Here is a 127694-nt window from a genome sequence, read left to right as displayed (position 1 = left end):
ATTTAGCCTAATCACCTTATTTCGCATTATTTTCGGTCACAAATAAACAGAATCGTAAAATTATTCCCAATATGGTGATAAGGGCTCCCCTTTCGATTGACAACTTTTCCATGATGGGTTTGTTCATGCTAGTTTTATTCATGTACAAAGCACGAAGTTGTGTTAAACATTGAAGTCTGAATTTTACGGTACTATCAACATCCTAACATATGGTTTTGTATTATTATTATATTATTAGACTCTGTGATATTGTTTGGCTTAAAACAGAGAGGGAAAATGTTGCTACTACCTTACACAAAGAAGACATGTTCCTCAGGTGACGCATTAGCATGCCATCATAAAAGTGACGTGTCTGTCTTCATTTCATCCGTTAAGTTAAACAGAGCAGAAATCTCATCAGGCCTCGCCACTAAAATCTCACTGCACGGAACAAACGATGGCGTGACCTTTCCCTCACCTCTAAGATATTGGATGCCATCATTTATTTGTTCACACCGACACCGGGTTGATGTTTCCGTATCATACATGAGTTGTTTTTATGGCACGGACGTGGTATCCTTCTCTAAACGTCATCAGGTTATGCAAATGACCTCCACTTTTTAAAAAGCAAGATGCTCGTCTCCAGGACGCAGCAAAATGATGCGCTACTTTTGCATCGTGGCACTTTTTGGTTTGCTTTTACCCGCGATGGGAAAGTCAGGAAGCGATTTGACGGAGCGAAAAGTTGGCCAAGATTCACGACAGTTTACACAAATACAAGACAAGCAGGTAAGATGAACTGGATCAGTGATTTTTAAACAGTCTCCCGTGGCTCACAATATTGACACCTCGTCTAGTGTGCCGCGGGAAATTGACTAATGTTATCTTAGCAAAAAAGAAAAAAAAACTGCCAATGTTCAGTATCTTTAATTTCTTCCAGTGATCAGCCATCCATATCAGTAGGTGACAGCAGATTACATTTTTTTTCTTCATTCTATACACAATATCAGGGGTCTGCAAAGTTTTTGGTGTGGAGTGCCACCTTCAAATTTCTTTGTAAATCAGTGTCAAAATCAGTATCAAACAGAGCTGTCATTTTACACCCTTCCAAAAATACAACATGGATATACATTGAAATCGTATAACAGACCAATTTATTTTCCACTATTCTTGTTCATCAATAAACTAAAAAATGAATGTGAGCATGTGGAAAGGCCTGTAGACATCCGTGATTTCAACTTTTTGTCAGAACCAGAACATATGGTAGACCTAAACGCGTAACGTTTCACAACAAACTTTATTGCGGAAGCTGAGAAGTCAGGTATGGGAAAGCAAGCGCCAGCAATCCGGCGATCGCTGGGAAGGAGGAGCAAGGAGCTCACGGGATCGGAGCGTGGTCGGAAGGCGGGAACGAGTTGAGTTGCCAGGACGGACGATCGGATCGTGGTTGATGGGCAGAAACGAGTCGAGTATCCTGGACGGGAGATCAGAGCGTGGTCGGTGGGCAAACACGGGTTGTGTAGCTGAGGCGGGAGATTGGAGCATGGTCGAAGGCAGGAAAAAGTCAGGGAGCCTGAGACGATCGGGAAGCCAGGGGCAGCCGAGCAAGATACAGGTAAGGACGGCACAGACGGGAGCCAGAGTCAAATAGTGCTTGCCTTGCATGTGCGGAGGTTCGCTGACGGACTGACAAGGAGTGAAAGGAAGCGTTGAGTTTAAATAGGAGGTGAACCAATCAGGCAACGAACAACAGCTGGCGCGAGCGGGAACAGGTGAGGGCAATGGGCAATCATGACACTTCTTACAGTAAGAATCAACCATTCTTCATCAACAATGAATTACAATGAAAAAACAAGTGATATGGATCATTCATCAATAAATCTTATTGAAATTAAAAACATAAATACTAACACATATACACACACACACACACACACACACACACACAAGTCATAGGTTGCCGACCCCTGTACTACATATTGGCTCATGTCCCTTATTTATATCAATACAAACATCATTTACTGTACGCATTTTAGGTAAATATGAAAAAGAGTGATAATGTATCAAGAGTTTATTTGCGTATTAAAGGAATCGTTACTGTTACAATTGTTGGTTTGAAATATATACCGGAGCCATATCCCCCTAGTGGGAGGTGGCTAGAGGCAAGAACACATTCACATTTCTGACTCTTTCTGGGAGATTGATACAGAGGAGGTGATTCTCGCTCAACCCAACTGATGTGTTGGGAGTCATTAGGTGACCAAACCCCCAATTACAACCCATAATGCTGAATGTCAAGCAGGGAAGCAATGAGTACCAATGTTGTAAGTCTTATGTATGACTCAGCCGAGGCTTGAACCAGCAACCTCCCAGTCTCGGGGCGGGCGTTGGTTTGAAATGTCATTTCCTTTTTGCCTAATTTTCTTTTTATATCATAAGGTTCTGTTTCCTTGTTTTGATTTTGAAAAAAAAGTTATGGGAGTATGCAGTTAAACGCTTCGGCCTACTCGCTTTGGGCACATGTTTATGTGTTATGTTATTATATTGTACAGATGTTTTTAGTGCAGCTGTTTTGTTGTTTCCTTTTCCTAAATAGTTGTTGTTGGGGTTTTTTAAATGAAGTCTCAAACAAACAATTACAGGCAAATATTTTGTTTGATGAAGCCGTTTTAAATTGCAAAAAGTAAAAAAATGAAAATCAAAATTTTGCCGCTTTAAACTATTATTTTCTTATTTCAATGATGGAAAAAGAAAGAAAAAAAAACAGAATTAGTTAGAATGTGGTTAACAAAAACTGGTAAAAAAAAACTGATCATGTTTGCTTATTTTAAGTATTGTTTTTGTGTTAGTTTTGTAGAAAAAACAGAAATAAAATATGATGAAATTTGAAAAACTAAACTATAAACTCAAAGTCTTGTAAAATCGTGAATCAAACAAAAACAAATAATCAAAATAAACCTGTTTTATGTTTTACCTCCTGAGCCACGGTGACCCCAAATGATAGTTTTATTATTTTATTTTAGACAACATGATAATTTGAGTTTTAAAAAAACAGGTGCCAAAATTAGGGTTAGGCGATCTTTGTGCCTTGAGATTTTTTCAATGAAAAAGTGCGTCTTGGCTCAAATCAGTTGACCTAGAGTACGTTTTGTCCTTGTATTGATTATACAATGTGTAGTTTTAATGATTATTATACATTTTGAAATGCACTGATAACCGCCAAATACTGTATAACATCAGTTATTAACCATATTAAAAAAAAAAAAGAAATCACTTGTCACCATGTTATAATGTTCATAGAGGGCGGCAGTAGCTCAGGAGATTAAGGGATCCCAGTTCGAATCCCGGCTTGTCCGTGTTACATGCCGAAGTGTCCTTGGGTAAGACACTGAACCCCCAATACCCCCAATAAGCAGGTTAGCGCCTTACATGGCTGCACAGATCACGGCCGCTATTGGGAAATGTGAAGCACAATGTAAAGCGCTTTGGGAAGTCATTGACTTAAAAAGCGCTATATAAATGCAGATCATTTCATTTCATTTCATTCAGACGACCATACTCAGAGAAAGATTCTAAGCACTAATGTTCCTCATTAAGCAGTAAAACTATTTGGTCGTCTCTCCTTTCTACCTCTTCGGCCCGATAGAAAAACAATGACCCGATAGTTACATGCAGTTAAAAAAAAAAAAGTTTTAATGTATCAATAGATGTCTCCAGTAGCAGGATTTTCTGACGCATGGCTGGGAAGATAATGCATTGTGCATCAGTAATATGAAATATACAAAGCATATTCTTGTAATCGGCTCGGTTTTGATCGGACGTTCTGTCAGTTACTTGTCGGATTTTGCCTCGCAGCCATCCATCTGTGAAATTGCAGCTTAGCTAGGACATGTGTTGCATTATCGTCGAGTTTAATGATAAATAGTAAATGTGACTTAACATACGGTGCCGTAAATAAGTATTTGCTCCTTTCCTGAATTTTCCATTTATCCATTTATCAAGCCAAAAAAATTCAAAACCTATTAGACCCTATGTGAAAAAGTAATTACCCCGTAAACCTCATAGCGAGTTGGGCCACCATTGGCAGCGATAACAGAAATCAAACATTTACTATAATTGGAGTCTTTCACAACGCTGTGGAAGAAATTTGGGCCAAATTTTCTTGCAAATTATTTTCGAATCTGCCATATTGGAGGGTTTTCTAGTGTGAACTGCCCATTTAAGGTCACGTCACAGCATCTCAATTTGATTTAAATAGATTTGGACTTGGCCACACCAAACCCTTATTTTGTTTTTTGGAGCTAATCAGTGTTTCAGATTGTTGTCCTGCTGCATGATCCAAGAGCTTGAGGGCACGCACTGATGACCGGAAATTCTCCTTCAGGATCTTCTGGTAAACACCTGAACTCATTATTCTGTCTACCACAGCAAGTTGCCCAGGTCTGGAGGCAGAAAAGCAGCCCCAGACCATCGCACTGCCATTACCATGCTTCACTGTTCTCTATGTCAAATGCGGCTTTATGCCAGATTTGACGGGCTGTACACCTTCCAAAAAGTTCAATTTCTGACTCATCGATCCACAGAATGTTTCTCCAAGAGGATTGAGCATTATAAAAATGCTTTTAGGCAAATGTGAGATGAATATTTGTGTTCTTTCTCTCCCATGGATGACATTTTGGCCAATGTGTTTCTTATGGTGAACACTGACCTTAACTGTGGCCGCCGAGGTCTGCAGTTCCTTGGATGTTTTTCAAGGTTCTTTTGTACCTCCTGGATGAGCCGCCGTCACACTCTTGGAGCAATCTTTGTTGGTCAACCACTCCTGAGAAGGTTTGCCACTGTTCCCAGTTTTCTCCATTTGTTAACAATGACTCTCACAGTGGTTTGGTGGAGCCCCTACAGCTTTGGAAATGGCTTTTTAAACTTTTCTGGACTGATTGATTTCCATCACTTTTCTCCTAATTTCTTTGGATCGTGGTATGGGAATTGTGTTGAATTTAGGTGATCCTGATTCAACACAGGTGGTCGTATTAAATTTTGAGCGTGGCCTGTGGAATTGAACTGAGCTTTCCCAGATATGTTGTTAGTCAATGTTACTTTGGGATTCAACAACGGGGTGGATTTCTTTTTCACAGTGGGCCAGATATAAAGACCTAAATATAAATTTAATTTCAAAACTGCATTCTGTATCTTCTTGGGTTGTTTCTGTGTGATGTTAAACTTGGTTTGATGGTCTAAATTCAGGAACAGGTCAAATACTCTGCTCTACATTACTGTTTTTGCAGGAGTTGACGGACAAAGAGGACGTGAAGCAATTGCTGGATAAAGTCTTCAAACGGGATGATGAAATAGTCCAAGAAGGACCAGGAGAAACAATGGAGGTGTGGGGAGGACTGGAGAGGAGAGCGGGCTCTGAACCTCGGAAAGCCGGATGCAGAGTCTTCTTCTGGAAATCCTGGACTGCCTGCTAATCAAGAGGCTGCGTGATTGGTCCATATTTATTTTTCATTAAAGTGTCCATGGAAAATTGGTTTGGTTTCAGATTACTTGCCTGTGTACAAGCATGTAATTATACAAGTGCAACTTTAGTCATCTATTATTCAAGTAGCCGTATGGTACTTTGCCCTAAAAGTGTGAGTAATTCATATGATCTAAATTTTTACAATATACTTTTATAATTTGTTATAGTTCATTTCATATAATTTGGAAGGTGATATAATTATTATTATGTTTTTTATTTAATTCATTGTTTTATGTGAAAAAAGAAATATACTTATTAAAGAACAAAGTATATATATATATATATATATATATATATATATATATATATATATATATATATATATATATATATATATATATATATATATGAGGGATTGTTCGTAAGTCAAGTCAAGTCAAATTTATTTATATAGCCCTTAATCACAAAAATGTCTCAAAGTACTGCACAGGATTACAATGACACAATTACCTGATCTTAAACCAACAAGTAAGAACAGGTAAGTTGTTTTAGTGCCATACTGTATTTTGTATGTTCAACGTTTATATAAGTAACCTGTATTGTTTTGTACTAAAAAATAAACATTTCATAAAATAATATGCTCTATAAAGATAAATAAAGTTAAGTTTAACTTACTTTTGGAAGATGCGTTTCAAGAGGTCCTGCCCCATGGTAAAAAGTGCCCCAAAAAAGCGATCCAACTGATTTCTCAACCGCATCATGCTTTCTTGTTCCACTTTCATTACAAATGAAATGGCTCACCTCCTTTTTACACTTCACACCAAAATTATTGAATGGATGCACGAGATTTTAAACAATAAAAAAGTCAAAGTTCTTAGCGCGCTGGAGAGTCAGTACAGTATGTTTACACACAAACTAGAAGGAGGAAGCGTATTGTTTCTTCAGGTGGATGCTCGGTGACCTCTCACAGCACCACACGCCGCCAGCGGCGGAAGGAAGCACTACAGTACTGTACTGTACTCGTAAAAAGGTGCACACATTACAAAATCTAACTGACAACAATGTCCGGATATTTTTTGACTTCCCCAAAAAATGTTTGTGTCCACCATTTTTCGTTAGTCGAATGGTCATAAGCAGGAGAGCGTTTGTATATATATATCCTGAAGGATAATTTCTCATTATCTGCACCGCTTATCCTCAGTAGGGTCGCGGGGGTGCTGGAGCCCATCCCAGCAATCATCGGGCAGTGGGCAGGGGACACCCTGAACTGGTTGCCAGCCAATCGCAGGGCACACAGGTACAGACAACTCGCTCGCTCATTCACACCTAGGGACAATATGAACCGGCCAGTTAACCTGAAATGCATGTATGTATATGTATATATATATATGTATATGTATATATATATATATATATATATATATATATATATATATATATATATATATATATATATATATATATATATATATATATATATATATATATATATATATATATATATATATATACATATATATATATATATATGTATATATATATATATATATATATATATATGTATGTATATGCACAGCGGTGCAAATAAGTATTTAGTCAACAACCAAGTGTGCAAGTTATACTACTTGAAAACATTACAGAGGACTTTAATTGTTATCATAGTTGACAGATGTGAAGATGGCTAGAACTTTTAGGATGACAATGATCCCAATCACAGCCAGGGCAACAAAAAAAGTGGCTTCGTAAGAAACATTTTAAGGTCCTGAAGTGGCCTTGATCTCAACCTCATAGAAAATCTGTGGAGGGAGTTGAAACATCTACAAGGAAGAATGGGCCATAGTACCAGCAACAGTGTGTGAAAAGCTTTTGAATAGTTGCAGAAAATGTTGTTCGTTCTTGCGAACAAAGAGTACATTACTAAGTATTGAGATGAGCTTTTTGCATTAACCACTTATTTGTTCCACTGTGTATGTATGTATGTATTTTAGTGTGTGTGTATTTGATATTCCCGTGACCCTACTCCTATGTAGATATTAGATGGATGGAAAAAATTATTAGCATTTTACAAATGATTACTTTTTTTTGTATTGTCCTATTTTATTAATGAATAAATCCTGTAATAGGCAAAGTGTTGTGTTTTTTTAAGTTGGTAATTTTGCTAATATTTGCTCGGATTATTTTTTTACGTGTAAAAAAAAAAAACATTTGTAATTTAAACGATGTTTCAATGGGCAAACTAATCTGGTAATAGAAGAAGAATGTATTTTCCAAAATACTTCTAGGACATCCTGTATAGACCTGATTTATTGTTATTACGTAAATTTATTTGATCAACTGTTTGCAAATATCAGAACAGAGAGTCTAAAACCTCAACAATGTTCAAGCAGACCCGCAAACTACTACGCCCCGATCTAAAAATACAACAACAAAAATAAAAAAATAAAAAGACTTTAAAAAAAAATAACGTTTTTTTGCGCTAACCCCGATGCATCTCTTTGGAGCGTCTGGCTTATATGCCAACTTTAACTAATTAGAATAGCTTCTCACGACGCAGCAGCTCAAGCGTAGCACATCAAAGACGCAGCAGATAGCTTTAATCGAGTGCCGGCCAATTATTTTTAATGAAAAGAACAGGGAGGAAACTACAAAAACGGGAAGAGGTCCCGAGGGCACAGACGACGACAACGTGGCATCCCTGCCGAGGCCTTGACAGCTTTATGCGCTCGTATCTTACCCGCTACTTGTTGCCGGGCATCCTGCATCCTTTTTGTAACTTGCTTCACAAAGTCCTATGAAAGTAAGGGATTTCTTTTTCAAACTTACAACGCCCCTTTCTGAATTCTTGGTTTTGAGGCAACCCAAAGAAAAAGAAAATGTTGTTTTGAAATGTTGATTCAATTTATTAATTCTTTAGGCCTATCTGGCCGAATGAGCAAAAGTCATTCCTCCATAGCTTTGTGAAAGACGTTTATCGTAAACGTTTGATTTCTGTTATCCTTGCCACAGGAGGCCCAACTCGCTATTAGCTTCAGGGGGGAATTTCACAGAAGGCAAGATCAGTTTCGATTTTTTGGTGCCTCAATAATTGGAATCAACATTTCAAAACTGCATTTTGTATTTCCTCAGTTTCTCTATGTATGATATCAAAATTGGTTTGATGATTTCAAACTGTTGTCTGCAGAAAACACAGAATTCAGGAAGAGGGCAAATAATTTTTCACCGCACTGTATGTGACCAAATGTCATAGTTTGTGCAGTTTTAGTGAGTTAAAACCCTACAAAAACCTGATCATCTGTTCCAGTATTCCTTCGTCCCATAGTGTCTACTGCAGCCGCTCTGCAAAAGACAAGGTCCTGAAAGTCAGGACAGTTTTCACCCTCCTCCGCCTCCTTCTCCTCGCAGCCGGCACGGAATGTCTGTTTCCATGACAACGAGTAGAATTAAGGGCCGAATGAGCGCCGTTCCGAATTGACGCGACCGCATTTAAGAGGATAGCGGGACCTTAAATCACCCGGGGTGAGTTGATAGCACCGGAAAAGGGGATTGGATTTTAGGGAACGCGAAAGGACGCCATTTGATGGATGAAATCGGACAACTGTCGCTCATCTTCGGCGGAAAATAAATCACCGGCTGGTTTTGGTAGCATCGTCTTTATTCTGAAACATTTACTAAACTCATTCGGATTGTTTTTTGTTGTTCATCAATGCATATTTGACTCGTAGTTCATATATGGGTGTGTTCTAATGGAGGGAAAACAAACTGCAAACTTCAAAATAAAACATTATTTTACCTTTCATTCATCTGTAAATTAGTACATCAGATGACATGCATCTCTTTCTACATTTGCTCCAATATAAACCCCTCTATAAAATGACCTATGTACTGTATATTTAGTCTTGCAGTGACGTGCAGTCAGGGGAGTCAGGGGAGGCTGTGCATCGAAATGTCAAATTAATAATTTATTAAATGGTTATATTTATTAAGTGCTCAAGTTTTTTTTCATTGAACTTCACAATAATGGGATTTTCTTTCTTAAAATTGTCTAAACTTTCATTTTTTTTTTTTTAATGCAATTCGTTTGTAACGCCATACTGTGCTGAGTAGATGCAGATGCAGAGTGAGGCATGCATCTCTCTTGCCTCATGGCAGAGGTCAATAGTGAGACCAAGGATTCTGATTTGGACCACACCTCAGTCTCAAACAGTAGAATTAGTGATAGATCGTGTTAGGAAACTAACAGAAAGTCAGACCATTTAGTCATTTTTTTTTCTCGTAGCATGGACTTTTGATACATTTATTCAAATGTAGCAGTGCAAAGGTAAGGTAAGGCAATTATACTTTTTTTTTCAGTGCTTAAGTTTATATATGCCTCTTTTATGCTGCCAATCAACTGATGAATAAGATGTAGGTTTGTTTATTCATAAATCTGACTGCATCACCAAACACCCAACCTCACCACACGTCACTGATGTCGTGTTGTACAGTATGTTCTGTTTAGCCCATTAGATAGCATTAAACTGGCAAACAATCTTGCAACAGTAAATGCGGTTGAACATTAGGTTGTTTAGATAAACTATTTTTTGTTTTTTGTCAGTTTTACAGATAATGTCAACTGAGAAAGACAAATAAACAGCTTGAAGCAAGCTCGTTTGGCCTCTTATTATAATAATTACATTATTACAGTTATTATAACAATAGTGATAAGTTTATTCTGTTTTTAGTATTGGACACCTGCAAAGGAAATTGTATTGGACACCAGTTTGGTATTTTGTCTGTTATTGCACACTTGTGTTCATTGATTTGACAATTACATCATTGTTGCTATCGGCCAATGTGTTCTCTACTGTCCTTTGATTTCACACCCTTTAGGGGAGATCTGATTTGTAACCCAGGATATGTAAAAAAGGAAAGGCTCAGGGGAGGGCCTCTAGAACAGGTTGGAAATTCTTATCTGAAGGCTCCTCTCCCTGTCCTCCTGGAAAGGTTAAAATTCATTGATGTATCTTCTCTTTATTTTGCATGTCTATAAAGTTGGAACTTTAAATCGTAATAAATTCTAGTAATATATCAAAATATATTTTGGATTGCTTCTTACACCAGAAACAAGTTGGAATCAGACCTCCTGTACACACCTGAGTTCCTAAAAATCCCATCATAAGCACCCTGACGACAACATTGACGATCAATCCATGAGGTAACTCTAAATGTTAATCAGTCCCAGAAAGAAACCTAAAATGCGAAAACCTTTATACTCAAATAATCCGTATGAAAAAGCAGCATAAAATGTGAACAAGAGATGAATGAGTGGGGAGTCACAGCTTTTTTTCTTTTTTTTTTTGCATAAAATACTGCTTCCTGGTTGAAATGTTCATATAGATATATATAGTATATGGTATTCCTGTTTCATAGTCGTTCCTCTAAAAGTTTTCACAGGTAAAGGTTCAGAGTTCGTCCCATTATTGGAATACAGTGACCTCTCCAAGGAGGAGGTAAGTGTCATGAGGGCTGGTGGGGAGCCCTTCCTTATCGTTGCTACGAGGAATCCTGGTGGACGGCTTTGCCTCCGTTCATAGTGGGCGTCCCAGAGCTCTTCCGGGATCGATGCTTGTCCTCGATTTCGTGCAGCGACGGCTCACGGTACATACATACTGAAAAAAAGAATACGAAAGTCATATTTATACATATAGCCCTTCATCACAAAGGTTCTCAAAGGGTTGCACAGGCCACAATAACAACATCTCCTGAACTGAAACCTACATGAAGGCAAGAAAAATCTCCCAAAAACTCAGGATGAGGAATTTTAAGAAACCTTGAGAGGATCAGGAATTGAGAATTGTGTCGGTAAAAAAGTTTTGTGTTTGTCATATGGTGCAGCTATGTGCATCTGTCCGTCTACGTCGTGCCCAACAAAGCCAAGGCGAACGAACTCCTGTGAGTTTCTGTTCGTCATTGGCAGAACCACATTCATGAATATTAATACAGCATCCATGGGAGAGCTGCACGACTGCGGTCTTCTCCAGGGGCCTACTCCAACCCCGCTTACTAGCTGACAGTGGAGGCGCCACAGTCGGAAGATGAGGACGCAGAGGAGGGGGAAGTGCAGATGTATGTGAACTAGACTAGCGGCTAGCCCACACAGGCTGGCTGTCCTGACAATAACTCTGGCCAATGTACACTGGCTGGACAATAAACTGGATTATATTTTCACTTACTCCGGACAACCTCACACAAAGACTGTGAGTGAGTGAGTGCTGTGCCCAAGTTTTCGTGGAAACTTGGCTAAATGACAGCGTCCCGGACAATGCCATCCATCTAGCAGGGCTAACATGCTACCGGGCAGACAGAGAGCTTGGTGAGGGTGGGAAGTTCCTGAGGCCATGACGCTGCTGTGGTATCCAAACATTGCCCACCACTCGTGGAGCTGATGGTAGTTAAATGCTCGCCATTCTACCTGGCAACATAATTTAATGCCATACTGCTTGTGGCAATTTACTTCCCCCCAGATCCAACAACATCAGGAGTGTATGAACTCAGCGAACAGCTGACTGCCTACCTTGATGCCTTCCTCATCTTAGCGGGGAATTCCAACCACGCCCACCCACAGACTGTGTTTCCACATCTACATTGACCAATTAACTTTCCCACGAGATGTACCAACACTTTTGAAAATGTTTGCACTCTCCACAGAAGAGCCTGCAAACCTATCCTCATACAGGCTGTTCTTTAAAATCTCAAAGCCAGTAACCAAATACATACAGTTGTAGCCATAAGGGTCATCAGAGGCACTCCAAAACGTTGTTTACCTGCAAAAGTACAGTGTCGAGACCTTCATGAGAAAGTGCATGGAAGATGACACAGTTATTAAGAACATCACCATTTGGGCCAATCAGAAGCTATGGAAAGATCTCCTGAGGGCCCAACAGACAGCCAGGGCTAACCTATCGCGTGGCATCAGGAGTTCAAATTAAACCTTCAAAGCTCCTCCGACCTGACTTTAGACGTTCACTTGCCATTTGTTGGTTGAATTCTCAAAACGAATTTGTGTTAACATGATTTAAAGTTTCAAAGCTGCATCAAAGCCCACCATTTAAAAGTTATTTTTCTGCTAAATGTAATTCACCCTGGTCATCCTGAAAGGGGGATACCCCTTGTGAAGTCCCTTCTCAAGGTTTCTCTTTTTCCTCACGCTGAGGTTTTGAGTTGTTCCTTGCCCGCATGTTGGTTTAAGATCAGGTAATTGAGTTATTGTAATCCTGTGCAGTCCTTTGAGACATTTTTGTGATTAAGGGCTATATAAATAAATTTGACTTGAATTGACTTGACTTGTTTTTAATTATTCATACCATGCATATTGAAAATACATTTTTTCATGCTGCTTCCATGAAATACAGTATAACGTCATGTAACATCTATGATGTGAAATATACCATAAGTTGCACACTGTCCATCTATTTATAGAGCAGAAGTCAACAAGTTTACCACCACTCGAGGTTTTTTTTTATTTATGATTAATTATCTTGCCAACAACATGACAGATGAGATTTAGCTTGTGGAATTACTTATATTACAGCGGGTGTGGTGGATGGCCAATCAATGGCTGTAAAAGCGCCTTATTGTGTGGTTGTTTTTTGTATGATAAACTTCTGAGATGAAGAAAGAAGTGCTCAATGGCTCCCTGGGCTCACGTTATTGTTTATGAAACAAGGTGAGGGGACAAATTTGGGTTTTTTTGACATATAGGGTGGCCTTGAAAATCGTATGCAGTCCACCTTGGCCTCTTTAAGTCTCTGTAAAGTGAATTTGGAAAATTTGTCTTGAGATATTGCTGGTGTGGTCACTTTAGAACAGTAAAATTAAGAAAATGTGTTCTTTTTTGGTGGACTAACTTTACCATTTAAATTGGTCAGGGACATTGAGCTCATGTGGCTACTTTAGAGCGCCTCATTCTTTCCTATAAGTGGAATGATGTCACCCAGAAATAGGTGAAAGAGTAGGTCTTTCGCATAAGGATAAGGAGTATAGAGTGTCTGCTTTAGAGTGTGTCATCTGTGCAAATCTGTAATATGCAGAAAAGCAAAGGTTAAAGAAGCTGATTATTGTTCATCCTAAAGACTGTTTTTTATATCATAACAGTGCAGGAACGTTCTTCTTATTCTAATTTAGAGAGCCCTGTTTCCTGGTGCAGTCAGAAAAAAGTAGAAAAATGCAACTAAAAATTATCATGGAATGTTTTTTGTTATTGTTAAATCTGATTTGAGAGTATAGATCACGGTATGAGGTTTTAGAGTGCTACATTAGAATGCGTCGTTGTGTGCTATGAGTTTAATGCAACAATTTTCTTAGATTCTGACTTTACAGTCACAGTAGATCCAGGACTTTGCACTGGTGTGGGAACTTAGAGTGCCTTGTTGTCTGCCTTGAGTGCAGGTATGTGCCCAGAGAGAAGCAAGAGTAGGGATTGATATTTTATTTTCAATCTTACCTTCAATGGGCCTTGGTAAAAAGTGGGAAGACGGTTTGGTCTTTTTGACCCGATTGCCTTTCATGACTTGTCCCTCCTTGGTGAGGCCGAGGAACCAGGCCCGACCCGACTCCTGCTGCCTGTATACGGTGGATGAGTAGATCACGTAGTAGTTCTCGAAAACCGACTCCTTGAACTTGCACTCTGGCGTGAACATTTCCTGCAGAGGTAAAACAAATACACTCATATGAATATAATTTACATGTTTAAACTGTTATTTGCATTTCAATGTTCAAACATGGTAATTTCAGGGTTGCAAACAAAATAATGACAGGGCTTATTTTTATGTATGAAACCCACTAAAACATTTTTATAAAGTACATTAAAAAATAAAGCAAATTTTAGTTTTTTTCACACTTTATCGCCTAATTTTTGTCTCAAATGTATGCAGGTTTAGACAAATATTGGAGGTTCAGCTTTTTTATTATCGCGAAGGACTACCGAGTGGCTGCGAGGACCACGTTTGTGACCTCTGTTGTAGACAGGGTTGGGGAGTAACGGAATACATGTGATGGCCTCACGTAATCAGGATTAAAAAAAACTATTTGTATTTCGTAACAGTTACAGAAAAAAATGACAGAATAAACGTATAGCTACATTTAGTTTGAATAAGGATCCCTTTGCAGGATTACAATTTTATTTAAAACTATTGATGGAATACATAATGTGCCGATAGACAAATGGTGTCTCAATGTCGATCACTAACACGAGAGTGAGAGAGAGAGATTAGGTTTACACACACGCAGGATTACGAGGCTACGAGCCGAATCTGTTGTGCAAATCATACAGACCAGCCGCCTTTCCAACAACAAATTCTTGTCCGAGTGTGTTGCAGGTAAAAGCACTTTTCTTTTCTTTTATCTTTATTTTATTTCTACTTCAATGTAGCACTCATTTTGTTAAATTTGCGTGAGCCTGCAGTTTCGTGAGGCTGCTAACGTGTGCGTATTGGGCACTAGGCAGCAAAGTTGCTTGCTAGTTATGCGTTCAGCGACATTAGGTAAATTTGATTGAATGTCTTCTTTTTGTTTTTTTGCAGTGAATAGTTGTTCAAAATCCCTGATTTGATTACTGTATTTTTATGTTGTGAGAATGATTAATTTAGCCTACTGAATACTGTACTTTCACGAGGTCTGGCATCCCCACTTCATACAAGTAAGAAGTATGTTGGAAATTTAGAAAGTGAACAATCGGTGTGTTTAAAACAGTATCGGGTTCTTAATGTCCTCTTAATGTGAACTAAAACAGAGGATATCTTGTCTGCCGTGAACATTTTATTTTTGATAAATAAATTAAACTACGTGGTTGAAATTTGAGTACTTTTTTGTAAGACTACAAGCAACTACCTAACCGTTTTCAAAGTTACATTGTTCATTTAGGTTGAACACAATCTAGTGATTTAATTTGTATTATTTTCATCTTTAATTAGCATATTTCGTATTGGAGTAATCTAAAATGTAATCCAAAGTAATCTATTTACATTACTTTATAGTATTGTATTCGGATTAAGTTACTGGTTAAATTTTTCATCAGGTAACAAGTAACTGTATCGGATTACAATTTTTAAGTAACCCTCCCAACTCTGATTGTAGAGGACACAAATTATATGCCATTGAATAGAGTCACACAGCCGGCACAAATAGAATATGCTATTAGTGAAAAAACATGGATTTGGAGTTGTCCGGTTTAAAATTTTAGCAATGGAGTAAAATATGAAATTCACTCGGTTTTAGGTTTAATTTTGGAAAATATTCAATGAAGAATTCTTTTAAATGCTATCTACTTGTTTGAAATATACTGACTTTTTGTAATCAGCTAGTGAATCCACCCATAGAAAGTAACTGTTAATTATAGGTAGCAGTACTGTTTATACTTGATAGATGTTTCTACTGATTTCATCAGGGAACATGAAAGTGCTAATTCCAGACCCAGCAGCAGCTCAAACGACTAACGCAATCATTTTTAACGACGCCTTAGCCAAGATTCAGTCATGGAGAACTCGTTTTTCGCCATCTTCAAGGAGTTCCCACCCCATCGCTAGCTTTCCCACGCCCTCGGAATGACTCCTTTGCACCATTCCTTCTGTCTCAATATCATGCTGACTTGGACTCGGTTGACCAAAGCGTAGAGGAATCCATTCAAGAAAAATATTGAATCATTAATGAGTGTTTTATTCATTTTAAGTCTTTGTTGCTGTATGATTTATTTTTCTGACTTTTGGTCATTTTCCCTTTGCTTATTTTTTTAATACAGTATTCCTTCAATTCTCACATTTAATCCATTCGATAACCACCTAAACAAAGGGGATTTTTTGTAAAGTAGGAACCATTTTATATTTTCTTACTATAGGAAAAATGACTCCGTTTTCCTCATCTGGGATATTTATATATGATGAAAGCCCATTTGGAACTTGGAGTACTGGGACAAATGATCAAGGCAAACTACACCTTACTCACTAAAAAACCCTCATGTGTATTGATTTCTCTGGGAAATTTCCATTTCATTTACTGTCCTTACAGCGAAAATGCCGCAGTTGTGTCCTTCAATATATAGTGTAAGTCCATGCTTCTGGCAAGCCACATACGAGCACTTGTAAACAGATAGGACATAGAAATGAAGCCAAGCTTTGGAGAAAGGAGTATACAAGCACAGTACTCTGTTGAATTTGTTGAGTGTCATGATTGTTCCTAGCCTTAAAAGCAATTCATTCAGATTACTACAATCAGCACCTTGAAAACAGAAAGCAGTTCTCTGGTTGTTTTTTGTGTAAACGTGCTTGTTAAAGTGACGCCATATCCTGCAAACTATGCATTTATCTGCGCAACATCTTATCAGAAAGAGACTGCGATGCACTGAGGACGCAAGTCAAACCATAAAACGGTTAATGAAATGTCTACTTTTTCAATCATAGTAACTTTAGTCAATGATAAAAAGTAGTAATATTTGTAGCAGCAGTATAGTATTAACCCCTCCACCTAGTCATCTTTGCAGGCATATTTATCTGCAGCAGACACCTTGAAAATGAGTCAACTTCTTTTTGGGCAGATGGCTGTAGCGATCCGGAACAGCTGGATTGGTTCTACACAGCCAAACCTCATTTTAAAAACAGGATTTGTGCAATTGTGTGTGTCGGCGTATGTGCTCGCAAGATTTCCTGCAGGTTTCTGTGCCCTTTTAAAGTTGTCCAATTTTATTCCCCGCTGGAGGTGACCAGGGAGGGAAGGAGGGAAGAAAGTGAAACTTTTTACTCTGTTGTTTGTTTGGTCCTATGTGGTCAAGTCAAGTCATGTTTATTTTGTATAGCCCTTAATCACAAGGAGTTTGAAAGGGCTGAAAAGTCCACAGATTATTGCAAACTACAGACTATTAATTACAACATCCCCTGATTTAAAACCTACATGAGGGCAAGGAAAAATTCAAATACCTCAACATGAGGAAAATGAAGAACCCTTGAGGAGGGACCGCACATGAGGTAATCCCCCGTCTGTAGTTTGCAGTAATCTGTGGTCTGTGCAGCCCTTTGAAACTCCTTGTGATTAAGGGCTATACAAATAAACATGACTTGACAACTGCTTTGCCTTTAAATGTGAGGTGTCCCTAAAAAGTTACAATTAAAATATTTCCTCCATTAGGGATGTGTTTGTCCAACTGAGTTCAAAGGGCCCTTAGAATTCAACTGTTTTTATCTTACGTTTAGCACGGATGTTTGGGTAATGTTTAGGTAAGATGAATAGAGTGCCAGGGTTAGAGGGTTGTGATTCCATGCTCCTCCAGCATTTTTTGGTTGTTTTTATTTGTAAATGTAGCATGAGAATGGTGAAAGTAAGAAAAGGCCTGTTTCAAGTACAGTCCAAACACCAACCCAAACCCCAAAAAAGATGAAAAATGAAGAGTTCATTTTTGTGGTTCTAAGATATGCACGTATATGCACATGCAGCATAAGGAGCTTGACAGTGGATGCAATGATGACGGAAGCCAGGAGATGGCAGCTGCAAGTTAAAAAACTTCCAAATTCCGTTAAGCTCCTTTAAATAAACATTTGGGGTTAGCGTCAAAATAAGCATCTCTCGGACCAGCCATTTAGCCACTTGCTGTCAAGAACCCTGAGCAAACTTTTCAGTAAACAACTAGTGACAAAACAGCTGCCCCCATACATGGGGAAGGAAAGGTGGAAATAACAGTAAACCCATGTAACTAGTACTTATTATGTATTACTACTATTGTATATTGCTATATATTACATTGATGTTTTTATCTGAGACTACTGGTAGGTTTGAAACGCATAAGCTAATTACGATAGGTCACTATTCCTTGCAATACGACAATTTCCCCTTGCCATTCCCATTTCAGAACTGATTTTCGTTATCCCTGGAGTCTACAGTACTTATGTTCTACAAACACAATATTTCTTAAAGTCTGTCTTTTGAAAAGTGGGGGCCACTGATGGAACATTTTGTACTCTATGAGGCTTTCATTGCATTTTATTTATCCACTGGAGGGCAATACACATTTTAAACAACTCAAATTCAGATCAACTGAACTGCTAATTGCTTTGTTGATCTGTTGGTGTTTTACAAAATATGGAGTAGTTAAAATAAAGTCTGCCATATGTCCTCTACAGAGGATGTGTGTGTCTAGGTGTTTGTGTGCAAAAGATGCCATTGTGCGTAAAGGACTCCGGGAAGGTGAGGTCACCTAGATCAGCAACGGGGAGGGTGGGTTCGAGCGATCCCGGAGGGGGTGGCCGGGGACGTTCTGTCTCTACCCGGGCTCAGCGGGTCATGTCCCGCCTGCCTACCAGTGGGTGCATTATTGTGTGTTTGTGTGTGTAAGACAGACAATGACACAGTGCACAACATGATGTCCCCTCCTCGTCTGTTATGAGCACGAATCAGGTTAAGCAAATGCAGCACTTCTCAAACTGTCATGATAATCTCACATGCAATTCATGATGGTATTATGGTGGAACTTATACAGTAGACCCCCAGGTTACCTTATGATGTTTTCAAGTTAGAGCAGGGTCATATGTGTATAGCTTGTGAGACAGGTGTGGCCTTTTTCATGAGTGCATCTGGCTCGGAGATAAATGCCAGACAGGTAAATTTTTTCTGTCTTGCCAATTTTAGTTTATCTAAAGCCGAAACAACACTCAAAGTCAAATGTGCGTTTAAAAATGTACTGGGTAAAGTTCCTACTACAGTTTACGGTCACAGTGTTAGACCAACATACCTTGTTTGGATGAAAACCCACAGAACAAACTTTAAACACCAGGAGGCAGCAGCCAAGCACCCAGAGCAATTTAATTGGGTGAGCGGTAGGGGTGGATGGATCTCACATAGCACATTATCCTAAATACATCTGTATCCTTCTTGTTTGCAGTATTTTGTGACATAATAAATCAATAAGTTGTCATGATTACTGATTCGGGGCACCTGCGGCTGCCTTGTTGGCGCCAACAGCCCTGGTCGCTGATTGGCTCCTTGCCACTTTTTAAACCCCCCGGCTCCCTGCTACCTGGGTCAGACCGTCTTGCGGACCTACACTTTTGCTAGGCGAGCACCGTACCCTCTGTTTTCTCCTGCCTCGTTACCTGTTGCCGACCTGTTTCTGGACCCGTTTCTGCCCTGCTCTGCTATACTGGCCATCGACCTGTTTTGCCCTGTTTCCTGCCTGATACTTGTTGCCGACCTATTTTCTGGACTCAATTACCGCCCTGGCTCCCCTGTCCCGGTTGCCGACCAGCTTTCCTGCCACCCACGACTATCCCCGTTCTACATGGAAGTTCCACTTCCGTATTCCTGCAATCAGCTGCCCGTGTCCGATGATCGTCGGATCGTGGAAGCACGCACTATTCTCTTTTTTCAATAAAACTGAGTTAAACGAACGCTATTGGGCCCTGTCCCCGTCTCTGGCTTGTGACATAAGTAGAGGTACCACTGTACACTTAAAAATATGTATTTTATGTATTTTTCTTTTGAAATATTGCATGTATTTTAAAATTTTAAAAGATTGATTACCGGCATGGAAGTTGATTTTCTATCGGTTGACGGTATCAGAAGAAAAACAAAAACAGTTATCGTGCATGCGTAGTTACGGGTTACATTTGCCCCACATTGATCGTGGGACAATTTTCATCTCGTAAAGAAAGGGCTAAACTCAAAGTTTAAGTCGTGAACATCAGAATATGTCACACCTTCATACAAAGTGGACGTGAGGTCGTCATCAAGGAGGTGAAGAAGAAAAAAATCCCTCTGTGGAGCGATAAGGGAAGCGCGTAAGTGACTTTGAAGTCTGACAGCCTTGTTTGCCGTTGAGTGAGGGAGAACAATGAGGTGAGGAACGTGGGTCGCCGTCCACGCTGATGAATTAAATCTCCCTAATGGATTTGTGTCCCAGTGCACTATCAAGAGGAATAAACACCCCAACACAAGAGCTCCAAAACCAACTGGCTTAGCTCAGGAGGTAGAGCGCTTGTCTTGGGATCAAGAGATCACAGGTTCGAATCCCGGCTCCTCTGCGTTATATGTCGAAGTATCCTTGGGCAAGACACTGAATCCCTAATGCCTCCAATAAGCAGGTAGGCGCCTTGCATGGCTGCATGGCCGCTATTGGTGTGTGTATGAATGGGTAAGTGTGAAGCACATTGTAAAGCGCTATGGGAGGTCTTCATTGACTTGAAAAGCGCTATATAAATGCAAACCATTTACCATTTACTTAGAATACGTGATTGAATGCTGTTCGAGCTATTATTCAATTTTGGGATATTAAAGTTTTACTTGTTCTAATGATTTATTTGCTGTGCATTTTGCTTTTTAGGTTATGGATTATTTTTAAAACAAAACTCAATATTGCTATTCCTTTACATAAAACAATATTGATTCACAATAAATGTATATTTTAAAGGGGCACTGTGTAATATTTGACGACTGGATGTCTGTATTGTGTAGCGCAATTGAAAACAAAAAACTACAGAAACTCAAAGTGACCAAACTGTATTAGTTTTCTCTTATTTTCTTTCCCAGCCTTTCCCAAGTTTTTTTTAAATTCGGGGGTACCCGTAGCAGCACGATGGCGAGCTAAATGTTATGTAAAATAAAATGTTTTGACCAACGAGTATTTTAGTTCATGTATTTTTGCTTTTTATACAAATCTATATTGATTTTTGTAATGGATGAAAGGGTTTTCTTTACCACGGGGAGGCGCTAAATAGTACAAAATATGCCATTAATATGTGTTTGTTTCTATGAATTTAGTTTTTAAATAAGAATTTTGAGGAGAGGCAGCTCTTTTTTAATTTATAGTTCACAGGAATTTGAAAGTGCTAAGGCGGTTTAAAATTCCAAAGCGTATCTTATTTTAGGGATTTAATTAAAGTCATAAAAGTAATCGTGTTTAAGAAAAAAACAAACACAATTACTCTTTTAGCATAAGTAAACTAAGAACCAATGATACGAGGTATTGTTTCAATTACAGCTTCGTTCAAGGAAATAACCACTTAAAAGAAATTGTTTACTATATTGTGATTAATTAGCACTATCGTATTCATCTTGTCTTGTATTCTGAACTGCCCTTTGGGGATTTTTTTGTCTAAAGGAGAAAAAAAAAAAAAAATTGTCATATTTTCTTTAAATGTAATGCTATTTTTAAAGCATTATGTTGGGATTTACACGTGATTATTTTAAAAAAATCATATCATCATCAATAGCAGTCATTTTTTGAAAGCAGGGAAGCAATTTAGGCACTTGTGGTATCAACATCTGGTACTAGTAAATTACTATACTAAATAGTGTAATACACCTTAAAAGCAGTTGCGTCAAAATTACCCCAATAATTGGTTTTATTTGACAAATCATTGTGGACTGTTTTGGGATTTCTTTAATGCAAAATAATTACGAAAAAGTTTTTGATTTATTTATGTATTTATTTATTTTATATTAAAACGTCCATGTCATTTAGTTTAAAATAACCCAAACAATTGGGCTGCTTGTGTGTGTGTGTGTGTGTGTGTGTGTGTGTGTGTGTGTGTGTGTGTGTGTGTGTGTGTGTGTGTGTGTGTGTGTGTGAGTGTGTGTTTGTGTGTGTGTGTGTGTAAATCACCTAGTAGTATGGGTCAAATCTACCCAAATAGTGTCACGGTTGCCCATGCCCTCACTTGGCCCCGCCCGTTTGGCGCCAGCTGCTGCTCGTTACCTGATTGGCCTTCCTCCTATTTAAACTCAGTGCTCTCATTCACTCCTTGTCAGTCCATCAACGAACCTCTGCACTTGCAAGACTTGTATTTTGACTCGATATCCTGCTCGTGTATCCAGTATCCGGTATCAATTCCGCCTGCCTCGTCTTGTCCGGTATCTTGCTCCAGTCTCTCCAGTCTCCAGTATCCGGTATCGATTCTGTCTGTCCTGTCCGGTATCTTGCTCCAGTATCCGGTATCGATCCCGTCCGTCCCGTCCCGTATCTTGCTACAGTATCCAGTATCCTGTATGGATCCCGTATGTCCCCTCCTGTCCGGTATCGATCCCATCTGTCTTGTCCTGTCCGGTATCCTGCTCGTGTTACCAGTATCCGGTATCGATCCCGTCTGTCCTGTCCTGTCCGGTATCTTGCTGTTCTATCCAGTATCCGGTATCGATCCCGTCTGTCCTGTCTTGTCCGGTATCTTGCTCGTGTATCCAGTATCGATCTCGTCAGTCCCGCCCTGTCCGGTATCTGCTCGTGTATCCTGTATCTGGCTTGATACTGTCTGTGCTGTCCCACTTTGATCTGGCCAAATCGCTGGCGTTTGTGTTCCCGCGCATGACTGCCCTGTTCCCGTAAAATAAAGCTTGTGTGAAAATGTTACGCATCTGGGTCCACCGTCTGTTGGGTTCTGACAAGTTGTTGGTTGGTCCCATTTTTGACCCAATCATTTTCAGTGTATCCCTACTTACTATTTTCATGATTATTATTTATTACAATGATTTATTTTTTACACTGCATGTGTGTGTATGCAAAATGATCCATACTAAATCTCACCCACCCCTGTAGATCCCGGCCATAGCATCTACTGTAATTGGTCTGCATTTATCTAGCGCTTTTCAAGTCAATGAAGACCTCCCAAAGCGCTCTACAATGTGCTTCACACTTACCCAATCAGACACACCGATAGCAGCGTCAGCCATGCAAGGCTATTACCTGCTTATCGGGGGCATTAGGGATTCAGTGTCTTGCCCAAGGATACTTCGACATATAACAAGGACTACCACTATTAAGTTCCAATTTGAAGAAAAATTTGACATTTGTAATACCTGAAGCACATGCAGCAAAACAAGGATATTTTGTCATAAAACTGTGACAAATATTTTCCACAGTAGAGACAATACAAGTTTTCTGTCTTGTAAGCTTTCCAAATAATGAGATTAATTTCACTTCCTGTAGTTTGCACAATTCCTTTCATTTGCATGAATTAAGTCCGTGATTATTGATTTGTGTGTCAGTTGCCGGCGAGCGCTGACGTCGTTTGGCAGACAGAGAGAGAAAGAACAACAGAGCAATGTAATGGATATGAAACTGGGCTGCCAGCAGAACTGCACCGAACGCCTGCGGAATCCTAATGAATTTTGGTGACAGGTGTTCTCTGACTTAGGGCCTGGCTGCTGCGGAGGATTCTGGAAGGACTTTCACTGGAGTTTTGGGCCTGTGCCAATGAGAGAAAATCCCTGGACTGACATGAAAATCCCTCAGGAAGCCAGCATAATTCTGTCAAGAAATCTGGGCAAGTATGGTCTAGAAGAGGTTTTTTAACCAGTTTGCTGTCGCCTAAGAGTTTGCCATGGGACCTTTTCTGGTGCACCACGAAAAGTTATTTCATATCACCTAACGGTGACAACAAAGTCGTAGTATTGTAATTATTATCAATAATTTTAGTATGAGGCTGGACGTCTTAGTGGAAAACTTGAGTCTTCTTCTTCTACATCTGAAACTCAAGTCTTCTTTTATGCATAACACTGGAGTCGTCTTCAACGGCCAAAACTAGCTTCTTCTACGCTAAAAGCTTGGTTCAGATGGAAATAGAAAGTTGTCCATTTCTATGTCAAAAACTAATTTCTTCATCTTCATCACTTACTTTTCCAAACAAAAGCATAGTATTTCTACACAAATAATTAGTGTTTTCTTCGTAAATGCCAAACACTAGCTTTGTCTTTTCAGTAGAAATTTGGAGTTGTCTTCTTCTATGACAAAAACTAACTACTTCTTAGGCGAACACTTATAATGGTCTTTATTTGTGCTGAAAACAAACGTCATCTTCCATTCCTAAAACTTGCTTCTTCAACACCGCGAAGTATCCCCACCTTCTGAGCTTTAAGTGAACATTGCTTTCTTTGCCAAACAAAAATATTATTTTCTTTAATGATATTTTTTTCTTCTAAACGAAACATTCAGGTCAGGTTATTCTATGCTTCTCCTTTCACACGAAAACTAGTTGGCTTTTTCAATACTCAAAACTAGCTTGTTTTTCTCCTATGGATAAAAGTAGAGTCATCTTCTTCTATGCCCAAACTAGCATCTCCGTGAACCCGGCAAACTGGCGATGTCTTCTGATCAGGCCGATTCTAGGTTTTACCCACCAGGGTGGGCACTAAGAAATCTTGAGTAGGCACCCCCAATTCTGGCTTGGTCTTTTTACCCTCCGCATTTTTCTGGGCTTGTGTCCGGTTGAGGCTTGTTTTTTAATTTATTGATTTTTTTAACAAATGTTTTTTTATCTCCCTACCTATACCAACCACCCTAGTATGTATGTCTGTCCATTTATCCATCCATTGACCTTACAACACACTTATCTATTTTCCGTTGGTTGGGAAAAGACTGCCCAACCGATCATACGGTAATGGCATGAAAATCGTGGTAATTGTTTTTATGAGTAGGCGGCATTGCGGCTGAGTGGTTAGCGCGTGGGCGGCACAGTTCTTGGGTCATGGGATTGAATCCTCCTGTGTGAAGTTTGCATGTTCTCCCCGTGCCTGCGTGGATTTCCTCCAGGCACTCCGGTTTCCTCCCACATTCCAAAAACATGCATTTCAGGTTAATTGGACGGTCCAAATTGTCTAGATTTGAATTAGCGAGTGACTTGTCTGTCCCTTTGTGCCCTGCGACTGTCTGGCAACCAACTGGTGGGAAACGTAACGCAATTGGGTCCTGCTTCCGTTCTGGTCCTGACACATGATGTTAGCCTTTTTATTTCAATTTACAGGCAAATTTTAACACATGTAAACTTTTTTATACTAAGCAACTTCAAAGTCAAGCAACACATAATCCCAAAAAAACCCACAACAAAATAAAAATAAAAAATTAACTCTTCAGTGCTATTAAAAAACCTATAAAATACAAGAACTTTTAACCATTTACAATTCATCATCATGGCTCTGAACATTGACAAATCTAATATCACCCAGAGTGACTCAGTCAAAAATGTAGGTGTCATATTTTACCCCGATCAGTCCTTTCAAAGACACGTTAAGAATTTTACTAGAACAGGTTTTTTTCATCTTCGCAACACTGCTCGAATTCGCCCTATGCTGTCTCAGTCGGATGCGGAGATTATAATTCATGCGTTTGTTACCTCCCATCTCGATTACTGTAATGCACTACTCTCCGATCTCCCGAAGTCCAAAATCAAGAGCCTTCAGCCGGTACAAAATGCTGCAGCGAGGCTTTTAACTAAGACAAAATCATGCATGGACTTGCTCCCTCATATCTTTCAGATTTAATTTCCCCCTATGTTCCGGTCGGGAGCCTTCGCTCTGAAAATGCAGGTCTACTAGTGATCCCAAGAGCCAAGAAGAGATCCGCAGGTTTGAGAGCGTTCTCCATTCCGGCCCCGGTACTGTGGAATACTCTTCCCCCCGAGATTCGATCTGCAACTTCAGTGGAAATGTTTAAATCTAAGCTTAAAACATTTCTATTATATAGCATATAAATAACCTATATTTTATGTTGACAGTATCTGTGTATCCATGTATTGTTTGCCCTCATATAGGTTTCAGATCATGTGATGGTGTCATAATAGTCTGTGGTTTGCAACAATCTGTGGTCTGTGCAGCCCTTTGAGACTCTTTGTGATTAAGGGCTATACAAATAAACATGACTTGACTTGACTCAATCATTTAACCAATGTAGGCTGAGAAAAAAAGAGCAAAAATATATATTAATATGTGTAAACCCAAAAGAAAATTATCAGTAGTCTCTTCTGAATTATAGAATTTAGGAACACTCTGCTTTCGAGCCTCAATCATTAATATATTTAAAACGAGTCCTAATTAAGATTATTTTTCCGGTTCCACTTATGTTGTCCGCTGATTCGTTCTTGTGCCCATATATGCTGCTCCCCCCTCACATCCACAAGCTGATTGTGCTACAGGCTGGCAACTTCTCAGTAAACTAACACCATCTTCTTCTTTTTCACTGAAACTAGCGTAATTTTCTTCCGCGCCGTCCTGAGGCCTAATCTTTTTCATGGAATTTTGCGAAACTATTACATAAGCTGCAAAAAAAGTGGGAATTATTTATGAGTTTTCTTGCTACAGTATTACACATTTTTCCCCAATCCATTATAGTTTAAAACATATTAACCAAAAATTAGCACACACAGCACCATGACATACAACATGAAAGACAAAAAAGCATTTCATCATGGTATTTTTTTACCTTTTTCCTTGAACAAAACTAAACCCTTCTCCTTAACCTTCCAAGACTTTGATTCACTCCACCTTTAGGACCTTCACTGAAGGCTTTACTGTGACGAGTCATTTATTTCTGTGACATAAAATGAGAAGCAGGGATTTTCATCCCCCTTTAAAAGATGGATGGGTAGTTAGCCTGAGCTAGATGGCCGGCCAGATAGAGATAAATGACGGCCTAGTCAACTGACACGTCTGTGCAGAAGTTTTAGGACTCTATCAAGCACTTTTGTCATTAGAAATATACATCCCCTTGGTTAATCCTCTCCATGAGACTCCATATTAAGGGAATTTTCCAGATTAAAGTACTATATTCGATATATATTTTAGTGCAACACAATTGATTGGTTTACTTGTGCCTATTGCTACAGGAAATTTCCCTCATTTAATTTAAAGTTATATATAAATCACGACTTGAGCGTGTGATTGTATCTGAGTGTGCGTGCGTGAGTTTGTGTCTGTTTGTTTGTGGCTTATAGGCACCAAAATGGCTGAACTGATTTTTGTTAAAATTTACACAGTTGTACTTTAGGGTCTTGTGGATTGTTTTTAGTTGGGTTTTGTGTCAAGACAACCCCAAACAGTACAAACAAAACAAATAAATGCGTGCTTTCTTTGTGAAAACCCAAGGTTCCACCCTACAAGGCAGCCTGTACTGGGTGGGCTAACACGCCCTTTCCATTGGACAAGGTTGTGGACCACCGTTACCTCTGAGTACACGCCCTGCAATCAATTGGCTCCTGGGAGTGGTCACACTTGAGGCCGATCTGCTAATTAACCATGGATCTGTATTTAAGGACATATGCCCAGAGATAATTATCAGTAGATCATCAAGCTGGGAAAGAGAGAACACCAGTCCCTCCAAAATCTCTGGAGTATGCACCTGCTGGTGGAATCTTTTTTTGGGAAAGTAAAAAAGAGGAATTATTTTTGTTAGGAGTGAAGAAAGGCCAGGACCTGATAGAACCTTGACTTCATGGGAGAGCTACAAGGCAATTCTGATTTTATTTTGACTGTTTGCTCTCTCGCAGGAAGCCTTCATCCGATCGAAGAAGAACTTTTGTTTTTCCGACCTCATCCCCCAGTTCCCCAAACCGTTTTGTAATAGTCAATAAAACTCCTTTCGTTCAAATCTGGAAAACTGACTCTTGGTTGTGTGTTTCTAAGTTTAAGACCTGCCTCATTGTGTACAAACAGCTCTTTGGCTCTTTGGCACTCACAAGTGGGTCTACGGCACTTTTCAACAAGCCACGGCCCTAAGAACCTCGCCCAAGGAGAATGCCTGGTAACGCCGGAAAATTCTGCATGTCAGGGATATTATGATACTGCATAGCACTACATAACTTGTAGTACAGAGGCGAATGATACTCGCAAACTCCGGCTTACCCGCTAAGAAAGCCTCATGTGTATTGGTTGATTTCTCCAGTACAATTCAACTTTATTTTCTGCCTCCACTGAAAAAATATTACAGTCCAAACATAGTGGATTTCACATGTGTATCCATATATGTATAGTATTAGTGTATGCATTTGGGAGGCCACGTAACATCCACAATTTGGGGATCAGTGGAGGGCAGATCCGTGGACTGCTACTGGGATGCAAGTTGAGGCCTGATCAACCTCGGCTGGGTCACTTGGAGGAGAGTGTCTGATGTTGCGAGACCCGAAACACTCAATGAACCCAGGATACATACATCACTGATGATGCGTCCCAGTTGCATCCAGGAGATGTTTCTTTCAAGGCAAGAGTACACTTTTTGAACAAACAGGCACGGCTGCTTAAGTGACGCTGTTGTTTGGTGAGGAACATATCCTCAGAACCAATAATTAGAAAAAAAAATCTGCTATACAAGGAATGACGTTAATGTCAAAGGGAAAAATGTCGAGGGCATACTTTAGAAACAAGAATCAGAAACTTCTACCACTGAGAACCTATAGTGTTGCTTTTGTCTATCTGTTGTCAGTTAGCAGGCTGCTTCCTTGTTAATGGAGGATGAAACAACAGATGGGTGCTATCATTATGGTGTTCTCCTCTGATACCACAAATTGCTCATGTGGGAAACGTTCTTCTTTGAGCTGCAGCTTTCGACAGATGTTTACTAAAATCCTTGGCCCGTGTATGGCCACATTAAATCCTGTCACATTTCTGTATGTTAAACTGAAGCAGGCTTTGCACAGTAGATTTACTGAAAAAATATGTGCAAAATATATAAACATCAAAAATAACTATTTTGCCAGATATACTGCTGTAATTACACTGAGTGGAGGAAAAGTGAGATTGTGGTGAGAAAATGGCAAGTCAGGGCTCCTGGAAATATACAGTGCGTGCATCCGGAAAGTATTCACAGCGCTTCACTTTTTCCACATTTTGTTATGTTACAGCCTCATTCCAAATTGTATTAATTTAATCTCTTATCCCAAAATTCTACACAAAATACTCCATTATGACAATGTGAAAAATTTTTTTTTTACTTTTTTTGAATTTATTAAAAATAGAAAACTAAGAAATCACATTTACATAAGTATTCACAGCCTTTGCTTAATACTTTGTTGATCCACCTTTGGCAGCAAATACAGCCTCAAGTTTTTTTGAATATGATCCCACAAGTTTAGCACACCTATCTTTAGGCAGTTTTGCCCATTCTTCTTTGCAATAAGTCTCAAGCTCAATCAGGTTGGATGGGAGACGTTTGTGCACAGCCATTTTCAGATCTCTCCAGAGATGTTCGATCGGATTCAAGTCTGGACTCTGGCTGGGCCACTCCAGGACATTCACAGACTGGTTCTGAAGCCAATCTTTTGAGATCTTGGCTGTGTGCTTTGGGTCGTTGTCCTGCTAAAAAATGAACCTTCGCCCCAGCCTGAGGTCAAGAGCGCTCTGGAGCAGGTTTTCATCCAGGATATCTCTATATATTGCTGCATTCATTTTTCATTCTATCCTGACTAGTCTGCCAGTTCCTGCTGCTGAAAAACATCCCCACAGCATGATGCTGCCAACGCCATGCTTCACTGTAGGGATGGTATTGGCCTGGTGATGAGCGGTGCTTGGTTTCCTCCAAACATGGCGCCTGGCATTCACACCAAAGAGTTCAATCTTTGTCTCATCAGACCAGAGAATTTTGTTTCTCATGTTTGAGAGTCATTCAGGTGCTTTTTGGCAAATTCCAGACGGGCTTCCATGTTCCTTTTACTAAGGAGTGGCTTTCGTCTGGCCACTCTACCATACAGGCCTGATTGGTGGATTGCTGCAGAGATGGTTGTCCTTCTGGAAGGCTCTCCTCTCTCCACAGAGGAACGCTGGAGCTCTGACAGAGTGACCATCGGGTTCTTGGTCACCTCCCTGACTAAGGCCCTTCTGCCCCGATTGCTCAGTTTAGAAGGCCGGCCAGCTCTTGGAAGAGTCCTGGTGGTTCCAAATGTCTTCCATTTATGAATAATGGAGGCCACTGTGCTCATTGGGACCTTCAAAGCAGCAGAATTTTTTCTGTATCCTTCCCCAGATTTGTGCCTCAAGACAATCCTGTCTCGCAGGTTTACAGACAGTTCTTTTGACTTCATGCTTGGTGTTTGTGCTCTGACATGCACACTCAACTGTGGGACCTTATATAGACAGGTGTGTGCCTTTTCAAATCATGTCCAATCAACTGAATTTATTGCAGGTGGACTCCAATTAAGCCGTAGAAAGATCTCAAAGATGATGAGTGGAAAAAAGATGCACCTGAGCTCAATTTTGAGCTTCAGGGCAAAGGCTGTGAATACTTATGTAAATATGATTTCTTAGTTTTCTATTTTTAATCAATTTTAAAAAAGTTAAAATAAAAAAATTTCACATTGTCATAATGGAGTATTTTGTTTAGAATTTTGAGATAAGAGATTATATTAATACAATTTGGAATGAGGCTGTAACATAACAAAATATGGAAAAAGTGAAGCGCTGTGAATACTTTCCGGATGCACTGTATATGGAGTGTGGGATTATATTCAAATCAATAAAATTGCTGCTTTCACTGTGAGAGGGATGCATGGATATATAGCTAGAGCCACAATAAGATGCAAATAGGCAGGGAAAAAGATAAAAGTGCACAAAGATTGGGAGAAAATTCTAGTTACCTGGTGGGTGGGTAGTTCAGTGGAAGATCTAGTGCAGGGGTGGCCAACCCGGTCCTCAAGAGCCGCATGTCCTGCATGTTTTTGGAGTTTCTCTGTTCAAATACAGGTGATCCCAATCACCTGGGTCATTATTAAGCTCCCGCACAGCTTGCAAACAATCTTAAAATTTGCATCACCTGAGAAACCTCCAAAACATGCAGGACATGCGGCTCTTGAGGACCGGGTTGGCCACCCCTGATCTAGTGGGTGGGAAGGTATGAGGTAATGTCTTGGTGGTTAGATAGCTGGGTTTGTTAAAAAGTAGGTATATAATAATGTAGGTAGGTTTGTAGGGTGGGTGTCCAGCAAAGTGGGTCGGTAGTAGGGGGGTAGATCGCTAGGCTGCCGGGTAGGTTGACAAGTAGGTACATAAGTAGGTGCAAAGGTTGGTGTCAAGGTAGGGAGGTAGGTAGGTATGTTGGAGGGTAGGTGGGTGGATGGCTGCGTAGTTTAAAAAGCATGTACTTAAGTAGGTAGGTAGATGTGTCGACCAGGTAGGTGCATAGGTGTATCAGAAATGTTGTAGGTTCGTGGTTGCCAACGTAGGTAGGTAAATCGGTGTGTGGCTGGGTAGCTTAGTTAAAAGGTATACAAGTAGGTAGGTAGGTAAGTGAGTGGTAAGAGGTAAGACGGTAGCTTTGAGTCAAAGTAGGTTGGTGGGTGGCTCAGTACCTTTAAAAATAGATATATACTGTAAGTAGGTAGGTAGGTAGACAGGGTGCTGGGTAGGTGCAAAGTTAGATAGGCACAGTACATAAGTATGTAGGTTTGTGGGTGGCTGGGTAGATAAGTAGGTAGATATTATTGCATATTGAATAGGTAGGTAGGTATGTAGGTAGGCAGGTAGGCAGGTGGTGGCAGGTTACCTGAAAAACGTTGGTATTTAGGTAGCTAGGTTGGCTGGTCGGTGTCTGGGTAGGTGCAAGGGGAGACAGATAAATTGTTAGGTTTGTAGGTGACTGGTTAAGCTAAAAAGTAGGTACACACTGTAAGTAGTATGTTTGCGGGTGGCTGGGTCGCAAGGTAGGTAGGTAAGTAGTTAGGTACATTTGTGGGTGTGTATGTAGGTAGTCCCTTGATGAACCAGGCAGTTAAGGAATCCCTGAACCATAAACACAAGTCGGTAGGTGGGTCGGTGGTGAGGCTGGTTATGTGATAAGTTTTGTTGATTAGTTCTTTGGGGGCAAAGGATACATAAGAAAATAGGTGGGTAGGTAGGCAGGTAAGTAAGTTGATAGGTAGGTTTGTTGGGGAAGGATGTCCATAAGTAGGTAGGTTTGTCAGTGAGTGGCCTACCTGGTATAAACCTAGGTAGGCAAAATGGTAGGTCTGTGGGTGGTTGGGTTGGTTAGGTGACTGGAATTGGTGTAAAGGGAGGCAGGTAGGTAGCTGAGTATAAAGTAGGTATGTTGGTGGGTGGCTGGATAGTTAGGGATCGATGGAAAGATGGACGGAAAGATAGAAGATCGATAAAAAAAGCGAGCGCTATCTTTCATTTTGGTGGCCAGCAAAGAGCAAACTAGGTCATATTGAGAAAAAAATGACGAATAATGGAATGGCTATCTTCATTGTAGCTGCTCAGCCTCCGCACACTAACATGGAGCAAAACACTCCACACAAGCATTATCAAGTGACGCTCACCCACAACCTCATCAGCAAAAGCCTCAGCGCTCGCTCGCTAGCTAGCGTTTGCCAACCGAAGACGACCACTTAAACTGATGAACGCTGCCAGTGAAAACAGCAAACGGCTTCCCAAATCTCTCGTCAAAAATCAAGCGCCCCCCACCCTCTTTTAAAGAGTCTAGTGCCGACTCAGGACAATTAATAAAATTCAAATTGACTACATCAAGATTGTTCTCATGAATCGATAACGGAAGATGGAGTTAATAAAAAGTCTTTCAAATCCATTGATGTTATTTTTCTTTTTGTCGATTTACATGGAAAACTAATACATTCATGTTTCATCAGATTTTTTGTACGCCTTCCGCTATCAATTGATTCATATCTTGAGTCCATTGGCAATAACTCACAAAAATAATAGCATAAACATGAATTATAATCATTTTAAATGTTAATGCTATTTTTAACTTTTTTAAGTTTTAATGTATTGATGTGTTTGTTTGGACAATGTGCAGACTATTTTGCCAAATTTAAAATATATTGCTGTATTTTTCATTATTATTCTCCTTTTACAATGAAAAAAAATAAAAAATCAGTAAAATTGTATTTTTTAAAAAGTTATGAAATATATTTTTTAAAAGCTGTTGCAATCTAAATAAAAAGAGTAAAGTAAAAAAAAGTGCATTTAGATGTAGATACATAGATATCGAATCATATTGGTTTTGGGTGCGCCGAGGAGAGTGATGAGCAACAAGAGTATGGATGTTAAGACTGGACTGTAAGAGAGTGTGATTGTGCCGACTGTGTTGTATGATGCAGAGATTTGAAGCCTGAACGCAGATTTGATAAGGAAATTAAATGTTTTTTAGATGAAGTGTTTGAGGTGTATGTTAGGAGAGACAAGACTGGATAGATTGAGAAATGAAATTGTGAGAGACAGAACTGGAGTAGTAGTGGAACTGAGCAAGCATGTGGATAAGAGAGTACTCGGTTGGTTTGGACACATGAAGAGGATGGGTGAGAAGCGAATGTTGAAGAGGATCTACAGAGCAGAAGTAAATGGAAGGAGACCAAGAGGAGGGCCGCGATTGACGTGGATGGATGGTGTTATGAGTGCACTGCAGGAAAGAGGTTCAAATATAGTGGAAGCTAGAGCTCTTGTTGGTGATCAGAATGTGTGGAGAGGTGTTGTAAAAGGATAGTGGGATGTTTGGATGTGTTCTAGGGATGGGCAGGGCACCTGTATGATGCGGCAGGGGTAAACCAGTGAAAGCTGCCGGGGCCTTCTGTTGAACAAAAGGGTGAGTTGTGTCACCCTGACCCGAGTGACATGGCCGCTTTGTTGTGTCCCGTTTCATCTGGAGGGACGAAAGCATGACCAACTTAGGTGCCGAAGTGCCTAACTTGTTTGGGTGTTTGGGCATTTGGGTTGGCCTTAGTACGAAAATGTTTGTGTGTGTTTTTTGCTATTTTTTTCCCTTTTTATTTTCTTTGTTATTTTATGTGTTTGTCTTGCTGTCTGTCACCCCTCTTGAGGGATGGATAGAATAAAACAATTCTTTTAGCTAGGTGTCTGCTTTCATATATAATAGGACATATCTACATATCCCGGTCCCCTGATCCTTTAACCGCCAGAGTTGTCGGAGCACCACTTTCTGTAGTGTGTCTTGGGCATGTAAAGCCTGGTGGCGCTCATCCCTTTACAAGCCATATCACGGTTCACGGATCCCTTAACCGCATGGGTCACCAATGACAACGCAACTCTGGACAGCTTTCTCCACTGTTGACGGTTCCTGGCTTGTTTTTGGGTTGTTGCAAAGTTGGCACCAGTCCATTCCTTAATGTTGTCAGCACAGTTCTTTATCAATCTCCCTCTCCTCTTTCCCCCTTGGACTGTGCCCTGGAAAATTATCTTGGTCAGTCCTGTTGATCTTGTTACGTGAGCATACCACTGAAGTTTCCGTCTGCGCAACAGTTCTTTGTAGGGTCCAATGTGCCCTCTGATAGTGTTGCCCACAGTTCCGTTTGTCACATGGGCTAAGTATCTGATGCCTAGAAGTTTCCTGTAGCATCACATCTCCAAAGCCTGGATTTTTTTTTCCAGTTCTGCTGTGAGAGTCCATGCCTCGCAAGCATAGAGGAAGATGGATGTAACCAGTCCTTGCATGAGTCTGATTGTTGATTTAACTGCTATGTTCCTGTCCCTCCAAATGGGTTGAATCTGGTAAGTACGACTGTGGTTTGAGCTACCGTGGCCATGATTTGTGGTTCTGACCCCTTTTCTGATATGACAGCTCCAAGATATTTACATTTCGTGACAGGTTCTAGCTCTCTGTGGTTGATGGTGTTCTTTGTGGTGATACCATTGCAATTGTTGGTCATTTATTATGTTTTATTTCTTTGCTGATTTCCATCTCATTCTGGCTTGATGCTTTGACTAGGGGATTGACCAGAACTCCGAGGTCCATTCCGTCTACTGCTAATTCGGCAGTATCCTCACCAAAATGGATGTTAGTGATTTTGTGTCCCCCAATACTGAGTGTACTATCATGTTGCTCCAGAACTTCGGATAGTGTATCTTTTCCAGGAAGATGTTGAATAAGGTTGGAGAGAGAATGCAGCCTTGTCTCACACCGACTATGGTTCTAAACCACGCTCCAATGGTACCATTGATCAGTACCGCGCTGTTGGCATTGGCATGCAGTTGTTCAATGGACTGAATTAGTTTCTGGCCCATTTTGCTCTTCTGCAGGGTGGCCCATAAAGCGGCTTGTCATACTCTGTCAAACGCCTTCTTGAATTCAAAGAAAACGTGATAGAGGTTTCTCTGGTGTTATTTACTTCTCACATAGGATGCACAGATTAAAAATCTGTTCTGTGGTGCTCCTTCCTCCCTAAAACCCACCTGTTCTTTGGCTAGGATGTTTTCAGTCTGTTCAGTAGGACCTTTGGCCTAACTTTACTTGATGGTTCTGTAGCTGGAGCATAGTTGAAGGTTTCTTTGGTAGCATAATACCAGCGATTTTGTCCTTGCAGATGGAAATTGTCCTTTTTTCCATTTTCCAGCCAATTAATTGCTGCTTCTACTTCTTCTTTGAAGGGAAGTTGTCTCTTCCCCCTGGGCCAGAATTCTTAAGGACGTCAGGGTCTCCCTGTGGCGGGTGCTTGTAGAGTTTGGTGCAGTACTCTGTCCATCTTTTCCTGATCTCTTTTTCTTAAGTTAGCTTATTCCCTGCTTCATCCTGAATGCTGCTGACTTTTGCATGATTTGTTTGTTTGAGGAATTGTTCAATCTGGACAGCTTTCTTTAAATTGTCCTTTTTAAGGCACTCTTCTAACTTCTAGCAATGGTCTTTGTTCCATTTCTCCTTGCTGCTCTACACTCTCCTTTTCCTCCAGGGCTGTATCCTTTCCTCTTGAGTTCTTGCCTCGTGTTGCACTGTTGCAGAATTTCATTTGTAACCCACGGCTTTATTTTCTTCCGGTGTTTTCCTACGATTTATTTTGCTGCTTCAGTCATCGTTTCTGAGAACTTGATCGACAGGGTTTCGACATCTTTGTCCTAAGCGAGCAAAGGAACGAACTTCCCGCCTATAAAGACCCAGAAGCTCTCGACCACTTGTGGGTCTTTAAGTCGCTCCACATCAAACTTGATCCATGGGTTCCGTGACTTCTTAACTTTCTCGAGGAGAACTCGGAGGTTCATCATACCAGGTCGTGATCACTTCCCACATCAACTCATGGATATATGCATGTGCTTGCTGTCTTGATTCCACTTTTGAAACTTTGTGCAATTATGATGTCGCCAATCTGACTGTGGTGGATTATATCAGGGTGGTGCCATCTTTCTGGAGTTCTTGTGGTTGCCAAGAGTGTTTGCCACCACCAAATTGTTGTAGCTAGCTAGTTCAAGAGGTCGTTATCCTCTGTCATTGGTTTGTAGGTTAGAGCTTGTTCCACATATTTTCTTCCAGTCCCTATGAGCATTCACATCAATTTGGGTGTTTCAGTCACCTTGCATGATGAGGATATTTTTATTTGGTTCTTTGTCTATGATGTCTTGAACCTTGGCATAAAAGTCTTGGGTTTCTTCGTCACTGTGACCTATGGTTGGTGCATAGGTCTGGATGACTGTGATGTTGAACGGCAAGAAACTGAGGCATGTTGTGATGAGCCTGCTTTAGATTGGGCAAAATCCTATTACAGAGACCTTGCTTGTTGTTGTGTTCCTACCATGGAATCTAGGTGTCTTCCTACCAGTCACACACTTATCACCTCCAACCTGGTAGTTATCGGAAGGCGCAGTCCTTTTTGACTCAGACGATGAGTAAGTCATCATGTAGTGTGTCTTGGGCAAGTACAGCCTGGCAACGTCCATACCTTTCCAGACCATTTTTATGGATTGGGGTTTGTTCCCCCACATGTAACAGATATCACTGGTTTCCATTGTTACCAGCAGCAGGAGAAGTCTCCTGATCTGACTATGCATACATCAAACACACAAAAATAACAAACTAACCCCACACACACTTTTTCCATATTAAAGGAACGACTGGTTTTGGTTCTGGTAATGTCCAAGCCATTTAAATGTTGTAAAAAAATGAATAAAAAAATATTCAATTGATAAAAAATAATCAAAATTACTAGGTTTTTGCACTTTTGTAAGCATGCAACTCTATTGATGCAAGAAACATCCATACTATGCTAACGTCCATCCTCAAGCACCAATCAAGGCCCAAAAGTCCAAGCCTTACCTGATTTACAGACAAAGTGCATTTTCCTCATGCGTTAAATTAGATCTTTCTGCAATCACTGAACCCCCCAAAAAACAATCACAAAAAATAATCAATCCATTTAGATAAATATTTCCACTTTAAGGCGAGAAAGGTCAAAATTACATTTGCCGCCCCATAAAAGAGATAATTACCAGGATGAATGTGGTGTCATGGCCGCCGTCTGACAACGGGGCACGGCTTGCCTTGTAACTCATAATAATCGCGGCGACACTGGACGCAAATGGCGCTTTTGTGACCGGGACGTGCGTGGCCCGGGTCTCTCCCGTTCAATTTGGCGTCTTTTCAACAAATCACGTGGAGGGCCGCATGCTATTCAGCATTAATTAGAGCGGTGGGGGAGGTTTATGTTTATGAGTTCCAAGTTATGAATGGAATCGGTCCAGCGAACTGATTCTTCATCCTCGACTGAACTCGCGAGGGCTCAGGAGCCCACTTGGATAGGAAATGAGATGGATTTGTTATATAAAGATATTTATTCAATACATTAGAGTGGACACTGGCATAAGAAATTAATCTATTCTGAAGTGGGGATCGCAAGGTGAAATTGCCTTATAGCGGGATATAGAAACCAATGGTAATAACCTGATACGTTCCAAACCCTAGTTCGTGACGAACTGGTATAGTGTAAGAATTACTTTTATATAATATGCATGTATATATTTAAATGGAATCATAAGAACTGCAAAGGAAAAATTACATTTTATTCACATTAAAATCAAAACTCATTTTAAAACTTCCACTTGCAAGGATTGTCATGCCCTTGGAAGTCTTTATTCACTTCGTTCTTAATAATTTCAGTCATCAATTGGTAACTGGGTACCGTGACTAGCAAAAGTATTGCCTCTTTTTCCTATTTCTTCTTCCCTATTTTTATTCCTCTTTTGAAAAAAAAAAAACCCATCTGTTTCCCTTCTTCTTGTCTTTCTTTGTGAAAGGCTGTGTAAAAAATGGAAGAAAAAGGGTGCTTTTTGCTCACTTTCACTCTCCGTAGTTTGGAGTCTCCTAAGACTAATTTTTGGTTGAACTGAACATTACATTTACTGGACCAATATAAAACACTGTCCCTTTAAGAACAGCACACTTTTTTTATCAGTGCAGTTTTTGTGCGAAACCCCATGTGACACCAGCTTCAGCAGCCCCCAATTCAATCAAGTTTGACACCCTAGCTATAGAGCATTTGTGAAAAAAATCAGAAAAATGCCGTGCACAAACAATCACAATCAAACCTAACGAAACTTGAGCTGTTTTGTAAAGAAGAATGGGCAAATATTTCTGTTTCTACATGTGCAAAACTAATATAGACATACCCAAAAAGACAGGAGGTGATCGCAGCAAAACAGGTTGTTCAAAGTATCAACTCAAAGCGGTCGATATTTTATGCAACGCCTGCCTTTTATGTATTTTTGTTTGTGAGCACAATATAAAATGTTGAATACATTTGGGTTCTCGTCACGATTGTCTATCACATGTTGTTGATTCTTAGAAAAGGTTGAGTTTTTTATCTATAAGTTTGAAGCCTGAAATACGGCAATATGTCCAAAAGTTCTTGGGGGGGGGGCAAGACACTGTATATCACAGATACTGTTGTATACTGTAGGAAACTATATGGGTTTACGAGCTCTCCGCTTCTAGAAAAATACTGTCATTTTGACAGTATATAGTTATACTGTACGGAAATACCATCTCCAGGGAAAAGTGGACGCCACCTAGGCCGGTCCTCCTCTTTTAGGACTAACTGCTCCCTTACATCTTCCGACACACAGCAGTCCGTCCTTCAAACCTCATAAAAGGGGGAGACCAGATGTGGCGGTAAAACAATCTCCCGTTTCCCTCGGTTTGGAATCACTTCCAACTGGGTTAAGCGCCCCGAGACTGCGAGTTATGTAAGCATGCTAACGAGACTTGCTTTCCTGGCTCTACTGTAATTGCCACGGTTTCACTCCCAGCCTCTTACGGAGGCGCATTTTTTATCATCTTACTGTAAAAAGCAAGTTGACACCCGTGACTCTTTCCACCCCCCACCCGGCAATCGGCTTCCCACGTCCGCCCGCGCGCTTCTTGCATCTTACGCCGCAGAAGAAATCTCCGCGTGATACCTACTCCTCCGCTGCATTCGTTTCTGGAATCATAATCCTGGAGATGCATTCAGTATGTAAAGATGAGGAATCTGGTTCATGGTAATTTGTGAACATTTCTACTCTCATCCGCCCTTCATCACAGTAAATGGGCACCCTGTGATGTACAAAAAAACATGAAGTAGACAAACTCACCCCCCGCCCCATTCATAAAGTGTGCTCAGCCGACCCCTGGTCAGAGCAATAGTCGACCGAGGATAATGGATTGCGATTGTAAGAATAGAGTTCATCTTGGGCAGAAAGAAAGAAAAAAAATGCCATCACGCATGACCAAAAATTGCTCTCTTTGACCCTTGCTTTCTGCAATAGTTGATCTGGGATAACGGAAGCAGTGCATTTATTTAAGGTAGGCCACAATACCTGGCTTCAGTGTCCCAAACCAGAAAAAAAAGCACTTTGCCAGTCCCTGGGTGCAGCAACAGTTGACCGGGGATAATTGATTACAGTTGCAAGGATGGATGAGTTCATTTAGGGCAGAAAGAAAGGAAAAAAGAGCCGTCGCGCATGACCCAAAATTCCTCTCTTTGACCCCTGCTCTCAGCAATAGTTGACTTGGGATAATTGATTGTAGCCAAAACAGTGTCATTTATTTAAGGCAGGCGACATTGTCAAGCTTCAGCTTTAATGTGCTCTGCCAGTCCCTGCTCTCAGCAATTGTCTACCAAAGATAATGGATCATAAGTGCCTCCTGACAATCTGTGCGCACATCTATATGAGATTGGGGATAATGAATCACAGCCTCAAGAGTGGGATTTTCTACTTTGGAGAGAGGGGCCAAAAGGAGCCGTCAGGGCCGACAAAAAACTGTCAGGAAATGTAAGAAGGGCGTGCCAAAATTTGAATCAGGTAATCAAGGCTCACTTAAAATCCGGCTAGTGATAGTTCTTTTCAGAACCCAAAAACCACCTGCCGGTACCTGCTTGAAGTGGATAATGGATCAGACCCACATAAGAAGAGTTCACTCTTTGATGGACAGAATGGCACAAACAGCCTCCGAGCCGTACAAAATTGCGCTCCGCCAGCCCCTGCTCATAGCCCACATAAAATGAATTACACCGGTTTGGCCGCCATCCCTTGAGTGGGGGTCTGAGAGTGGGGGTCTGAGAGAGCGAATTTGTGTCATGCGTGGTGGCTCTTTTTTCAACTCTTTCAGTCTTAAGTGAACAGCAACCATTCAGCCATTTTAATTAATTTAATTAATTTATTTCATTTAATACGTGGTCTATTGAGGCAAACTGCCAAGATTCATGGCAATGGCAACCATTTCAAGCATTCACAAGCACTTCACCCAGAATTCCAAAATCTCGTATGAGTACTAGGGCTGCTCTCTGTTGGAAAAAGACCTAGAGTAGTTGTGATTTTTCCGGCCTGAATAGCAATTTCAATGCGATTTTCGATTTTAAAAGTTCGTTTTCTGTGTTAGCTTTTTTTATTGTGAGAACGTCATCGTAGTGGGACATACAAATTTACCTCGAAATTACGGGTGAGAGTATAGTACTCTAACAAAATAACAAAAATAGATTTGCATAAATAAAAACGGAATTGCAGTTGGCCTTCACTGTCATTATACAAAATTGGGGGGCTCTTTTAAGTGTAAGAAAGCGATTTGGAGAGCGGCCGGCTAGCTACATGCTAACATTGGGTAACCGCGATTTCAGCAAGGTCTCTTTGCTGATTAAAATAGAAAAGTCACAAATGTAACTGTTTCCAGCCGAGTTGTAGATCCAGGTCATCTATTTCATGGGTAATGGATCTGGCTTTGGTGACATGCCAGGTTCGGCAGGGGATTTTTGTGAAAGTCGTAAGCCTAGCCGTAGCAGAAGGCCGGGCAGTAGCCCCGCTACAGCTTTCTCTCACAACGCTGCCTCAGTTGATTCCCGTACATGATAACAATCCATGGAGCACCTACTGCTAATCAGCATTTCTTTGCGTTCATTTGACTTTCCTCAAAGGCCGATTTAATTGATGAATTCATTTTCAATATAATGAGCCACTAAGGCTATGAGCTGTCGCATTGCGCCGTCATTTGTTTTGGTGGCCAATTGTGTATCCGGCTGTCCACCCCAGCCTTTTGACTGATAGCCTGTTACAGTTGCACGCACTCCTTGCAAATTTTGCCTCACCTTGATTGGCTAATGTCGTCAAATCTTGTCTCTGATTGGCCATCGCCATTAAAACTCGAACAGTGACAACCATGGTTGGCCAAACACTCCCTCAGTCACAAACATTGAACTTTAACTCCTTGAAAAAAATGCAGCGTCTTGCAAATACACAGTTGCGCTAAGTCACAATTAATCGTGCAGCCCTACAGTCCACATGAGGATAAACTAGGATGGAGAGATAATGCATTATTTAACGGATACTTTTTAAAAGAATCCTATTTTATGTTCTGTTTGCTGATTAACTCGACGGCGAGTCAGCAAGACAAGAGTCGGCCCGGTGAGCCCAGAACTCCAATTAAATGTAAAACATGCGCAATGCCGCTTTGATCAACAAAGTGGGTGGATAAGTGGTTCGCAACAACACAATAACAGTACATCACAAGGGGCTCTTGTGCTAATGCGGGAGAGTCATCAAAGAGGATGGAACCCAACGTGTTCTGAATGCAGAAATGGCGCTTAGACTCACACAACAGACACACTTACCGAGCTGTAGAGCATGCCCTCGCCGTTCATGCCGATGTACGAGCCGCTCTTGACTCCCTGGATGGCCACCACTCTCAGGCCCACGGGAATCAGATTAAACAGGGCTTCGCGAGCCGGGTCGGGCACACAGACAAAAGCAAGGGGGACAAAACAGAAAGGAGTTTATTTGTAGCTTAACTTGCATAGACAGGAGAAAGTCGGATTTCTCATTCTGTGCCACCGTTCTGGCGCTGTGACAGCACTAAAGCGGAAAGAAGCAGATGTGGATGGCAGGGGGGAGTGGCCGCCTGCCAAAAACTTGCTCGCAAGTTAAACTTCCATCAGCTCAAAGAGAAAGGTTCAATCGGGGGAATGTAACAGTAACATTATACTGAATGCGGTGTAGAGAGAACAAGACTGCCCCACTATTAAATATATACATTGATGAAATTGGAAAAAAACCATTATAATACAATTCCGAAAATATGTTCTTTAAAAAGGTAAAAATACAAAACTATGCAGTTTCAGTGCAGCAATATTACTCATTTAAAGGATCAAAACTCCCCCAATTTTCAAGAAAAAAATGAAATAACATTGGAAAATACAAAAAATAATTATATAATTCAAAAATTAAATACAATTTAATAAAAATGTTGAAAATTTTAAAATAGCTGACCTGGATGATGAGAATTTCTCTTTTTTTCTTTTTATCGTTGCCGTGATCAACATCCTCGAGGAGCGTCCGGGTCATCTTAGCTGTCCGGATTTAAATATTCAAATGTGCCGTCATCTCGGCTGATTTACGAGGATTTAACAGCGGAAAATTATGCGACGCTACGTTTTATATTTATTTATTGAATTAAATTTGCTATATTTTGTATTTCTTTTCTTGTTCAAGCATGAATGTATTTAGCTATTTTAAAATTTTCAACATTTTTATTAAATTGTATTTAATTTCTGAATTATATAATTATGTTTTGTATTTTTTAATGTTATTTTATTTTTTTTCTCGAAAATTGGGGGAGTTTTGATCCTTAAATTAGCAATATTGCTGCACTGAAACCGCATAGTTTTGTATTTTTACCTTTTGAAAGAATATATTTCAATATTTAGGATTCTTTTCTTTTTTTGCATTTTATTTTGGAATTTTATTTGAAAGTTTTTCCAATTTCATCAATTTATATATCTAATATTGGGGCAGTCTTGGTCCTTCTAACAAGTAATGTTGCTGCCCTGAAACTTCCAGCATTGTTTTATTGCATAGTTTTGTATTTTTTGAATATTCTATAGAACGTATCATTGATTTACTAATATCTGTAGATATTTAAGATGTGTTTCATTTTCTATATATTGGTATTTAATTTTAGATTATATTTAGATTGTTTTTAAATTTCATGTACTCATGTATTGGTTTTCATAGTTTTAGCAATGTTAATACAGTATTTCACAAAATAAGAAAAAGACGTTGGCAATAGTATGCAAAACTCCAATAATTCTCTGTCGTACGAAATGTGCCGGAAAAAAAAAACATTACCGAGACCAACATCAGCACAAACCAATAAAAGTAAACGACATTCCGCTGTCCTACTTTATCAAAATAACGTCTGCGAGTTTTGTTCAAATTTGACTGACTCTGCATCTCGGAGTCGTTATCGCCTCTGCTTATCTCAGAATGCCGATCAACGCCGGGGCGAAAATTCGTCCTCAAACAGTCGAGCGGAATTTACTCATGTCCTAACATCCAATCCCGTCCTAAGCGTCACATAATTTTCCGCTGTTAAATCCTCGTAAATCAGCCGAGATGACGGCAAATTTGAATATTTAAATCCGGACGGCTAAGATGACCCGGACGCTCCTTGAGGATGTTGATCACGGCAACGATAAAAAGAAAAAAAGAGATGGTTATTAGAAATTCTCATCATCCAGGTCAGCGGTTATCTGAAAATGTCAGCCTAGAAGCAATTTGCTTCTTCTCCGTTCATTAACACAGCCGGGAGTCATTGTCATCGTCTCGTGAACTGAAGGAGGACACGGTTGTGACTTTCATGGACTTAAGTTCCTAAGGGGACATTCTGGATGGCGATGATTGTCCGGCGAGTGGTGATGGAGGGGAACATCAGATAAGGCCGGCAGGGACGAGGGCGAGCGTGCAGATGCCATATTCCCCTTCCGGGGAGATTGCATTTTGCTCGATAAATATCGACGGTCCTTAACGACCGTCGATGGTGGAACTGAAGCTGATTCTTATGGCCGCTGTTATTTTGATGTTGTTTGCAATTTTCTGTTTTGTTGGCCCTTGCCTGTGATCTGTCGTTTGTCACTCGCAACACTAAATTGAGTTTTCACACATGTTAGCACACAGTTAACTGGAAGTTCAACTAAAGTAAAAAAGCTGAACTTTATTGTAGGTGAGCACAACTCCAGTTAAATACTGCCTTCAACTTAGTGAAATTTGGGATGTAGAAAGTGTTTATTTTTCTATTTCATTAATCTGTTAACAGGCAGCACGACGGGGCAGTGGATAGCGCATGTGCAGCACAGTTCTTAGGTCATGAGATCGAACTTTCCTGTGTGGAGTTTGCATGTTCTCCCCGTGCTTGCCTGTTTCTCTGGGCACTCCGGTAACCTACCATATTCCCAAAAACTTGCATGTCAGGTTAATTGGCCAGTCCAAATTGTTCCTAGGTGTGAATGAGCGAGTGAATTGTCTGTCTCTGTGTGCCCTGCAACTGGCTGGCAACCAGTTCAGGGTGTCCCCTGCCCACTGCCCGAAGATAGCTGGGATGGGCTCCAGCACCCGCGTGACCCTACTAAGGATAAGCGGTGCAGATTATGAATGACTGAATGAATGAATGAATAATGTGTTAAAGTTACATGAATCCTTACTGAAGTGGGGCATAGCAAGGGGAAACTGCCGTTGGCGGGGGATAGAAATTAGCTAATAATTTCCAAACCTCCAGTACTTCAGATAAAAACACTACAATAAAAAAAATAGTATAGAGTAAGTGCTCTAAATTCTGGACGACCGAACGCACCTGATTAAAAGCCGCATGCGCAAACTTAAAAACGAAAGTCAATTTTGTGTTTGTACAAGCCTCACCTGAAATTAAGCCACAGGCTTAAAAAGCAGTGTGCATCATTTGAGGTGTCCTTAAAAAAAAAGTTAAATATTGTTAAAAATGCCCAACTGAGTTCAAAGAACCCATATACATTTTTCCCACCCCGTCTATATACCGTCCGGGGTGAACTTATTTGGTAGGATTAATGGGGAAGGGGGGGGGGTCTGTTGACTGGTACAGAGTGACGTTTTCAACAGCGCCAACTTCCTCTCCCCACTAATTTTCCTGGGTCACGTGTTTTCGGTTAATGTGACCATTCAAGATGGTGATTACAAAGGGGAGCAGATATTTACTATTGTGCAAAAAGAAAACAAGAATGGGGTTGCGTCCGACAGACATGTCTTTCTGGGATTTTTTTCGTTATTGGAGGTTGCTGCAGTAATGGACCAAATTGCATTAATTTGTCATCATTCCTCGTGGATTAACGGAAACTCCAGCGACCTGACGCAGATGATACAGACAGAGGAGTGTTGCTGTTCATTTAGGATGTATGAAGTGAGGACTTCATTTGCAAAAGTCTAAATTATTGAGAATATTTCAAAATATTGAATAAAGTATCCACTGTCAAACCTCCCGTTTTGGTCTTGTTATATATTACGTGAATAATTTTGAGAAAATCATGGACTAATTTATTTTTTTAAATGTTTCCAAACATCACAGGAGTTTTTTGTATGCATATTTGTATCGTCACCGTTTTCTTAAGTATTGTTCAGCTATTTACAAAGAAAGATATTACAGGTTAAGATTAAAAAAAGAAGAACAACAACAAACTTCACTGTGTTAAAGGCGGCAGTGTTTAAAATGTAGGAAATGTAGTCATTGCAACTCCTATCAAACTTTTTGAACTGTTATTGCAACATCCATTGCAGCCTGGTCATCCTGGAAGGGGAAATTTCCTTATGTGCAGTACCTTCTCAAGGTTTCATCATGTTCCTCATTTTGAGGTTTTTGAGTTTTTCCTTGCCCTCATGTAGGTTTTAGATCGGGGGACAGTGTAATAATAGTCTGTGGTTTGCAATAATCTGTGGTCTGTGCAGCCCTTCGAGACTCCTTGTGTTTAAGGACTATGCAAATAAACATGACTTGACTTAACTGTTAAATTCCTTCTCAATAGGTTTATGGCATGTATTGCTATGTTGACATTGTAAAACATTGGGATGGGGAAAGAAGGCCTGTGTTCTTCTGGTAGATAACATGTGGGTTCAGTAGGTTTGATTTTTGTTGGGGACGGAATTCCCAGTATCATGATTCTGTAAAGCCATGTAAAGGCACACACTAATCCGATTGCCGTCTTAGTTCGACTGCAAGTATTTTGATTCCAATAGTCTTCATTTTCCTCATGATGAGTTTGTCCTCATGATGAGTTGTCCTCATATAGGTTTGAGATCAGGGGATGGTGTACAAATAGTCTATAGTTTGCAATAATTTGTGATCTGTGCAGCCCTTTGAGACTACTTGTGATTAAGGGTGTCACAAATAAACATGACTTGACTTGTGGCATATTGGGGATAATGTCATAAAGAGGGGGGTGAAGAGCGTTTTATGAAGTGAGGGGTTGTCGTATCCCAGGATCTACTGAATTTAATTTACCTGTTTGATAAAACTTAGCCCCCGCGACCCTACTGAGGATAAGCGGTGCAGCTAATGAAGATGAGGAGGATAAAACTTAGCAATAAATAAATGTCTTGAATCTGAAATTTTGAACCTATTAAAATAAGAAGAAACTGAGAAATTGTTCCAAAAGAACTGTGTTCAAGCTCAAGCGACGATTGTTCAATTCCACCCGTCACCTCTGAGCGTCCCACACGGACGGAAGTGTGAAAGCGTCGGCGGCAATAAGGATGATCGCACGCTGCGTGCCAGCAATTAGTGAAGATGATCAAGGGAATGGCCATCAAATTAATAACAGCTCTGATTTCTGAAATGGTTCTTAATTAATCCAATGATGTTAACAAGCTGTCGAAATTTGCACAAGGTTGCCATCTGGATTTAACGCCCCCTTTCCCCCTACTTGAGTGCACAAAATGAGAATAGCCTAATACATGTTGTGATCAGGTAAATGTTTTGCATTTATATCGCGTTTTTCAAGTCGCTGAAGACCTCCCAAAGCGCTTTACAATGTGCTTCACACCTATTAATTAACACACACAGATGGCCAGGTCACGTAATATATGCAGGTGGCACATGCAGGACTGATGTATGCCATCAGTCCTGCAAGGTAGGCGCTGAAAATAAATCTCATCTCATCTCATCAGCTGCACCGCTTATCCTCAGTAGGGTCGCGGGGGTGCTGGAGCCCATCCCAGCAATCATCGGGCAGTGGGCGGGGGACACCCTGAACTGGTTGCCAGCCAATCGCAGGGCACACAGGGACAGACAACTCGCTCGCTCATTCACACCTAGGGACAATTTTGGACCGGCCAATCCACCTGAAATGCATGTCTTTGGAATGTGGGAGGAAACCGGAGTGCGCGGAGGAAACCCACGCAAGCACGGGGAGAACATACAAACTCCGCACAGTAAGTCCTGTAGCTGGATTTGAACCCACACAGGAGGTTCCCGAGACCTTAGAACTGTGCCGCACACGTGCTCACCACTGTCCTGCCGTGCTGCCCTGAAAATAAATCATGTACTAAAAACTCTTAAGTAAAATGAATAAAAAATAATACCTGTATTAATATTAGAAGAATGTATCGCTGGAGCAGATTGTAGATAATATTTCTCATTTCAAGAAAAAATATATCTTAAAAAAATAGCTAAAGTTATAGTGGACATTTTTAAGTACAATTGTTTCTATTAGAGAAGCAAATTTAAATATTTTAAATGAATCTGCAATGTTTAGTCAATATGCATTTTTATTTATTTGATGTACAAATCTGGAGTATATTCATTAAAAGATGTATTTTTCATTGTACACATTTTTGTTGTGGTTATTATTATATGCCACCTAATTATGTGAATTTCTGGCTAAATCTATGAAAATAATTAAGTCATCTGATAATTAGACGAATCATTTCATCAGTAGACTATTAGTCGTTATTTGAAGCTCTAACCTCAATATGAGATTATTCCTTAATTGGCCATTCAAAAAAGTCCAGTAAGAATGTTTCAAATTTTGTAGTTTGTATTGATAAAAAGGATCATTTTGTATACAACCTTATGTTTATAACATGCCATAAAATGGTTCTTGTTGAGTAAAACTCACATTGCACTCAAATTGAGCAAATCTTTTGGACAATTGGGGAAAAATAAAGCCTTTTTTAATCAATTTTATTTCGGACAAGATTGCCAAACTTTGAGCAATATTTCTGAAACATATTCCAGGATAAAATAAATAAATTGATTGATCCAAGTCAGGGTATTTTTGAAGTAATTGTTTTCACCCAACAAAAAAATGATTAGAAAATGTTGCTTGTTTTAAGTATAGTTTTTCTTATAGTAAAATTTAAACATTCTTAGAAATAAGCAAACTTCCTGCACTATTGTAGCAAGCAGAATGACCTGGCCTTGCCGGGAACTCTCCTTGGGCAAGGTTGTTGGGGCCGCATTTTGTTGAAAGCGAGCCAGGGAGCCACTTCAGAGAGCCAAAATGCATGCATCTCCAGGGCCGATTGTACACGATGTGGCACCCCGGGGATCAAAGGCAGGTTTTACACTTGGAAACCCACAACCAAGAGACAGCTTTCCAGATTTGAACAGAAGGAGGTTTATCGATTACTACAAAACGGTTCGGGAAATGGGGGATGAGGTCCAAAAGTTTTTTCCCTGATTGGAAGTGGGCTTCCTGTGGTATTTGGCAGATAGAGCAAACAGTTAAAATCAAACCAGGCCTGCCTTCCAGCGCTCCCTTAAAGAACAGAGTTCCATACAGTCCTGACTTCTCTTCACTCAACACAAAAAAGAAAATCCTCTTCTTATTTTCCCAAAAGTTTTTCGGCCACTGACCACTGACGTTTCTGAGGGACTGGTGTTCTCTTTTCCTCAGCTTTGTGATCTCCTCTTCACTCTATCTGAGCAATTGTCCTTAAATACAGCTCCCTGGGTAATTAGCAGATTGGCCTCAGGTCTCGGGTATGACCACTTCCAGGAGCCAATTGTTTACAGGGCTTCTACTCGGAGCTAACGGTGGTTCACAACCTTGCTCAATGGGAAACAGTGTGTCAGCCCACCCAGTAAAGCCTGCCTTGTAGGGTGGAACCTTGGGTTTCCACAACAAAGGCACGTACCTATCAAACTTGTTGGCATTTATTGTTTTTTTTTACATAACACCTGGATCTAAACACTCCCAGGGGCCTAAAGTAGAACTGTGTAAATTTTCCCGAAAATCGGTTCAGCTGTTTTGGAGACCATAAGCCACAACCGAACACACGTACTCACGAGCAAGCATAAACACCCACAAATCAGGAATTATATATAAATAAAACGTGTTAAAAAAAATGGAATGAATGCTAGATTATTATGCTAATTTTCAGAAATACTTTCAACAGAATTGAAAAAAAAATATTCAAAATTAGTAAGAATTAGCCTTTTTAAAGTACACTAGACCCCAGGATATGGCGTCACAGGATTTAACAGAATGGAAAAATATATATTTTCGGCCCCAGTATAATGGGTCAGTCCAAAATTATTTTTAGAATATCATGTGCTTTATAAAAATGTGTGAGTTGGCTATCAAGTACCGGTACCATATTTTTTGTACCGTATTTATGGGTCCGAAGGCTTTCAGTGATGCTAAAGGGAGAAGTAAAAACATGATGAACATGGGTATAAAAACCTGCGTTTTTCAATAAATCTGAAGAATGCACGAGAATCGTTCCACTCGCTTAGGAATATGGCCGTAACCAATCGAGAGTCGTCACAATTATTAAAAAATTAGGAGACGATTCAAGAAAGGAAATCTTCGAAGGTCAACACAATCCTCGCAAGTAGAAGTTCGGATCTGAAGGGGAAAGTCTTTGCCCAGTCACCTTTTTTCTTCATCTCGGCAAACCGTCGGCGCTGGCGGCAGCACATACGGAGAATTATTTATCGGGTACAAACGGAGACGGCGGTATTTTTAGTTTGCGCCGCGTGAATTATTTACCGGGGCCCCTCCGTTCCTTTGCAGCCTAACAAGCGGATTAGCTGGGAGCGGGGGAAGCCCTCAACGTACTACAAAAACCTGAAAAAGACAACGGAAGCCCCGAAACAAGTGCGCGGAGGACACACCGTCCTCATGAATGTTTTGGTGTCGTAATCCTTCTCTTACTTTGACTTGAACGGATGAGAAGTGGTTCTCGCTGAGGGTTTATCCCCATAAAACATAGAAAGCGTGACAAGCAGAGCGTGTACTGCCAGACGAAATGCTGCCGTTGCGCCAGTAAATTTGGTAAAGGTTCTTTTCAGACATGACAAATCGCGATGGGTTTCCAAAACTGGCTTAAGTCCAGAAGAGGGGCGTTCCACACCGACGAATCATTTCCTCTTTATTCTGGAGCACTAATTTAATAAAGTGGGGATACACCATTACTGGGTTTCTAATGATATTGATAACGAGAGGCACGGCGGTTGAGTGGTTAATCCGTCTGGTCATGGGATCAAACCTTCCTGTGTGGAGTTTGCACGTTCTCCCCGTGTTTTGCATGGGTTTCCTCCGGGCACTCCGGTTTCCGGCCACGTTTCAGTTTAGTTGGCCGGTCCAAATTGTCCCTAAGTGTGAATGAGCGAGTGAGTTGAGTTGTTGAGTTGTCTCTGTGTGCCCTGCAACTGTCCGGCAACCGGTTCAAGGTGTCCCCTGCCCACCGCCCGAAGATAGCTGGCATGGGCTCCAGCACCCCACGACTCTACTGAGGAAATGCGGTGAAGATAATGAATAGATGGATGATACTGATAACGGAGATGGAAAGGTTTATTTGCCTGGAGAGGGATGGGCGCCACCAGGCTGTACTTGCCCAAGTAACACCACAGGAAATGGTACCCCTAGTTGCACCTACCTACACCGAGATCCTTCTTCTGAAGACCAATACCTACACCGATCACTGGAAGCTTTATTCTTTTATAAATTATAAGAATAAGGGGGCAATGAAAGCAATAAAGTCTTGATAGGGCATTTCAATCCTTGCAAATGAAAGTCATAAAATCAGTTTTAATTTGAATCCACCTTTTCCTGCCCCCTCAGCATCCGCCCGCTAACTCTACTGGACCAGATCAAGTCACAGTGGTTCTCAAATAGTGCTCTGGGGGGGGCTCGAGGCTTTGTCAAGCGGGGCGCGGGGGCATTCGACATCAGGACCTTTTTTTTTTTCACTTTCATTTGCAAATGCACCTTCACTACACTAGGGAGCAAACGTGCCGATTCATTCATATCGTCGTTGATTGAAAAAAAAGAAATCCACACAAATTATTTTATCAATTTTTGTTTTGCAGTTTTTTAATATTGTGCTCTTGAGTTATTGGTGTTGGTGATCTCTTTAAATGCATTTTTATTTATTGATTTTATCTAGTTCCATTTTCATTGGTCAAATGTTTATAGTTCAAAGGGACAGTGTCTAATATTTAGTGCCTCCTAGTGGTATAAAAAAACCTTCATTCAGTAAAAAAAAAGCAGTAATTTAAATACCAGGCATAAGTACATGAACTATCATTCCAGTGTTGAAAAAAAAGTCATACGTTGATAAATTTGTATTTCTTTTACATAGCCAAACCCCCTTCTTAAGGTGCCATTTGTTTGCCGTCTCGCTGCTTGCTGTGGCACTGGAATTCGTTCGCATTACACAGCAGTGCCATCCAATGGTCAAATACTACACACTGCAGCTTTAAGGATTTTTATTTTTTTTAGAGTTTCAGATGCAGTTGAAATATTTTCTGTTACAGTTCTTTGTTGTAAGTCGGTCCATATTTGTTTTTTTAATTATCTTACACGTTAATCAGAATACAGTATTATGCAGCGGACAGCGGTGTACTTAAAACAGTTCTATAGACATATTATTGTCGTGGATTGGGAGGTTGGTTGTTTGTCTTGAGGCGGGGCGAGGGGATTTCTTCTTCAGAGGGGTGGTGTGACAGAAAATAATTGAAAAGCACTGTATCACACTGTTGTTAAATATAAGTTCATTGTTACCATATTTTTCAGGCATGAAAATGGGTCAGGGCTTAAAAAAGTAAGAATGGTTTGGAGAAAATATCATATTTATTTATGTAATAATGCGCGCCCGTAATTTTTGATTACAGATCTGAATGAAAATTTAATTTTTCTCAGTGCAAACTAAGAGTTGATAGTGACTAACATCGTTGAATACATATGGTCATGATTCAAATCACACTATCAAACTATGAACACAAGACCAACATAAAATTTACAATGTATTTATTTCCTGTCCTTCAAAGTCCAATTCTTTATCAGATACATGAAAGAGTTGTTTCCCTCTTTGTGTTTGTTTTGCGCTTTTATATATCTTTAGGATGACTTTCTGTTCCCTCCATTCCCTAACATTCATTTCTGGTACCATGAATAAAAATAATTTGATAATGGGATAAAATCTAAAGCGTGGTACACACACTACTCCTTCCCCTAGCGTAATTAATTCAATTGCACCACCTCTAGCGCCCAGGAAATCTCACGAGTACCCCCCGCCCTCCCACTTTAAAAGAGTTTTTCTCCTCGACAATTCACATAGGACACCCTTTTTACTTACAAACGGTGAATTTCATGCCTGATTTTTAATCATATACACTTATATTACATATCAATAGTACTCACTATATAGTGTTTCATTACTAATGTTTAATATGTATTTACAATTGTAATGATTTTATCTGGAGTACCGGGGGATTGGAACGCATTAGTCAATTACAACGTGTTCCAATCCCCTGCCATATGACAATTTCACTTTGCGATACTCATCTCAGAATGAAATACTGTGGTATCTAGTATCTACTGGATTTGAATATAAAGATCACAGTATTTTGGGAACTTCTTTGTCTGGCAAACACTAACAGTTTCAACTCTTGGTATCAATACAAGGTCAAAAGTAGTTCTATAAAGGCGCTCCACTCACTGTTATCGCTGTTCTCATCCTTGCTGCCGTCGATGGTTCCGTCGGGCTTCATCTGCAGGTAGAAGCCCTGTTGGCTGAACAGTCTTGTCACGATGCCTTTCAGCTGTGGCTCTGCAACATGCACACACCAATCACACAACACACACGCGTTGGGCCGAGCCACAATAAACCCCGGCCCAGCAAAAATATGTCAGTTCCAAATTGGCAATCCTACAACAAACAAATAAATCTCGTTGAGGGTGAAGGCTGAAGTGTGCACCTGAGAAGAGGAATGTGCATGTTGAATGTAAATACTTGTGAGTCATCGTTAAACTGGCGGCACGTGTGACTGACAGAGTCCGAAAGCGCTATTTCACCGTCTGGGAGTCTGCTAAGTTTTTCCCATTACGATAACCTCGAACAACCTCCAACTTTGAAGCTGTGGCATCTGCTGCCTAGCCGGGGGGCAGCTGGAAAGTCTCGTCATTTCCAAAGGGAGGGGCAAGTGGAGATCAGGTGAAATAAATAACCACTGGGCCTCTGGTAATGGACGGATGTGAGAGAACAAATTTGGCAGGATGAGAAAGTTGGAGGTGAAACTCTGAAAACGTTTGGTCAAATGGGACCAAATTGAGTCAATAAAAGACCAATGTGCTACGTGGATTGCTTTTGTTACAAACGAAAGACATGTTTAGGGAGTGATAGGTTTCATTTGTTTTTAACATTGGACTACGGCAAAGGAGATTGCATTGTATGCCAGTTTTTTAATTTGACTGTTGATTGCTCACTGTTATCCGTTATTTTGACTATTATGCAGTGTTTACATCATTGTCACTTTCGGCTAATCATGTTGATATTCTTTGCTTTCAATATCATTTAGGGTGGGTCTGATTTTTGTAAGATTTATTTAAAATAAAGGGGTCATGGCAAGGGCTTTTAGAACAGTTTGGAATTTCTTATCGAAGGTGTGGGTCCTCTCCTGTTCTCCTTGCAAGTTCAAATTAATTGATGTCTTCTCTCCTCATTTATGGCCATACCACCATGAGAACGCCTGATCTTGGGAAGCATGGTAGGGCCTGATTAGTACTCGGATGGAGGATTGCCTGGTAATACAATGTGCTGTAAATCGGTCTTTTGGTGCACGCTCTGCTGCTACAGCACTGACTGATAAAATTGTCTAAAAACCACTTTCAACCTAAAATTGAGCACTGATATGCTCCTAGAAAATTATCTTTATGCATTTTGAAATAAGATTTTCAATATTTGGCAGATCTTTATTTTAAATAAAACGAGAAGATGTTTTAGGTTGTATTTGCAACCCAGAAAGGCGAGTACAATTCGAATTGGGTAATTCCTAACTTAACTGCTTTTAGGACTCTTAGACTGTTGAATAATCAGATAACTAATATAATTCTAATGCATGAAAAATGGGATTTATTGGTCTATTTTCTAATCTCAAGTTCTCAATATCCCCTAAAATGGAAATTTCTCTGTGAAAAAAATGTTCTGGGGAAATATGCTTAATGGGCCCAATTGCCCTGCAAGGTCAAACCAAAACATAAAGGACAATCCATTGGAGAAGAGCAACAGACAGACCCCAGTTCCTTTTTACAACGTCTCCGGAGAGCTGAAGCCTCACAATCCAGACTACTGAACACCCTTTTTTTTTGTTCTCTCTACTTTAATGCCGAGCTGATGTCAGCTCGTTGTGGCCCATCTGCTGCGGGCACAGCAGGGCCATGAAGAAGAAGAATGTGGCAAAGAACGTATAGATTATTTTCCAAGTCAAGGTGTAGGTGCAGCCACTGTGACCTACTCTGGTGGTTTCTGTTAAAACTATGATTCACCTGAGTAAAATTGAATATCCATTTCGGAGCTGCAATTCTATACACACACTTTGATTTTGTCATGCATTTTACACATCGTCACGCTAACATCATGTGTCCAGTATGGGAAAATATGTCACCTGTGAACATTTTACTCCAAATCTTAAGGTCACTCATTCTGTAACCATAATAAATAAAATATGCAAATGCATAAAAGGGAAATTTACATCGGGCAAATCTAACGTTTACAAAGTAACATTTGAGGACTTTCTAAGGGAGTGGTTAATCTTATTTAAAGAGCTATCAATGTTGATTAAATTGTCTCACATAATCAGACCCAGGATTGACAAAAAAACAAATTATTTGATCTGTTATCAACACAAAACTCGATGAACTTTAGAAACCCGTACAAACACGACAGCATGTTCCGATTCGGAGCCATGCAACTGATTATGGCCAAGCTCTCTGGTGCCTCGCAGATATTACTTAGATGACGAGAGAAGACACGACCAATTTGGGCAACTGCTTCTATAGAAAATCAAAATATATTACAAGGAACATCAAATCCTAACAAGTGGCGTCAGCCTAATGAGTATCACAGTGTGGAGGAAAGTGACAAATTATAGAGACTTTGTTTTCCTATCACGCGGAAGAGGCAGAGAGGGGACACAACCAATTTGTGCTAATACTTCTATAGAAAATAGAATTATAATGATAAACAGAAAAGCTTAAAATATTTCCAACAAATAATTTCTGCTGATTGAATATTATAGCGTGGTGGCAAATGACTATTCATCGGTTCTTTTGTTCCCCCTATTGGGCCGAAGAGGCAGAGAGGAGACACGACCAAGCTGTGCTACTACTTGTATAGAAAATCAAAATATGATATAATGAAGAACATAAATTGATTGATTATCAATAATTATTATCGATTAACAATTATTATCGATTGATTATCTGGTCTTTTTTCTATTGAGCCAAAGAGGTAAAGAGGAGACACGATGAAGCTATTCCCCTACTTCTATAGAAATCAAAATACAACGAAGCTCATATAAGTTAAAATATTTTCAACAAGTAGTGTCCGCTGATTGAGTATTATAGAGTGGTGTCAAGTGACTAATTATCCTTAGTTTTTTTTTGTTAGGTTTTTTTTTACTATCGGGCCAATAACTGTGACATCATAGTTAACCATTACCTGTTTGAGAACTATCAGCCTGATAATTATAAGGCCTCCTTTCCTCAATCCACTTTTTCAAAAGGCAAACACAATATCTTCAAACTGTTAAAGATCGTAAAACCTAAGCAATGTCGAAAGAACGCTTCTTTATGACTAGTTCAATAAAACATCCATCAGAGTTGTCCATTCAAGCGTATCCGTATTTACTCAAAGAGCCGACAACCAAGATATCAATTCCATCGATGTCCACTCTGGTACGAGCTCTTGAGCATCCATCACTAGTCGTCCCACGTGCCCTTGCACACGTGTCAGTGAATTACATACAATAAACACACTTACGTAAACGAGAGCCTGTCTCCACCGGGCTCATTGTTTCTGATCAAAAAACAGCTAGTGCATTTTGCGTGAGTGCAATAAAAACAGAGATTTTAACATGCACCTTAGTGCATTGATTGTCCATTGTGTGTGCAAGTGTAAGTGTGCGTTGATGTCGTCGGTATCAAAAAGGTCATACACGTACTTCATACTAAACAGGACAAGACATTTAGGCACGCTGACAAATGGTGTCATGGCCGTGAAATGGTGAATGATCACCTGTACTAATAGCGGGAGGCACAGACATTATATTCATCGACACCGATGTACACCGACACTGGAGCTTGACACACACAATATTTACATACTTCAGAGGAGGAGGGAGGGGTTTACGCAAGCGTGGAACTGCAAAGGTGAAGTCAAAGTCTTGACTGGTTGATACATTTGAGCGCACGTCTGAATGCACTTGTAAATACTTTGAAATCGTAGTTTAAAAAACGATGTCATTTGAGAATTGGAAAATAGAGTGATTCTATTTAGTTTGACTGTAGATTTGGGATTAACATTTGATATGGTACGACTCTTTAGCCATGATACTGTTACATTTTTGTCATTATTTGACCCATATCTCTATGAACTTGCCAGTATTGTAGATCTCTGGGATTCGGTGTATCCGCCTTATAATGTTTTCATTTTACGGTGCAGACAGCATTTTCCCCACTATATGACAACAACAAATTATTTTACAAATCAAACTTTTAGTACGTAAAACGAGTTACGTTTCTAAGATGCCTGCCTGCCATTTTCTGACCTCATATAACACGTGTGTCTGCAATTGGTTTGTGTCATCAAAATGCAGATATGCTATTAGATGAATTACATCCCACAATGCCTTTCTTTTCATTTATTTCAGCGTGTAAAGAATTCACGAGTCAGCGAATACAGTATTTTTCATACTGTATTTATTTTCCATCGGGCCCAAAGCTTGCAGTGATACCAAAGGGAGAAGATAATAAGGAAAAATACAAAGAAGGCGCCCATTGTTAGCCTCACTATGGAATAAGACCGTAACCATTCCACGATCAGGAGAATTTTTATTAATAAGGAGGCGGTTAAAACAACAAATTATTTCAACGGCATGACATTCAGAACATGTAGAAGTTTTACAATCGGCCATAGTTTGAATACGCCGTCTCCTCCCCCGCTTCACCCACCTGCTACTATACTGTACTAGGTCATGTCATGTCACACCAAAAAAATAAAAATAAATTTGTCCTTTAAATGTATATTAATTTGTTATTTTATTTAATTTTTTGCATGTATAAGGATGGGTGCCACCAGGCTGTACTTGCCCAAGACACACCACAGGAACTGGTACCCCTACCACCCTAGTGGTTAAGGGACATACCCACCCACCCATATTACACATAAGTAGTGTTTAGTATACATTATTTACGTGTTTTTATTCAGCGTACCCAGGTTTTGAATGTCCGAGCGGAATATCATACAGTAAGTTTCCACCCCCCATTCTATGGAAATTTCACTTTGAAATCTCTAGCTCAGAATGAATTAATGTTGTGTCCTGGGGGCGGGGATTCTTTGCAGAACAAAAAAAGGGTTCATACATTAAAATGTGTAATTAGCAAAACATTGACCGAGTTTGGTTTTCATAGCGTGTCATCATCAACAGGAAGCAGATCTGTCACTGACATGAATTCAAAGCAGTTGAATTTACAAATGTGTTTTGTGGGGGAGGCAGTGCAAATAAATAGTCCATGACACTGCTGGAAATGAAGTGCTTGGTATTTATCCTACGAGTATGTTTGAACATATTAGCAATGTATTTGCAAGTACATCCAAACATATTTGTAAATATGTTTGAAAATATCACAAAGTCAAAACCTTTAGTCCACAATTGAAGCCCTACGCTCCAGGGTTTGATCCAACATCGAAAAAAAAAAGCATAAATCGGATGAGGAGGCAGAGACAAACATTTTTTGAAAGGCAGCCACACGAAGATGAGAGGACAAAAACAAAAACAAGATCGGCGAATAAATCAGCAATCAGACAGGTGTTGAAGCCTTACAGAGCCCCTTACTTCGATATGTGTCACTCCCCACCGACCCAATAGTTGGGGCGGGGGTATGGGCCGGGGTTTTCGACATGGGAGTAGGATGGGGTGGAAACGAGAAGAAACACATCACATACACATGGAGGCTAAGCTACTGACCTAGCTTGCAGCCCTTATGAGACACCTGTGGCGGTTTCGAGGGTGCGTCTTACCAAGTACAGGGTGAGGGGGGTTGGTTGGGACAGAAGGAGAAAAAGTCTTTTAAAACAGGCAGATTGGATTGAAAAGTCCAGTGAAGGGCACTTATATCACGGTGTGAGAAGGTGGCGGGGTTAACATCTACAATCATCCTGGTCGCACATAGTCATGCTCTGTATTTATTTGTATATAACGCGCACGTTTTTGTAGCCAAAAAAGAACTCGGAGTTTGGGTGCGCGTTATACACAAGGTATTATGGTAGTACACTACATATGATGGATCAGTCGTAAAATAGAGCTGATCACATTTGCACAACATTTGATGCAGTGGTAAAAACCCCGGATCGCGACGGTGAGAGCGCCGATTCCTAATCACTAGACCATACATAAAGTATCATCATCACACTTTTTTTACTCACAGTACCAGCTTGTTAAATACGTGGGGCAATGATCAAAATCTTTTATCCCCACCATAAACTACAAACACAGGGCAGCACGGCGGCGCAGTGGTTAGCGCGTGTGCATCACAGTTCTGAGGTCATGAGATCGAACCTCCTGTGTGGGGTTTGCATGTTCTCCCTGTGCTTGCGTGGGTTTCCTCCGGGCACTCCGGTTTCCCCCCCACATTCCAAAAACATGCATGTCAGGTTATTTGGACAGTCCAAATTGTCCCTAGGTGTGAATGAGCGAGCGAATTGTCTGTCCCTGTGTGCCCTGCGATTGGCTGGCAACCAGTTCAGGGTGTCCCCCTGCCCACTGCCTGAATATAGCTGGGATGGGCTCCAGCATCCCCGCGACTCTACTGAGGATAAGCGGTGCAAATAATGGATGGATGGGAACTACGAACACAAAACCAAAATAAATTTACAATGTATTTGTTTAATAAAAGATTTTAGTCATTGCTCTACAAGTTGAGCAACATGTTATCGTAAAAATAGTGTGATGATAAGATAAAATCGAATGCCAAATCCTATGTCATTTATAACCCTAGTAATCTAGTAATTAAGAATTGGCGCTTTGGTTCGAATCTTGTCGCAATAGTTCTCGACCTACAATGAATAGGTTGAGCTCAGAAAGTAAAACAAAATTTACTCTGACTTTTAATCAAAAATTAGGGATTGCGCGTTATGCATGAGTGCATGTTAATCACTAAAATGTACGGTAACTCCGGAGTGTTACCTACCTGCCAGCTCATTTTCTCATTGTTTTATATCAGGGAATTGTTTACTGGTGCCGACCTGTATGGGGTTTTAATCAGACTGCCCGACCGTCTGCGGGGCTCTCCCGTAATAACTACCCGGGGGGCGGGGGTTATATTAATGCATACTAACACAGAGCTGCCGTGTGACATCCATACCGGCCAAGAAGGTCTTAATTACATTCCAGGATATACCCCCCACCCTAAAGAACCCCCTGCCCCACCCACTGCAGTAATGCTCCCACACTCGGCAATAAACATTTACCAATAAAACATTTAACAAGAAAAAGAGCCCTGTGGTGCACTGCAGTGTAACTAGTCCGGAATAGATCGGCATTCATTTGGAATTAGTTTTTAAGGGCAGGGGGATTGTCGGAAGGGGAGTGCTGTAGTGGGACACAGGCATGACAGAAAACCGTAAAACTCCCCCGGGTTGCTGTCAGGACAAGGGAACAGGTGGATTTGTTTCCGGAGACCATGGTGAAATTCGACTGGGTGGTTGGGGAGCCGGCGACTGCAGGGAAACGCAGCGGGGGGGGGGGGTCTTAAGCTGGGTTCTGTCTAGGGGGGGTTCCGAGGGGATGCCGGTCACGACACTCACTGACCTGGTCGCCGGCGGACGGGTCTTTTCTTGCCGCTGCAGAAGCGCACTTTGCTGAAGACCCCCAAAAAATGTCGCTCGCATAGGGAGCGGGGGTCCTTGCTGGGGCTGGGGCGACGCTTGGACGTGGACACCCGGTCGCTGTTGGACTCCCGGGCCTGTCGCTTCTGGCGGATCAGGGAGCTGGCGATGGCGGCCATCTCCCCGAAAGGTGTCAAAAAACGACCGGTTCACCTGGCGTCTTACGGGTTTTGAGAATTAGAAAATCAGAGACGGTCAATTTTCTGAGTGTCAGAAGCTTCAACCGGATGTCATCCTGATGAAGAACATAGTCCGGGACATCATTGAGATTCCAGTTGCATCTCCGTTCAAGAACTTTCGCCTCGCTGTCGAGTGCTTTCGACCGCTGGACCGTGCGCACATGCAACAGTGTCAATGAGTGGCGTGTTATCAAAGACCCCCAAAGAATAACGGTGGGTCCCACCAACGGCGGTTCTGAGTCCTTCAGCCGCAAAGAGATCCTTTCATTCTGGGCTCCTACTTCAACGATTCTTCAAATGGCCAATAAAAAAAAAAGATCCAGGCATGAATGGCAATGCACACTGCACGCTCCGTCTCCAAAGGGTGGGAGGCGGCAGTAAAAGGCTGCAGAGATGTGATAAAACTATGCAGGGGGTAAGATCGGAGTGGGCAGTGAGGAGGGGAAATTTCTGTCTCAAAATCAACAATTAGTGTGAGGGACCGAGAAAAAAACCTAGGTCCTCGCGGTGTGGACGTTCCAGACGGAATGAAAGCGTCGTAGACCGCCTCACTCTCTATCTCCCCCTGTCCCCCTGTCGTACCTCCTCCTCGTCCTCCCGGCTCTCCCTCTCTCTCCAACTCTTTTAACGCAATCATACGTGATTGTATTAGAAATTCTTGCAGCTGAGCAATGAGAGCGCTGGCAGAGTGGAGGCTGCTGGTAAATGTCTTGCTTTTGTTTTATTTCATTAATCTGGTATGTTAAGAATTAAATCATAATACATTAAACCCCCAGACTACGACAAAAATTTGTCGTGGGTTGGAGATCGAAAAGTGAACATGCCGTATAAGGGGGACAGAAATCTATGGCAATGTGTAACTAAGGTGTTCCGAAGCCAAGGTAACCATAAAACTCATTAAAAAACAAAATAGAATATAGCACTAATGTGTTATAACCAAGTGTATGATTGAATAGGAATTCAACCTCTTAAGACCTGGCATACACATGTGTGTACATCAATGCACATCAAACAAAAGCATGGGTTTTTCAAGAAAATACATCTACGTACGTTTAAAGGGAAATTCTTTTTTTTTTTTTACCTTTGCCTTTGTCATGCGACTTGAGCTGATGCATTGGAGTAGCGGGTGGATATAGTGGGGCGGGAGGATTAGTAATGAAACTCTTTTAAAAAATTCCACTTGCGAGGATTGCCATATCCTTGAAACATTCCCTTCCTTTATTAACTATTGATTTTTGATTGTAGTCCATATCATCTATTTGTCAGTACCAGAACAGACGGAGGACCCAAACGCGTAACATCTTCATACAAACTTTATTTTACGGGAATGGCGCAGTCATGCGTGTGAACACAAAAGCCAGTGATTCGGCGATTGCTTGGCGGAAGAAGTGAGACAGAAGTCCGGCGCCGAAAAACAGGAAACCAGAGGCAGATGAGATCGATACCAGATACACGAGCAGATACCAGACAGACGGGATCGATGCCGAACAGGACAGGACTGACAGGACCGATAACAGATACACGAGCAAATACCGGACAGACGGGATCGATACCTGACAGGACGGGAAAGACAGGCTCGACACCGGATACTGGAGACTGGCGCAAGATATTGGACAGGATGAAACAAGCGGGATCGATACCAGATACTGGAGACTGGAGCAAGATATCAGACAGGATGAGATAGACGGGATCAATACCAAATACTGGAGACTGGAGTCATATATCAGACAGGACGGGACAGACAGGATTGATACCGGATATTGGAGACTGGCGCAAGATATTGGACAGGATGAAACAAGCGGGATCGATACTGGAGACTGGAGTCAGGTATCAGACAGGTACGATACCAGAAACACAAGCCGATACCGAACAGACGCGATCGATACCCGACAGGACGGGACAGACAGGATCGATACCGGACAGGATATACAAGCAGGATACCAGACAGAGTCAAAATACACGTCTTGCGGGTGCAGAGGTTTGTTGACAGACTGACAAGGTGTGAATGAGAGCACCCAGTTTAAATAGGAGTGAAGCCAATCAAGCAACGATCCGCAGCTGGCGCCAAACGGGCGGGGCCAAGTGAGGGCAATGGGCAACCGTGACACTATTGGTTACGGCTGTGTATCTTTGTGGGGGTAATCAGACGGGTGCCTTATTCATTATTGGTTATAATGAATACATTACAAAAAATACAGTATTGTATCACCGACTCATTGATGAAGCACATGAAATTCTGAATTCAATAAAGACAGAAGGCATTATGAGAGGAAGTTTAGCCAAAAGTATATCAGTGACGCAAACCAGTCGTAGACCAGCATTTTGTATGACGTCATCCAATAGCAGACAGGCATCTTGGAGATGTATGAGGCATGTGACCCACACAGTCATATACACAAACACAAGCTTGAATTTCTTACGTTTTGGGGGGGCGCAAATAATTTATTGCTAGTGTCATATAGGTGGTAAAATGCCGTAAAGAAGGGCCGATAAAAACATTCCACATTGTAAAGCGATCGTAAGCTTAGGGACGCCATATCTTGAGGGTCTACTGTACTTGTTTAAATGGAAGCCTTCCAAATAAACTCCACTTGATGAACATGAATTGCATTGTTTTAGCATGGCTGGTTAAACAAATGAGAATGGACAATATGTGTTTATTCTCCAGAGGTGGAATTAGGGAAGGTCTCGCACAAGTGTGCACCCGGCTGTTTTCATGAGTGAGCAACTTGACCGACAAGAATTTTCTGGAATTTTCCCAGAGGAAATTACCACTTTGGATGTGTTTTCAGTGAGGATATTGCCTTTTAAAACAACTAAAAGCTCAAAAAGGGTAATTTGCCGGAATTTGGGTAATTTCACAAGGTGAATGACTCACTAGAATCAACAGGTGATCTGTTATGCAGCAAAGAAATGCAAATGTAGCTTCAAATACAGAAAATCACAAGTCACCCAATTAAAAAGTCATCGACAAATGCTAGCTGACAATCAGCAAATTCAACAAAAGCCCCCCGGCGACAACGACAAAACAGCGAACGCACCGTGGCGTCACCTTGAATGCCAAAACCAAGCGCAATCAATAACCTCTTATTGTCAAGATGAAGTGTTGATATTGCCAGAAGTTAGCGTTGAAAGTTGCAAATAAATAAAACTCAGGCCACGATCCAAACGATAAAAAACAAGGTTGCAGTCTCTCTTCTATTGTTTTATAAAATAATTGTGTTTTGTTTTCAAGGATTGAAAAAGGCTTGAATATTGGGTGACGTGCTTGTAAATGCTTGTAATTGTTGCCATGTTTCTGAACATGTCTGCCTAAAAATGATGCAGACAATGCTTTTTAGTGGTTTTGCTTTGCAGTTGCATTTCTTATATCCACTTGATTGACTGTAGCTGGCATTAGTTTGTAAAGCATTGTCCTGTGAAATGGTATTTCCCCCTATGGGTCGCACCTAAGAGGACAGGTGCATGCTACACTTAAACACTATGAAATGTGTATTAGAGCAAAGATTACATATCAGTTATGCAAAAAATGAAGGTAGCTCAGGAGGTAAATCACTCGTCTTTGGATCAAAAGATTGCAGGTTCGATTCCCGGCTCCTCTGTATTATATGTCGAAGTGTTACTGGAACAGCTTTTTTCCATCTTCGCAACATTGCTAAAATTCGCCCTATGCTGTCTAAGTCGGATGCGGACGTTATAATTAATGCGTTTGTTACCTCCCGTCTCGATTACTGTAATGCACTACTCTCCGGTCTCCCGAAGTCCAAAATCAAGAGCCTTCAGCTGGTACAAAATGCTGCAGCGAGGCTTTTAACTAGGGCAAGAGAGTTTGATCACATTACCACGATTTTAGCTAGCCTGCATTGGCTCCCTGTTAGCTTAAGATGCGATTTTAAGGTTCTGTTGGTATTATACAAAACCATGCATGGACTTGCTCCCTCATATCTTTCAGATTAAATTTCCCCCTATAGTCCGGTCCAGAGCCTTCGCTCTGAAAACGCTGGTATACTAGTGATCCCAAGAGCCAAGAAGAGATCGGCAGGCTCAAAAGTGTTCTCCATTCAGGCCCCGGTGCCGTGGAATGTTCTTCCCGCTGAGATTCGATCTGCAACCTCAGTGGAAATGTTTAAATCTAAGCTTAAAACACACTTCTATTCCATAGCATATGAATAACCTATATTTTATGTTGATAATATGTGAATTATTTGCCCTCATGTAGGTTTTAGATGAGGGGATAGTGTCTTAATAGTCTGTAGTTTGCAATAGTCTTTGATCTGTGCAGCCCTTTGAGACTCTTTGTGATTAAGAGCTATTCAAATAAACATGACTTGACTTGTTTTTGGGCAAGACAATGAATCCCTAAGCAGGTAGTTTCCTTGCATGGCTGACGCTGCTGTCGGTGTGAGAGTGTGTGAGAGTGTGTGTGAATGGGTAAGTGTGAAGCACATTGTAAAGCGCTTTGGGAGGTCTTCAGTGACTTGAAAAGCGGTATATAAATGCACTCCATTTACTGTCATCATTTAATTTTTCTTTAACACACCAATTAAGAAAAAACAAAATTTTTTGCCCAATGTAGTCAGAACCCATCCTAAATTAAATGCCATTATTGGTCTTGTTCTTTTGGCTACTTGTGCACTTAGGCCCTAAAGACAAATTGTCTTAACACTTGCTGGAAGTAGCATCAATCCATCCATCATTTAAACCGCTTATCCTGAGTAGGGTCGCGAGGGTGCTGGAGCCCATCCCAGCTATCTTCGGGAAATGGGCAGGGGACACCCCAAACTAGTTGTCAGCCCGTCGTAGGGCACACAGACACATACCACCATTCACTCGCTCATTCACACCTAGGGACAATTTGGACCAGCCAAATAACCTGACATGCGACTGGAGCTAACCCACCCAAGCACAGGGAGAACATGCAAACTCTGCACAGGAAGGCTGGTAGCTGAATTTGATCCCATGACCTCAGAACTGTGTTGCAGACACGCTAACTACTCAGCCCCCGTGCCACCACAAGTAGCATTATTATTATTATTATTGGTAAATGTTTGCAATATGGTAAAATAGGATGAATTCTCATCTCATCTCATTATTTTCCCCCCATTTTATTAACACTCCACTTATTGAAACATGAATATTTTGTTTGTTTGTTTGTTTGTACATGATTCAATTGTTTGTTTGTTTGTACATGATTCAAATTGAATCTTTTCTTCCGGCGCCGTCACGAATGGCAGCCACTCCAGCAGCTCCCGTGTTATTTTCGATTGTTCTCGATTGTTCTCAGCTCAGGGATGCTGCTGGAAATGTGAATTTCCCTTCGGGGATGAACAAAGTATCTATCTATCTATCTATCTATCTATTAAGAAAATTAGGAAGAAAATGATCGCTGTCATGAAGAAAAAAATGTATGTAATTAATTAATTTACATGGTTGGTTAAAAAATTGGTATAAATCACATATTTTTCTGAACCAGCATCAGTTTCAGTGTAAACTTTGGGCAGCTGAAAAATATTCAGTGGACCGCAAATGGCTTTATGGCCGTAGTTGGGATACTCCTGAATTTAAACCTACATTATGCACCTCATTGGGCCATTTTATTTAATTGTATTCAAGAGATAATGGATAATTTACACAAAAGATGGCTTGACTGCTGTGCAGCTCTCGGAAGCTAAAGATCTATCGTTTTCGTATATTGGGCCTGTTGACTTACTTACAATGGCTTTTTAATACTGCTTCGGTTAACGTCCTCGACTCTACGGAATAAATTTTGAAACCAGGTCACACAAACAAGGTTGCGGGAAACTTGAACGAAAATGGCGCCCTACAAAGCTTGACGTTTTCCGACAAGCCTGGTGTGACAGCTTGCTGAATTATGAAGTAGCTCTTGCCTCAGGTAAAGGATCTTTTTTTCTCTAAGATTATTGCTTTACATGAAAATAATCGCCATTTTTGTTCAACACAATCTCGACGCCTACTAGACAGCAACTTAACCCTAATTGTCCTACCTATTCTGACATGACTTTATGGTATTTTTTATAAAAAGATTCGACTTATTAGGAAAGGAATTTTAAATAAACATTTTGAATTTTCGTTCTACCTTTATGATTCGGAAGTTTTAAATCACGTCCGTTTCGGGGGCTGTTCAGAAATGTTTTCTAATTTTAGTGATCTGATTCTTGACACAGATGATCAGTAGGGCCAAACGGACTACTTGCCTACTTGACCCGTTCCAGCTTCACTGGTGAAAGATCTGTTTCAGATCTTAAGGGGCCGGTCACACAGACATTTGCGGCTGAATCACGGCCAGAAATTTCTGCCTTTGAGGCGGACGCCATTGGACGCATTAAGATCGCCATTCAGACGAGATACGGCGGTGCTTAACACGCAGTCGGAAATTCGCGCGCGGGTGGCAGCGCGAAATTATTTGACGCTGCTCAAGACTTCAGAGCGCGGGCACACAGCCTTTCACGAGCGTACTGAGGCTGAACCACGGCCAGAAATTTCTGGCCGTGAAGCAGATGCTGTTGAGCGCTGTTGTACGTATTGAGACCGCCATATAGACGAGATAGAGCAGTGCTTTACTCGCGGTCAGAAATTTTCACGTGGTTGGCCGCGTTCAAAACTTTTGAGCTGCTCAAAAGTTTGAGCACGTGTTAAACCGCGTGCCGCACACGTGGTCAACACGAGGTAATGACGCAGAAATGACGCGGAATGACGTGCTCTGGCCGCGGCCAGAGCGTGCTTACACATGGGTAGGACGGGAAATTTCAGCGGGTAATCGTGGGTGGAGCATGGTAATAGCATGTTCTGCGCCTGTATCGCGGTGTTATTACGTGAAATTAGCGTGTTACGCGTGTGACAGTCAAACGCCTTTCTCCGCGTATAAACAGCGCGAATGCCGAGCACACGTCATTTGTGCTCGTGACGTCAAGGGGGTGAACATGGATCCCCGTCAGCGTAGTTTCTCTTCATTTCGAATAAATCTTTCGGTGCATTCGCAGCTAAACTTTAATTCAGGAACCTTAGCTTAACCTTTTGGTGACCTTAGCTTGGCCTTTTGGCTGAGAGTAAGTGTCCCGGCTCCTAGGCTTTGTAGCGTATTATGAACTGACCGATAACGGATAATGGATAATGAATAACGAAGATAGAACAATAACCCTTAAAACCCCCCCCCAGCTCCTGAGCTTTGTTGAGTATTATAAATTGATCGATAATGAATAATGAATATAGAAGATAAAACAATCGCCCCTAATCTCACTTTTAAGTAATGTAATGGCGAACATATAACTAAAACCACATCGTCTTGCATTTGTTGGAAATGTAATACAACTTAATCCACTCCGTCTTTGCTTTTGTTGTGAACGTAATCGAACAGTAATGCACACCGTATATAAAATCCTTCCCCCCATTGCGTGAACGCGCATTCTGCTGCGCTTCCAACGAAAGCGATCGTATTCTATATAAAACGCTTATTAAAACTATAAAGCGAGATAGTTATAACAAGTGGAAGATCCTAGTCTATATAACGCGTTAATTTAAACAATAAAGTGCGATCGTATTCTACAAAATGTGTTTGTTAACGCGGATGAAAAAGTCAAAAGCTATCGCAGCAGAATGCGCGTTCACGCGAGGGGGTGGGGGGGTGAGCCTGTTGCGTAAGAGTCGGATTTGGGCACAACACCGGCTCGGGAGCTTTTATACCCGTGGTCTACACGAGAAAATGACGCGATGAGGAAGCGAAACAGTCGCCGGCGTCTTTTTTCCGGCCATACCACAGATGAACAGCGGGTTGGCCAAATTTACGCATTTTCCATCCCGGGCAACCACGGGCAAAAAAAAAACGCACAATTTTAGCCGTGAATCAGCCGCAAACGGCTGTGTGACCGGCCCATAAGACCTTCAGTTTTGAATATTATCAATATAACGTTTTCCTCTGGTATCGTTACGGTAGTTTTCGAGTAAGCGACCTAGCCTTGACCCGAAAAGCCCATATAATTACAGGGTTGCAAAATAACTTGAAAAGGTTGTTGCACAGCAGCTGACGACTTTATGTATGAAAAAAAATTATTTGAATCTGTCCAGTCTGCATTATGAGCAAATTACGCTACAAAGGCAGCTCTGGCTAAATTAACCAATGATCTCCTCTTAGCAATAGATTTCGGCGCCTCGTCAATGCTGCTGCTGCTGCTGCTGCTGGATATCAGTGCTGCTTTTGATACTGTGGACCACAAGACATTATATGGTAATATTATTGGTATCTCAGGAACTGTGCTCACATGGTTTAGGTCCTACCTTTCAGACAGGACGCAATATATTAATTACGGCAATATGACCTCTGACAATTTTGATGTCCCCTCTGGCGTTCCACAGAGCTCTGTATTTGCCCCCCCTTCTTTTTAGTATTTATTTGCTTTCGATTGGTGATATCATTCGCAAGTATAATATTAGCTTCCATTGCTATGCAGATGACACTCAACTGCATCTGCAACAGGAGACATTTGGAGGCCTGCCTCATTGGATGTCACTTAATTTTTTGCGCCTTAAATCAGAAAAATAAGAGATGTTGATTGTTGGTCCAGTTCATTGTCATGATTTGTTTTTAAACATTGCTCTGAACCTCGACAAATGTAATATCACCCATAGTGACTCGGTTAAAAAATGTAGGTGCTAGATTTTATCCTAATCCGTCGTTCAGTTAAATGGAAAAAACGTTTACTAGAATAGCTTTCTTCCACATTTGTAATATTGCGAAGATTGCTGTCGCAATCAGATGCTGAAATTAAAATTCATGTGTTTACTACTTCTCGGCTTGATTACTGTAATGTATTGCTCTCTAGTCTCCCCATGTCTAGCATCAAAAATTGCAGCCGGTTCAAAATGCGGCTGCAAGACCTTTGACTAAGAAAAGAAAGTTTGACCACATAAATCCTTTATAAGCTAACTTGCGTTGTCGCTTAAGATGTGACTTCAAGGTTCTCTTACTAACATACAAAGGTTTGCATGGACTTGCCCCTTTTTATCTCTCTCATTTGATTTCCACAACATGTTCCTGCACAGAGCCGCCACACAGAAAATGCCGGTCTACTTGTGACTGCAAGAGCCAAGAAGAAGTCTGCAGGCTCGAGAGAGTTCTCTATCTGGGCCCCAGCACTGTGGAATGCTCTGCCTCCGGGGATAAGATCTCCAACTTCAATGGAAGTTTTTAAATGTAGATTTAAGACATGCTCCTACCCAAAAGCTTACAATTGATGCCCACCCCATACTTTTCTTATTCTGTCTTTCTCCCACTAGCTGGCTGCTGGTCACACAAGGAGGAAGGATGATACGAGATGAGTCAGCAGACAAGCCCCTGAACCTGAAGCATATCAAAGTCTGCATCGACCAGCCGGCAGTGATGGGAAGCTGCGTGGTTGCTGTCATCGGTTTTTTGGACAATTTTACAGGTTCAAGGTTGCGTTGCTCTCAGGGACTTTTTGGGACAGTTTTACAGGCTTGAGGCGTCGTTGCTATTCTTCACTTTCTGGAAAAGTTTTTACATATTACCTATGTTTTCTTAAATTGATGTTCGCTATGTTTTTATGTACTGCTGCCCAATGCTAAAACTATTGCACACTGGCCATCCTGGAAGGAAGATTACCATTTGTGAAGGCCCTTCTCAAGGTTTCTTATTTTCCCCGTGCTGAGGTTGAGTTTTTCCTTGCCGCATGTTGGTTTAAGATCCGGAGATTGTGTAATTATAACCTGAGCAGTCTTTTGAGACATTTTGTGATTAAGGGCTATACAAATAAATGTGACTTGACTTGACAAGTGACGGTGGACCATCTAAGTCTTCGCACGAGTAAATTTCTGCAGTTGTGAATGTGTACATTTGTGCCCAGAATATTCTTTAACAAAACGTTTGAAGGAAATGGCCATCTGCATCTCTTATTCTGAACAACATCTCATAACCCAGATATAAAAAGAAACACCTATTCTTTTTAAAATGTCATGCCTAATTTTGTGAACAATATAAATTACATTGTAGTCAATGACAATAAAGACAATTCTATGCATTTTATGGTTAGTATATTTTATCAAAAGCAAAGAACCACAAATTTCAGCATACAACATCGCACTTTTTTTCTTTTTTCCATGTATGAAACATTTAAAAGCTCTTACCGTGCTCATTTTGTCACATTCCCTCCAACAGGGCCAAATATCTTTATTATTTATTCCCCTCCTTTCTCTTACATAAGGTGTGAATACCATCGGTGGGGGGCCCTACTTGTCTGAGAGCGAGATAAGTGGGACAAACACACGCAGGCTTTTACCCAGAGAGAGAATAAAGATAGCGGAAGACAGATGGGGTTTGAAATGTCTTTTTTCGGAATAAGCTGTGAGGCTATATGTGAATTTCGGTCTTGGCAGAAATGCAACGTCGATAACAAGCGCATCCATCATTCTTGGGGGGGGGGGTGTTAATAGTTGTGGGGGGAGACTCAGTTGGGGGTCATTAGGATGTGCAGAGTCCGCTGCAGAATAGCCCTATACTGAATTTCTTTATTATGCTGCTCTCTAGTGGCCAATAAAATAAAGTGCAACTATTAAAAGATACAACAAAGTTTTCATCCTCTCGGGTTCATCATGACGTCATCGTCCTTGACTAATATTTCTTAATCCTCATTGATTAACCTGTATTCTTGTGATTTAAAGTCAAATAATTCCCAATGACTCCACTATCTGTCATGTTAACCAAAAAAAAAATATTTATTGTGTGCTAATCTTTACTGTTTATGCTTTTGAGTGGACAATTGGTCGATCATTTCCTGCATTTTTTGTGTTATTTTTGTTACGACGCTTATTTGTTTTTCTAGCACAATAAATAATAGACAACTGGTCTAAATGAGAAATATAATGTTGGTTGTCAAATAATTTTACACATTTAAATTATCAGTGTTTTTACTTTATTTTAGTAAATGTACTTAAGTTACATACATCTTGAATTAAGACAAGATATATGTCAGCCATTGAACATTTTACATATTATGTTATGTATTATATTTCGGAATGGAATTCTGCAGCTTATAAGTTTGTTTTTAAATGTAGAAAAGATAAGGTATAAAAAAATGTCAAAATATTATACCTGGCAGATTGTTTTTGTATTCTTTTTTTATAATAATAATAACAATAAGTCAAGTCATGTTTATTTGTATAGTCCTTAATCATAAGGAGTCTTAAAGGGCTGCACAGACCACAGATGATTGCAAACCACAAAATACTATTACACCATCCCCTGATCTCAAACCTACATGAGGGCAAGGAAAAACTCAAAAACCTCAACATGAGGAAAATGAAGAAACCTTAAGAAGGGGCCGAACATAACAAATAGTGCACGGATATTGTCAAAATGAAATATAATAAAATTTTACTGTGGACTTTATTTTAGGATTATGCTTCTTATTGCACTATAAACATTTGTTTTAGAAAGAGCAAAATAATCTACCATCTAGATAGTTGCGTCTATAATAAATTACATGGCAAAACTATTTTTCCAATTTTCTTGTCAAATTTAAAATAATCATTGTAAAAAAAATGGTTGACCAAGAAAAACTAAATAATCTCAGTCAATTTGACCCATGTTTCGGTTACCTTTTGTGACCAAAATGTCGATGTTTTACAAAACAAACAAATTCTTTCCTTCTCTTTTCTTTATCGCCTTTTCATCTTGTAATTGTGTACTATTATACTCTATATGTTTATTTGTTTAATAGATGTGATCAATCAAACAATGTTATCAGTCAATGGAATCTGCAAATTTGGTAAATATAAAAAAAAAATAGCCAGCTTGTTTTTGGGGGGGTGCAAAAAGATCCAGAGCTGGGTCAAGTTGACCCAATTGGGGTGCGTTTCAATATTCGGAAATACAAATTATTATTTTGAGAGAATTTACTTTCGCGGTTATTTTTGGTTTTTATAGGGGGGTGTCTATTGAAAGCAACGATCAATACAAAAAAAATCACTATTATTCGTATTTTGGTTAGCATAATATGCTTTTAGAACATTCATATATATATATATATATATATATATATATATATATATGTATATAATGTATTGTGTTCTGAGTCGACAGCAGATGCTATCACAGGGGCAGGTTAGGGAGGGCTTTGTGTGTTGGGTCGGCATGACTGTCTGTGCCTGCGACTGGGATAGGCTGGTTTATGCTGTCAGTCAAACAACAGTGTTCATCCCACCCCCAAAACAAACTGTGGAGCACGGTTACAGCTAAGGTACAATTTTAGCAGTTAATTACATTGAAAAATAATCATTAATTTAATCAGACTTTGAGGAAAGTCAGACGAGCGCAGAGAAATGTGTATCAACAGCAGGTGCTCCGTGGATTGTTATCAGGTCTGCATCTGACGTGGTCTCGGGAGTGAAGGCAAGAGCGATACTGCAGGTCAAACCGACTGGCTTACATTTTCTTAAGCCCCCGTGTCCAGCCTGTATCTCACCAATGCCCGATCAATGACCCATGAAACAGATTAACTGGGGTTACAAGTAACGGGACACAGCTACACAGGACAGTTGTATTTAATCATTACAAAGACCTGGCTCAATCTGAGGATACCTGATGTGAGAGTTCAGCTAGACAGCCGCAACTGAAAGGAGAAGCCCCCAAATTCTGTTGTACTTTTGTACAATGACGATAAAGACTATTCATTCAATTACAATTCTGTGTTTTATTTGTAGATCTATAGTTATTATTTTGTTGCAGTGGTAGACTATCAGTCGGTAAGGACGTCATTTGAAAGTAAGTTGGATCCTTGGGGGCTTTTATGGGGCTGTGATTTTCATGTTTTGGGGTGGTTCTGGTCCTTATTAACCACGGTAACCGATGGATGATTGTACAGTATACTCAACTATAGATTGTGGTGCATTGAACTAGGAATACGAGGTATTACATATATGGGTTGGAATAAAAAGTTACCAATGTCATCTCATCGATCATTAGTCACATTCAACCGGTTTATTCTCCCTCGTTTATTTTGATTTCTGTCCAAGCTGGTTAAAAAATTTACAAGTACAGTATAGCGTTCGGGTTCTCCAGCTGCAAATTGTTCCGTGGGCACTTGAACGCAGCACTGCGCGGGTTCAGAGGAGAGAAAATGCGGCGCGCGCGGATACGCACAACAGATACGCAAAGCAACATGCAAAACAGTGCGTTTGTTTGGTGTTGCAGGTAATGGAGGGGGTGTGTTGGGGGGGCTTGGGTCTCACCGTCAGTGATAGTGGTCGACTCCGATCGTTGTCCACAGAAACACTGCAGCATATGCGCTCCTTTTTGAAGGAATGGCCTGAGAATCCTCATTGGTTTGGACTTCGGATGGGAGACCCCCTCCCTCCCTTCTGCCACCCTCCCCTCAGTCCATAGAACCGCTTAGCGCAGGTTCAGCCGGCGTTGCAGCCGGCCTGACAAGGGCACATCCTGCGGAACGCGAACGCATCTTAAGGTGGTCTCGACCCCCCCAGGCCGCTGCCACCTCCTCCGTCCGTCGCTCTTTCGTTTACGGACAATCGTGGTCGTCATCCGCGCTTCCCTCGCTCCATTCTCCGCGTAACGTGCGCCAACCAATTGTTACGGCGCCGGCAGTCGACGTAATAGCGGAGGCACAAAAAAAGACAAGGAGAGATCAGTGGGTGGGTCTGAGTGATGGAGGGGGAAGGGGGGAATGGAGGGCTTACGCCAGAGGTGACAAAAGTAGACTCAATGGTTGAGTCAAGGGAATCGGGAAAAATGCTGAGTAGTAAGGTTTGATTTGGTTGCTCATCAGACTTAATTAGCAGGGTCAAAACAATAGAATCCAGACAAGCAGGCGGAACAGTTGTGATTTAGTGTAGATGGATTTCAATGAATGACATAAGTTTACATTGTCTCATTGTTATCATTCGTCCTTTGTTCGTCTTTGTTTTTTTTTACTGTCTTTGTCTTCTGCTTGTTGTTCTTGTCTTCTCTTCTGTCTGTTCTGTCTTCTTAGTCTTTTTTTGTCTTTGTCTTTGGCCTCTTCTTCTTTTTCCTCTTTGTCATCTTGTCTTTCTTCCACCTGTTCTGCTTGTTTGTGTTTCTCTTCTTGTTCACCTTCTTCTTTTTTCATCTTCTTCTTCCTCTTCCTCTTTATCTCTGTCTTCTTCATTTATTCCCTTATCCTCTTTTTTATGTTCATCTTTGTCTTCTTGTTTTTTTTCAACGTCTTTGTCTTCTTTTTATTTTCATCTTTTATGTTTTCTTTGTGTTCACATTTCTCTTCTTCATCTTTTCCTCTTTATGTACTTTCTCTTCTTCTCTTCTTCATCTTTACCGCGTTCATGTTTGTCTTTGGCTTTTTTATGTTTGTCTTTGTCCTCTTCGTCTGTCTTCTCTTGCATCCACATCCTTTCTTTCTTTTCTTCTTTGTCCTCTTTTACCTTTTTCCCTTTATCCTCTTTTTATGTTCATCTCTGTCTTCTTGTTCTTTTTTCCTTCTTCATCTCTGTCTTCTCTGTTGTCTTCTTGTTATATTCATAAAAATATTGTCAAAGTTTAAAGATTTGCCTACACTTCTATTCAACAGTAAAAATAATAATAATAATGATAATAGTAATAATAATAACAAAGTATGACAAGAAAAAATTTCAAAAATGGATAAATTATATAATATTTACAATGATATAAAGAATTGTTTATTGTTTTTATAATAATTTTAACATTTCGGTCATAATATTGGTAACAAATAATTAAGTTATTATCATATTATATATACATAAATTAAATGATTAATGTCTTATTGTTATTGTTTTTATCTTTAAAACAATTGGTCCAGTTAAAATTGGTTTTAAAAATTGAATTTTTTAGTTAAAGCAATTTGAAGCTTTAACTCTTCATCATCTTAATCCGCAATAACATCGACAACCATAATAATATGGCTTTTTTTCTTTTCTTTCATTTTTGACTTTTTTACTGTAAGCTACTAAATACAATAAAACTCAATGACACCCCTGTCCCCTTTTTTGTTACCCCAACTTCATCTCTTTAAACAAAGTTATGGAAAAAAGTTCAATTTGGAAAAATTGTGCTGCAACACTTGGAGACATACACATTCAATGCATCACACTGCTTACATTAATAAGTCACAATGAGTTCCAAATAACTTTATAAACAATGATGTGATATTTAATGAGTTAATTGAGCATTATATACATGACAAAAACCTTTGCGGCATTCTGCTTCATTCAAATTGCTTCACTAATAAGGTTTCACACAAGCTTGCACTACACACAATATATAATTACGCCGTCGCCGCTGACCTTGGCCTGGCATATTGTCGGTGTTTTAATGAATACAATGTACATAAAAGGATGTTTCGGGTCAGCAAAAACATCTTCACCGCAGCAGTTATCATAAGAAAAAGAGGGCCTGATAAAATTGTGATATTTGACGTTATATTTCCAATTATTTCAGAAGTTATCTAACAAAAAGAGAGCTAGCAATTTTTAGCTTAGCGCAGCTAGACATATAAGAAGGACAAAACATGGTCGGACGATGCAAATAAGTTAAAAACGTCTCTCAAATGGTTTGGTATCTTTGGCCAGTGTACGATGAAAAATTCTCCAGAATAATTTAAGTTAGTTTCAACTAAAAAAAATAAGTCAACTTGTATGACCGCCGATGAATTTGTACAGGAGGGATTACAGGAACAGGAAAACAAAGTTTACTAGGATCTTCAGAATTCAAAGATGTCATAGGCACCCACACATGCTTGACTACACATCCCAGCTAAATAAATTCGAAACACCAACTTGATCCATTTGAACAAATCATGAAAATAAGAAAATACAGGGTATGTCGGAACGCAGACTACCGTTAACCGAACAAAACAAAAACGGAGGACAACATATATTGGACTGCTACCTAGTTCTAGAAGACACCAGATAATGTAACACTAATAACATAACTCCCAAACTTAATTTTTGACAAAATTGAGATTGTTGCCTGAATCAGCCTCCCATAGAAGGCAGGTCAATCAATAGTATTCCAGATCGTAAAACAAACAATCATTTCTTCCTCGTAAACTTATTTCAGATTTGTTTTCTCTTAATATGTTTTTTTTACTTTTGTAATTGCTAAAAATGACTTGTGCAGTCATGTTATTTACAGTGACAATATTTGGAAAAAGAACTACCACTACCAGAGCAAAACATGAAAATAGAAAATGCGGAATATGTCGAAATAATAACAATCTCATACAACACTAAGCACTACAAAATAGGCCCCAAGGAACATAGTTTCACTTGGATAAAACAACTACATAACGTTCCAACACTAACTAGTTCTAACAAAACAAAACATGAAATTAAGACAATGCGGAATATGTTAGAATACGACCTAGTTCTAACTGAACAAAACACTAAACAAGGAGATGCAAGGAATATAGTCACGTATGCAAAGAACACAACAAAATGTGAAAGAAGACAATAAAAAAACACAAGTACACAATAACAATCCATGCCGATGAGACCGTGAAATATCAAATCGTCACAGTAAATAAAACAAATTGAACGAAAACACGAAAGAAATGCAGTATATGTTGGAACATTAACTGCTTCTAATTGAAAATAACTTGAAAAAGGATAAATGGAATAAAAAGTTTTGAAAAAGAAACTAGATTTCATTGAACAAAACATGAAAGACATGTAGGATATTTTGGAACACTACCGCTTCTTGAACGAAACATAAAAGAACATAAAAGAACAAAACATGAAAAAGAGGACACATAGTCTCGCTTGCATAGAAGAACATAATGTACCACCAATAACCAGTTCCAACCGAACAAAACACGATAGGAAGACGACACAAGAAACATTCTTACACGTGGACAGCACAAGTGCCATGATAATGAGACTATGAGAAATAAAGGAGGCGGACTAACTAGATCTAATTGAACAAAAACAGGAAACAAAGAAACCACAGGATATCTCTCAACAGAAACTAGCTCTACCCGAACAAAACATGAAAGTAAGACCACCCAGGATATGTAACCAAACAAAATATAAAAGAAGCGCGCAGTGATCAACTACATAATGATCCCATACTAACCAGCTTTAATAGAAAAAAACATGAAAGAAAGAAACCACATGTAAAATCGCACGCATGTACACAACAAGAACGAGAGTGTCATGACGACGAGACCATTGAATACAACGTGGGCACACTAACTAGCAGTAACTGCACAAACTCCATTCATCCTTTTATCCGGCAGCTTCCATGAGTTCTTACCGGCATTTTTGTCCCCCATCTCCCTTCCTGGTGATCCCTGGACCAGGTTCCGTTGCTTGAGAGAGAGACCAAAAGTAGCGGTTGTGAGTCCAAAACCCCCACCCCTCAGGAAAGAGCTGCTCTTTGAGGCTGAACAGTGACCTCAGGTAAAGTCTCTCTCTCTCTCTCTCCCTCTCTTTCACGATTTCTCTTGCTCACTCAGACCCCCCTCTCGTAAACGAACTTTGTTTTCATCCTTTTGAGTAAGGTTGCTTATTAAAGTCCATAAGTCACAAGCCATCGATTAATCAGATAGACGACTTCTTTTCCGGAATAAATGACAAAACATTGGTTTTATTACAATGTCGTATCCCCAAGCGGGGGATTGTATCTCATAAAAAGCTGTAATGTTTGGCCAGCACCGGAGGCAGGTGATCATTTTCCTGCCAGGTATTAATATTTCATGGAAGAATGCCATTGATTCTGGGGGTCGATTTCATAATGTGGCGGTTATGTGATCTGGCTGTGATGTAATATCGTGTGCACTCAAAATTAAGTGAGGACTATAGAAATGTGTTAAGACTGTGATGCATTTCTGAATGCTGTTTAGAATTTTGATTTCTTCTTCATTTTCTTACCCTTTTGGCAGACGGTTTTGCTCATTTTAAGTACGTTTTCGCTTAACGGTCTGGAATGAATTTATGTTTCGGCCCCACTAAACGACTGTGTTCGTACGTATGACGAGTTATGTCTCTAAGAGGCTAGTCTGCTAATGGTCGATGTAGTGTAAAATGGTGCTCCGCCATTGGCTTGTGTTACTAAATGATGAAGATGCTGATAGGTTATTGGCTGAACTCCTACCCATAATGCCTTTCTTTCTCTTCATTCAGTTCAGAATCTAACGTGCTTGATAAAAGACGTATAGGGGTGGATGATACCACACTACATGTTTTGTATTATTTTTAAGGCCGTATTTATCCATTGAAAATGTTTTTACGAAAGTAATAAAAAAATCTTAAAATGATCAAACAAAATCGATTTTTTTCAACTACATCACAGAAAACCAGAAAAAAATATCTTAAAATAAATTTGAAACAAATAATTAAAGTAAGCCAAATTATCTGCCAGTGCGGTTATCTTTTTATATTTCATTTTGAAATGTTTCTGAATATTTAAATGCAACGCTAATAAAGTAAAAATTATAACGATGAAATAAATAAACTATAAAATAATGTATTTGATTTTCTAAATTGGTTTCATTATGTTAGAAACTCCATACTTTGTCATTCAATAATTCAATATTTGATTGACACTAAAAAATGTCAACAGAATTCAAAAAATGCAAGGTACTTTGTAATTTCCGACCACTAGATGTCACTGTATTGTGTAATGCAATTGAAAATGTGTGCTAAATAGCACAAGGAAGAATATAGACTGTGGGGATTTTGGGTTACTGGGGGTACCCGTAGCAGCAAGATGGCAGACAATCGAGTCAGTTCCCGTAGGTGAGCCTCATATGTAAAACAAGTACAGATTTCTCAACCTATGAGTATTACAAAAATGCAAATTTAAATGACAGTTCATGTATTTTTGCTTATTATTCAAATATAGTTTTTTAATGAATCATTTTTTTACCACTAAATAATACACAATTTCCCTTTGCATGTTTTACTCACTACTGCCGCTTGTGGCTGAAAATGTAACTACAGCTGGTGTCCAGCTCCAAAAAGGTTTCAAGTAATACATTTTTAATACTTTCATTCAGAAAAGGAAAACAAAAGCGCAATGGTGGCTTTGTTTGATTGTATTAACTCCAAACGGTGGAGTCGGGGGTGAAAATGACAGAAAAACAGCGTCAGTGTGTCCATTGATCGGTGTCAGAAAACAGGCCCGGTCAGCACTCGAGGGAGTCGACTTCTCAGCTCCGCTTACCTCTGTCCAAAAGATACTTGGCAGACTCCGAGGCTAACGTATCCCACTCGGGCCTGCATTGATCAGAACAACTTGAACTCTTGAAAAAAAAGATGGCGGCGCACATTTCTTACTGTTTTCTTGTTTTTTCTTACTTGCCTCCTCATATCTATCTGACTTAATTTTCCTCTATGTTCCTGCTTGAAACCTTTGCCGGAAACCGCCTGTCTACTACATGCCTGACCAATAATGCCTAGAGTTGTCAGAAAATCTTTAACTTGGGACTTAAAGTAGATTACAACATTTTCCATGACTTTAAAAACACCGACAATATCCTGAGGAACATCCATAGACAATCTTTCACATTGGGTAGAGAGTGGCACATGATTTTCTAGGCTGTGTTGATGACTCTCAGTAAGGTTCTCCTGTTTACCGCCTTGCTGCACACAAGACTTATCTTGCCCGTGTATGGAAAAATGCAGTGTTTTAAACATGCAGTGAGCCGCTGTAGCAATATTTGACTGGAGATAATGTATCGTGGGCGCACATGTGTTGGTCAGTTTAGGAGGAAACAAAGGAAAAAAAAGACCCACCATGCACGACACAAATTTGGTCACCTAGCCCCCATTCTCAGCAATAGTCAAGTGAGGATAACGGCCAAAAGAGTGCAGTTGAGTGTACGCGAGCTACAATAGCACGCTCTAGTGGCCCAAACTGAAAAAAGCCCTCTGCTGGCCACTGCTCTCAGCAGTTATAGTCAACTAGGGTAATGGTTCCCGGCCACATGGTACTGATCATTTTAGTTGAAATAAAGAGAAAGAAAGAGCCGCCATACATGACACAAATTTGGTCTCTCGGCCTCTGCTCTCAGCAATACTTGACTGGAGATAATGGATCACGGCCAAAGCATTACAGTGGTAGTAGTAATAAAGTTCTACAATGAGACGCTTTAGCAGTAATGAACGGCTGTTCTCTTACCATTTTTGGTATTTTGTCCTTATCATTGTTGGTACCTGTCCTTAGAATTATTGGTATATTATTGTCTTCGTTATCGTAAGTTTGAAATATCATTTAATTTCTTTAAATGTTCCCTTGTGGGGAATGGTGCTGTGTTATCGGTTTTAGTTTAAATACGTCTTCACTGCAAGGAAAAAAAATAATTTGTGAGGATTATATTTTATTATTGTATTGTACAGACTCTGCCCTAATTAGGAACGAGATAGGTTCCGCTCGATCGTTCTTAAGTTGAATTTGTTCGTAAGTTGCTTCAGTGCTATATTTTGTTTGTTTAAGATTTGTATAAGTAACCTGTATTGGTTTGTACTAAAAAATATACATTTCATAAAATAATATGCTCTATAAAAGATAAATAAAGTGAAGTTTAACTTACTTGTGGAAGATGGGCTTCCAGAGTTACGCTACTTCCTCCTCCGTGGTAGAAAGTGGGCGAAAAAAAGCCATCCAGCCATTTTCTCAACCGCATCAATCTGTCTTATTCTACTCTCATTTTTTTTTTAAAAACGTCTCGCCTCTTCTTTACACTTCACGCCTACCATATGGAATGGATGCACGAGATATCAAGTTATTAGCATGCTAGAGATACAGTGCAGTGTGCATACACACTAACTAGGAAGTAGAAGCCGGATTTCGTCTTCGGAGTGGATGCTGGGTGACCTCTCAAAACACCATCAGACGCCGAAAGAAGCACTACAGCAATGTCCTGTACTCGGAAAAAGGTGCACACAATACAAAATCTTACTTACAGTAATGTCCAGATATTTTTCGACATCCCGAAAAAATGTTCGTATCTACCATTTTACGTAAGTCAAATGGTCGTGAGTAGGGGAGCGTCTGTATACTTTTTTTTTTGTTCAAATATGATAATGTTTCCGTTGGTTGATGCTGTTTTTTATTGTGTGTGCTGTTCTCAAATAAAATCTCAATCAATCAATCAATGTAAACTACATTCAATTAATGACAATCCTGCTATTGTATTCTATTCCGTCATTCAGAAAAAAACAATCAACTAGAACCTTGAATCCAAAAGTCACCGTTATCCCTTTTCAACGTGCCCTCTCAAATAACCATCACCCTTCACCATTATGTCCCGGTCCAACCCACGGGATGATGTCGTCAGTAAAGTATCGTCTCACTCGGCAGGGCGTCCTTGAACCTGAACGGAATCGGAAGGGGCAATGCTTACTTGAGTAGACGTACATCAGGGGTCTCAAATTCGTGGCCTCCAGGCCTTTTGCAGCTAGCAAGATGATAGTTTAGGGCCACGCTATAATGTGAAACCTTAATACTTGATAGGGACTCTACCACCGTGCACCATAGTTAGCCGGGATCAAAATTGGGACCATTTCACAATGTGTGAATGTGCTTATGTGTGAAATCTAGAGGTCGGTGGCATGCTACAGCCGAGTTAGATGAGCGGCCATCTTGGCTACTTTAGCCCCGTCAGCTAGCATCGTTTTGTTTTGAGATTTTCAGTGCAACAACAAATGTTGGGAGTTCATTGTTATTTAGTGTGATTTATTGCCTTTTTTGACAATTATAATGGGTTCAAGACAGTTAGTGCTAAAGAGGAAAATTGTGAGAACAGCGATCGTTGTGACAACAGTGATCGAGATACAAAGGGAGAATATTTCGCCATGAGAGAATGTGTACGAGTGTCTGCCATCGAACCCCTGCACAAAAGTAAAGTGAAGGCTTTAAAATAGTTTTATATTTATGTCTTTGTTGTACCCTCACTACTTTTTGCTTCGAACTTTGTGGCTTCAGTGCATCGCGGGTTCAAAAAATTCTATAATCCATTATCAATGTTTGATTATCGCTCCAAGCGGGGTCGGCAGAGTGCATTTTTGTTGGCCGTTGTGGCTTTTTGTTGCTATTCTCTCAGTACAGTACTCATGCAGCCATGATCCATTATCCCCAATTCCATATTACTGCAAGCAGTTGCCAGCAGAGCGGATGTTTGTTGGGCCTAATGGTTCTTTTACTTGTTAAGTCCACCAAAAAGTGAACTGTATTATAATTTCTTCTTAATTCTTATTATATAATGTATGTTGGCCTGGAGAGGGATGGTTCCACAAGGCTGAACTTTCCTAAGAAACACCACACGAAATGGTGCCCCTGCAATCCTAGTGGTTAAGGTATCCAACCAACCAACCAATCATATATATTTTTAAATCTTACCTTGTGTGGTAACAAAAATATTGGAAAACAGTTGAATGCTTTACGAGAACTTTTCTCATGGAAAACACAATGCAGCTCAGAAACATCCAGACCCTAACTTTGGTAAGCCCCCCAGTTTAATTGAGTTCCTTACCCCTAACATAAATATATCACTGACTATGTTTAATCATAATTTTATAATTTTCTCATAACATCGGTCATTCGTTTATTTAATCGTAATCATATGACTTAATTTATTTGGCTGTGATTATACAACTTTTCCATTATTCTAGTAGTCTTGCTTTGTGTTTTGTAGCCAGATGTGGCCTTAAGTGTTTTAAAATCAGCGCCAGTTGGTACTTGCAAGGACTGATTTGGAGAAAGACTGTATGAGTACTTTCAGTTTAGTTTAATGAGAAATTACATCTTTTTAGTTAAATTTCTGCTCCATCACAGCCTTTCGGTTCGTAAAAGAACGTGGTAAGCCCTTTACATAATTGCGCTTGTGAATTACTACAGCTGTTGTCTGTATCTCATTTGTACCCAGAATATTCTGTAAAATAAAACCCGCTGCTCATCAGCTTCAGCCTTTACTTTGCTAACCCGCCTTCTTGACTCCCAGAATCAAACGAATATACGGGGGAAGAAAAGGCGATTTACAACATAAGCAAAAAGGAGCAGCTTTCTTCTCTGCTGACGTGTTTTGCAGATGTGGCCTTGGAAGCGAGCCCTAGTTGGCTCGTCTGCCGACACTGCAGTGCAGTGCCGTTGCAAATTCTTGCCCCCGAATTTCAGAATCCGAGGCTAGCTTACTGAGAAGTTTGTGCGACTTGTCCAGATGCCAAGGGCGATGCCCGACACCATCAATAGTGCTCATGAGCATCAAATAATCACCTGGGTCAGTTGTGGCTTTGTGCATTCGATGTTTAGCAGTGTTGGGGAGTAACGGAATACATGTAACGTTGTTAAGGAATTATGGTACCAGGAAATTGTAATTGTATTCCATTACAGATGCAGAAAAACGACATACCGTTACAAATTACAGATGAATAGAGTTAAAATAAGGACTACTTTGCAGAATTACAATTCTATTCAAAACTATGTTTACAAATACATACTGCGCTGATAGATTAATCGTGTCCATCATTATTTCAATCACAGAGATAAGGTTTACACCCGGCGAGTGTACGTCATATCAAAGTCCATATCTGTTGGGAAGATCTACAGATTTTGTTGACTAGCTCAGGAGGTAAAGTGTCGTCTTGGGATCAAGAGGTCGCAGGTTCGATTCCTGGCTCCTCCGTGTTATATGTAAAAGGATCCTTGAGCAAGACACTGAATCTCTAATGCCCCCGATAAGCAGGTAGTTGCCCTGCATGGCTGACGCTGCTCTCGGTGTGTGAGTGTGTGTGAATGGGTAGGTGTGAAGTACATTGTAAAGCGCTTTGGTAGGTCTTCAGTGACTTGAAAAGCGCTATATAAATGCAGACCATTTACCATTTAGTTAATTTTCAAAATTTTGCTGATTATTTTGGTAATTTTGATAATATTATACAATCTGTCATAACTATGGTTTAGAAAAATATAAGTATTATGTTTCTTATTTGCTAAAACAAAATTGTTTCAAAATGTAATTAATCAATCAAGCTAGTTTTCATACAATAAAAAAGTATTTCATATGAGAAGAATTATCTGCCATCTGTGATGTTAAATGATTTTGATAATTTCAACAATTTTTTTTAAATAATACCTAAAATAAAATGAGCCAAAATTATGTAGTTATTGATTTTGCTTTTTCTTTTAAAATTACTATATTTATTGATATATATTTACACTATAATGAAGATAATAATTTTTTTCCCGATTTTCAGATAATTTTGCAATTTATTTGTATTTTTAATATATCGAAAAAATATATGACCAAGTATTGAAAAAGTTTTTTTAAATTATTATTTATCATTTGACTATATTATATTACTATACTTCTTATTATATTATTATACTTCTTATTGTATTTTGTTACTATATTTCTATTTATATATTTATTCTATTTATATATGTATTCTATTTATATTACATATTATATATATATATATATATATATATATATATATATATATATATTACATATATATATATATATATATATATGAGGCAAATCATCAACATCTGGGATGTTAGATCATTTTGCTTATTTTAATTTTTTTTCTAAATGGTGCATAAAATTAAATGACACGTCAGTTATTGTTTTTTGTTAATTTTTGATTAAATTAGTCATTTTTACCAATATACGTTACGTTTATAGACAAAATAATGTTCCAACTTTGCTATTTTTTTTACTTTAAATTACAGCTTTTCATTATTTTCCAAAGTTCATTAAACTATTTTAAATTATCGTAATAAAATATAACATCAGCTATATTCAACATTTTTGTGGGAACAGAAATCTTTAGAGTAAAATATGGGAAAAGTAAATATGTAGCTTGGTTTACAAAGAATCCAAATCCAAATGTCTAATATGATTGTATCAATGATAATAATATTGTAATGTAAAGTTCATACTCAGGTAAAATACTAAAAGGAAGCGAGATAGCTAGCTAAAAGAGTAAAAGCCATCTCAATAGCCAGACTGGAAACTCGATGGCGAGCCAGAAAGGAGGCTAACATTTTGCTTGATAAAACATAAAATATTTACTGTATTGTATTACTATATCATATTATTATATCTAAATAAAACAAATATATGATATAAGGCAAATCATCTGCCATGTGTTTCTATATCATTTTGATAAGTTTAAGATTTAAAAAATAATAATAATACTTAAAATAAAATGATCCCAAATTACCTTCCACATCAGTTATAGATTTTGGTTTGTTGTTCTTATTTTTTATTTTTGGGGCGACTTTCAAAGATTTTTTTAATTTTTTAAATGTAGATAAAATATCAAAAATTATTAGCAACACGACGGCGCAGTGGTTAGCGCTTGTGCGGCACAGTTCATGTCATGGGAACCTCCTGCGTGGGTTCAAATCCAGCTCCAGACTTCCGGTGCGGAGTTTGTATGTTCTCCCCGTGCTTGCGTGGGTTTCCTCCGGGCACTCCGGTTTCCTCCCACGTTCCAAAAACATGCATTTCAGGTGAATTGGCCGGTCCAAATTGTCCCTAGGTGTGAATGAGCGAATGAGTTGTCTGTCCCTGTGTGCCCTGCGATTGGCTGGCAACCAGTTCAGGGTGTCCCCTGCCCACTGCCCGGAGATGGCTGGGATGGGCTCCAGCCCCCCGCGACCTTAATGAGGATAATAGATAGATAGATAGATAGATAGATAGATACTTTGTTCATCCCCGAAGGGAAATTCACATTTCCAGCAGCATCCCTGAGCTGAGAACAATCGAGAACAATCGAAAATAACCCGGGAGCTGCTGGAGTGGCTGCCATTCGTGACGGCGCCGGAAGAAAAGATTCAATTTGAATCATGTACAAACAAACAAACAATTGAATCATGGACAAACAAACAAACAAAGAAAATATTCATGTTTCAATAAGTGGAGTGTTAATAAAATGGGGGGAAAATAATGAGATGAGATGAGAATTCATCCTATTTTACCATATTGCAAACATTTACCTTGTGCTTGTTTGGGTTTTTGTCATCAATATGTTTAGATTGTGTGTGAGTGTGTGTGTGTGAATGGGTAAATGTGAAGCACATTGTAAAGCGCTTTGGGAGGTCTTCATTGACTTTAAAAGCGCTATATAAATGCAGACCATTTACCATTTGTATTAAATGTGAATCCAATTGAAGGTGGTAATGTGAACATTATATTCTTATTCATTCTAAAACTCAAACGTTGGAAGTCCAAGTCTTTTTGAGTTTTTCCTTGCTCTCATGTAGGTTTTAGATCAGGGAATTGTGTCATAATAATCTGTGGTCTGTGCAGCCCTTTGAGACTCTTTGTGACTCTTTGTGATTAAGGGCCATACAAATATACATGACTTTACTTGACTTGACAGTAATAAGCATTTTTGCACCAGTGTTAAAAAGCGAAACACTGCTTTAAAAGACTCCATCACATCTCTATTTTCACTAGGAACTACTCACAATTAGTTTGCATTTTTATTCATTTTTCAAAATGTTTATTTAAGGGGATATGATAATTGTCTCACAAATAAACTATTTTTAAAGGTGCGGTGACTTACCCGGCTTCAAATAGCAAATGGGTGAATTTCGGTATGAGGGCTGGACTTCCGCTGACGTCATCAAATAAACAAACATGGCGTGGAGAGGTTGCTTTATGAAATGCTCACGAATGAGAATAATTCCTGCAGAAAGCTTCGTTTTGAGGACTTGCAGGCAAGTATAAAATATTATTGATGTATTTATTATATATCTGTTGAGAAGAATCACGACGAGAAAATGTTTGAGTGGGAGAAGCTAACTGCTAGCTGTTGTCATTGAGAGCCTACTGACAATAACAGCTTTATTTTGCATTTCGTGTCCATGCATCAACCATTTTATGATATTTTTTAAAATTATTTAACACAATCATAGGATACAGTTAAATGCTTCGAATCGTGACGTAATCAATGCCCCCTGCTGAATTTTTCTAAGGCGCGACATTACCTGGCAAGGGAGGCGTTGCTTCCGCCGTGACGTCAGAAGGACAGAAACAAAGAAAAATGACATCAGACATGAACCAAAAAGCAACAGTTCGCCTCTGGAAACAGTGCAAAGACCCCCACTGCGAGTCCCACGACCCAAATTGCTTAAACCTCTCCTCTTCACATTAGGGGTAAGGGAGGGCCTAATTTGCAGATGATATATGATTTACATACAATGATTGTAATATTCTGTAAAGAAAGCATTTGGCTTAGTTTTAGTACTTTAACCTACAAATTTTCAAAAAAATAAACGTTCAAACACTATTTCATAAAATATAAATAAAACTCTCAGATGTTGATCTAATTCATTATCATAATAACAGTTCTCCAATACATTCAGAAGTGTATTTTCAAGTGTGTGCACATGGAGCTGAATTTTGTAAATAAATGCTCAAGGATATGATTAAGTAATTCTCTAATGACTGAATAAATGAACAAATAAATACCAAAATAAGTAAATGAACAGGTAATTGAATGAATGCATGAATAAAAATGAATAAGTAAATACATGACTGCATAAGTAAATTAAAGATTTATTCAACAAAAATCCAGATTTACTTTCTTTCTTAAGAAGACTTTTGCCCATCCAAGATGGCGGCTCTAACACCACCTCAGTTTACAGGCTGCTCTTTCGGCGCGGCCGCCATCTTGCAGTACGAGATCAGCAAGCCGCAGGTCCGGACTCTTAAAGACCAGGATGACTTTGACAAATTCTTGCAGGTGAGCTTCTGAAAAATAATTAAACCTCGGTGCCACGTGCTTTTTCCCACATGGTTTCTCTGTCCCCTTTTTGTGAGCAGGGCTCGGGGGACATGGCGTACTGGCATGAGTGGTGGAGCCAGTTAACGCTCTTCCAGCGCCAATTAATTCTCCTCACCTCAATGGCCGACAGCTTCTGGAGCGGGCTCACCGATGGCCAGAAAACTGTAGCTGGTGAGCCACGTTTCCCGCAATAAAACTTTAAAGCCCCAATATGTACTATTTGACCACCAGAGAGTGGCGGCAGAATGCCAGACAAACATGGCCACCCACTGAAGTGGGGATTCCACTGTGCAAATACAAATTTCCCGACCTTTTAATGAAAATTGTCATTGGTATTATTGTTCATGTATTTTTCCTAATATTCAAATCAATGTGTATTTTTACTGGATGCATTTTTTGTACCACTAGGAGGCACCAATATTACACACTGTGTCAAACTCATTTTCACCGAGGGCCATATCAGTGTAATGGCTGCCCTCAAAGGGCCTGATGTCACTTATAAATTGAACGAGATGATTAATAGATGGAACCGTTTTGAATATTAAAGAAATTATATGTAGCAAGTATTTCAGTTTCACTGAAAAAATGTTACTACACATATATAATATGCTATAAAGCTAAGAAAATTACAAATTCTTCTTCGTCATTTTAAAAATAATGTTTCTCAATTCCACTCATTGGAAACTGCCATATCGGGTGTATCGTAGTCGACTTGCATTGTGGGAATTGTAGTTTTGAGTCAAAGTACTCTTTCGACCCATTTTTGGACACACATACATTTTAAGCTCTCGCAAATGTCATAAAATGCCGTGGCGGGCCATGAGTTTGACGTTCGTGTCATAAAATGTGTAAAGGGGTATGTAGACTTTTGCTATCTTTGACTGCAGGTATTATTGCGGTTAACACGGCAGTGCTGTGCTGCTGGAGGATCCCATCGCTGAAAAGAAACATGATGAAATATTTCACATCCAACCCTGGAGCAAGTGAGAAACGCAAAAACAAAACACAAATATGAAACAATTTGCTGGTTAATATTGATTTGGTCTAATGTGCTGATTGTGCAACACTCTTTGGGCAAGTTCATTAATGAAATACATTTGAATCCAAGATAAATAATAAAATCAATGAGACGTTATAGCAATCAATCATATAATGGATTAGCCTGGTAGTTGACTAAGGAAAGTAATTTGATTGAAATATGAATAATCAAATTAATGCGATTTTAAGTCAAAGAAGCAGATAAAGTTGCTCCTGAGTTAATTGATTTAATTCAATTGAAAGTGAATTAATAAAGTTTAACTAATACAGTAAGTCAGTTCATCAAACAAATTAGCGTTTCAGTTATTTATTCAAATAAATTGGATGGCATTTTATATACCGTATTTTCCGCACTATAAGGTGCACCGGGTTATAGGGCGCACCCCCAAAAAATAGTTTTTGGTCCTATATTTCCATACATAAGGCGCACCGGATTATAAGGCGCTACAATGGGAACATCGACAAAACAGTCAGATAGTTCAGTCAAACTTATTACCCCCTTAACATTCCGAAAGCTTGCAAAGAAGCAAATACGTGTCTCAGACATGTTCGGAAACAGTGTCTGTACGATGTCACCAATCACTCAAATGCATCGTTCGAAATATAATTCGGAAGGTTAAAGTCTTGGGATTCAAGAAATGCCAAACATTTCTTAGTTTCCATTCTATTTTTTGCTGGCAACTGTGTGGACAGCAAAGTAAGAATTTTACTGTGCAGGGAAACGGGGTTCTTTACTGTGCATAAGACAATAAACACTTTGAATTTAATTTAGTTTAAAAATAGACTCATCACAGAAACATCAAGATCGTTCTAAAACAAGATACTGGGAAAATATAAAGCCGCATAGCTCACCTAAGTTCTCTTGCAGCCATCACATTCAATAATGATACGTAACCGTGGTCTTCTTACAACCGTGAGTGTAGTAAATCCAGGAAAGTAAAATTTTTACAAATACAGAATAGTAAAAAATGTTTTCTCTGTGCCGTAGTGCAACCCAACGTGTGATTCACATTCATCTTTTTCGGCCAATTGCAGGCTTTGTTTCGCCCCTTTAGCCTATGCGAGCCTGTAAATGATTAAAAAGGATCCGCCCCCTTTACCTCCGAATAACTTTAGCCAATAGTGACTGATTCAAATGATGACTGACACATTGGTTAGGAAATGAAACGCGGGTATATAAATCCCAGCATACACCGCGGACTACTTCGCCTTCGGGGGAAAATCTAGTCGGCGGCTGCTTGCCTTAGTTGCAAGACTTTGCGACTTAATATTAAACCATATATAAGGCACACTGTATTATAAGGCGCATGGTCAGCTTTTGAAAAAAATTAAGGCTTTTGGGTGCGCCTTGTAGTGCGGAAAATACGGTAATCAAAATAATTACGCATTCAGTTTATCAATTACATTATCTTTTAAGTTCATTGATCAAATTAATTGAATGGGTGTTTATTATTCAAATTAATTTGATTGTATGTCAAACAGATCTACTATTGAGGGAAATAATCTAATTAATTTGATAACCAGGTAATTAATCAAATCAATTAAATGGTAAGATGATCAAATAAAAGATGGTTGGTTAATCAAATTAATTTCATTGAAAGTTAATTTATCAAATTAATTTGATGGCAAATCAATTAATTACAAAAATGCTTGTGAGTAAAACAAAAACAAAAAAAAAATCAAATGCAGGTTACTTACTCAAATTCATTAAATTAATAAATCCTTTGACTACATTCACTTTTGACTTAATCAATCAAATTAATGTGATTGAAATTATTGAAATTACCTTGATGGTGAGGGAATGAAATTGATTTAAATGTTGATTAATAAAATTCATTGGATTGCATTTGAATTTTTCCAATTAATTAAATTGTAAGTCAGTTCATCAAATAAATAGGACTGTCGGTCAACCACACTAGTTAAATTGTGACTTAATTGATAGAATTCATTAGATTGAAGGTCATTCAATGGCACGGCTTTGAGTAAATTAAGCACATTATTTTGATCGCTAGTTATTAAATTAATTTGATGGGAAGTTAATTATCAAATAAACCTGCTTGTGGGTTGATTAATTACATTGACAACAGGTCACAAACTATGAATAGGCTTTCTTTCCCCTAGCTGTCAATTTAACCAAAAAAAATCAGTTATTGAATACAAGAGAACCGGTAGCTTTTTTAGAGCATATGTTGGGGGGGTTAACTGAAGAATCTGCGGGCCTCAAATGGCCCCTTGACCATAGTTTGGATAGCATGCTTTAAAAACACACACACAAGTAGTTGAAACAACTAAATTTAGGCATTAAAAGAAATGATCAAAACTGATATGAAGTAGATGATGACTCTATTTCATAAGCAAAACTCATTATGAAAGGACTACACATAGGCGGGGGGCATTTTTTTCTGCTTCTCCTCACATGGTCTCTCTGTGCTCAGCTTTTATCGCTGTGAGTTTGAGCAAGCGTGCTTCTGTTTTTTGCATTCGCTGTGTAGAAAGTCCGTGCCTTCCCATGGCGCTCTCACCGTTTAGCCATTACTCCGTGCTCCATCTGCTAACCAACATGTACATCCTGTGGACCTTTTCCTCCGTGAACGTCTCCGTCCTGGGAAGGGAGCACTTCCTCGCCGTCTACGCATCTGCCGGTGAGTTGCCTGTGAAACATTTTTCATGGAATTACAAAATGGCGGATGTCATCAAGTGTTTGTGTCTTTTTTTACTTTGTGGTTTTGTGAAAACATCTTGAAATCTGACCAAAATCCCAATTTGTTGCAACTGATTATTTTTTTAAAGCAGCTTTACATCGGAACCAACTCACCAGGAACAACATAAACAAACTCATGTGGGGGTTATCAATAAAAATATGCGTGACTCAATTTTCAGACTGCTTTTAGATAAATACAAAATAAGAGTTTTAGCATTGAACTGACAATAACATCAGATCTAACTACTAGGCTGGGTCTACTGACGCTGAGGAAATACTACACAATATTGTCTTTAACATGAAACCAGACTGGACATCAGCTCTTTTACACCTTTACTGCCCTATTCTATTCTCTAGCGGCAAGAAGGAACATTTGGTTTGTTTTTATTTAAAGAAAATTAACTTTTGATATATACTCAAAAGTATACGGCAAGACGGATTAAATCATCCAACAGTCTGAACCCGGCCCGCCAGCCGTATGTTTGGCACGTCAGTTTTAGAATGTCCCCACCAACCAATTAAAATATGTATCTTCAAAAATCTGTTTTCCAGGTGTCATTTCCAATCTCTTCAGCTATGCCTTCAAAACAACATCTGGACGCATCTTTCCTTCACTCGGAGCGGTGAGTGATCCCCAGCTTTTGAACATTGACTTATCTAATCCATCTAATATAAATATATCTAAATTTAATCTAATTCTAATCTAACTCTAAATGTATTTATAATTCTTAATTTCTGTGTGCGTGTGTGTATTTGTGTGTGACTTATAGGATCTGACACAACTAAACAGATTTTTGTGAATATGTGCACAGTAGGACGTTAGGCTTTTAGGAGTGCTTTTATCTAGGTTTCGTGTAAAGGCACCCCTATTTAATACCAACAAAATCGATAAACGTAGCCCAGCATTGCCAGGCACTGTACTTAGGGGGCTGTTGTTTACGTGAATCCGGTGCGTTACAATTGGCCATTGAACCTTGGCGGGTTACGTATAGGCATCGCTCATTGGTGGTGAGAGCTGGTGAGGGATCATTGACGAGTGGAGCCCGTCTTTGTTTTCGTGGTCATTTGCTCTGGCTGGCACTTCTTTCACAAAAGTAAGCCATACTTCTGCAAGCTGTCACCAGGCTGCGAAGGGATACAAGGGGTTGTTCAACCAACGAGTTAGTTACGCCAAGTCCTTTTCGGATGAGCGATTCCAAGAAGTGCCACTTTCGGCTCAGCTTACTGACAACCCCAACAACCTCGCACAAGGAGAATGCCGAGCAATCCCGGGCCATTGCTTGTCCAATCTATTATAATACATAAAAATGTTTAAAAATGTTTTCTGCCCGTCAGTCAGGCGCCACCATGGCGATGGTAGCTACGCTTGTTTCCAAAATCCCCGGAGCTAAACTGGGCATCATTTTCTTTCCCGGGCTCACTTTCACCGTGGCAACCGTGAGTAAAATGGTCTGACGAGACCACCCTCCCGTAAAAATGTCAAATGTATATTGGACCTCAACCGTGTTGGTTTTTAGGCTCTAAAATTTGCGGTTGCCACGGATGCAGCCGGCTTGCTGATGGGATGGCGGACGTTCGACCACGCAGCCCACCTCGGCGGAGTTCTTTTTGGCCTGTAAGGGAAGAAAGTGTAAATTTCTGCAAATCGTTTCTTTTTTAACAATTTAATTGTGCAGGTGGTACGGCACGTGGGGTCAAAAACTGATCTGGGACAACCGGGAGTCAGTGGTGAAGATGTGGCGAAGAGTCCGAGATCCCGACAGTGACAAAGGACCTCAAAAACCCAAGTGAAATCCGCCAGAGTCCTCTTAGAAAACGAGACTTTGATTGACAACACAAAAAAACTGGACATGTCAAAGATTTTATGGAGTTATCATATATTTCCTCATTTAGTACTTATCTATTGTTTGAAGAGGGCTTTCATTTTTTTTTTGGGCTGGTTGTGAGAGGCATAAAATAATTTAATACTAATAATATACTGTGAAGAAAATTAGTATTTGAACACCCACTATTTTTGCCTTTTACCCCACTTAGAAATCATGGAGGGGTCTGAAATTTTCATCGTAGGTGCATGTCCACTGAGAGAGATAAACTAAAAAGAAAAATCCAAAAATCATGATGCATGATTTTTTAAGTTATTTGCATGATACAGCTTCAAATAAATATTTGAACACCTGTGTATCATCTAGAATTCTGACCCTGAAAGACCAGTTTGTCCGCCCATTTGAAGTCCACCTGCACTCCATGTACCATTCTGAATCAGATTCACCAGTTTGAGGTCTTTAGCTGCATAAAGACACCTGTCTACCCCAAACAATCAGAAAGACTTTAACATGTAACATGGCGAAGAACAAAGAGCTGTCTAAAGACAGCAGACACAAAATTTTACACCTCCACGGGGCTGGAAAGGGCTAAGGAGCGGTTGCCAAGCAGCTTGGTGAAAAAAGGTCCACTGTTGGAGCAATCATTAAAAAATGGAAGAAGCTAAACATGGCGGTCAATTTCAATTGGAGTTGAGTCCCATGCAAGATATCACCTCGTGGGGTCTCAATGATTCTAAAAAAGGTGAGGAATAAGCCCGGACTACATGACAGGAGTTGGTCAATGACCTGAAAAGAGCTGGGACTCCCCTTTTCAATGTTACTATAGGTAATGCACTAAGACGTCATGATTTGAAATCATGCATGTCACGAAAGGTCGCCCTGCTTAAACCAGCACATGTCAAGGCCCGTCCTTCGTTTGCATTTGACCATTTGGATGATACAGAGGAGTTATAGGAGAAGGTTTTGTGGTCAGATAAGACCAAAATAGCACTTTTTTGGTTATAATTCCTCTAAGCGTGTTTGGAGAAAGAAGAATGAAGAGTACAATCTGAACAACACCATCCCTACTGTGAAGCTCCCTACAGTGAAGCATCATGCTTTGGGGGTTTTTTTCTGCACATTGGACAGGACAAATGCACTGAATTAAAGAGAGGATGACGGGCCGTGTATTGTGATTTTGGGGAATAACCTCCTTCCCTCAGTCAGAGCATTGAAGATGGTTCGTGGCTGGGTCTTCCAAAATGACAAATACACTAAGCACGCGGACAGAAAAACCAAGGAGTAGCTCCGTAAGAAGCATACAAAGGCTACTCTAGCAAATATTAACATTCATTTTCTCAGGTGTTCAAATACTTATTTGTAGCTATATCACACAAATAAATCGTTAAAAAATCATGCATTGTGATTTTTGGATTTTTCTTTAGTTTTTCTCTCTCACAGTGGACATGCACCTATGTTGAAAATTTCAGACCCCTCCAAAGTGGGTGAAATAGCAAAATAGCAGGGTGTTCAAAGACTTATTTTCTTCACTGTATTGTCTCATGTATTAGTTAAGTAGATCCCGGGATCCATTAACTTGTTCTGAAGTGAGAATCTAAAGGTATAACTGAGATAGAAACCTTTGGTAGTTATCGCATTCAAATCCCCAGCTCCGAGGTGAAAATATTAAAATGACAAAATGTATATAGTAGGTACAAGTTATAAATAACATTTTAATATATCAACATGTAAAGGAAAATAACATTTCATTTACCTTTGGTGTGACCTGACTTGAGGGGGCACGATCGAGTTAGTGGGTGAATGCAGAGGTGGAAGAGACAGACTCAAATAAAATCTGATTTTAAAACTTGCAAGGATTCTCATACCTTTGGATTGTTTCCTTGCTTTAATAGCCTCCTTTTGTGAATAACTGCCCCAAACATCGGTTATGGTCAGTTTCCATAGCAAGGGTGCCAACTCGGGTGACTTCTTTATATTTCTTATAATCGCAAGCTTTGTTTCCATGGTTATATTGTTTTTGATTTTTCCTTTAGCATCACTGCAAGACTTGGGACTCATAGCAAATTAAAAACAGTACCAAAAAAAATACAGTATTAATTTGTCTACTTGCACAGATTTTACGGAATTCTGAAGATAATGAAGAGAAAGGTATTGTGGGATGTACGTCAGCGAATAGTAAATACTGTAAAGTTTGAATTTGTGGGCATGCAAAATAATTTCTTGTTGATGTCAGACAATTGGAAAAACGCTATAAGGGTGATGGAAAAACATCTTATTCCGCACCGTAAAGTTGCCGTAAGGTGGGTTCACAGTATCCCGGGAATCGACTGCATTACGATGGGCTTTATTTTTTGGGGTTCTTTGTCACGAAGCGGGTCGGGAAGCAGGAAGTAGGAACTCATTTGCGTTGACGATCTGTCACTTTAATTGAGAAAGAAAAGTTGTCCAACACACAAACGGACCAAAAACAAAACAAAGCAGGCTCAAATGCAGGCAAAACTACAATCCAGGCATTTCTCAGAATCAAACAGAACTTGAATCTCTCAGAATGTTACACCGGAGTGCAACAAAGTCCAACAAGCAAAACAAGAATAAACAGGTATCAACAAGTTTTCAACAAGGGTAAACAACGATCTGGCAAAGGGTAGTTCCAAAAGGCGTGTTTAAGTACCCATAGGAGTAATCAGGAAATGCAGGTCAGCCTGTGTCAAGGGGCGGGGCCAGCTGGGCGCCATGACAACCGTGCAGGACATGGCACCTGTTCCCAATTTCACAAGACCTGCTAGGTTTTCGACTTTACACCGAGGTCAACTAGAGGATTTTATCTCTTCTCATTTCCTTTATTGCTCTATTAACGATGTTTGCAAATTGTGCGTGTGAAAGATTTGTAAGAATGTTTTGGGAAATGCCCCATTAAGGCGTGAACCAAGCGTGTTATGATCATGTAAATGTGCTTCAAACTTTGGCAATAAAATGCCGGGAGAGCAGCAAATTGAGGAGGGAGTTCAAGAGTGTGGAACCACCTCTACCACATGTGTAAATCAAGCTTGAGTGTCTTCGTTGTTCTGGATTGATGACGGCCCAAGGAGAAAAGGGAGGAGCTGAGTGCCTTTCTCTCAAGGATTCTAATCCTGCACTGTACAACTTTTATAAAGGTTTTGTGGATACCAAAATACTATTGTTTGATTTTGAAAGAATTTATGTCCAAATGAAAGTGGAAAATAAGTATTTGGTTACCTCCAAACAAGCAAGATTTCTGGCTGTCAAAGAGGTCTAACTTCTTCTAACAAGGTCACCCTTGTTATCTTTATAAATGTTACCCCTTTTAACTCAATATCAGTATTAAAGACACCTGTCCACAACCTCAGTCACTCACACTCCAAAATACTCTATAATTAAGACCAAAGAGCTGTCGAAGGACACCAGAGCCAAAATTGTAGACCTGCACCAGATTAGGAAGACTGAATCTGCAAATACTGCAATAGGTAACATGCTTGGTGTTAAGAAATCAACCGAGGGAGCTATTATTAAAAATGGAAGACATACAAAAGCACTGATGATCCCCCTCAATCTGGGGTTCCATGCAAAATTTCACCCCGTGGCGTCAAAATGATAACAGGAACAGTGGGCAAAAATCCCAGAGCCACACTGGAGGAATTACCTACAGAGAGTAGTGACCACAGTAACAAATTCTAGTATCAGTAACACTAAGCGCCGATAGGGACTCAAATCCTACACTGCCAGACGTGTCCCCCTGCAAGTACACGTCGAGGCCCGTTTTTGGTTCGCTAGAGAGCATTTGAATGATCCAGAAGAGGACTAGGAGAGAGTGTGTTATGGTCAGATGAAACCAAAGTAGAACATTTTGGTAAAAATGTAGGGTTCTGTGTTTGGAGCAGAAAGACTACTGAATTGCAGAACATCATAACTACTGTGAAGAATAGAGCGTGGAAACATGCTTTGGGGCTGTTTATCTGCAAAGGGACCAGGACTACTGATCTGTGTAAAGAAAAGAATGAATTCATTAAGAGGCTTGAGTGAAAATCTCCATCAGCAAGGGCATTGAAGATCAGACATGACTGGGTCTTTAGACATGACAAATATCCCAATAACAGCCAGGGCAACAAAGGAGTGGCTTTGTAAGAAGCATTTCAAGGTCCTGGGGTGGCCGAGCCAGTCTCAAGATTTCAACCCCATAGAAAATCTGTGGAAGGAGTTGAAAGTCTGTGTTTCCCATCAGCAGCCCCAAAACATCACTGCTCTAGAGAGGATCTGCATGGAGGAATGGGCCAAAATACAAGTAATGGTATAAGAAAAAGCTTGTGATGAGTGACAGAAAAGGTTTGGCCTCTGTTATTGCCAATAAGGGGTACCTAACAAAGTATTGTGATACACTTTCTGTATTGACCAACTACTTACTTTGCATCAGGATTTGCAATTATATTCTTTAAAATCAAACAGTGTGATTTTCTGTTATTTTTTCCACACTCTGTCTCTCATGGTTGAGGTTTACCCATGTTGACAATTACAGGCCTCGCTAATATTTTCAAATTGGAGAACTTGCCCAATTGGTGAATGACTAATCACCTACTGTATTTTCCCTATTGAATCTGGTCATGGTTGATCCCCAGTCAATGCAAGTCACCAATACCTTTAAAGTGCACTCACGTTTTGACATTACATTACCTTGTTTGAAACAAATGTGCAACACTTAGTCTGTCTACACATCCTCTGAAGCAACTTTAATGTCAAGCAATTCAGAATCTCTGAAAAACACACAACAAAATGTTAATAGATAAGATTGACTTTTCAATGCATCAACAAATAAACTACGAAATCCAGGACATTTGTTATGTAAAACTCATTATCACTGAAAAACACTGGAAAAAGATTAAAATATTTACAGACTTACAAAAAAATAAAATACAAAATGAAATGAAATGATCTGCATTTATATAGCGCTTTTCAAGTCAATGACTTCCCAAAGCGCTTTACAATGTGCTCCACAATTCCCAATAGCAGACTTGCAGCCATGTAAGGCGCTAACCTGCTCATTGAGGGTATTAGGGGTTCAGTGTCTTACCCAAGGACACTTCGACATGTAACATGGATGAGCCGGGATTCGAACTGGGATCCCTTGATCCAAAGACGAGCGCTCTACCTCCTGAGCTACAATTCTAAACTTATTACACTCGACAAATTTAGTCAACAAGAGGGGAAAAAAAAAAGCGACTCAAAGAGAACCGTCTCTGATTGGTGGGGAGCCAGCTCATAGGGCGTATTGCACATCACCAAAAGCCATCACTGAAGACCTACCACAAGAGCTTCTCTAGTGAAGCAATTGACATTCACACGTGGTGTCGTATAATGTACTAGGAATCAACCCCCCTGTGCTGAAGTCCAGTGTTTAACCCAGTGAGCTACTGTGGACTCATTTGAGCCACTTCTATTTGTTAGAATCATTGAGGTTTTGAGTTTTTCCTTGCCCTCATGTAGGTTTTAGATCAGGGGATGTTGTAATAGTGGTCTGTAGGTTTCAATAATCTGTGGTCTGTGGAGCCCTTTGAGACTCCTTGTGATAAAGGGCTTTACAAATAAACGTAACTTGACTTAGTCATCAAATATAAAAAAAGGATCCTAGTTAAGTGGTCCAACCTGAGGATAGTACACACAATATCACAAATAAAAGTTAAGTACTTACCCAGTTGAAATACTTTAGCTACAGAATTAGAACATCCGGCGCATATTTATTCCAAACATGGTCATGCTGTACCCAAAAAAGTGAGTAACAACAATGAACTTCACCTGGAAATGCTTTCCTTCATTAGGCATTGAACCAAATTACCACGTGAGTTACTGTGGTTGTGTACTGTACAGAGCTAATGCATATATGGTTCGAACAAGGCGAATTATCTATACGTTCAGCTGGCTTCACTCGGGATTGGACCTAGGACATTGTGTAGGGAAGTGACCCACTTATCCACTCATCCAGCTTTGTATTGAAGAAAAACATGCCAAACCAAAAAGACTCAAATTATTTCAGCCTGCGCGATTGGGTAGGAATCCAATCCATAACACAGTGGAAATCAAAAGCTGAATCAGGTGAGCTAGTGTAGCTCACAAATTTGTTAAACCATAATTGTTTCGAACGCCATGGAATCAAAATTTTCGTTGGATTGCTGTCCTCATTTATTCGGCCCACCCGTGGACCAGTGGCGTTATACCTGAGGGAAATTCATACCTGTCGCGCTCCAGGGCTCCATGCCCTTACAAACTGTCGTATATTCCCTTACAAAATACAAAATAATCTTACACCATATTTTTTTTCAAACGTGTTTATTTATGTAGTTTAACATGTTATATTCGACATGTGTTTCGTTATATCGTATATATTGTTAATTAACGTTTTGTTGTGAGATCCTGAGTTGCTCGACGTGAATGAGGTTTATTATTAAAAAAGTTGAAGTAGCTTGGACGTTCACTGTAGAAGGAAAAAATGCATCCAAATATAAATGAGTAGAATTTTCTTATTCAATTATTAATTCATTTTCTGCATAATGTTAAATTATTGTTGGTAATATACTGATTAAAGGGATAATTACAAACCTGTCTTTTTTCATTTTCTCCTTGTATACTTTCTTTTTTTCTTAACTTCTATATACAACATAATCATTCGTAATATAATGCATCAAGACAAGTGCGCCGTTTGAGAGCCGGCTTTCTTTATTGAACTGAGCCGAAAAAGTCAAGTCAATTCATTTTTATTTGTATAGCCCTAAATCACGAAGAGTCTCAAAGGGCTTAAAGCCGGTTCTCTAAAAAGAGACTGACTTATTTAAGAGCACATGTATTTCAAATTTACTCAATCAACCCCGCCTGTTGTTTTCGGATAAGAATGACTTACAGCGCTTTCGCTTTATTCACGTGTGATCGGAATGATGCATGATGGGAAATCCCCAGGCGGCAGACGCATGCGCACGGTAGCATCAAATCGCTCGCTTTGTTTGCAACGAAAAAAAACGATACCGAGATAGAGGATAGCGCGGCGAATTCGTTTGACTTGATCGATTTGCCGTTTGGTGATAGTAGGTGTATACCGGATGGTACCCATAATTGACAAATTTGCGTTTTTCCGTACAGATTTGCTTTTATGTCGTACATATCTTAAAATGCATAATAAACATACTTTGTACGGCAAAAACGTACAGGTTGACAGGTATGGAAATTTGACATGTTTTATATATATAATTAGTATGCTGAGTTTCCACAGAATCGAATGATACCAAACATACGAGAAAATCATATACGCGGGCACGGCAAGCATTTCAGTCTAACAATGGCTAATATACAAATATTTCATTAGAGCCCAAGATCATTTATGTATGTTGAAGCATTCCGGAATAGAAAGGTCACCCAGATGGTATACTTTTGGTCCTCCGTGTTATATGTCGAAGTGTCTTTGGGCAAGACACTTAATCCCTAATTCCCCCAATAGCAGGTAGTTGCCTTGCATAGCTAACGCTGCTATCGGTAAGTTAGTGTGTAAAAGGGAAAAGTGTGAAGCACATTGTAAAGTGCTTTAGGAGGTCTTCATTAACTTGAAGAGCGCTATATTAATGCAGACCATTTACATTTGAATTTACGTTTCCTTAGGAACACTCATTTTTTGTAAGTACTATTGTCAGGAAGGCTTTAGTCTATAATCTTGTTGTGTTATTCTGTCATTCCACCCTACTACATTACCGGTAATTTTCCAGGCAAGTTTGGGGAGAAAAAAATAGGCGGAGACAAAATCTGATTTTGTATGTGTATTCAAATTTGGCGCCTCAACAGATATTGATTGTAGATGGGAAAACTATAGTCATACTCCAAATGGTCCAAGTAAGGCTTCAGTTTTACTTTGGGTGCACCAGGTACGGTTTAATAGGGTTGGAATCAATCCAATGATATTAAGTATGAAATAGAAGGGGTTAAGCAGGTGAGCTAACATAGAGTAGAATAATTTGAAGTTATCCATATTTGTTTCAAACAAGGTCATGTAATACCGAAAAAGTGAACAAAGAACGGGCAGCACGGCGGCACAGTGGTTAGCGCGTGTGCGGCACAGTTCTGAGGTCGTGAGATCGAACCTCCTTTGTGGAGTTTGCATGTTCTCCTCATGCTTGTGTGGGTTTCCTCCGGGCACTTCAGTTTCCTCCCACATTCTAAAAACATGCATGTTAGGTTAATAGGCCGGTCCAAATTGTCCCTAGGTTTGAATGAGCGAGCAAATTGTCCCCGTGTGCCCTGCGACTGGCTGGCAACCAGTTCAGGGTGTCCCCTGCCCACTGCTTGAAGCTAGCTGGGATGGGCTCCGGCACCCCCGCGACCCTAATGAGGATAAGCGGTGCAGATAATGGATGGATGGATGAACAAAGAAAAACATTTAGCTAGACTAAGGAGTCATTGACAATACCTGTATATTATTTGTTATTGCAACATCCATTGCAGCCTGGTATCCTAGAAGGGGGATAGTTTTTCCTTGCCCTCATGTAGGTTTTAAAACAGGGTATGGTGTAATAATTCAGTGGTTTGCAAAAATCTGTGGTCTGTGCAGCTCTTTGAGACTCTTTGTGATTAAGGGCTATACAAATAAACATAACTCGAGTCATTGTTATTCATAAGGTTCGAGGTGAGCTACTGTGGGTATAGATAAAATAGATCAGGTGCACATTTGTTTCAAACGTGGTCATGTGATACCGCAAAAAGTAAAAGCGATTAAACAATTTTTGGAGGTTTGCAGAGGGATCGAACTGGCGTCATTGCATTTTTAAGTCAAACGTGCAACAGAGAGAGCTACCGCAGGTATCAATTGTGAAGAGCTTTTCTTCTCCAATGATAGAACAAGGCATCTCAAACTAAACTAAATGGCACCTGAGTATGTCATGAAGCTTTAATGATTATTGACCGCGTTTGGTTTCTATTTGGATAGAAAATGTCTCATCATGTATTGATAATAAAAGAAAAACACCACTCAAGAGTTAGCAATCTCGTTTAATCTTTCCCCCCTAAACTCGGAATCACTGTAGTACATAAGTTACATTTGTGTCAAATTTCACAGGTTTTTTTTCTCTCCCTCATTCCTCAAACTTCCAGTTTGACCTCTTGCTCGTATCAAACAAACAAAAAAAGCAGATTGTATTATACAAAAACGCAAACCAATTTTCACACAGTGAATTCTCTTACAAAGTCAAAAAAATGGCGTCGTAATGGCTACATCCACATTGGAGGAAGATAATTCTAGAACATTCCTTAAATGGAGTATAATATACATATAAAACCTTTTTTATCAAGCGGAAATTAAACCTGTACCTTAATTTAAGAGATTTTTTTGTTGTTTTTCTTTTTTTCTTAATAAGGGAAGCAATCATAAAAAAAATTAACTTGCCCGTAAAGTCGGGAAAATAAAATGCAAACCTCGACAGCAGTAACAGAGGGAAATAAAATGCATTTAAAAAAATATTTTGGGGGCTAAAACTCAATCCGTTAACTTTTTTGGTTGACTCGCACTTGATAAAGTGACAGTGAGAAAAAAAATTGAATACTGTGAATGTCACTTAAGTATTCTGATTAAGACTAGCGGGGTCAAGGAGGAGAAACGACCAACAATTGACTAAGCTAGGCCGAGAACATTTCCTTGAAAGCAAAAATATATTTTTTTTAAGATGGTTAAAAAAAATATGAAAAGAAATGTCAATTGCTGCCAAAGACAACGACTGCTATAAGTGTGACAAAACCTTTTTCAAAAGAAGAAAACAGCCCCATTTATCATGTTTACATTATCAAAAAAAATATCAAAATATCTTCTCAGTCATTCACTGCCAAAGATGACTATAGAAGTCTCGCTTTACTTGAAAACGCCCATTTGTACTGTTTACATTTGGGAAAAAAATCTTAAGTCATTCACTGCCACTAGTGATATCCTTGCATCATAAGATGCGAAAGATTGATGTCATAATCTCAGAAAATTTAAGAGAACAAACAAAAACAAAACAAGCTTCAGTTGTTCACTGCCAATGATGATTACTGATGTCATAAATCTCACAAAACTGAAAATTAAGAAAAAAAAGTCCTGTTTATCGTGTAAACATTATTTAAAGGTTTCAAGGGTCGTTTGCTGCCAAACAAGTACTGAAATTAAAAATCTTGCAAAACAAAAAAAAATGATAAAAACCCTGTAAAAGACAAATACTGACATCATAAATTGTCCACTGCAAAAGACAACTATTAGAGTTATAAATTGTTCCTTGCTTAGGCTGACTACTTGTCATAAATTGTTCGAAACAGAGACGTCACAAATTGTGTTCAAAGACAATTGCTATCCAGATATTATTTGCTTTCAAAAACTACCGATGTCATTGTCTGCCAAAAACGTCATCAGTTGGGTAACAAAGACTCTTGACGTCATAAGTCGTTCGTTGCTAAAGACGACTAGTGACGTCATGAATCTAGCAAAACTTTAAAAAAAAAGTCCCATTCAAGATGGTCATTAACCGTTCATTGCCAAAGACACCTATTGGTGTCATAAGTCCTTAGCTGCCGAAAATGAATACTGACGTCATAAATCTTTCGCCACTCAAGACTACTATAAATTTTTGACTTTAAGACAACTGACGTCATTAGTCCACTGCCAGGGACATGTATTGATGTCATAAGTCCTTGGCTTCCAAAAAATACTGACATAGTTTGCTGCTAAAGATGACTGCTGACGTCATAGTGTGTACATTAAGTAAAAACAAATAACAAAAATGTGGACCTTGAATTCAATTCTGTAAATATTTTAAGCTGTTTGCAGCCAAGGTCCTTAGTTGTATACTGGTCAAGAGGACTACGGACTCATTGGCTACCACTGACCGCAACTGACGTCGTTGGTAACGCAAAACTTGATTACAAACGCCTTGTTTATCACGTTTAAATGAAAACAAGGTAAAGAAGCAGGACTTGAAGTCAATTTTGTGAATATTTAAAGTTGTTATAGACCACTACCAAGGTCAATTTATTTCTGAGATGGCAGTGAATGAGTTAAGTGGGCGGGTTAACGCCCTCATCTTCACCCATTACAGCACAACCTGAGGGCAAAAGAAAACGACAGGGTGCGAAAATAAGCCTCTGTATTTTTTTTTCTATCTACGATACAACACGCGCACACATACACACAGAGCTCCATTAAAGTCTCCCAAAAACATTTCCAACCCACCCCGACCCCACAAAAAGTTATTTTTTGTCTTCTTCGGAAGCATAGTCTTATCTTTGTTTGAACACAAAAAGATTTAAGTGAACACACATCAAATGCGCACAGAATGTCCTTCGTCTGGGAAAGGATAACGTCTGTGTTGGCAACCAGTGGACAGAAAACGAAACGATAAAAACCAACCCCTCCCAAAAAATTCAAATAAAAACCCCCCAAAAGAATAAACATCTTGCTGAAACTAAGGTAGAGATCATTTAATATAAATGCTGAGCGAGTAGAATAAGAGGTGGCACGTTAATAGTGCTTTAGTATATTAAATGTATGTATACATACTGGTATGTATAAGTGAGCTGTGTACCTAAACGATAAATGCAGCCGTTAAAAGCGGGGGGGACGACGGGGCGCTCGGCTCCACTCGCCTGGTGGTGATGATGACAGCGCCGGGATGAGACGCCCCCAAGATAGTGAATCAGTTGGAATCGTCGTTTCTAGGCCAAGACTGTGACACCCCCCTCCAAAATTGTAAGAAAAAAAAAACTGAAAAAGGGAAGGCAACTTCATAGAAGTCATGCAAGCACATGACCAGATAATCCCAATAGGGAGTTTTTTTTGTTTTTTTCTGCTCTGAGGAGGGAAAAGCTCGTCAACCTGATGCAGGAGTTGGGCCACAGCTGATTGTTTTTTACATGTGTGAGGAAGAAGCACATTCCCTTATCAAGAAAGTTGCAATCTTTAAAACAGAATGCTTCCATTCAATATTTAATAAACTGCTGTTTTGTATGCAAAAAAAGACATCAGCATTTATGTAGTCCATCCTAAAAAAATGCATTCATTTTTTAAAATAATCAAAATAAAACATGCTTCTTGTGGCACGCTTTTCCTTCCCAGGCCATCTGGATTTGTGCAACCACTTTTTTTTTATTAATACAATTTTTGGGGAGGGGGCTGACTTGCTGGCTTCCTGCAGTCTCCTCCATGCGTACTGTGTAACCGTTATATTTTTTTGCACGGCATGTGATCAGAACCTTAAATGTGAGAAGGGATTGGGGCGGGGGGTTTCTTTTTTGTGTCACTGTCACCATCACCACCCTTGTTCCTCTTCCTGAATGTGAGCCATCTAGAAATTTGAAGGGAAAAAATGTGGGGAAATAAGAACAAAAAAAAACACACACACACAAAAAGAAAGGTTATCGTTGGCCCTGGTTTCCAGGCAAGGGAAGTCATTTCAAATAAAACCAAAAAAGCTCATTCACAGAACAAAAAGAAAGAATTCATATCACGGCAGATACTGCTCTGTGTGTGTATGCCCGTGCATGCTTTTTTTCCACAGAGCATCTTCTGGGTGCATGTGTGCATGGAAGTGTGTGTACTGCTTAAGAGCAGGAATGGACGACTCCGTTCTTCTGCATTTCAGAGCCGGCGCCGACCGGGTCGGAACACAAGCTCATCGTCGACGTCTTGCTCGTCAGCGAAAGCATGCTTCCGCCAACCGCGCCTTCGGGCAAATTGCTGGAGCCGTTCGACACCTCGCTGTGAGAGAAAACACCACACCGTAAGGGTAGTTCACAGAAATACAAAAACGATTAGGATGCAGAACATTTTTAGCACTGAAATTTGACCCAATTTTTTTTTTAGTTTAGGCCTAAAGGAAAAATATATACAGAAAAATACCTTTCCAAAATAACTATTTGGTGGAGACATCATGCCTAAGGTGAGGTGAGCTGTGTGAAGCTGGCTTTTACGGGTAGGGGTAAGTTTGTCTACGACACAGCTGCTTACTTTGAATTTTGCTCACGAAAACGATAGAGGATGCTGTCAAAACAGGAGCTTTGTCAAGTTTTACCAAAAAGACATTTTCTCAAGTGTTGACGTGTCCCTCTTTCTTTTCTCTACATTAACGTTGGCCGCTGGCCTGACTTTGCCTATTGTTTACATGCTAAGAATACAGGTCTTACTTGTTGAGCCGTTTTTATTCAGAAACGAGTCCCTTCTTGCCTAAAGTCAAGTGAGTGGCACTAAGCTGTGAACTGCAAATTATTATTCTTTTTTTTACTTTGAATATGTGAATGTGACTCGTTTGTTGCCTTAGACCGGGGTTTTGCAACACGCGTCTTTAGCGCTGAGGAGCATCTCCCGGCCGCTCTCCCCAAAATGTTTAAACCTTAAAAAGATTGGAGAGGAAAATATATTTCATTTCAATATGGTTTCTGAAGGGAGATAAACATGACAAACACCTTTAACGTTTTTCAGTGCTGTAAAATTACGTGGAATTAATATTTCATTTCGACAAGGACATGGTGCGAGTTCACAAGCTACAAGCTAATCTACGCTGCATTGTTCCTTTTTTTGTCTCTTTTCCTCTCTCTCCATCTCTGTCACTCTCTCCACTGTTCTTAGCTGTGGCCCAACAAGGCAGGCGGCTGTTTTTAACAAATTGGCCATGGATCTGAAGGGTTTTAAGGAAATATAACTGAGAACACAGTATTTAACCTTTCCTTAGACCGAATTATTTGCATTCATTGTCAATGCATAGATTGGCTGAATATTTGCTCTGTACAGAGAAGTTATGTGGAAGGAACCTTCCAGGGTAAGAAGGCTACATTTGCATCAGAGTACTTAGTTGGAAGTGAGAGAAAGTGTGATTGCATCACTTCTAGAGTAAAAATAGATGAGCTCAAAAACAGATTTAAGAAGTGGATTACACCTCCAAGCAACACCAGTGCTGCGAGTTTTGTTGCAACCCAGGAAATGATAAAGTGGGGAAAATCGTTTACAGATGGTAACAACGTTAGGAAGAACAGAAGATATCAAAACACCTATTTGCAGACTTCAAGAAAAAAGTGAAATAATGCAGACAACAACACTGAAAAGCAAATAAATGACATTCAGTGCCAGAAAACTTAATGCATACAGCATGCATTGCATTTATTTTTTGGTCTAATATGGCTCTTTTAACATTTGTGGTTGCCTACCCCTGATTTAGACAGTGCCAACTACTGCACAATTACCTTTCTGTAATAATTATCTTGAACTCCATTAAAAGCTAAAATATGCACATATGCATGTATTTAACAGAAGGAGTGTTCAATGCAGCAAATACTTTATAATTTTCCATTATAGGCAGCTGGTTTACTGAAAGTTGAATGAACCTGCTGGTTATTTGTATTTACTAACTCAACAGTTTTACTGAATGTGTATAACTGTCTAACACCTAAATACTTATTTTGTTGTTTTGAGAAAATGTAATGAATAAAACTCTTAAAATAGCATCTAGTCATATGCTTGTCAGTTACAGTATATACCATTCTATATTGGATACTTGTATAGCACATCAGTGCAAAATAAGGGTTTATGTTTCCTTTTAATTATTTTTTGGGTTCAGCCCCATTTTCTTTCATGAAGTCTTGAAAAAAATATATATTTTTAAAAAAGCTCTTGAACATACCCGAGAGCAAGGGAGATTTCTTCTAGTTGAGCCTTGTGCTCAGGTTGTCCGTTCTCCGCTGCTTTCATCTTGTACTGCTGGACCTCGTGAGATACTTGGTTTTCCTGGGATCAAAAATATGAAAAAAAATTAAGTTAATAAACTGACAAAACCATCTTTATAATTACACTGAAGATCCTGCTTGCCCAAAATATATCGTGAAAAATCAATCGAAAAAACCCTGGATGTACTATTTTAAAAAATGATTTCTTCCCTTCCATTAAAAAGAACTTGGAATGGTTGCACAATGACAATGAAGCTATCAATTAGCATTAAATCAACAACTTATCTACAGTCAACATGATAAAGAATATATCGTCCGCTCACCATAGCCATTTCCCGGGTGCGTTTGCCAATCTCTCTCTCAACTTGGTGGAGCTCCAGGCTTAGCTGTTCACTGGAGACCACCCCAGCGCCGGCCCCTGCTGTTGGCCACTTGGGGGGCTGCTGGGACTGAGCGCTTGCAGCCTGAACTTGGCTGCTGCTCACTGGCGGGCCTGTTAAGGCACTGGCTTCTCTCTGCAGCAGCAAAGAGTTACTGGCCGACTGTCGACGACACAAACAGTTTCAAATGTCACATGATTTTCATTCCACCCTCATCAAATTGGAACTCCAAAAATCATGCAAGTCATGAAATTTATGTTGACGTGTAGAGAACTTAACTCTTTCACTATCGTTGACATCTATTGCCAATCAGTTAAAAACATAAAAATCTGTCAACCAGGGTTGGAAGGGTTGCTTTAAAAATGTAATCCAATACAGTTACTAGTTACCTGTTGAAAATTGTAATCAGTAACGTAGTCCAAATACCATTATATTAACTCAAATACTAACCATTAATAAAAGACAATAAATATTATATTAATATGATTACGGAAGTTTAAGATAAATGAACAATGTAACCTTAAAAAAATAATTGCAGGAAACCAAGGTCTGGTTATTGCTTGTAGTCCTACAAAAAGGTGCTCATATTTTCACCATGTAGTATAATTTATTTCACATGGCAGACAAAATATGCTGTTTTAGTTTACGTTAAGATAACATTAAGAATCCATTATGGTTTTAAACATACAAGGAGTTCCCTTTCTCAATTTACAAAGTGTGGTGCCCAAGTTCAAGTTTAAACTGTTTGAAGTGGGGATCACAAACCTCTTGACAATATTCGGAAATACTAGGCTAAGTAAAACATTCTCACAGTAGAACAATACAGTTATTTTGAACACCAAATTACTTTAAAATACAAAAAAGCCAATCAATCATTGACTAAATGTCCCCTAACACATCCCTAGCACACCTATACGCAGACACGCAAGTACTAGGAGTATCACGAAACTGCGGTTTGAATCAATTCCAACGAAAAGAGTGCTAAAATGAAAATACAGACAAGTTATTTTTACCTAGAATACATTATATGAGTTGGCCGGCTGCACACGTCTTGTGTAATTTCTGTCTCTAGTGTCAGTGATATAAATGATACAAACTCATCGATTGGAGCGTTGTGTATATGTAAAAAAAATTAAATAAAATGTTTTACAACAAAATAATCCTTATTTTAACAAAATGTATATAAATATGATGTATTTTTTTCTGTAAATGTTACGGAATAGAATTACTTTTTTTGTATTTATATTACGTAACACCATGTAATTACGATTACTTTCTAACACCATTCATGTATTTTGTTACTCCCAAAGCATAATGCCAACTCATAGGTTTCCCCTGTATTTTATATACATTTCAAGTTGCGTAGGGTGTATAAAAATTTTTGTATGGAATATTTTTTTAAAAACACCTTTTTCCATCTTGTCTTGCCAATTTAATTCATACAGTATCCGGATCGTCTTTGTCACTGGTAGCGGACAACAAGGCGATCATAAATTGGTATTGTCAAAGTACAAAAGCATGTTATCCTTGATCAAGCAATTGTTTTTTGCCCATATTGCGGACTTTTCAATAAAGCATGAAATGCGCGTCATGTTACATCCGTTTTTGTGTCTTTCGAAGTCAAGCGTTTGTTATGTATTCGAAGAATCCACCAGTTACAATCGTGAAAGTAAGCATGAAACTACTGACTAGAGGAATTCAAGGATGAGGTCGACAAAAAGGGAATCTCTTCCCTTTTTCTGGTAAATGTGATATATTACATTTTAAACAAAAAGGTTCTTATTTTCGTTCTGCATTACATTTGAAAGGGATGTGATAGTTTCTGGTAGTGGACCGCTATGCATAATGAATGACATACATGGTGTTAATAGATCTATGATTAACACTATGTACTGCAAGGCAGGAGAAAAAAACAAGAAGCTGAAATAATTGTGTTGTTTGTTGAATAAACTTATTTACAAAAAATAGCTTGGTTTTTATTCTACATAGTCTGTCTTACTTGAGTAGATGGGTTTAAAGTCGTGTTTGTAAGGTTTGTTATTGCTTATTAAAGGAAAATGTAATCATTAATAAGGGGAGCAATAGGCTGACAGGGATAAAAATGAAAGAAATGGAAATAAAAAATAAATGTACACAAACTTGAGCTGCAGCTACTGAACATTTATAACAATTGACCATTCCTCAAAAGTAATCATGACCAAAGGTTTTTTGCTAATTTACATACCTCCATGCTATGCAACTGCGTCTGTTGGCTGATCTGCTGGTTGACCTGCTGCAGCTCGATCTTCAGCTGTTCTCTGTCCTGGGCTGTCTGGTGGGAAGCGTAGGAGGTTGAGCCCCATCCGGCATGGCTTCCATACGTGTATTCTGCCAGGAATTAAATTTAGTCATGACAGCATGAGTATGTATAGAGTAAAAATAGTTTGTTTTCTGTACCGGCTATTGACATGTGTTTAGAGTTTGGATTCTGTGGCGCCGAGACCATGGCTTGGACGGGGCCGGTCTGGTATCCTGACTTTGAGGTACGGGATATGGCGCCAAAGCGTGAAACAGTGGGCTGGGGACCAAAGGGAATGATGGGGTCGTCGTCCTTGACTTCGGCACCCCTCCGAGGGGCTTCCAAAGATGGTTCCCTCAAAACTTTGGCGTCCACATTCTAAGAAGAGACATCATGGTCAGTAACGCAACTAGTGAGATACCTCCGAGTTACGTTGTACTGATTCTTACAATATTTTCATGTAACAATGTAGACTATTATATTTTTTCGGTCCTTGTTACAGCTTTTCCCCTACCAAACTACATCAACAAGAAGTGCCCAAAAACTTAAAAATATCAAACTTTACAGTGTTTGGCCAAATTACGTGCCCCATACGTTTCTAAGATGCCTGTTTGCTATTTGCTAAGGTCATACAGGATTGCTGGTAGGCAATAGGTATGCAACCTGCCGATATGAAACTGGCTAACTCCCTCCAACAATGCTGTTTTTCTTTCTTCATCCAGTTCAGAATCTTGTGCAACAAACTATTTTTTTTTATCTATGGGGTCCTAAGCCTTGCAATAATTAAAAGGAGAAACAATATAACGATGTAAAAGATGCTTGAGATAAAAAGATACGAAAAGGTGCACTCATTGTGACCTTAAGGAATATGGCCGTAACCAATCGACAATCTGAGAAATTATTACGTATAAGGCAGCGATTAAAGCAATTACATCTCCTAAGAGCATGACGATATTCACAAGTTATAGTCTCATTTGAATTTGCAGTCTCTTCCCTACTCCGCATCCACTGTATCAGCTCAAATCAGGTCACACCACAGATAAAGATTTTAATTTTTCCTTTTTATGTATAATTCATATTATTCATGTACACATACTAAATCCAAGTTACCAATGCTTAACAAGTACCGTAAATGTTAGACTGTAAGCCGCACCCAGTACATTTTCGAAGGAAAAAACATTTTGTATATACATAGGCCTCACCTGTGTATGAACTGCAAGTGCCCACATTGAAACTTGAGATATTTACAAAGAAAAACGGTACACTGAAAGAGTTTTAGTAATATACGGAACCTTAATGCTCCAACAGCCTGCCGGTGGGCCGCCAGACTTAACAAGTATGTGTCTGTACGATGTCACCAGTCAATAAAATACACCATGCCACATAGCAATGGAAAGTGCAAACGCTTGGGATTCAAGATATACTCATCACTAAAACATCAGGATCAGTCTGAAGCAACTATATAGCCGAGGTAACTCACCATCTGAAACGCACGACAATGCCGACAGATACAATAAATAGGAATCCGCCTTCATCATTTCTGCTTCGTTGGACGTCTCTTCTTATAATCCATTTGTTTCGCCACATTATTTCGGTTTACAAATAAACAGACTCGTAAAATTATTCCCAATAATGGTAGTTAGAACTCCTCTTTCAATTTACACCTTTTCCATTATGAGGGTCTGTTCATGCTAGTTTTATTCATGCACAAAGCACAAAATTACAATAAACTTGAGCCTTCTTCGACACATATTCCACATGTCTCACTTTTACCTGTACTGCTCGGGAAACCCTGGCGACAGTTACAAAAAAAATGCATAAATTAACCGCATCATTGCATAAACCGCCGGGTTAAAAGCTTGGGAAAAAATATTGTATATTGGGGGTTCAGGACACATTAGTTAATTATCATAAGCTTTTATCCTCGCCAAACGGCAATTTCACCTCTCGACCCATCGACTCATACGGATTCATCTAGTATCCCGGGGTTCTACTATACACAGCTTTTCGATTTAAACTCACCATCATGTCCATGGCACCAGGTGCCATAACATCTTTGGGTTTGGCGTCCTTGGTGCCAATGTAGGAGCTAATGGTGTCACAGGACCAGGGGGAGTATTGGCCAGCGTAGTCTGGCTCTCTACATTTTCCCATGCTACTGGAGCTCTCGTCTCCATACTGAAGACAGAAGCACAAAATTCAAATCAATGATTACATAATTCTTTATAGCTGTCCAGGGAAAAAAATAGGAGAAGCATCAGGTTGCCGACCTCGGGAGGATATTCGCTGGGAAACGGGTGCGACAGAGTGGGCGAGGCAGCAAAAGGCGGAGGGGAGATGACTTTCCTTTCCTCCAGTTGGGAGAGGAGTTCAAGGCGCCGGCGGTGGAGATAATCCAGACTGGGCTGCAACAAGGTAACAAAGAGAGAGTAAAGTGAGATTTTAATCTCTTCGTGAAAACGTCTATTATTGAAGATTTAAAATCATTGCCGTGTATAAAATACAAATCGTCAGTGTGACTAAATTATTTGGTGATCCAAAACTTTATATTAAAACTATTTGATTTGAGGAAAGACTCATGACTTTAAATTTGCGAATTCTCAAAGAATAAATCAATTTAGAAAAATGTGATCTACATATACAGTGCATAATATAATAATATAAAGAACTCCAAAGAGCACTCACAATAGGCCTAAATATATTTTTGATAAAGGTAAAAAAAGAAAATACCTTGACATAAGTCCTCATTGGTTGTGAATGGGCTCCAGGTGGGTAGTAGCCTTCTGGTGGGTATCGATCCCGCACACTGGGCTCCGGATGGTAAATGGAGTTAGGTTGCCCGGTGGATTGTGGGGGGACATCCAGCGCAGTGGAGCCTATCCTGACCAGGCCGTCCCTCTGAGATGGGTAAGGCTGTGGGGGAGGGGGAGGGCCAGCGTAGGTCCCATGTCGGTGTGATGGGTGCGGGTAAGAAAAAGGGGGACCGGAGTGGTGGGCCTGGTATGGGCGTTCAGGATACGGGTACGGGTCGTGGTAAGCGGGTACCGACTCGCTCGGGGGCGGAGGGTTCCGCATGTAGTCCCGTGAAACATACTGCGGTGGTTGTTGGTAGGGGTAACCTGAAAAAAAAAAAAGAAAAATGTCAACTTTCAGAAGGCAGATGTGCATGGGCAATTTTTGCTGAGACGTACCTGGTGCATACTGTGAGGGCTCATACTGAGAAGCGGAGGGTGGATGGCGCGTGTCAGAATAAAACATTTCAGTGAGTTGCTGCTGGGGATACATGGGTGAACCCCGGGCGATAGGCATTTGCTTCACACCAGAAAGATGATCGGGAGCCATCCGCGGGTGGGCCATGTGATGAGGTGGAAGAGGCATACCGGTCTTGGGCATGGGGTCCAGACTAACAAAATCAAAGCTTTGAATCAAAATTGATATAATGCTTTGGCTAATGAACAAGTATTATGAAGACTGGTTTTGTAGATTTTTTGTTTTTATTTTTGCTCTCAAAAAATTCAAATTACCAGAGTGACTTTTTTTTCAATTCATAAATGGTACGGTACAACATGTGTGGAGCTGCACTGGATGGTCGTGAATTTTGAAACAAAAATATACGGAAAGCATGTGTGGAATTAATTAGTTAGGAGGCTCAAATACTTCACTTTTTTGTTAAAAAAAAAAAAACAACTACATGCAAAATAGTTAAAATATTGTTGCACCCGTTTGCATGTTTTTTTTTTCATATATAGATTGTTGTCTATAGATCCGAGCGACAGGTAACATCTTGGGCCCAAGCTCAAACGCCGCCCATATTTCAGGTCGGGCCTAAAATGTTAATCATATTTCAGGTTCTGGGCGGGTTTTTCTCTCGCTGGCTTAATTTTTTAATCTGTTTATTTATTTTTCTTTGTGGAGGAACCGTGCACTGACGAGCATGCGCTCAGCAACATTTTTGGACAGAGAAGTGGGCGCATGGCGAAGATATGTGCGGATTCGGCCAAAACCACTCAATTCAAATTTGCTCCAGGCTCGGTCCCTCAAAGCAAATTAATTGGCGGCTTGGGCTGGTGTGGGCTTTTATACCCTCGGGCCGAGTCAGGCTTGATTTTTTTAAGCCCAATCTTACCTAATCCGAGCCCCTTTTGCTTTGTTGCTTATTTTAGTTTGCTTCGACTGCAACCCAAACTAGTTTAGGTTTTAGCATTCACTTAACCATGTCCTGTACTTTCGTCTTGCTTAGTTGACGGAAGCTAATCAACTAACCTAAACCTAAACACTATGTGCCAATAAGACTAGAGATTTAACAATTGATGCACTATTGTGATACTGTAATACTTAAATTGCCAAAATATATAGTTGTCATGATATTAAAAGTAATGTCTATTAGAACTGTAAGTTTTGCCAGAGTTCTGGCACCATTTAGTGGAATTTCATACCGATGAGTAACATCATTATGCTTGGAGGCAACTTAGTACTTGGTTGACAAGCCAAATTTTTTTATTGAAAGTCCGAAACACAATCCTTCGAGCGGTTGTTAATTTCTGAAACATGGACTAGGCTTGTTCGCTCACCGAATAGCTGGTTCACATAGAGCTATGTTTTCTGTTTAGGACGAATCCGAACAACCAAATGGAATGAAACTCCCCAAAAAACCTCAATTAGAATGAAAAGGCTGTTCCCAAATGGAATTCCGTTCCGAATCACAATGTTGGATATATACAAGTCTATTTCTTTTGACGATCTAAATAAGTAACATCATGCAGTTCATTCGGAATGAGGAGTTTCGTATTCTCCATTCTGACGCAAATATGTGGTGATGTCCTCATTTTGAGGCTTGTCTAACTTGTTTTAAATTACTTGTTGTTTTCATCAAGAAATTCCTTCAAAACGTATTAATACTATCATATTACAGGATCTGCATGGGTGATAATTGATTCAAAGTTCTTGTTTTAATCCAGCTCTAGCGTCAATGAAAACAATAGAACTGTCAAAAAGTGTGACAAAGAAAGACTATTCTAATAAATCATGTGACCACGCTTCGTGTGTCCCACGGTTGCGTAGAGTTCATTTGTTTAAAGCAGCAGCGGATGTACACATGATTGGTGAGCAGGTGACCTCGCAAATATGGATCAGAAATAACTCAATGTTCCATCTAAACCTGACTACTGAAATGTTATGAGAATAAGTATCCTTTTCTAAAATGTTTTCCAACAATTAATGAGAGCACGTCAAATTACTAAGCCAGTGACAAAACACAAAAAGGTTGAGCTTAACACTCAACTGACAATTTGTCAGAGCTATCTTGATAGATATGAACAGTAATATTTAATTTCTTTACTCACAGATCAGGTGGTGATCCAGGAACACTTGGACTTCCTCCATCCATTTTTAAGGGCTTCCGCAGAAGTTCATAATGGACCGCGTCTGTGCCACGTGCGATGAGCTGGGGCAGTGTGGTTGCAATACTTCCGTTAGTGAGGGGTGAAGGCTTTCTGGTCATCGCCACGTCAAGGGGAAGGCCTTCTTCTGGCCCCCCAGATCCTGGGAGACGAGCTGCCAAGCGCTTGTTCATTTTCCGATACCTAACGAGTTAAAAACATAACAAAACAGGAGTTTAGATGTGGCCCTCTTTGTGGGACCGCCAAGTTCAACATTATTGAGACTTGCTTTTCTAGTTCTTCCTGAGAGTGAGCAAAGGTACAGCTCGCTCCTCGAGGGCAGCCTCCTTTCAGTTTCATGTCTCGGCACATGTATGTCTTGTATTTGCTGTGCTGAGGAGGCTACATATAACATGTCTGTTACTATGAGTGAAAAACAACCAATGTCTGCTTTGTTAACCTACAGAGGCCCCCACCTGTTGAGGGTCTGCTCCTTTCTTGCTGTGGTTCTGTATGAAATCCACCAGGCCGTGCACGACTGTCTTCACTGCCACCAAGCCCTTCTCAAGCTGCTCCCATGTGGGAGGGGGAGCGTCTGAGTGTGAAGAGAGCAAGGCAGGGATAATGTTTCAATATTGCAATTTCATACTTGAACAGTTCTTAGCAACTTGAGGCCAACTTTTTTTGTCTCGCTACACTGGCCTCCTTCTTACCAGGGCTGGGATCGATGTTGGCAAGCAGTTCGAGGTGAGGGCGCAGCCTGTTGAGGTTGGCTGGGTCTCCAGTCCTCTGCAGGGCGATCGTCAGCTCTTGGACGCTCTGGGCAAAGGATGCTGGGGTCTGCAGCTATGTAAGTGATAGGAAAGCATGGAGTAAACACAGCAGTGATTTTATACTTCATGAGCCACCTTACCCAACACACCTTGGAAAGCGTAGAGAAAAGCTATTTTCACCCTTATTGTATGTTTCCCAAAATTAGTGTCTAGGGCAGGGAAGGGAAACTAGAGCTCGCAGGCCACATATGCCCCTTCAGGCTTATTAATCTGGCCCACCTGATAAAAATTGTTAAAAATAAATAAAAGTATAAAGTATAGAAATCGGTAGAATAATGCTTTGATTTTCTGCCACTCATGTCCCTCAATAAGAAATATATTTTTCATGAAGAATTCACAATACTCAAAGCTGACATTCAAATAGCTTAGCTGGCTAGATTTGTCTGTATTTACCTTCTTTTTATTCATTATTTATATTTTTAAAACTAATTCGATTACGTCATCTCATAACAAATACATAAAATATAAGATGTATGTGTAGATGTTAATTCATAAATGCATATCATTGCTGCTATTGTACAAATACTTGTTTTCTCTTTTCTTTTTGTATGAATGAAATGTTCAATGAGATAAGTAAAAATAAACAAACTCCTCAAACTCCCAAAAATTGAGAAACGCCTTTTTAAATAGCAGCAATGATATGAAAAAATACTACCATATCATATTTTATACTTGTGTAATTTCCAGGTATCAGATTCAAAACTGTATCGTCAGATAAAGAATATCTAATCAATATTTTCCGGTATGCCAACTGAAAGTTCGCTCACCCCTGGTTTAGGTTTGTCAAATATTTTTGGTACCCGCTATAGACTAGTTTACTATTTTACAATCAGTTTTCTCCCCACAGAAGATTAAGACATAAAATGAAACATTGACAATGGTACTTGTTATTACTACTCCCGCTCTGTTCTTGTACTGAACAAGAACTTGTATTTTTGGAAAGCACAGTAGATCCTCACAAACCACATAGCAATGTGATTACTTTAAGACTTGTTTTAAAGTTGAAAATAGAAGCTGCTCGCCAATATTAGATTAAAGAAAACAACACTAAAAACTGACGATCTCACTAAAAATGTCATGGGGCAAATGTTATTTTTGTATCTTACCTTATCTATGATGGACTGCATATGTGACTTGTGGGACTGATCCCCATATAACAGAGAAGACCATTGGTCTGGTGCAATTCGCAAACCGCCCTCCATGGCAATTTGCACAATCTGAGAATCGTGCTCGCGCCGCAGAGCCTCGTAAGTACGGAACTCCTCCTTTAGTTGCATGAGGGATGAATCTTCGTCACGTTTGGTTACCTGAGCAAAAACATGCGTGTATGATTGCAAAAAAAAGTACCAAAGCAAAGAATGACACCTCAACCAAAGACACTTATTAATGGTTCTTCTGGCATACCTTGAAGCAGGAGGCCCTGTAGAGAAGCTGCACGACGTGGCCTATGCTCGTCTTGGAGGCCTGTGGAAAACGAGGTTCGAGCCTCTGGACAACAAAAAGGACTAAAACCTTCCTAGAGAGTGCTGAGCCATCTTCAAGTGCAAGAAGGACCAACTTAAGAGCCTCTTCTTGCATTGCTGGGAAAATTTGTAGGCAATTTAGCAGAAGTACATACAGGTGAAGAGAAGACAATTGAGGGGACTGACCTGGGCCAAGAAACTGGCATCCGCGTGCACGGACAGCAGCCCAGAGATTGGAGGACAACTGCTGGGGGTTCTGGTGCTGCAAGATGAGCTCGGTGACCGTTCGCTCACCCAGAGAGCGGGCAGCCCTCATGGCTCGGACCCGGCCCTCCTCCTCCACCAGCTGGCAGTGGACCAGGGTGACAAGTTTCCTTTGCATGGGCCGACTCAGCATGCTTTGGGCTGTGCTGCTCAGACCGACCCCTGGAGAGACAGATTAATTCAGAGACGCCAAGACCAAACTATATTTCTCATTGTTCACAATACGTGATGCTCACTAATTTGGTCTTTGCACGTGTACTTTCCAAAGACTCTACATGTTTGTTTTTATGGTGCTTGTCAGGCTCTTACATTTGAACTCTGAATTAGGTTTCACAGGATCATTAGTCATTAACAAGACGCTTCAAACTTCCACTCATTGTCAGACAATCTGCTTGACGAGTCATTGTCTGACAATCTGCTCGGAAAGTATGACAATGAGGGGTGTGCAAAATTGTACAAAAACAAGGCATTTGAATGCAATCAGATGACTATCATAATGCCAACAGTCAAGAATCGACTGTTATTTTTGCTTTTATTGCTTCGAAGAGCCAAGCTGTCAACAGCCATTGACAAGCAAATATTTACAGTTACATAATCGTTAATTGTTTGTAGTTGTACTTTAGAGGAATAACATCTGGCTGACGTGCCCATGATTAACTCATCAAAAAACACACCCGCCATGTTAGCCAGCGTGTACCCAAATTAATCGCTGCCTGGCGACCACGAATGTTGAATTCCTTTATCACGTGCGTTAATTGCACTGAGTAAGCTACTGGGCATTCGGCTCGACCACACTGGAGAAAGAAAAATGTACAATGGGCTGAAGACTCCAATCATTATATTGTACCACTATTGGATTTCAAATCTGAATAACGCGGTACAGTCTGGACCATACGATACAAGATCCGAGAGAAGCCATTATTTTTGTACCTCTTGTGTTGCTGAGAGGTTTCAGGTAGAGAGCCAGCTCCTCCACGCACTGCCTGGCCTCATCATAATGCTGCGAGTCCTCAGGACTGCTAATCAAGGCAACTGGCTGAGCCTTTGGAACCTGCACATCGTGACGGAAGAGAAAAAAGTTTCAGGAGCAGAAGGCTTTCAGTGAAACAGTTTCATTGCAACTGAGGGCATTAAAAGAAATATACAGAAAACTCCTGAGTTATGACGTGCCTAGCTTAGGATATTTTCACATTATAATGTGAAATATGATGTCTTTAAACTCCTTGATTACAGCATTTTTCCCCCACCACATGACATCAAGTTTTTTTTGCATGCCCAAAAACGTATAAAAATTCAACTTTGCAGTGTTTGTGTGTATGACAGCGAGTTACGTGTCTTATACATCTATAAGGTCGACATCATACAAGATGATGGTCTAGTATTGGTTTGCGTCAGGGCATCTTCAAGATGCAAATTTGCTGTTGGCTGAACTAACTCCCGTAACACCTTTCCCTTCATTTAGTTTAGAACATCATGGTAAATAATGTGTTGAGCTAGCGGTCCAAAAACTTGCAGTAATGCCAAAAGGAAAAGTAAAAACATTATAACAATGGAAACAAAGCAATAAGAAACATTATTACCCTCACGAGGGGAAAATGATTGTAAACCGACGACAATCGAGACCATTATAAAATTTTGAATAAGTCTCTTAATTTATAGTGTTTCATAAATGTATTATTAATCGTCACCATTATTAAGAATGAAAAGGCAATAAAAGCAACAACTATGTCTAAGAGCATGACAATATTTATATATCATATGCATGTATACAGGGATCAGAATGGAGATTTTCATTTTCAGCTGAAATAGCCAGGGTCCAGGGGCCGCAGGCCCCGGCCAGGTCCAGGGCGGAGCCCGGTGGGGGGCTCAGGGGGGCAAACCCACCCGAAGCCAACGGCATTTATCTTATTTGCTATGCGAAAATTGCACTAGAATGAATTAAATCCAACAAAACAGAAACCATGTATTTTTTTCAGTTTTAAGATGTTTAAAACAATTGGGGGATTACAATGTTACAACCATCACCATTGTTGTTGTGTTTTGATGATGAAGATGGACCTTGTATTTAGCTACTAATCAACAATATATATGAAAATATATACATTAATAACCATTCATCATTAATTTGAAAATAGAATGCACAAACTGAACATGCTTAAAGAAAATACATGTCAGTCTGTGACAGTCTTCGCCAGCCATGACCACTTCAATTTATTCTTGATTCGTTTATCAATCTCGGAGACAAAAGCCTCGTCTTCTTTTCTTAGTATTTTCATATTTACTTTTTCAAACACTCATTTCACCGTTTGAAAAGACCGGAAGGAGCGCCATGTTTGAGAAAGCCAATGCTCTGAACAAAAGCTCCGCTGATTGGTTATCAGCGAACCTATCGACCAATGGTAGGAGTCGATCTATTTGTTGTGTGTTATAGATCTAATGCGCTGCGCTTCTTTTTGCCGATTTTTCTCGCGATCTCTAACTGCTAACTTGGGGTGATGAAACAGTCACGTATCATACCTCACCCCCAAAAATATTTTCTCATCGAATTTAGACGATTTACGGGAATGACCTTTGGGGTTCAAAAACAGCGGAAATCCGCGGATCCGCGGAAAATTCTGATCCCTATGTATATTACACACGAGTATGCCTTACTATAGACTGTTGAATGAAATCAGATCATTACCATACCTTTTAACCCCTGCCATACGACAATTTCACTTTGCAATCCCCACCTCAGAACAGATTAATGTCATACCTCTGGCATCTACTGAAATTGTCCTAATTAATGTGACAGAATAATTCATACAGAAAAGGAGCTTCGGTCTCACATTAGTACAGTGTGTACTGGAGCGTCGGTGTTAGAAAAAAATAAAAATAAATGAATAAGAAGGTTCTCAAATCATCAGAGCAATATGACTTTATCACATTTGCCAATCACTCAACTGTCATTATTATGTGAACAAATACCATATGGTTAACTAAGGGCGGTTTCTATTTCCATTCGCCTAACGTCAGTGCCGCTTCCAATTCGAGGCCCGAATTAGATCATGCTAAAAATAATCAAGCATTATACCATATCAAAATATCCATCAATGTTTCATTGCACTGGTCCTATAAGGGTTACAGCAAACTGAAACCTTTCCAAAATAGGACAGCCTGTTACTTGGAGGCAAAAATGTATTACATGCGTTTGTAATTAGCCGGTTGTGCAGGGTTTTGGGATGTGAAAACAATATTTTTAAAAAAGCTTACATTTTAAGATGTTTTTTTTAGTATGTGGCGCAGCTTTTTGTGACTACACGGGAACTTTTATTTTTAGCCAAGTTTTTTTTTGTTTTATGGGTATAAAAAGGAGACAGCCAGAAGTAAAACGTGTGACAACAGTCAAGGACTTCTCTACAAATTTAGAAAATGAATTTTGTTTAAAACATGGTTTTGTGCTATCTACCAGCAACATGTTTTAGCAATTGTGCCATAATGCTTTTTATTTTAGACATTAACTTACGTAGCTATTTCAATTATGAATGTTCCAAAGTCTGAAATATATGTTTGTGTATGTTTTGGTTTACAATAAGAGTATTCTAAATGCTTTAGTTTTGAGTGTTCTTCATAAAATGTATTAATACTGGGTTAGTGTAGTCCCGGTTTTTATGTATGGGGAGAAAAAAAACAACGGACTCTAGAGCAATAGCAAAGTGTTACTATTCAGTGATTGTTTGACTTTATGTGAGACAGCAACTGTCTTAGAACATTCCTAAATACTGTAATACCTAAAAACTAAATCTGATAAGTCCTTGTTTGACTGTGACCTCACTATTTCTATGCCTAAACACTTACGAATAGTTTTACCATTTTTAAAGACAGCTTGTTAGCGTTGAACTGCTTCATACTAGTGATTAGAAATGGAAAAACCAAGGGGAATTTCTAGCAAGAAAAATATTTTATGGAAGGATTTTTTTAAATACTTGAGGTGTTTGGACACAGCGGCAACTTATTTAGTGTATGCCACAGAAGGCTCATTTGACCAATCACGGCGGGAACCAAAATGTGACGTCACCGGCGTGTGACACGTTTTGACATCATGGTGTTGAATCATTAATGTCCCTTTTGTAATGTTTTTGTGGACTTTTTATTCTTTCAAAGAGGAAATGTGGGTACATTTGAGAGTGGATATAATTGCAGTTCCATAGTTGATTTGTTTGTTTGCCTTGGCCTCGCTGCTTCATGTTTTGATCACAGCTGAATATTGTCCCACCAAAAAAGATGGATCATTTTAAGAATTTTAATCAAGCGAGCGTCTTAAGGAAAACGTATGCACAACGTTTGAGCGACCAACATAACTGAAGAAATAGAAATATTTTGTGGTAAACAAAAAGTCGCAAGATAAGTTGTCCCACTAATCAATTAGCCCCTTGTCAAGATTGCAAATGTATCTGCATAATATATTTCAATGTCGATTGTCAAAATAAAACACCAATTTGTTTCTTCAATAAAGATTCATCCAAACGATTAGATTTGTTTAATCAAGCTGCAGTAAATGTAATATTACGAAGGTTTTTTAGATGGGCAATAAAATTTTTGGATTAGTTAATCATTAAAGTGCTAAATCTTTAAATGAAGGGCAGAAAATAGAGTATGTTGAATTACGCAAACTTTGTTACGTATCAGGTAATGTTAGCATTTGACATACATAACGCATACTCCTATATAAAGCGCACCCCTAATTTTTTTGTTTTACTATTTGAAATTGTTGCCATCCAGACCAATTTTTGTGCCATATCACTCACACATTTTTTAATGTGAATGATGCGATTCAAGCTGAAAAGGGTTGCAGATTTTTGTGCTATATTGCGTAACCCTTTTTAATCCATCCATCCATCATCTGCACAGTAGGGTCGCGGGGGTGCTGGAGCCCATCCCAGCTATCTTCGGGCAGTGGGCAGGGGACACCCTGAACTGGTTGCCAGCCAGTCACAGGGCACACAGGGACAGGCAATTTGCTCGCTCATTCACACCTAGGGACAATTTGGACTGGCCAATTAACCTGACATGCATGTTTTTTGGAATGTGGGAGGAAACTGGAGTGTCCGGAGGAAACCCACGCAAGCATGGGGAGAACATTCAAAACTCCACACAGGAGGTTCGATTGCATGACCTCAGAATTGTGCCGCACACTCGCTAACCACTGCGCCGCCGTGCTGGCCCTCTTTTTAATACATACCCTATTTTTTGGGCCGGAAAGTGTATTTTACTTCTGCAATAAAAAAAGAAAATGTGTCTCACCTGGCCTCCCACCAGTTGCAGCAGGGCCGTGTTGACAGGCAGCTGTTCGATGTCGGTGCTGATGGCCGTCTGGTCGAAGGGACAGGCCTTTCGGTGCAGCTTGTTCAGGCACATCTTGCAGACGGTGTGTCCGCAGCCCAAACTGATGGGCCGCCTAACAGTCTCCTCAAATGTCTGTGTGCAGATGGGACAGAGCAGGAACTCTGTCCACTGTGGTGCTTGAACTGGCATGATTAGATGTGGGTGGGGACGAGTGCGTGCAAGTGTGTATAAACTATTGACACAGAAAAAAATATAATAATAATAATAATATATGTAAGATTCCACTGGAATCAAAAATTGCTTTCTTCCGAACTAAATGTCCTCACACATTGTGGATTTGGGGTCACATCACACGATGAATACTGGAAAAGAAAGAAGAAAAATGTTTTAGAATTTCTATAATCATTGATAACAGCAGAGTGAACATTGATTACATCGAGACTAGACGATGTATTACAGGATAAATGTGTAATTAAAGACTTAAAACAGAAAAATAACATTAAAAAAATTCTGCGATAAATATAGGACTCTCAGAAAATCTGAGTTTTGCGATTACGTTATGCATCTTCTGTAATTTAACTATATGAAACATGTCATACATTCTAGATTCATTACAGATCAACTGAAATACTGCAAGACTTTAGCATTGAAATATTGCTGACTATGGCCTACAGACTACTATGATACTTTATCCTATTCTAATATTTTAAAACGAGATATTTGATTTTTTCCCGATAATCTGCAATATTACAAGATAGCAAAAACAAAAATGATATGAACTGTAGATTTATTACAAATTAAATTAAATATTGCAAGCCTAAAGCAAAATTGCATTCTTATTCTAACAGGACGATCTATAAAATGAAAAAAGGAAACTACTTTTCATCATATTCTATTTTTTTTATATATGAATTGAGCAATACTAAAACATTAATAACAAAAATGTCATGCATTCTGGATTCATTACAAATTAACGGAAATATTGCAAGTCTTATAGTTTTTGCCATTATACGCAATACAGTATAAAAACAAACAATCATGGCTAACAGTACAAGAATACTGTATACTTTTTAATGACATTTATGATTTCATTATATTGAAATGGGTTATTTGGGTTTTCGCCATTATCAGCAACATCAAAATAACAAAAGACTTGGAATATTTCAGTTAATTTGTCATGAACATAGATGATATAACTTTTTTGCATTACAGAAAATAAAGAACTTGTCACATAATTCCCTTTTCCTGTGAGTCCTGTATTCAAATATTCACAATGTAGTGCTTGTAGACTGGCCTTAAAAATGCAAAAATAGTGAAATCAACGTATTTCCAATATAAGAGAAGATATATGAAATATGAACATAGCAAAGTCTAACTACAACAACCAATAATCCATACTCACATTTATTTTGTAAATCCTAGCTTTCAAGTATTTGTTTACAGTCTCGATTTAGCTTTCAATCCAAACAAAAGCTATAGAAGTAATCAAGTGTCCAAGTCCTAACCGGAGATATAATAACAACAGATTCGTGAGCAAAACAACTTCTTATGTGGCCTAGTTAATCGTGCGGCTCGCCACTGAGGCTCTGGACAAAGGGTGCAGGAATTAGCTAACGGCTTGTCTACGCTGCCCCCCAACTTGTTGTGTCGCTGACGTTTGCCACTAGAATTAAAGTGGCATGAAGCTGCAAGGCGTCTTTGATTGTAGGCTGCAGGTGTCTTCTGTCGTGTCTCTCGTGGCACACGTACCTACCAGGGGGGTTCTGATAGAAAGCTCAGCTGACTTTCGAAGGAGGGGGTGGTCTTGCAAAAGCTTACTGCTTAGCAATGCTAAGCTAAGGGTGGCTACGCGATCCAGCGTTCATTGACAACTTGCTTGATCAAGAATATGAAATATCTCATCGCAAGGGTTATGACATAATTGATTACATCACGTTCTGACGTTTTCTATGTCGTCAATGTTGACTTATACTGTAGAAACGCGGACGTAAACGCGAAAAGTCAGTCGTAGGATTATGTAACATAAGGACACCGCGCATCCAAACCGGTGTAAAATAATTATTTATAAACAACATTTAAGTGTTTTTTTCACGCATTGGGGTACAAAGTATACAAATAAAAACAGTCCGACTGGATGGTAATAATGCTAACATGCTAACGAACAAACCCAAGCTAGCATTCCGACTTTACGCATCGGGAACGGAAGAAAAATAAACATAATTAGATAAAAAAAAACCTTCTATTACTTACTCATTCCAAACGCTTTGGAAGATGTTCATCTTTTTTTAAGGAACTGCGATATTTCCTTGCCATGTCGACGGTTGCAGCGCAGCCGCTGCCGAGGGGGGTTTTGTCGGGGAAGGGTGTCAACTCTACGGGGCTAGCCGGTTACAGCTAGCTGGGCGCGTGCGCGGAGGCGTGCGTGCGGAAAAGATGGCGCTCTCTTGCGGCTGAAAGGTGCTGGTGCGCTAAGGAAAAAAAACAAACACACCTGGAGATGCGCGTGGATTTGAAAATTATTGGGATCGTTTGAGTAAAAACTCTAAAAATAACACATTATTCGCGAAGACGTTCGTTTGCTGACTTGGTCAGGGAACTGTAAATCTTGACAAACTGTCGATCTTAATTAAACCGGTGTTCACGCAATAACACAGGCAGAAGCTCCACCAAAAAATAAAATAAACCAGGAAGATAGCTAAACTCGATTTGATGTTTTGAAGCCAGTATAACCACAAACGCCTGTATGCATTCCGAACCATGCGTCTAGTGGGGCCACCAGGCAAACCAGGCAGTTGCCTGGTGCCCCCGCTAAGTGGGGACAGAGAGTGAAAATTTGCATTGCAGTTAATGGAGAAGTTGAGTGAAGAATAGAAAATTACGTTTTGAGACCTTTATGCTGAGAAACTATCCTTCCGGGAATGAAAAAAAAGAAAGAA

The 127694-nt window shown here is 39.7% G+C and overlaps 3 protein-coding genes and 1 long non-coding RNA gene across 13 annotated transcripts; 2 read left to right on the top strand and 2 right to left on the bottom strand.

Moving 5' to 3' along the window:
- Positions 1 to 10670: 10670 nt before the first annotated feature.
- LOC148376330 (fibroblast growth factor 12) lies at positions 10671 to 74411 on the bottom strand. Of its 4 annotated transcripts, none has more exons than XM_088346355.1 (6): positions 74038 to 74411; positions 58680 to 58727; positions 53153 to 53263; positions 42019 to 42122; positions 13923 to 14121; positions 10671 to 11088 (listed from the first exon to the last, which is right to left on the bottom strand). In XM_088346355.1, exons 1-6 carry the CDS (start codon positions 74126 to 74128, stop codon positions 10973 to 10975), a joined length of 669 nt encoding a protein of 222 aa, XP_088202481.1. In that variant the 5' UTR covers positions 74129 to 74411; the 3' UTR covers positions 10671 to 10972. The 4 variants fall into 4 exon arrangements, with proteins under 4 accessions (XP_088202481.1, XP_088202466.1, XP_088202490.1 ...); XM_088346340.1 differs by lacking the exon at positions 74038 to 74411 and adding an exon at positions 60522 to 61332; XM_088346364.1 differs by lacking the exon at positions 58680 to 58727 and having other exon boundaries at positions 74038 to 74410.
- Positions 20227 to 70603, top strand: LOC148376331 (uncharacterized). Of its 3 annotated transcripts, XR_015851592.1 has the most exons (6): positions 20227 to 20293; positions 20358 to 20538; positions 23584 to 23712; positions 68927 to 69019; positions 69835 to 69985; positions 70069 to 70603. It is a non-coding gene; the product is annotated as an uncharacterized LOC148376331 (long non-coding RNA). The 3 variants fall into 3 exon arrangements; XR_015851588.1 differs by lacking the exon at positions 20227 to 20293 and having other exon boundaries at positions 20300 to 20538; XR_015851589.1 differs by lacking the exon at positions 20227 to 20293 and having other exon boundaries at positions 20300 to 20538; positions 23584 to 23716.
- A 12967-nt stretch (positions 74412 to 87378) lies between the features above and the next one.
- On the top strand, positions 87379 to 97164 carry LOC148376329 (presenilin-associated rhomboid-like protein A, mitochondrial). Its single transcript, XM_088346328.1, has 10 exons — positions 87379 to 87487; positions 87746 to 87926; positions 88411 to 88515; positions 88596 to 88728; positions 89445 to 89540; positions 92088 to 92237; positions 92849 to 92919; positions 93632 to 93733; positions 93814 to 93911; positions 93973 to 97164. The coding sequence occupies exons 1-10, from the start codon at positions 87408 to 87410 to the stop codon at positions 94085 to 94087; spliced, it is 1131 nt and encodes a 376-aa protein (XP_088202454.1). The 5' UTR covers positions 87379 to 87407; the 3' UTR covers positions 94088 to 97164.
- A 5968-nt stretch (positions 97165 to 103132) lies between these two features.
- Positions 103133 to 127157, bottom strand: rc3h1b (ring finger and CCCH-type domains 1b). Of its 5 annotated transcripts, none has more exons than XM_088346310.1 (20): positions 127009 to 127157; positions 125085 to 125120; positions 124717 to 124990; positions 120364 to 120484; positions 119356 to 119595; positions 119111 to 119286; positions 118813 to 119013; positions 117587 to 117719; positions 117350 to 117468; positions 117163 to 117275; positions 116838 to 117077; positions 114687 to 114898; positions 114226 to 114614; positions 113766 to 113900; positions 113518 to 113673; positions 111654 to 111873; positions 111442 to 111584; positions 109161 to 109379; positions 108795 to 108898; positions 103133 to 106879 (listed from the first exon to the last, which is right to left on the bottom strand). In XM_088346310.1, the coding sequence occupies exons 3-20, from the start codon at positions 124945 to 124947 to the stop codon at positions 106723 to 106725; spliced, it is 3309 nt and encodes a 1102-aa protein (XP_088202436.1). In that variant the 5' UTR covers positions 124948 to 124990; positions 125085 to 125120; positions 127009 to 127157; the 3' UTR covers positions 103133 to 106722. The 5 variants fall into 5 exon arrangements, with proteins under 5 accessions (XP_088202436.1, XP_088202427.1, XP_088202410.1 ...); XM_088346301.1 differs by lacking the exon at positions 127009 to 127157 and adding an exon at positions 126161 to 126642; XM_088346284.1 differs by having other exon boundaries at positions 124717 to 125120.
- Positions 127158 to 127694: the final 537 nt, after the last annotated feature.

This window comes from Urocampus carinirostris, chromosome 1 (genome assembly GCF_059441175.1).
Source record: "Urocampus carinirostris isolate Australia breed hairy pipefish chromosome 1, RoL_Ucar_1.0, whole genome shotgun sequence".
Classification (NCBI taxonomy): Eukaryota; Metazoa; Chordata; class Actinopteri; order Syngnathiformes; family Syngnathidae; genus Urocampus; species Urocampus carinirostris.
The sequence above is the reverse complement of the archived record's forward strand: the minus strand, read 5'-3'. Positions and strand labels throughout refer to the sequence as shown.

Coding starts and splice junctions, on each gene's coding strand:
- LOC148376330 (XM_088346340.1), bottom strand. CDS start 60,717: ATGGCCGCCATCGCCAGCTCCCTGATCCGCCAGAAGCGACAGGCCCGG. Junction 58,728..60,521: donor ACCCGTCCGCCGGCGACCAG/GTCAGTGAGTGT, acceptor GTACTTGGTAAG/ACGCACCCTCGAAACCGCCA. Junction 42,123..53,152: donor GGATGAGAACAGCGATAACA/GTGAGTGGAGCG, acceptor CGGCTCGCGAAG/CCCTGTTTAATCTGATTCCC.
- LOC148376329 (XM_088346328.1), top strand. CDS start 87,408: ATGGCGTGGAGAGGTTGCTTTATGAAATGCTCACGAATGAGAATAATT. Junction 89,541..92,087: donor CACATCCAACCCTGGAGCAA/GTGAGAAACGCA, acceptor TTCGCTGTGTAG/AAAGTCCGTGCCTTCCCATG. Junction 92,238..92,848: donor CGCCGTCTACGCATCTGCCG/GTGAGTTGCCTG, acceptor TCTGTTTTCCAG/GTGTCATTTCCAATCTCTTC.
- rc3h1b (XM_088346284.1), bottom strand. CDS start 124,947: ATGCCAGTTCAAGCACCACAGTGGACAGAGTTCCTGCTCTGTCCCATC. Junction 117,078..117,162: donor TCTCAGGAAGAACTAGAAAA/GCAAGTCTCAAT, acceptor TTAACTCGTTAG/GTATCGGAAAATGAACAAGC. Junction 111,585..111,653: donor TAAACACATGTCAATAGCCG/GTACAGAAAACA, acceptor AATTCCTGGCAG/AATACACGTATGGAAGCCAT.